This window comes from Sander lucioperca, chromosome 2, assembly GCF_008315115.2.
Source record: "Sander lucioperca isolate FBNREF2018 chromosome 2, SLUC_FBN_1.2, whole genome shotgun sequence".
Classification (NCBI taxonomy): domain Eukaryota; kingdom Metazoa; phylum Chordata; class Actinopteri; order Perciformes; family Percidae; genus Sander; species Sander lucioperca.
Genome location: NC_050174.1, coordinates 6313813 through 6439541, shown reverse-complemented (window position 1 = coordinate 6439541; position 125729 = coordinate 6313813). Strand labels below are relative to the sequence as shown.

At 39.4% G+C, this 125729-nt stretch overlaps 8 protein-coding genes and 1 long non-coding RNA gene across 23 annotated transcripts; 5 read left to right on the top strand and 4 right to left on the bottom strand.

The window, feature by feature from the left end:
• Positions 1-404: 404 nt before the first annotated feature.
• Positions 405-6249, bottom strand: polb (polymerase (DNA directed), beta). Its single transcript, XM_031305666.2, has 14 exons — positions 6025-6249; positions 5657-5714; positions 4667-4733; positions 3681-3755; positions 3503-3561; positions 3223-3272; positions 2979-3030; positions 2786-2840; positions 2638-2710; positions 2475-2545; positions 2256-2342; positions 2047-2114; positions 1731-1870; positions 405-1591 (listed from the first exon to the last, which is right to left on the bottom strand). Exons 1-14 carry the CDS (start codon positions 6083-6085, stop codon positions 1497-1499), a joined length of 1011 nt encoding a protein of 336 aa, XP_031161526.1. The 5' UTR covers positions 6086-6249; the 3' UTR covers positions 405-1496.
• A 156-nt stretch (positions 6250-6405) lies between these two features.
• Positions 6406-10276, bottom strand: enkd1 (enkurin domain containing 1). 2 transcript variants are annotated; one of them, XM_035991119.1, is made up of 8 exons: positions 10001-10276; positions 9323-9413; positions 8757-8981; positions 8396-8568; positions 8166-8264; positions 7809-7951; positions 7010-7146; positions 6406-6894 (listed from the first exon to the last, which is right to left on the bottom strand). In XM_035991119.1, the coding sequence occupies exons 2-8, from the start codon at positions 9405-9407 to the stop codon at positions 6734-6736; spliced, it is 1023 nt and encodes a 340-aa protein (XP_035847012.1). In that variant the 5' UTR covers positions 9408-9413; positions 10001-10276; the 3' UTR covers positions 6406-6733. The 2 variants fall into 2 exon arrangements, with proteins under 2 accessions (XP_035847012.1, XP_031161895.1); XM_031306035.2 differs by having other exon boundaries at positions 8166-8309; positions 10001-10273.
• A 1033-nt stretch (positions 10277-11309) lies between these two features.
• vdac3 (voltage-dependent anion channel 3) lies at positions 11310-21958 on the top strand. Of its 4 annotated transcripts, XM_035991088.1 has the most exons (11): positions 11310-11439; positions 15566-15682; positions 17151-17222; positions 17469-17518; positions 18071-18073; positions 18751-18903; positions 19041-19093; positions 19270-19497; positions 19644-19794; positions 20730-20787; positions 20893-21958. In XM_035991088.1, exons 2-11 carry the CDS (start codon positions 15568-15570, stop codon positions 20982-20984), a joined length of 975 nt encoding a protein of 324 aa, XP_035846981.1. In that variant the 5' UTR covers positions 11310-11439; positions 15566-15567; the 3' UTR covers positions 20985-21958. The 4 variants fall into 4 exon arrangements, with proteins under 4 accessions (XP_035846981.1, XP_031161119.2, XP_031161120.1 ...); XM_031305259.2 differs by lacking the exon at positions 18071-18073; XM_031305258.2 differs by lacking the exon at positions 15566-15682 and having other exon boundaries at positions 11311-11439.
• ikbkb (inhibitor of nuclear factor kappa B kinase subunit beta) lies at positions 21466-39145 on the bottom strand. The gene is made up of 22 exons (XM_031305256.2): positions 38968-39145; positions 38174-38295; positions 36521-36615; positions 33223-33343; positions 32321-32390; positions 30197-30285; positions 29020-29109; positions 28796-28920; positions 27326-27433; positions 27093-27222; positions 26639-26833; positions 26423-26537; positions 25821-25944; positions 25569-25720; positions 25338-25399; positions 25154-25254; positions 25023-25072; positions 24825-24924; positions 24131-24278; positions 23785-23882; positions 23458-23551; positions 21466-23313 (listed from the first exon to the last, which is right to left on the bottom strand). Exons 2-22 carry the CDS (start codon positions 38276-38278, stop codon positions 23254-23256), a joined length of 2232 nt encoding a protein of 743 aa, XP_031161116.1. The 5' UTR covers positions 38279-38295; positions 38968-39145; the 3' UTR covers positions 21466-23253.
• Positions 39146-44350: 5205 nt separating this feature from the next.
• plat (plasminogen activator, tissue) lies at positions 44351-55544 on the top strand. 5 transcript variants are annotated; one of them, XM_031305529.2, is made up of 16 exons: positions 44388-44495; positions 49271-49342; positions 49599-49686; positions 50100-50223; positions 50435-50569; positions 51378-51488; positions 52359-52533; positions 52739-52830; positions 52922-53096; positions 53195-53280; positions 53413-53478; positions 53600-53804; positions 53910-54046; positions 54319-54459; positions 54625-54773; positions 54877-55544. In XM_031305529.2, the coding sequence occupies exons 3-16, from the start codon at positions 49624-49626 to the stop codon at positions 55042-55044; spliced, it is 1827 nt and encodes a 608-aa protein (XP_031161389.1). In that variant the 5' UTR covers positions 44388-44495; positions 49271-49342; positions 49599-49623; the 3' UTR covers positions 55045-55544. The 5 variants fall into 5 exon arrangements, with proteins under 5 accessions (XP_031161391.1, XP_031161390.1, XP_031161386.1 ...); XM_031305528.2 differs by having other exon boundaries at positions 48676-49342; XM_031305530.2 differs by lacking the exon at positions 49271-49342 and having other exon boundaries at positions 44357-44495; positions 50100-50142.
• Positions 55545-57048: 1504 nt separating this feature from the next.
• On the top strand, positions 57049-66597 carry si:dkeyp-117b11.1 (B-cell linker protein). Of its 2 annotated transcripts, none has more exons than XM_031305951.2 (19): positions 57049-57497; positions 60346-60371; positions 60457-60491; positions 60604-60641; positions 61118-61211; positions 61317-61378; positions 61495-61546; positions 61659-61763; positions 62836-62864; positions 63212-63248; positions 63400-63469; positions 63708-63738; positions 63940-63976; positions 64091-64187; positions 64364-64401; positions 64613-64656; positions 64742-64810; positions 65205-65363; positions 65603-66597. In XM_031305951.2, the coding sequence occupies exons 1-19, from the start codon at positions 57351-57353 to the stop codon at positions 65717-65719; spliced, it is 1287 nt and encodes a 428-aa protein (XP_031161811.1). In that variant the 5' UTR covers positions 57049-57350; the 3' UTR covers positions 65720-66597. The 2 variants fall into 2 exon arrangements, with proteins under 2 accessions (XP_031161811.1, XP_031161812.1); XM_031305952.2 differs by having other exon boundaries at positions 57050-57497; positions 60463-60491.
• Positions 66598-71369: 4772 nt separating this feature from the next.
• On the top strand, positions 71370-102021 carry cltcl1 (clathrin, heavy chain-like 1). Of its 5 annotated transcripts, XM_031305696.2 has the most exons (33): positions 71370-71822; positions 79528-79735; positions 80226-80228; positions 82259-82527; positions 83465-83626; positions 83864-83977; positions 84070-84243; positions 84416-84613; positions 84867-85067; positions 85183-85335; positions 85895-86017; positions 86515-86652; positions 86758-86922; positions 87110-87290; positions 87435-87598; positions 87713-87838; positions 87942-88084; positions 89483-89717; positions 89814-89936; positions 90032-90177; positions 90858-91041; positions 91493-91685; positions 91792-91949; positions 92072-92236; positions 92830-93105; positions 93754-93903; positions 93988-94119; positions 94234-94344; positions 95424-95594; positions 95892-96113; positions 96537-96563; positions 99612-99687; positions 100335-102021. In XM_031305696.2, the coding sequence occupies exons 1-33, from the start codon at positions 71781-71783 to the stop codon at positions 100457-100459; spliced, it is 5058 nt and encodes a 1685-aa protein (XP_031161556.1). In that variant the 5' UTR covers positions 71370-71780; the 3' UTR covers positions 100460-102021. The 5 variants fall into 5 exon arrangements, 4 of the variants coding, with proteins under 4 accessions (XP_031161556.1, XP_031161557.1, XP_031161558.1 ...); XR_004106032.2 differs by lacking the exons at positions 96537-96563; positions 100335-102021 and adding an exon at positions 96630-96706; XM_031305697.2 differs by lacking the exon at positions 80226-80228 and having other exon boundaries at positions 71371-71822.
• LOC116054294 lies at positions 75171-86998 on the bottom strand. The gene is made up of 3 exons (XR_004106036.2): positions 86987-86998; positions 78315-78324; positions 75171-75321 (listed from the first exon to the last, which is right to left on the bottom strand). It is a non-coding gene; the product is annotated as an uncharacterized LOC116054294 (long non-coding RNA).
• Positions 102022-102389: 368 nt separating the features above from the next.
• si:dkey-178e17.1 (tricarboxylate transport protein B, mitochondrial) lies at positions 102390-119954 on the top strand. Of its 2 annotated transcripts, XM_035998946.1 has the most exons (10): positions 102391-102847; positions 102884-103024; positions 112355-112462; positions 113501-113600; positions 117331-117469; positions 117777-117861; positions 118033-118137; positions 118544-118659; positions 118779-118852; positions 119326-119954. In XM_035998946.1, exons 2-10 carry the CDS (start codon positions 102913-102915, stop codon positions 119438-119440), a joined length of 954 nt encoding a protein of 317 aa, XP_035854839.1. In that variant the 5' UTR covers positions 102391-102847; positions 102884-102912; the 3' UTR covers positions 119441-119954. The 2 variants fall into 2 exon arrangements, with proteins under 2 accessions (XP_031161607.1, XP_035854839.1); XM_031305747.2 differs by having other exon boundaries at positions 102390-103024.
• The last annotated feature ends 5775 nt before the right edge of the window (positions 119955-125729 follow it).

The following is a 125729-nucleotide window of genomic DNA, read 5'->3' as shown; positions in this document are numbered from 1 at the left end:
GTATATCATACAAAAGTCATAGTAGGCTATATGTCATAAATAAGTCAAAGTATAGTATGTCAAAAAAGTCATAGTAAAGTATGTCATTAAAAATGTGATAAAAAAGTCATAGTATAGTATGTCATAAAAAGTCATTGTATAGTATGTCATAAAAAGTAATAGTATAGTATGTCATAAAAAGTTATTGTATAGTATGTCATAAAAAAGTCATAGTAGGCTATAGCATGTCATTAAAAAGTCAAAGTATAGTATGTCATAAAAATGTGATGAAAAAGTCATAGTATAGTATGTCATACAAAAGCCATAGTATAAAGTATGCCATATAAATGCCATTACATATTTCATAGTATAGTCTGTCTAATGATTAAGTCATAGCAAAATATATGAAATTTGACATTGTATAATTTCTTTATCCATTTATTTTACTCCTTTATACTCAAAGTTAACAGTTGGATATTCAAAAACACACAGTTTTCCATTTTTTTTTTTTTTTATATTTTCAGAAATGTTTGCAATCATCCACATACAAAACTGAATCCAAATCTTAATCTTCAAATTGTGTGTTACAGATTAAAATCTGTCTCCCGGGTACACTGTAGCAATATTTCAGTTACCAATTTCTTTAATATACTGCTTTCAAAATGCCACCCTAAAAAGCACAGAAGATACAATTATGTCCTGACTTAACACGCATTATCATTTTCACACAACCAAATATAAAAGATTATTCAAGTCTACCAGTGTAACAGTCATATATTCACACATCAACTAACAACTGAGAAAATGTTTCTCATTTATCGCAACAAATCAATGATCTTTTTGTGCCAAATTAGCCTCATTGCATTTCTTCTTTCCAAATAATTAGTTTACCCAACTTAGAGAAATACTATAAGTTTAAAAACGCATACTCTTAAATGTCCATGGTGAATGATTTTTTTTAAACTACTAACATAAAGCAATACAGCTGTGCTGTCTGAATGTGTAACAATTTTACATTAAAACACTTTGCACAACTCAGCCAAAGAGTTAAAGGGCACTACTGTCAAGGCAGAATGCATTGATGAAAGTGGTCCTCATTATTCATGATGGACGAACAACTGTAACAGAAGCTAGTTCTTTGAGTTCCTCTTAGATTATGGTATAATGCTTAACATGAAAAAGTGTGGTCAAAAAATAAATTAGTTAAGTTTTTAAACATGATTTAAAAACTTGCTTAAATATGGAGCCCAAAAGCCTTCACAGAGATACACCATGGAGAATTAAACCGAAGATACAAAAAAAATAATTTTGTTGTGCAGAGCATGACATTTTAGGTTAAATGTCATTAAAGGGGATGGTTTCAATTTAAGACAAGTAAAAAAATTAAAATGACTTTCACAGTTCTTTTCAATAACATTGCTGAATAGAATACTAACACACAAATTGGTACACATGCTTCTCGTTTGCAGGAAAGCTGTAGCGTCAAATACACATGTAACTGTACGCTGTTCTTTACTTCACTCGCTGCGGTCCTTTGGCTCTCTGTATTTGTAGTGAATGTATTCAAAGATGTCTCTCTCACTATCCACCAACAGAGGCTCGCCTGCCACACCTACAACAGATCCACAAAGAAAAATAGCTGATATTATTAGTTTAAAGCATGAATCACTGGTTACTGACTGATGCCAAAAGACACACAGGGCTGGAACAGAGTTGAGCAAGGTCATATGTCACATTTGACTGAGACTCACCAGTGACCCCAACTGGCCGAATGGTGTACTCATTGAGAGTGAAGCCCTTCTCCAGAGCATGAGTTCTCATGTTTTTATTGAAGATATCACTTCCAGTGAAATACAGAACTCCACAGTAGTACTGGTCCTTGGGAATTAACCTAGGGTAAATGGAGAAAGGGCAGTTAAGAGAGCAGGAACAGACAGTTGATTAGAAGAATAAACAAATAAAAACAGAAGGTTGCCTCTTTACAGTGTTTGTGGTATATCCAATTGTACTGTGGAGACAACGTTTTAAGTGGAAGATCATAGATTTGAGCAATACAAAGTAGGGCACCTAATATCAATACGCCTGTGAAGGTATTCTTCCTCATCTTCATCACTCGGTTGCAGCTGGCAGACTCCCTAGAAAACAAGATCCAGCACATCACGACCACAGTCATGCGCTTCATGGGTTGGGTGTAGTTACTGTACTAACTGCGTTATCAATCACAACATCAAACACATACAGCTGAGCACAAGAGAGAAAATAAGCACAAGCCTCACCATGAACTTGGTGTCTCCTTTAGACAGGGTGTCGGTCACAAACCCAATAGACTCCAAATGCTCGACGACGGCATGGAGGAGCTTGGGCTGGAAAAAAAGATAAATAGAACAAAATAAATTGTAAAAAGAAAAAAACAAGCCAAACTGCGATTAATTGCATTATTAATGTAGTATCCATTTACAACATGATATGTGAGCCGCAGTAGAGAAGATTCTTACCTGCTTCTGAGTCTGAGAGGTGTAGTCTGGGTGGGTCAGCAAAATATCAATATCACCACTCGATGCTGCACCTGGAAATTATGAACATGTGAATCAATATCACGACTGATAGAGTTTAAACTCCTATCATTAACTGAACATCAACTGTAAGGGAAAGTTTTACCTCTCCTGTAGCTTCCACAGATTGTCCCAATATATTCTGTATCGATCTCCTTCAACTCTCCAAGAATAAGAGTCTAAACAAAACACACCGTGTGAGAACACTCAACAAAACTAATTTGAAGACAACAAAAACGTAAATGCTTCATCACCTCCATCCGTTCCATTTCAGCACGTGGAATCCTTTTCTCAAATTCCTCAAAGTACCTGAAGGTGGCAGAATAATCCATGAAACACAACACGTATCAATAGAGAAAGACTTTAAAATATTTAAACAGAGGTTTATTTTGGTACTACTGAATTACACATTTGTAAAAAAAAAAAAAAAAATTCAGCTAAACTTACTTGAGTCCAATCTGTTGATGATGGTTTAGCTTGTGCTCAATCTTTTTCAAATCTAAAAAATTCAACAAAAAACAGCAAAGAACATTACTCATTTTATATCATACCAAAGCTAAATCTATATTGTGCACATGTATTAATCATACAATACACTGCATGTGAAAATCAAATCAAAAAAAGTCACACAGACCAATAATAAGATTAAACAAACATGTTTGAACAATTCTAATAAACAAACTAAACAAACCTTCTAACGTCTTCACCCCTTCTTCAAAAAACTTCCTGGCGGCAGCAGGGCTGAAGTCAAGACCCAAGAGATGCAGTTTGTTACATGAAGCACATACAGTAAAATTACATGAATAGATAAAGCTTAACCCATTCCTGCATCCCTCTGGAGTGGCCACTAAAAATCAACTGAAATGTTTACCCGGTGCATTTTGATTCGTCATCATGCATGTCACTGTGAATGTCCATATCAAACATGAGCTTTAAAACAGGTTTTTACATTGGTATGTTTAACGACATACCCAATTCCAGTGACTCTGGTAAGGAAATTGATGGATGAGCTGGTGTCATCGTTACGGATCTAGAGGAAAACATAAAAGTAGGACATCAGCCTGTGTAATACATTGAAATTGAGCTATTTTTAAACACATACTGTTACAGTGCGACATAGATCATGTATTACCACGCCACAACACCCACCTTTTCCAGTTTCCGTAGTTTGCCAGTTTGCAGGAACTCATCAATCTTTTCAGCTATTTTAGCTCCAACACCATCCTGTCAAAATGTGAGAACAAACATGAGGGTGCTGAATAGTGCGATCTACAGCAGTTATGTAAGATGGGCAGAGTAGTACTGTTAACAAACAAAGGCTACAGCAGAGGGCATCACATAACACACAACCACAGCAACATGAGCACATTAGCGGTAGGGAAGACAAATAATGATGGAGTCTTTTTCCAGTTTCCAGGCACCATTACACTGAAATAAACTGCCAATAAAGCAAATCAAGTCAGCTGTCCTGGTTCAGTTTAATACAGAGACAGATATGAAGAGATGACTCTAAGATGTAGTGAATCTGATCAATTGAAATTGATAAAAAGAAAAATGACCAAGAAAAAACATCCACAAACAGTGTGGACATGCCAAACTCTGGTATGGCTGTAATTTCAAAGGGGGACTATGGATTAAGATCATTTTGAGAAATCAAGCCAATTCTTCTCCTATGATGATCCTGATCATTGGTTACACCAACCTACTTTCAGACAGTATTAAAAGCATAAAAGAGAATTTCTTAATAAAGCAATGTTTGATGAGTAGTTTAATGGATTTATCCATGCGTACAAGGACATGTGAGCCAAAAGCACAAGGGTGACATGATACATTCAAAATCAAACCTTTATACTGAAAAACACACTGAACAATACTGACCAGTACATCAGCACCATATATCTTCCACTACAACTACTGACTCTTATACCCTTCAAAAAGGTAGGGTTTATTGCAGGACTGGACACTGCATTGCTGTGTCTCAGTTGGTAGTTGCTACACAAAATCCCATTATGCATTTAGATCAGTGTCACCAGGTCAAGTTTTTACATATTTACTGTGTGTCAAATAATTCACTAATGCGTATTCTTTTTAATTTTATTTAACAACTGAATACCTTAAAACCAAAACCCACATACCAGTTTCTTGGCCTCTTCGCCACTTTTGATTTTGTTAGGGTACTTGGAGATGGTAGATGCTGCTTTCCTAGACAGGGGATAAGCACAATGATTTGTAAAAGATATATAAAGCATAAATTAGATCTTAAAGACATATAAAGTAGCAAACATAATGTGGTGATAGAAAGCTCCTGTTAAATGCCTCAACAGAACCGTTTTGTTAAAATTACAGTTTACACTTTAAGTTTTACCACATTTAATATTTAACTCTCCTCCCAATACGGCATCAAATGTATTATACACTCAGTGGCCAGTTTATTTAGTACTCCTAGCTAAAACGTCTAAACAATGCACAAACCCTACCGCCATGAAGGTTATAATTTTCAGTATTTGTTGAAACTATTGTGAAGAGGTTTTATTTCAACAGTACGGTAATTTCGGAGGCTGTGGTATATATTATTTGACAGCCTAACTGTATAGTGATTTACAGCCAAAATCACTGTAAAGTTGAAGAACAGTTTCAATATAAAGTGATTGTTGGTCTTCATAGTTTTAAAATGGAAATTGAGTTTATGCTTTCTAAGCATCAGAGATTGCTGTATTGCTGTATTGCTGTACAGTATTACATTTGTTACATTATTGTATGAACAATAATGCAACCCTCTTCATCTTTAACAAAGCAAGGTTCAAGTATCATGCATGTCATTTGTACAATTACAAAATATTCGTTGCCAATGAAAATCTTAGGCTCAGGCACCTTCCAACAATTTTCAATAAATAACTACAAAAAGAAAATCATGTTAGTAAAAGCAAAATCTTCTATAAATATAATTTGCGTAGACCGTATTGCAAATAAATAAAACTAAATGTAAACAGAATGCAATCGGAATGTAGTAATTACATATGCATAACGATAAGTAATACATAATATACAGAGGTGTAAACGGTTTTGAAACAGTACCTCAGACAATATTAAAAAGCACACCTCACTGCTGAGGCTTGAGAGCTTACCTGTAAGCATTGTACTTGTGTATCGCCCTGTTGACGTTTTTCTCGTAATTGGCCAGCTCTGCAAACAGAAGTAATGGCTTTATATTTACGTCATACTCCTGCAGCTTATAGCCACTATTTTAAGAACTGCCAGCTCGGCTGAAGGCATTTAAATGACAACACAGTGACTATCAGCGCAGAGATAAATCAGATTTTAGCTGCAAGCAAACCAGATAACAAACGCAAGACAGAAATAACACAATTTAGCATATTTGTTTTACAAATAAATACGAATTAACGTTACGCAAAGTTATATGATTGTTTTTACTTAAACACAGAACCCAGGTGTCACGCTAGCTATTGTTAGCTAGCTAAGCTTCTTCGCGTACCGACAAGAAAGTCTGTTATTCCCTCATTTAGGGATTCCTGTGGCGCTTTCCTCTTGCTCATTGTTGCTTTGGCAAGTTCTCAAATGTCCGTTTTAAACTTAAACGGCCTTGTATGTATGCATGAAAAGTTAAAACCTATTTGTAGGTTAGGCTAGCCTCTCATTAGCTAGCTCAAGCTGAACAATGATGAAGGACGTAGAGGGGGTGGGGCGTGCGTCACACGTCATACATACCCAGAGTTGTGACGACAGCTTTCGTCAAGTAGTAGTAGCAACGTTCAAATAAAATGACTTCTTCAGCACACCCAAGAATTTAAACCAATTCTGAAATTTTAGACATACAATGACTTAACAAATGTATTCATTATTACAAAACAGACAATTTTATACAAAGACAAAACACATTGTTTATTTTTTCTTCCAAGAGAAACCTGCATATTATTTAGTAGCATGAATATTGTTCTTTTTTAAACTGATAATAACTAACCTCAATGGTTGATCTTATGTAATAATCACTCAGTTTATGATATATAATTTTAAATTTAGTAAAAGGAAAAATACTTTCCTCACAATAAAATGATCATCTATTGTACAAGGTTCCGTGTTTTGTTACATTATGCAACTACAAAATGAAAATGAATCTCGATAAAGCAGTGAATTTACAGGAACATCTCCTCTTCCTTCCCTCTCCTCCTCATCCTCCTCATGTGTTAGGAATCTATTTTTACATAAACTTTGTCCCTGGAGAATATTTTAATGGCCTCCTCGATTTCGGAAAGCCTACAATCAAGATGAGCCCGACGTGAACGAACACTCAGATTGTCAGCTTTGAGAGGGAGAGACAGCAGCTCAGTCACCAGTGAGCGATGGGCTGAGGAAACAAAAAACTAAATTAGAGAAGCAAATACTCACTATTCATGTAGTACCTTAATGTAATGTTGCCATCATTAATATAAGGGCAGAGATAAAGAGCAACAGAGACATACTCTCTTTGAGGGACTTCAGTGTCTCCTGTCTCTCACTCTCAGGCATCAGGGTGTGACCAGCTGGGGCTGTAGGATCAGGTGCGTTCCTCCTCCTCTCCTCCTCCTCTTTATGCCACTGCTCCTTCCTTTCCTCAAGACTGAGTGTGCGTTTATGTGTCAATGAGAGGGAGAATAGAAATGACAGCAACAGCATTATAATTGTGTCAAGAATCATGTGATTTTAATATAAAATAGAAGAATCACTAAAATCTGATATGAAGAGATGTGTCCTGTGTAGTAATATTATCGATTAGTGATTTTGAGTCACTGGGTCATATTACATGGAAGCTATTGAAAAGAAATCATGAAATTTCCATTAAAAAAAAAAAAAAACAGACATATAATAATATATATATTTTTTATAACATTCTTGTAAATAACTTTTTTTTCCTTCAATTTTTGGTTATTTTTGGTTGTGCTTCTTGACCGTTTACAGTACTTGCTTTTATCTTCTATTTGCTCTATGTTTATTGTTATGCACCAAACACCAAGGCAAATTCCTTGTATGTGTGAAACGTCTTGGCAATAAACCTCTTCTTGATTTTCTGATTTCAGAGAAGCACTAAAATCCCATATGAAGAGGTGTGTCCTTTGTTTCCAGTGTAGTAATAATATCTGTAATTGAGTGGCTGGGTCATATTACATGAAAACTATTGAACAAACTATGAATTTTCCATAAAGAATATTTATATAACTTTTGAGTAGATAATTAAATTTGATTGTAAGGTAAGGATGTAAGATATGGCATAAGAATACTCACTACTGAGGCACCTGTCCCTTGACTGCACTGGGGACAGGCTTATCTCTAAGGTTTGTCAGTGACTGGGACCGACGCATCACAGTTTTTCCTGCAGACCGGGCATTATGTTTTATGAAGTCTATTGTCTGGCCTTGCACCTGTAACTGTATCCACATACAACAATGTATGGAATTAAAACAAAAAGGAAATAATGCAGATACACATCAATGTGAGCAAAATGCACATTCATGTTATATGTTTGATAACTACTTTTGGAGCAAATTACAAGAGTTGCCAATATATATAATCAATATACTATACCTCTTATTGTCTAATCATGTGTGTATAAATAAATACACCTTTATTGGCAATTCTCACTTGCAAGTTCTGGTCCTGTATGGAGTTGCAGGAGGCAGGGCGTTGCAAAGCTACACTAGAGGTTTTGGAGCGTGGTCTTGGTGGGGCAGTAGAGTGGGCCTTCAGAAATGTTTGGCACTGTGGTTTAATAGTTGGACTAGAAACCTGCATTAAAGAGACTGGATTAAAAGTGAACCAGAGGAAATCATTATAACTCAAGGACTTCCATCTTTTGCAGACATGCTCCTTACCTGTAGCTGGACCATCACCCTGGATGGGACGTTCTCATATTTGGAGGAGGTCCAAAGAGCTTTGACTGGAACCGGACGAGACTGTGCTCTCTCAGCCTCATGCTCTTTGCAGCGTCTCTGGATCTCCCTGAGCCGACGCACATTCTCTTTACCAAAGTCATGTACCCGCTGTTCTGAGGGTCAAGAATCGCAAAAGTTGTCTCAATTACATTTTTCATTTTTTTCTCTTAGTTGCTATGACAATTAAAAAATGGAAAACAAGAAATAAGAACATACACTGATACTATCCTTCAAAAGAAAACAGACCCGGTCTTTTATGTATAGCACAAATTTACAAACCTGAAAAATGTATTGCACTTACTCTGTTTGGGAACAGGGGTGATAGAGACACCTTCTAGTTTGAGTAGTTCTCCCACTACCCCTCTCTGTCCTCGTTCCAGAATATGGGTGGCATTAGGACTGATACGGGGACGATGTGGTGCAGTACGAGCACTGTAGCAGCCAGGGTACAACACAGGATCTGGAGCGAGTGGCCCTGAGAGCAGGGCCATAGTCCCATCATGGTTTCCCTCTAAACGGCCACGTGCTGGAGAAAAAAAAGAAAAACTAAACAAGGTCACTTAAGGCTAATGTTTTGTTAATAAACTAATGAGTCCAAACACATGAAGACAAGATGTCTAAAATAGCAGTTTCCCACATGTGATAGATTTGTGTCATGGTCTCATGGATGTCAAGAGATTAACTCCAAAGAATCCACAACAGTTCTAACAAATCTAGTTGTGTTGATGTTGTCAAAAGGAGACATCCATCTTATTATTATTATTATTATTATTATTATTATATTGAGTTTGCCCAAAATTACTGGAAAATAACACAAACTGTTTAAAGTTTTTTTTAATATAGCAGAGCCCCATGGCTGCATCTAACCCGAAGCAGGTCGTGTGTAGTACTGAGGAAACAGAGAAGGATCTGGGGGGATTGGCCCAGATATTGATGAAGGTCCCTCACACATCTGAAGCTGTAAATTGTGCAAAAGAAGAAGAAAACAGTAAAAAGGTACAAGCATCAGCTGAGAAATATAATCAAAGTCAAACATAAACATACATTTTTCACAATAACTTGATAATGATTGGTAAGTGTTAGTACTTAATGACAAGCAAGATAGAAAATAACTGCACTTTTCTAACAAAATATATCCTTGAGGGTTTAAATCACACCGAAATAATGCTTAAGACTATGCAGAAGTGTAGTTTCTGTTTTGATCAGTCAGTAACGTTGTGTGGTGGCTGCAGTGCAGCTACAATGAATGAATGGATAAATCAATCAGTCGTTCTTGAGATGCTATGAAAATTGAGCCCATCGTGTCCATACGTTGTTACCTAACGCCGTCTAGCTATAAATATTGTTAACTTAATTAGCTAGCTAGCTAACGCTAGTATTTTGTAAAGTTAGCTAGTTAGCGTTAATCAACAAGGGCTCTTTCGACCCGAAACTATTTGCAATTGTTTACGTCGACCAGACAACTTTAACCGGTTACGTTGCATTACTACTGAACGTTGCATTACTACTGACCGTTGCACAAAGTAATCAAGAAAATGTGTTTACCTTTATTATATATCGTCTTGTTTATCAGTTGAGGATTTTGTTCACGCAGACTGATGACGCTAAGGTATCAACACTTGTACCAGGATTCTTCACCATGGCAACGGGGCAGCCGCACATAGAACTAGATTTGACAGAAGAGAGAAGTCCCCCCCAAAGTCCAAAACAACAGTCTCCGACTTCTATCAAAACAATTTAATTTTACCAAATCAATTTAACTGATATTATTAATTTATCAAAAATAAGACACGGACACAGCGGCGGATTTATAACAACAGCCTGCAATTAGTGTGTTACTGCCAACTATTTTGTGTCAGTTCAAATTGTGGCACATCATTTTGTAGACTAGCCATAAAGGGACTGCAGGTTTGAGTTCTAAGTTATAGCAGGTGTATTTCTATTCTGATCCTGCTGGTGCCTGTGTGCAGGAACCATTAAATCCCTGAGTACTGCCTTTCAGGTTTACTAAATACCACCTTCTAATTAAATTCGACTGCCATACCCAAACCCAAACTATAGCTCTAATATTAACTATTGTACCCTTAATTAAAATATAACTATCTAAAAATAAATTTGATTGCTGGAACATGCTGGAAAGGTACTCATTCTCAGATTAAGTTCTGCCTGACAGGTTTTCATTAGGGCAATACACCTTCTCATATACAGTCTATGCAATACACCCAGTGTTCACGAGATATTGCCCCCGAGTGGTCTAAGAGTCTTATTACACCAAAACAAATGAAGTGTTTACCAATGACTGTATATTAACCTAACCCCCTAACTCTAATTTTACAGTATATGGTGTTTACACATTTGTTTCTCCCATTGTTGTTGTTTCACACTGGCAGTAGCTATTATAATTTATATAGGCTTATACAATTCAGGCATTGTAAGCATATTCCTCATATTTTTCTGTTACTGCAACGTGAATGATCAAAATTCGAAAGAGTTTTACTTTCTAAACAAGCTTAATTTTTAGTGGAAATCTGTGGAAAAAGTAGATACAGTTGTTGATGTAAAAAATGCATCATCAATGCATAATAAGCCTAATAGGCCTAACCTAATAATTTTATATATAGACCTATATGCATATTCTACCATTAAAAAATTATAATTCCTTTTGCCATTGACATTATAGAAGTATTGAGTGGTATTATCAGACAAATCGGTCAATTAAATACAGATCGGTCAATTAAATACCTCCTGGGCACTGAAGATCGTCAATGTTTACAGTGTGAACCCGATGTAGCTATGTAAACATTTACGAACAGTATACTCTTTGATACGTTTTTTGCTCAATGTCAATTGCACAACGGCCCCGCCCTCGGCCGGAGGTCTGACTCGCGCCTGCCCAGTGTGTTTGTCTCTGCTTTCTCCTTCACTGTGCCCCGCTGCACCGAACAGCGTCGTTAAACTCTGCACGCTCCGCCCCATAAACAAAGGTAAGAAATAACTCACATTAGCGAATTATTATTTTACAAAACTTATTGTCTCATGTCGGTTTATCTGCATGACGAATTAGCTGTTGACAATTTTCGCTTGAATGTCAATCAGATATACACATAAGGGGTGTGTAGCAGCAGCAGCAGCAGCGAGTATGCCAGGGTTTTAATGCCAGTTCAGGCCTGTATTTGCCATTAGTGTAATCTGTAAACCACCTGAAACTAATCCCCACAAAGGAAGTTTTACTTACTAAAATGTATTCTCAAAATATGATGATGACAGGGGACACAAGGTCATATTCTCTGTAAATGTTATGAAGTACAGTAGCATATTTTACCATTGCGGTGCAACATCAAAAATGTGACAGGTGAAAAAAAAAATGTTTTGAAAAGTTAGCTGTTGCAGTGATGATACCCCTCCGGCAGATAACAGACATCTTATGGCCGCACGAACAATGGAAACCAGAAGTGGACGCATCTGGCAAATTAAAATAGCCTACTCGTCCACTTATGCAGGGCGACGTGATGCCATAAATCTTGCTTAAACGTCTTATCTGACTGTTTTTGTCTAGAAGCACAAGGTCCATGATGATCAATAACATGACAAGGGACGTTATCTTTTGGCAATAGCCACGCACGCTCATGTTAATGTAATTACTTATTCGACACAGAGTGGTAGTGAAAATGTTATTTATTAGGCAAAATAAACATCATGGTCGGCTTGGAGGAATCATTGAGAGTCTAATACTACATTGTGGAAATTCATTAGCTTTTTTGGAGCGTCACTCTCCAAAGTTCTGAAATCAGAGCTGTGTCAGACTGTCTTAGAGCTGAACAACACTAATTATTAACAATACAGGGTGCTGCAGTGAGCATTACATACAAGTAGAGCTGGGCGATATGGAGAAAATCTAACATCATCATATTTTTGACCGAATACATCGATATCGGTATTGTGGCAATATTGTAGGGTTGACAGTTGGTGCTTTCACAAAATATTTACACAATTATATTTTTGATAAACAATCATCAGTAATGTGGATAATGACTAAGTGGGTAAAGGCAAATAATAGAACAGCTAGTACAACAACGTAAGTTCAGAAAATTACATCACTTTACTGTAATGCAGCCTTAAAACCACACTTGTATTGTGTCATATTGCAATATTACGATATCCAAAATTAAGACGATATCTAGCCTCATTTATCGCTATTGATATATTGTCCAGCCCTAATTACAAGACCCAATCGGTACTGGTAAACAGGTGCTTACACACATCAGTCTTAACTGTTGTCAAACCCCCTGGATGCTGAACACATCACACTATAACACATTCGTCACTACCTCATGCTCTTTACATTCAAGCTATAAATTGTCTTAGTGTAACATGACTGCACTTGACCTTATCTCACACCCACACATTCCTACCATTAATGCCACACACACTTGCCTTGGTTTAACCTTATCTGAAAAGTCGGCCAGTGTTGGGTAACTGCCTGTTTATAGTTTTTTTTGTTCAGTATCTGCTTATAGCAAGGGGGGGATCACCAGGGTTTTTCATATTAAACTGCTAAATTCTTGCTGTTATTCAACAATTGAATAAATGTCAAAACTATTGCTAAAATGATGTGTCTTTAAATAGTAAGACAGTTGAATAACCAATAACCAATTTACATTAAATAAAAACATCCAACACACTGGCTTCACCTTTACAAATACAAGAAGAATTTCTCCCATCAACACAAATTGAACACTTACGTTTGACCCATTAATTGATACATCAGTTTGCTGTTTGACATTATACTTTTCAATAGATTTCTCAATAATCATATAATCATAGGTAGTCAGAATCAAGAGTAACCATCTGTTTAATATCAATCAGAGTTGATGTAACACACTAGTGCTCTGTGAGAGGACAACCAGTTCTCCAATCAGTCAACTGGTAATAATTCTAACCAACAAATAGGCAATTCACACTAATTTTGCTGTGTATATATAACACATTGACAGCTGTTCCCGATTTTTAAGAGCAGGTGTCTAATATATGAGGTCTAAATATGTCACAAAATGGTATGTGTGTCACAATCAAACTGCTTTTTCTGTACACAAAAATCTCTCAAGACTGAATTACTGCAAGCACATGAAACAGTGTTATCCATGTTAGACCAACATGGAAAAATAGCTAATTGGCAAAATAAAGATATTGTCTGTGTTTGATTGTTGACATTATCACACAACCACCATATTGCTGTACATACAGTACCACTGTTGTTTATGGGTGTCATTTTGACCTTTGAGCTCAGTCAAGGTTGTCATTTTGTTGCAGTATATTAAAGTGTTAAGACGGGTAGCTGGAGTGTGTTTGTATATAAATACAGTGTGGAGTATACAGACAAATTAATCTGTTTCCGTAGAGATTTTAATAGGCTGAACCTGGAAGAGGACACATGCTGAAACCCTAGTCACATGTGTTGTAGTGTTAGGTTCACCTGGGCTAAATTTAGAGCTGCGTGTTGAGACTGATGGATGATGGCCAGAAGGGAAAGGGTAAAAAATGGACTGCGTAGGGGAGGAGGTGAGGGGTTGCAGAGTCTGTTGGGTGAAATGACAAAGACAGTCCAGGACTTACACGTGGTCAGCAGGTCAGCTGGCACACATTTGCTTACCGTTTGAGAAATGAAGAGCAACGCTGAGACAGCAGAGACGGACAGGATTCATTACACATACTGTGATTTATGGTCCATTGTTTGTGTGTTTCAGTTTCTTACTACAAGTGAAGGGGTCCTACAAGACCACAAAGTTTGATCAGATTCAGTTATTTCACGTTGGAGATTTCTGTATTTCTGGTCTTTGTTTGTTGGTCTGGTTTGAAGTGGATGGGGCTTATTTAGTTGGGGACAAAAAGGTGACTAATGGTAACTGCCGAATGTGTAAATGAGCAACGTTTTGCTAACGAGCTTAACTTTATTTCTTTTGTGTTTATTTCTACTGCGCCCAAGGGATAAGGGATTTTTTGAGTTAATTGAAAGAGAGTATCAGTAGAAAACTGGTCTTTAAATTGTAACTTTTTTAATAGTGCCTTTTTTGTTTAGAAAAATAATAATATAATGTTGGAAATCATTTCCTTTCAGTTTTTTTTACTCAATAAGCAATTTGTTGTATTTTAGCAGAATACTGAAAGCAGCAGAAAGGCATGTTATGAGTACACTTGAGTACACTTTAATATGTTTAGTTTATTATTGCGATATTCAACATCGTTATCGCATATTGCCTATTTTAATCATAACGGGGAACCCCTATATGAAGAAATATTTATGATTTGAAACAAGTTTGCCAGGGCTTAGAGGACTACACCACCTCTGAATGTGGAAAAGACACATTTGGAGATTACTGAGATTACTGTACATTTAGGACTCTGCTCATCTTGCCTATAGGTGACATGTGAGAGGTGAAGGACACTGTGAAACCAAGTGGCATCACAGCCACATTTTTTTTTCTTCCTTTCCCCCCCCTTTTTTTTGACATGACAGCTAGGTGAGAAAGGGGAGAGAGAGGGGAAAGACATGCAGAAATTGTCACAGGTCAGATTCGAACCCTGGACCTCTGCGTCAAGGCATAAACCTCTCAGTATATATGTGCCTGCTCTACCACTGATCCAACCCGGCCACACCATCACAGCTGCTTTAACATGCTGGTTATGTAATACTTGTGGACAGACGCTTACTTGTATGATGTGCTGTGTTTTCTGTGCCCTTGTAAGCGGCATATTTCACCAGATCATCGTTTTGTACCCTTCATGCAGCTAATCTGTATTCTTTGTCTGATAAAAATTAGTGCCATACAGGGGCTGTACATAGGCCTTATCATGTTCACATCCTGTGCACAAAGTACATGCGTTCATCATCTGCTAGCCTGTGCACATACAGTAAAATGTTATGCAATAGTTGGCCAGTAAGCTGCATAGAAAGGAGACCTCTGAGCTCTGACTGAATGCTAAAGGAGCATGCTAATATTCTCAGCAGCTGCAGACAAATCCACATATTGTGCACTGTTGCTGTCGAAACCGTGCCAGACTACTTGCCAAAATTTTCTATTGTCCCTCCTTGCACTTCCCTCCTCTGAAGAGACATGGCAGAGAAAGGATTGGGGTGTGAGGTGCAGCAGGACAAAACAGGAAAAGGCGAGCAGGCAGACACCAAAGGCCACTGTGTGACATGTCAGCACCACGCACCTAAGGGACATGGTGAGTTGGGGGTGTGTGTGTAGAAAAAAGATCCCTGGATTGAGCACTGGCTGCAGTGACATTCAGCTTGTGAGGCCAGACTTGCATATCTATTACATTTTCATCTTTTATCCTTTGTCAGTTCTACTGTGTTTGATTGCAGTGACAGCATTTAGATTTTCTGCACAGTCTCAATCATTGATTCATTAGCTTATAGAGGGCGCATTATCCAAAGCAAAGTCTCCATCTTCTACAGAAAAGATGTGGGGAGATAAATAGTGAAGGGAGTAGCAGGACAAAAGCACAGAAAGGAATGTGAATCACTAGTAAAACATTAAACCAGCTGTAGGTAATAAGTGAGTGCAGGATACTCTAAATGCTTCTGCAAAGATGTCTTGTGCGCGCGCGCGCACACACACACACACACACACACACACACACACACACACACACACACACACACGTGCACTGCACACCGAGCCAGGGGACCCTGATGACTGTCTGAAGCCCGGTGCAGTGCAGTGGTGTGCAGGACTCGTAGTTGCTGACTTACCAAACCTGCTACTGCTTAGGTTAGCTCTACTGCATTGGCTTGCATAGTGTTTCTTTACACATCATATATATTAAATATCTTTTCCTTCACAAGCATAGCATATGCCCATAATGGGGGTGTGTTGCATAGACTTACTACTGTCTTTGCATAGTGTTGCAAAGACAGTAGTAAGTCTTGCAGACGCATGTCTGTTGGATGGCTGTGTGATCTTTTAAAATATTTGCTCCTGTACATTTCGGGTCTCTTCCTCCCAGAGAATCAATCACATTAGTTTAACAACATCTGCTGCTTGCTAATGGACTGCTGCCATGCAATCAATAGGGTTTACATGGAAGATGGAGAGGGGGGAGAGAAGCTGGATTTCATCTAGACAGGCCCCCTCCAGATGGTGAGGGTCTCCCTGTATACTGATGATTGTTTGCCAGTAAATGTTTGCTAGAAAACGCTATCTGTGATGCTTTGTGCGTGAGCAAATACAGCACTTTACATGTGTTTATGCCTTCAAAAGTGCTCTCTGAGTTGCATTGCTTATCTTCTTCAAAGCTGCAGAGTTCCATGCGTTTGCAAGAGGTATTCAGCTCGTAGTTGTTTGTAGCATTTGTTCTAGCATTTTGATTTAAAGGGCATTCCACCGATTTGGAGGAGTATGTAAGATGTGGGTGTGTACTAGGTTGAGAATTTGAGAAAGACACTATCGAGTTGCATTATGGGAAATGCAGATTCCAGAATTTTTGGAGCGTGGCCCATGATAATAACAATAATTTATACTTTATTAATCCCGCAAGGGAAATTACAATGCTACATGCTAGGGCCACCAACTTTATGGAAGCGCATTTTTCAATTGCTGGAGTATCCCTTTAATTATGCATTTAGATGGATTTATGCAATAAAGTGTGTATGTGCGTTTTATTATAATGTGCATGTCTGTTTCCTCAGGCACAATGGCCGTCCCTCCTTCATACTCAGACTTGGGGAAATCTGCCAAAGACATCTTCAACAAGGGCTTTGGTAACTCAACAAATTCTCTTAATATATACATATACTGTTGATATGATGTTGTTGATTAGTTAAACACTTTTAGATGAAGCTTTGCTGAAATAGGACAGAAATGAGAGAACTTTTTGTTTGCCCTGTGTCACTTTGAATGCACACTGTTTATTTTGCTGCAGCTGTTTCAGAGCCATGCTGTGCAGTACATGGTTATTTTTCCAACCTTTCGTTTTTTTATTTCCCCAATTTCCTTTTTTTCTCCAGGATATGGTATTCTAAAGCTGGATGTTAAGACCAAGTCCCAGAGTGGTGTTGTAAGTACTACTGCCGTCTTTGTAATTCTGACGTGTTTAGGCCTCTCTCTCAGTGCTCTGCGGCGCAGAACAAATGGCGGACTGATTGCCTTGCAGCACTTCATGTCAGAGTGTGTTTGCTGCCTGTCATGTACTTAGTTTAACCTACACAGTCAGCAGATTAACTCTGTCTGCCTGACAAGTTAACACCTTACTCTTTTCACTCAAACACATTTTATCTAATGGGAAAAAGGTGATCTATTTCAGAGTTTTCAGTTAACTCCAGACATGTTGTGTGTCTGTGTTGCTACACACCTGTTGCCATGGTAAAATATCATAATAAAATATCAAAATCATAATGATCACTTGGATACAGTTTCCCACATGCCACAAAACTCAAACCTCACTAAAATCAACAACATTGTAAATGTATTCCCTCCGTGTCTAAACTCACAGGTTTCTGCTTTCTGTCTCGCTGCGTTTCAATTTCCCAGTGAGCATGTAAACTCTGTGTGGTTCTCTCTAACTTTCTCTTTTCTCCTTTTTCTGCTTCTCCTTGGATGCTCCCGTCAGATGGTAAGAGAGTGCAAAAGTAATGATTAAACAGGTGCACTGCAGGGTAAGCCAGTGATACCAGTTATGTTTGTGTACAGACCAATGCGTGCAGGCTTTCTGCTAAGTGTTTCTTTGCAGCTGTAGCTCGTCTAAGCGACAACCTTACCCCAAATGCCGCAGCCGTAACAGCACTAATCCTCAACTACACTCACAACCAACCTCTTCCTCACAGTCCTGTCTATATTTCCAACTCATTTCTCCATCTTAAAAGGTGTTGTTTTTTCTTTTAAATAACCAGCCATACAGCAGAAAAAAGCAGAAAAACAATACTTGTTTCCCTTCGACTTTGTTTCTTCTTTTTTTTTCTTGTATGCTTTCTCTCCCCTTCTGCCCCTAGTTTCTGTAGTTAAAGCTTTAGTGCGTAACTTTTTGATATTAATGAACGTCTGTTACATTCAAGCCATTGCCAAATGAGTTGCTACAAAGCTAAGTAAGACTACCATCGTGGTCACAGAAGGCTTGTATCGTGGATGCGCCAACTGTTTTGTTGTCATTACTTAGAATTCCTCATGGGGGTGACATAAACTACGCACTATAGCTTTAAGATCTAACATGGCAATGTGCCGTTCTGCTTCCCTTCCCACCTCATTTTTCATCCCCCCCCCCCCTTCATCATTTCATCCCCGTTTGTCCTTCAGGAGTTTGCCACTTCCGGCTCCAACAACACTGACACAGGAAAGTCAGGAGGCCACCTGGAGACCAAGTACAAATTGAATGAGCTGGGCCTCAACTTCAACCAGAAATGGAACACAGACAACACTCTCACCACAGAAATCACTATGGAGGACCAGGTGGAGTCAAGCAAAAGATATTAGTCTTTTTAAGTACTTAAAGAATATATTACTTTACTAGCCTATTAAAAATGTTCCAACATCACTTTCAGATAGAATATTAGCTCATGGTCTGTTGTCTATTTATTTGTCTGTAGCTGGCTAAAGGCCTGAAGCTCGGTTTGGATGCGTCATTTGTGCCCAACACTGGGTAAGAACAATAATGTTCATGCTAAGTAGTTTATATATATATATATAAACTACTTAGCATGAACAGGAATATAAAAAGTGAATACATTAGTCAATCAATACAAATGTATAGTGTAAATATATTACCACTATATTAATGGCTGCCCCCCTTTTCTTTCCTTGTTATTCCTTCTGTAGCAAGAAGAGCGCCAAACTGAAGTCCGGCTACAAATGTGACTTTGTAAATGTTGGCTGTGACCTGGACTTCGATATGTCCGGTCCCACTGTCCATGCAGCTGCTGTGTTGGGCTACGAGGGCTGGCTGGCAGGCTACCAGTTGGCTTTTGACACATCCAAATCTAAACTGACCCAGAACAACTTTGCCCTTGGATACAAGGCCGGTGACTTCCAGCTTCACACCAACGTGTGAGTCACTACATCACAGTAAAGAGAGGCAGGAAGTGGAAGGGATACATTAGATATGGGCAGCAACGAGAGATCCGATCATCAAGTTCAGACTAATATGCACTCCTGCTAATCTCCTCCATTATTATCTGTGTTTTGTATTTCAGTAATGACGGCACAGAGTTCGGTGGCTCCATTTACCAAAAGGTGAACAGCAACTTAGAGACGGCGGTCCACCTGGCCTGGACAGCTGGCAGCAATAACACAAGCTTTGGAATTGGAGCCAAATACCAGCTGGATAAGGATGCCTCCCTGTCTGTAAGAACTGACTTCTAAACATCATGGGCACATTTAAAATGATAAAACTCTCATCACTAGGGTTAGCAGTGACAATGGCTGCAGTGCATAAAGAATTATATATTCCAATTTGGGAGAAAACAGGGAAAAATCCTAGAAATACATTTCACAAGACTAAGAGTCGACAGCCATGCTAGTATCTCTGTGAGACTTATGCTTTGAGCTTAATGCACACAATGACAATGTTAACATGCTGATGTTAAGCAGGTATATTTGTTTACTGTTTACCATCTTAGTTTAGCGTGTTAGCATGTTAACATTTTCTAATTGGCAATAAACACAAAGAACAGCTGAGGTTGGTGAGTATGTTATTAGCTTTGCAGGTATTTGGTGATTAACTAAAGTATTTGAGATAGTGAAATTTTTACCTGATAATTCCCGTGAATGGAAACACAGGGTCTCACCAAAGTCATTACAATTCATCCTGAGGGGGACATGAATGTTTGTACCAAGTATCATGAAAATACATCCAACAGTTGTCAAGATATCTCACTAAAACCCAAACATGCCTGCTGTTGGCTCTAAAGGAAAAGTCAGAGGATCCACAAAGTCAGTAGATTTCATTCTGAGACAGTTAATGTCTGTCCATCCATCCAATAGTTGTTGAGATATTTCAGTCTGCACCAAAGTGGTGAGCTGATGGATCAACAGACCAACATTGCTATCCCTAGAGCCGCTAGCGTGGCCAATAAAAAAACTCCCTAAACTTACTCATCTGCGTAACTGAGATACTTTTTTTAAGCCATCATTTTCTCAGTTGTTGACCTTAGGCTGATGTATCCATATGCATGATATACAGTACATTATGTAACTGCATCCCAGATCCCATTTTTTCACTCTTAATGCTGTGTTCATGATTATCTCACCAGTTCATGATGTTTTATTTCTTCTCACAGACCAAAGTTAACAACGCCTGCCTCGTTGGAGTTGGATACACACAAACCCTCAGGCCAGGTTAGCTGATTGTCTATTATTTTTTCTTTTTGTTTTTACTCTTTTCTATAATAACAATCCAAAGTCCATAGGCATGGCTACATAATCTTACCCTCTTCCCTGCAGGAGTGAAGCTCACCCTCTCAGGGCTGATAGACGGGAAGAACATGAACGGCGGTGGACACAAAGTCGGCTTGGGTTTCGAGCTGGAAGCGTAAAGATTCAGCAGGAGGACAAACCAGAAGAGAGAAGAGCAACACAAGAGAAGAATAAAGAGCCCAAATGTGAGAACACAGTTAAGGTCGACCCAGCGACACGTAAACACATCTTCCCCCTGAGTCCTACACACATATGTACACAGATACACACATTCGTTGGCCTTATCCCTGAAACCCAGAGCAGCCTCCAAGACCTCCGGCACTGTAGTTTTAAAAGAGTCAAGAATTTTCTTGTGTTGGTTACTTTTACATTTTACATTATTTACAACTCCCACAACCAACCTTTTGAGCAGATATCAGAATACAACAGACTTGTCAGCAGGTAATTCATGCAAAATCCCTGTTCTCCAAAAAATGTGCTGCTTACGACCAGTTTGACCAGACAAAGTGCACTTCCAACAGAGCATTTGTGTCTTAAACAATCAGTTTTCTTCCTGAAAAAAGATTTGTGGCTTGTGATTTTGACTGTCTGGTCAGCTTGTTTTTGTTCAGATATACTCTGGGTTTTAGACATACATAAGATTAATAGAGGATGCTTGTTTGGGTATTTTTGTTTTTCAAGTCTAGAAGGAGTTTTTTTTTGACTTTTCATTGTCACATTGACAAGTACAGTGACTGTAAACAGATGCAATAAAAGCTGGAGATAATTAAGCAGAAAAAAGACAAAGACGGCTGATCCTTCTCAGCGTGAGTGGACTTTGATTTCACCATTAGACCTCAGTAACACAGTTATACTGTGAACCTTCAGTTGCCTAAATGTCTATTTTTCAGGTCCTGTTTGGTAAAAGGGCTGACGGTAATTTGAGACTCTGTGTCACCTCTTTGTCTTGTCTCGTTTTGTGTCCTGTACCTGTTCAACCTTTACCACTACATTTCACTTTATCTGTGCTGTGCTTTGTATAGGAGATCTAGTCAACAGTTAGAAACTCAAACTGATTTTATTGAATTAATGGAATAAAGAATGTTAAACACTATGATCTTGATGTTTTATTTTTTTGGTTGGAATTATTGAAATGGAAATCAAGCAAAGTAAACATAACTTACAGTACAGTAAAATACTGTATTCAAGATACAAAATGAACTTGTTTTGAAAGTTTGGATAGAAATATCAAACATTTTGTTCTGACATTGTTAAAGGCGTACACACAGACAAGATATCACAGATACTCGAAAATATGTAACATCTCTCATCACTTTGTATGATCTATACACAGTAAAGACCACGTCCAATTGTTGGGATTATATCCAGAAAACACATTACATTACAAGCTTCACAGCACTTGTAATTATTGCAGGGATACTGGACTGCACCATGTGGTACAAGTGTTCCTTTTTTGTGTCCACCCTCCATATTATTAGCAGTGGATGTCATTCAGCATACACTTATAATAGTCTTTTTACTGTTAACCTCACCCATGTTGTTCAATGGCTGTCTGATTAAAATAAAATTTGCAATGAAAAATATTGGTCCAGTGAGAAACACATTTAAATGGATACACATTTACATTTTAGATACATAACACAAATTTCAAGGAATATCTTTAGAATATAACTTTTTTTTTTTTTTTACGTTTTAATGAATGTGCATAAATCTTAAAATATAATCTGTAGTTTTCTGATAAAAGTCCACCAAACATGGTGAAATAAATGTCACTAAAATGTATAGTTTCAAAACAGAGAATTATTTCTGTCTGTCAATTTTGGTAAAACATTATTTACATTCATGAATTCTCTTTCACTTATAAATTTGAGGATAAAATTTACTACTCATGTCTGCCAGCTGTTTTATGACAGATTCAGTGTGAGCTTTTGTACAGCGTGCACACCTCTTCTCATACTGTAACACTGCAGGAATGTATGTAGGTACGGTCAGACTGGGACTTTCTAAATGGTTCGTATGTTACGATTATCAGATTCAATCAATGGTACCAATGAAATGGTTGATCTTTCCATTATGAAGTGTAATTTTAGCCCAAAAGATATTTAATGTTCTGTTAAAATGACAACTGGGTGAATAAATAAGATCCTGCTTTAATAAATGTTTCTCATTCTAATCCGAGATACATTTGCTTTAGTGCCTCTTTCTTCACAACATCAGACAGGAGTTGTGAGTAGGTTTACCTACTCCTTAATCTCATTAAGCAAATATGTGCCAGCAGCTATTACTCCATTCATATTGTTAAAAAGACCAGCTATCACCACATCCTCATGTAGTTTGACATCCCATCCACACAGAGGCAGTAGAGTACCACATGTAAGCAAATACAATTTAGGAGAGGTCACTGGAGAAATTCTGGCCTCCCTGCAGCCAAGTCCACTCCCTCAACACCTAGAACAAAACAAAGAGTTGTGTTTCTTATTAGTCAACACACATAAAACAATTCAAATCATCATAAACTACACCAGACAGCTGCTTGGTATCACAACAAAATGAGTGTGAGCGCTGACAAAGGGAGTGTGAGCATGTATGTACCTCCATACTGCTCTCTGATTCCTGAATGGTGTCATGCAGCAAACTCTGGAGTCGACTCTCAAATGTCCTACTCTCCTCCACAAGAGACTCATCACTGCAGACACACCCAAAGTGATTCATGCAGATGTTACACAACAAGTTTGTAGGAGATGGTCATTATACAAAGAATACGTGTCTTTGTCTACAACTCTACCAATACTTGTGTGGATGAGTGAAGTTTACTTTCTGTATTCCTTAACAACACCGAAAGTGACCCTGAATGGAAAACGTCCTTTAAACCGCAGTGAGTGGTATGTACATTATGTGTGTGTGTGTAAGTGCACTCACAACTGCTGTAAGCTGTGTCTGGGGGTCAGTAGAGGCGGCACTGAAGAGGGAGTTCGTAATCCATCAGGACTCCCACTCACCGGGCTGCGAACTTTACTCTGCACAAGACAAGATGATGCTTGATGAGTATAGCAGCAGATATAAACAAACTGAAAGTGAAGTGGTGCTTGAGAATTTAGTAAAACTTTTACATACCTGCTGCTATTCTATGATTATTATGTATGGCTACTCATATCATGATATACAATTATATGCAATCAACAGACATCCCCCTAAAGGGAGAGCAGAGCTGGGCGAGTGTGTGTGTGTGTGTGTGTGTGTGTGTAAGCAGTTCATGTATCCTCACACAGGCGACTTTGAGCAAGTTCCACAGCTCCCTCTGTCGTTTCTCCTGCAGACTCATCAGGACCTGTTCGCTCTCAGCCATCTTCTGGACCACACCCTCCACCTTCGGCAGTAGCTCCATCACACGCTGACGACATACTGCTGTTTTACTGCATAACACATACACACAAAAAATAGTGGTCCAATACAGAGGCGCAAAAAGTAAAGAAGTTGTGAACAGGATTGTCCCCTCCCATGGATTATTTGATCCCCTCTACTCAGTACTCAGAGCATCCAGCATCATTTTATTTTATTTCAATTTATTATTGACTTTACACATTAGTAACCGCAGACCGGATGATTTAATTTAAAAATAAATCTTTCATTAATAAAATATTGTAAATTTTTACACTTCCTTATAAATATCTACACACCCTTAATTAAGTGTTGCAATGTGTCACCTTAAACTTAGCCATCACATTACGAAAGTATTTCTGGCAATGCCTGACTTCATTTTTATACAGATACACAAATTCCCAAATTAGAATTACATAGTGCAACGGCAGAGCTGCTCAGGACTCATTTAGTTCCCCAAACCCCCTTTGGGGCCAAAAGACATTACATTGGTTATTCTTCAAAAGGTGTGCTTGGTCTTTTGAAGACTGCAAAACGAGCCCTGTGATATGATCTGGGAATTGTTTTCAGAGTTTGAGTACCTGAGGTGTGTGTAGAAGTCTCTGAGCTTCTTCTCGTAGAACTGCACAGCCTGAACCACCAGGCGCACCACCTCCTGGCTGTCGCCTGGGCACCTCTGGTCTGAGCAAGGGAAGGAAAAGAAAACCCAGGTTTATTTTCACATGGAAACACTGTAACGAGTGTTATGTAAGAAGTGAACACAGGCATGCTATCCAAACCTCTGGGTTTCTCTCTGAGTTTGCGGAACAGCTCCATGGCCTTTCCTTCACTGAGGAACAAAGAGCGGAAGAGAGCAGGGTTAAAGCTCCCAAAGCAGTTGTTTTTACAATGAAGTTTGGTTCAGACTTACAGTGTGTCCAGGGCCTCTCCACTCCTCCACGGCTGTCTCTGCACATCCACTATGTCTGGCTGCAGCTGCATCATCTCCTCCTCCAGTTCACTCACCTTGGCCTAGACACCACATGTGGGTTTTAGTATTTTTAAAAGCACACTGAATACTCTACACACATACACAGAAACACACGCAACTCTACCTGACCACAGCTGACAGCAGTCTGCTCCATCTCCCTCCACACGCCCAGGAGTTTCTCTGACGCTAGACAATGTAAAAAGACTATCATTAGTCGGTGGCAAACTCAAATGTTCTTCACATTCAAGTGCACTTTCCACAAAATCTAGCTATAAACAATTATGATTAAAGGCAGTTTTGGCAGCTGTACTGTGAACTTCATTCTATCTACCAACGTGTTTTTGTAACATCGTACCGATCCCGGTGGCGGTCTGCTCCTGGTATTTGTCCATATCTATGTGGAGGCTTGTGGTAAAGAAGTCCAGCTTGGCCATGAGTCTCTGGTGCATGGACACCATCTCATTCTTCTGTTTGGACAGTGAAGAGTTGTGTCTCAGCAGGCTCATGCTGAAAGAAAGAGGAAAATAAATGTGTTTGTTTTTTCAAACAGTCAATGCACGTGTATGTTGTGCGTGGGAGTTTGTGTGTGTATTTGTGTATGTCCTACATGGCAGCTTTCTGCCCCTGCTGCAGTCTTTGCCAGTCTTCCTTCAGGGAGCGGATGGTGTGCCACGCCTGGCCGCAGGTCCTCCTCAGAGGGCTGTAAGTCAGAAGGCGTTTAGGGTCGGTTTCTATGACAAAGACAAAGAACGAGAGAGAAAGACAGACACACAGTCACACAAAGGCAAAGAGTGCTTATTGTAATTTTATTTATTACAGTTTGTATATTGTTATAAAAAGACAGGGTTTTCAATTCAGGCAGAAAATAAGATTTGTGGTTCATATAAGCGTGTGAAGATTATCTTCGTAAACAAAATGTTATAAATCTTTCGTTTGCTACAGACTTTATTTTCTTTACTTTACAAAACTATGCTGTGAGAACCCTAAGTGAAGCATACATCCTAGTTGAGCCACACAAAGAAATAATTGCTTGAGTATTCAATTAACCAAAATATTTAGCAAAAGTGTTCATGGTGTTTGAGCCACTAAGGCAGATTCAACTGCAATCAACAAAAGAGAAGAAGAAGGCAGCTTAAGCATAGAAAAGCTTTGCAGAAAAGTGAAGACGTTTAAAAAAAATATATTGTTAGCTTATTGTTGTGTACTCACGGACGAAGCGGATGTTTTCTGGAAGGGTGCGAGGAGAAAACTGAGGTTCATAACTGCAAGAGGAACGATCAAACAGGAAGACCAGAGGCAAGTCTGTCCGTCGCCCATCTATCTCCTACAGATGCAGATAATAATAATACTTTGACTCAGTCCGTTTTAACGTTGTGCTATTGACGTTTCTGTGAAGGTGTGTACAGTGTTTATTTGAGATATTACTTTGTAATCTATGGCGCACTGCGTGGCCAGTCCATGGGACTCCAAGGCTAGCCCCGCCTCCAGCAGCAGCTCCTGATTGGCTGCAGGGATGTTGGTGTCTTTCTCTATCCTCATCTGCAGGTCGGCCACAGTCTCTTCGTCGGAGACAGAATACGTCAGGATTTTAGCAGAAATCATGTTCAGGACATGAACCAGCTGAGGGAAAAAATAAGGGCCGAGCACAATGCAGAAAGAAAAAGTAATGTGTTGGTCTAAATCAAAAAATGTGCACAATCCCTTCAAATTCCATCAACACTAAAACAGCTTGACGACAGAAACAAAGCTGTAATCTCTCTCTAAGTTCTGCCAACATCAGACCAGTGATATCTGAGAAGTAATGTTCAACAAAACAACAAAAAGATGTCCACATAAGGCGGAAATGAGACAAAGTGAAATAATACATGAATGAATTAACCTTGAGCTGCAGTATGAGCTCCAGCTGGGAGAAGCAGTCCATGGGTGTAGTGTCGCGGTCTTTGCCTCTCTCCTGAGGAGACCACTTTAACATCAGCTGCAGCCACCTCTCCAGTCTCTCTAATAACAGACTGTTAAACGCCAGCCAACATGTTAGACTGAGATAATAAGAGTCTTAAATTAGCATTTTTATGTGTATGTGTGTGTGTGTGTGTCTATCACAGATAAAATCACCTGTTGAGGTTGTTAGGCTGAGGGAGATGTTTAGAGAAGTGGATTTCCCCCGAGAGGTCCTCATAGACGACAATATCATCATCCTGCTTCATCCTCAGTTTGTTGTGCCTAAAGAGGATACAAATGGAATACATGAGAGAAAAGGCAAAGTTTGGAGTTGCATATCTTGCATACTTTTGTGAACAAATGTTTTTTTTATTTCCCATTTTATGCTTAATTTAATTACGGGAATTCCAAACTGTGAACACATCAAGTTACGTGCTATTGTAAGAAAATCTGGTAAAAAAAACCATTATGGTACTATATTATAATATAAACTGTGTGGTTCTGAAATATAATCTGTGTAACTTCACATAACAAGCTACATAATTCCTAAAGTTTATGAGAAAGCGTTTTTTGTGTGGAAGATGTCTCTCTGTTTGTATCTCCTTCTGAAGAGCTCAGCACTGATATCATCAAGGTCACTCACACAGAGGCGAAAAGCCGAGTAGCAAAGGAGCACTGAAGCCGTGGCCACAGGTGTGTGTGTGTGTATATGTGGAGCACGAGAGGCCAGCTGAAGAGACTGAAGTCGTTTTGCATGTGTGTCTATGTGAATGCGTGAGGAGGCCTGCAGGAGGCCATAAGGATGGAGTTTTACACGTGTGTGATAAATTGGACGCCTTAGCAACAGGTCATAAAAAAAATCAGTAATTGGAAGAATATTAAAAATAAGTGTAGAGTCTCCCCTGAGGAGGGAACATAGGAGATATAAACAGGGAGAGAAGGGGCTCATTTCTTCAGTAGGTCTCCGGAGCTTGCTCGGGTTTAAGCTGTGTGTCAAACCTTTTTGAGCACATTAAACTCTTTTCACATCAGACTCTGCCTGACTCCTGTGGATTTTTCTAACAATTTTTGGGACTTCAAAACTTCAATAAGATACAGAAAAAAGTGTTTGACAGAGGAAAAGTTGTGTGGAAGATCCGAGCCATCAACCTGGCCCTAGGCGTCGGACCTGCGTCCAAACACAACAGTGCCAGGAACTGAACCTGCAATAATAGGAGAGTATTTTTCTTCTGTGTAACCCCAAATCTGATAACTTTGATTCGTCATATTAATGAGGCATAAGGGGCATTGACGTTGGAACCCACATATCCTGTAATTCTTTGCTTTAGCAACTCCCGTTTATTTATACATTCCCTGCGTGTTACAATCCAATCAAGTAACAATAATGTTTCTTTTCATTGCTTAACATTCAAAAACATCATTGTTAAGTGTGTTTTGCAAAAGCTAGACTATTGCCACAGAGGTGCAAAAGCAAAAAAAGCTAAATTTAGATTTGAGAAGGGAGAAATGTTGGAAATTTTGACATGCATCATCGTTTAACTACTTTTGGAAAACATGACCACTTCCTTTACGATGACTTTTGTGACATTTTGAACAAATCTCCAACTTGGATTAGATATAGGAATTTCTGAAAGGTGGTACTACCAAGGAACAGGTTGCCAGGTTGGTAAGAAAGGGCGAAATCCTGTGATACACTCAAACACCAAAGTCCCGAAGCTCCAGTAGTCCACAGTGACCGTGTACTTCTGTCTCTCAATGAGCTCTGGAGCCTGGAGGATGAAGTTCAAGAGAAAGTTCAGCTGTTACTGTCCAAAATACGACGAGGAGATCGTGTGGAAAATGTGTCCACCCGCGTTTTCATCACTTACCAAGTACTGTAGTGTTCCCACAAATGAGGTGCAAAGGCTGCTCTGGTCCAGCTCTTTAGCATAGCCGAGATCTATAATCTTGTGGATCAACTAAGATTAGGGGAGAGAATAAAGAAAAAAAAGGGTTATCAGCAAAAATGTTATCCTACAATTACAAATGGATAATTTAGGATGAGTCTGACATTTTGGGAAATATCATTATTCGCTTTCTGGCAGAGTTCAAAACCACTCTTGTATCTGGTTGCCTGGCAACTGCTCAGAGCCAAGAAATAGTTCAGCATAATCCCCTTAAAACACAAATTGTTGTTTTTATATTGTGTTTTTTGAAGGGATTAAACAAACAAGCTATAACATGTTAATTAGTGAGCTTTATAGGCGCTGGTAGGCAGATCTTGTTACTGTTCGTGTAACGGGTGTTCACTTCCCTTCATTTGTGTACAGTTAATAATGTCCCACAGAGGCAGACTGCGGCTGTTTCCCCTGTTTCTAGTCCTTTCCTGCAAAGCTAATGGCCTGCTGATCCTATACTGTATAAACAGACAGATATGACAGTGGTGTCTTCTCATCAGACTCTTCAGCAAAAAACGAGTAAGCTTGTTTCCCAAAATGTCAAACTATTCTTTCAAATCCTGAGTGATTCAAGAATACATTAACAGAAATCAATGTTGAATTGAATGAATGAATGCTGAATGTTGGACTCACGGTTTCTCTAGAATGCCAGAAAAAAACACGTGTTCATGCAAAACTATAAACTTAGTGCAGATAAAGTCTGTTTGGTTCCATTTCTATAAACACAGCAATGTGCATAAACATGGAAATATAACCTTTTTAATATGTCTGGCCTCATTTATATAACTGCTGTTCATTTTCCTGTGTCCCACTGCAGGCTGGAGGATACAACACACTAAATAAAGGGAGGCCCAGAGACAAAGGTTATAGCAAGTCAATCGCAAAAATTCCTTGTAACTGCAAGGTTCAGCTGAAGGATTGAGTTTTCCACATTAAATATTCAGTGCAGCAAAGTTGTGCTCAGCTTGTGAGGGTAAACATGTGGACGTGAGAGAGACGAGTCTCCTGCACTTATTCCACATAACCCACAGAGAGACAAAATGCCTTTAAATGACCTCTTTGTTGTGGTTTGGGTGAATTTGTCATAACAAGATGGTCTTTAACTCACTCTCTTCTCTCCCTGCTGCAGCACAATGTTTTCTGGTTTCAGATCTCTGTGGATGATCCTCTTCTTATGGAGGTAGGTTAGAGCTGATGCTGAAGGGAGGAAAAAGAAAAAGATGGGATAACAGTCAGAAGAAAAGAAGAATGCAGAGTTAGAATAGCATGCATTGTAAACTATATTGTATATAAATAATATTGCTGATGATTAATGGCTTTCTCTCATATGAAAGATGTTAACGCTGCATGTAAACTAGAGCTTAACTAAAAAATGTATCGGCTAATATTAGCGCTTATGGCAGATATATCTGCATTGGCGGATATGTAGAGCGATAAATAACGAGAAATCAAATACAGTGAGAGCAGCTGGTGAAAACATATGTTTTATTCTGCAAGCTTCTCAAGAGGGACACGATAGTTATACAGGAGTATTTTCCTTAACTGATTTATTCAAAGCAAAGTTAAGACTTAACATTGTCGGACTCATGATGGGCAGTTTAAAAATAAAATAATCAAAATGGATTTCATGCATTCCTCTTCCTTGTCAAAACCTGGCACCTACATTACCCACAATGCAACTTGTTCACTGCCAGTTTGGTAGGAGAATCTGGTGTGTTATACTAGCAGAGGCTAATGTAGCCTTGAGCCGCTAACCTCAAGCAGAGATGAGGAGTGGGCAACAGAGGTTTGGTAAGCTCACTTCTTTCTAACTTCACACCCCAAGATTTTCAAAAATGTTCTTCAGCTCTGACTGTCAAGTGACATCCCTGCCATGATGTCATCATAAGTGTGCTCATGGTGCGTTCATGCCACCTGGGAATATCAGGGACCGCGTGATTACGTTGTTTTTTCGACTGCCAGCGTTCACATGGTCGGGATGCGTGTTCTTCTTCTTCTGTTATACTGGAGTTTGGCATAACAACTTATTGCGTGACTGCCACCAACTGTTGGGCGTAGCCTAGAGCATCAGGTGTGTGAAAACATGGAGGCCACAATAACAAAAAATTTGCTGCTGTTTTCTTATGCGAGCATACAAACAGCACATCAACAGATGTTTGTTTGTTATCTGCAGGACAACGAACGGGAAAGGACACGGATAAGATGTTTTTTTATACATAGGCCTATTTATGAATAATTTGAAACATGTTATGTCTGTGTATGTTTCTCAGCAGAGGCGTTTGTCCACAATAAACAGTTTATTATCATTGAAATATTTTCAGTATTCGCCTACATCAAACGTCAGTTGTCAACAACGCGTCACCAACTGGGAAACTCTGTTAGCAAAATCTAGCCTGAGTTTCCCACCTCTGATTCCCACATGAAGTGACATGAATGATGACGTTTTCACTGGGAAAAATGTTTTTCCGATTCCCATGAACGCAACGTCTGTTTCACCACAACGGTGATGTGTAATAGGTTTTGTCTCAATTTACAGCAGAAACTATAATGTCACTTTACATGCATCAAAGGGTCACTAGTCTGTGTGCTGGAAAAGAGTGTTCAACGAAGCGGTACTCATAACTCGTGTGTGTGTGTGTGTGTGTGTGTGTGTGTGTGTGTGTGTGTGTGTGTGTGTGTGTGTGTGTGTGTGTTTGGGTGTGGATATGCATACCTATGTCTTTACCCTAGCTCATCAAGCATTTAAAAGGGGATCACTCATTATCAGGAAATGTCCACCAATGGGTAACAGGAAAAGGAGTTTCTGTGTGTGTGTGTGTGTGTGTGTGTGTGTGTGTGTGTGTGTGAGTGTGTGTGTTACTCTCCTCTACTCTCCACTCTAGCTACAGTATGTGTGATCCCTACCATATGTGACCTCTCTCAGACTTATTTATACAGCGTGTAATATACAATGTCTTGTTGATGTGAGCATTTGTATGTTATGTTTGTGTCAGAGCGTGAGTGTCCAATTGTTGACCTCTGTGTGAGTGTAAGCTGACGCCATGGTGACTAAGAGGTCGGTGGTTTAGGGTCATTGATGACATCACGATACTGGTGACCAGGATCATTTCCTCTATACTCCAGGAAACTAATCACGCTGCCATTTGACTCAACCACACAATCAATCTATCACTCTCACTTACACATGCTTTAAAGTGGTATAATAGTCACAATGATTGAGCAGGATACTCACAAATGTCACTTAACAGAATCAAAACGGAGCCCTCCCTTATTCCACAGCAGTTATCCAAGAGGTTTAGATACTGTGGAGAGCACAAACACAGACACATGATAAAATTAATAACGTTAATCTGTCTTCATTAATAATGTCTTAGTACTTCCTGCTCTTCTATAAAACAGCTATTTTCCATTCATTAAGTGCAGCGTTTAGAAGCTATGAGACATACATTTGAGGTCATAAACAAAATCAGATTCAAGCAGAAAACAAAGTATCAACTTTCTCTAATACATTAATAGAATGTTTTTTCGCAAGGCCTTTTTGCAGTGTTTATCATATTTTTAAGAGCATTTCTGCCAACTAAAAGAAGTTTGTAAATTGGCAAATCAGCACTTTTGTTGTAAATCCTTTGGTTTGTTTTACTTTAAACAATACATTTTAAGTGTTCTACTGCTGGAAACCCGTGGCAAGCCCGATAAAAGAGTCGACTGCTTAGTTTTTGGCCATCTGGGATGCTTTGAAATTTTTATGATACTGCGGTCTGCGACGGTTGGCATTTTCCTCCTCTTCTGGCTGCCTGGTGCCAACATTGTCTATCGCTTTAGGCTGCACACTCAGTTGGTTTTGGATTAAAACCCACTCCAGATTTCACCCACAGAAGAAGTGCAAACAATCGCCTGATTGTTGATCAAAAACCAAATCAGACAGTCACATTCATGTGAGAGTATATTAAACTCAGTAAAATGTAAAAAATGAAAAAAGGTGCTCAGACAGTCATGAAAGTGGTTAAAAAGTTTAATCACACACGTTTACAGCTCCTTGTTAATGTATTATGATTCAACACTTAAGCCCTAATGGGCTCTAATCCACGGTCCTAAACTACATATATGCAGACACTCTCACAAACAGATTTTTACCTTTCTCAGATCTCCTCCCTGACAGTACTCCATTGCCAGCAGTGGCAGGTCATTGGTGGTCATTGTTTTCTGCATTCCCTCAGGAACCTCTCTGGCTGCGACAACGTTAACATGATCCAACCTATGTGAGTAAATATGAGCAGAACAGGCAGCACAATGTATCATATGATATTTGTTTCATTACATACATTTCCTTTTAATTAATTGTAAAGATGTTTTTTTTTGGCATTTCTGTTTGTTTATTTTGATGTGAGAGACAGACAAGAAAGGCAGGGGAGAGTGAGGGGAAGACAGGCCGCAAGGGGACCTGGGCTGGACTCAAACCAGCCCTACCCGCTGAGCTATATACTGTACATTTCCACAATAATCCACTTCAAAAAGTATTAGCCATTCGAGATTTACAAATTTAGTAGTCACAATGCAGTTTGTCAGAGTTGTAATAGAGACCATGTTGCATATGTCAATACGTTTTTTTTTTCTTTGTCTAATGTAAGTAGGTTTTAGCGGCCTGGAAATATAAAATAATCCAGTAAAAAAGAAAAGTCTGAAAAAATAAGAAGGATTTGTGGCAAAAATTTGTTTTTCTGCCTACCTATTCTGTCTACGTTCTCAGATTTGTCTTGCGATCTCTTGGGGGGTCCCAGCCCCCAGGTTGGGAACAACTGTTCTAGGCCAATTTTTAAGAAGCAACACTAAAAAAGATTTCTCAGTATACACCTGCATCACATTAATCTGAGTTAATCTTTTTTTTCATCGTATCTCCATCGCTGTGTCCACCAGATTTATCTAAAATGGCACACTTTCACAATTACGTGCACACCTTTATCGGTTAAGTTTTCCCCCTACTCCCTCTGCTCTTTGACTTGCTCTGGTACTTTCTCTGTTTCTCATTCACCCTGTTGCATAACTCTGATTGAAACAATGTGTTTCTGATTATCACAGGGTCAGGCCCCACAAAGGAGAAATATAAAGATAACTAACTCAAACTGATACCAGATGCACCTGCAATATGACTGTAACCAAAACATTGTGCAACATCCAATCAGTGTGTTGGACAGCTACGACAGCAGGAGATATATGATAGTCATCACTAGAATAATAAGCTGTTGTTAAGTTATTATCAGTCATTTACATTTTTTTTTCTCTCCCTGCAACACTATAGCGTTCGGTCAAATTAGAAGTATAGTCATATTGTGTTACTATAGGACTCTCTCTCTTTCAGGGGAGACAAGCGCTACAAATATGATCTGATTTGAAAAAAAAATCTCTTTTTCTTTCTGCCTCTCTTCAGCTTACATAAAACACTTTTTTGGGGACAGAAAAGGAGTTAGGATGAAATAGTAAACCTGCAGAAGATTGTGGTATGAATTAATATATTTTCTTGGTTTTGAATATATTCAGCCAATGAAAAGTAACCCAATAAAAGCTCTATTAACACATCTGTGTACATCTGTGTTAAGTAGCTGTAATAATATAATAGTAGGTTGCCATGTATGAGTCCCCTGCCCTGTGGTTTTTCCACAAGTTGAGCGTGGGTGCACGGGAGGGTTGTGGTAGTGACCATGTCTGTCTGAAAACAACACACTTGTTAAACTGGGACTAGAAAAGAAATGGTTTTATACTCATGTTTGCACCAGCGAATGATGAAACACACACACACACACACACAGACACATCTCGCATCTCACAAACAAGCAACCATCCAACTCCAGTGACCCGACACCCAAACTGAAACTGTTGATAGACAACGCAGACGTGTATGGAAATGAAAGACACACACCAAAGCAGAGCAAAATGAGGAGGCGGCACATTATCCTGTCAGAAATAACCACCGACAGACCAAAATAACCCAAACGTCCATGTGCTGTTCTAATTATTTAATGTCTTGTGTGATTTTTACTATTCCAGGGTACAAATTTAGTTTTTGTATTTTGAGAAAACTTATGAAACATATGGGTACATAAAAGTCAAATGACAAACTCATAAGCACCCTGCTTGTCATGGAATGTACCACAGTGAGTCACAAGACTCAAACCAAAACTTGTCTCCCATGCCAAAAAGAACTTTAAGGCAAAGCATTAAAGAGTTTGGACGGGAAAAAGAATCGGGGAAAATCACCAATTTCTCCAGCCGAGTTAAATGTGTCAGACGCTAAGATGCATCACTGCAGCAAAAGACACCCCTAGATCTTTTGTAAACACAGAGACAAGTGTACGCAAGGAGCTGTGGTCAAACTAAAAAGTTAGGAAATCTGGCATTTTTCACACCCTGCATGTTACAGATGCTTACTGATTTGAAAGACAAAACTGTGACTGACAAGATAAACATATTGTAGCTTTTGTACTTTTTACTGAATTACAAATAAATATGTGACTATGATCTTAGCATGACCTTAAGGCAGGTCTTGCTTTATTACTTAATCTTGAGGGACCGGCCTGTGTCATAATCTAGTTTGTAGCTTTATTATTGTAGTGAATGTTGTGCTTATATAGTCCGACATAAATTTCTGTTTATAGCACAGGGACACTGGTTGGAGTGTGTCCTGGTGTCCTAGATTCAAGAAAAAACACTTTACGGTCTATCACATAATGATAGAAAAAAATTCTTAGGTTAGGGGCTCACAAACAACAAATAAAACATACACCCATTAGTGACTCGCTCGATGGTGTTTTAAGCCTCCAACGTAGCCTTCCAGGCAGCTAACCCTAACCCTAAACATAACCACTGCCGTGCTGCCTGGAAGGCGACATTGGGGGCTTAAAACACGAAACAACTAGTGACTCACATAAAATAACATTAAAACAAAATCAATTCCATCAATAAGTAAGAGCAGGTGTGCAAAGCTGCATCACATTCTATTTGGCCTTGTTTAAGATAGATATTGCAGTGGGAATAAAAGGCCAGAGGTGATCTAAGGCGGCTGCCTGATGGGAGTAGCTGAAGTGTGTGAAGTGGGTGCGAAGAGTCCTTACTAATAACGTCTAATGGTTAAGACACAAACCATACAAAACACAATGGGAACCTTTGTTGCAAATCATCCCAGTCTCTCTTCCATGTGTCTTGTCTTCATTTTCACTGTGATGTATATTATAAAGGCAAACTGCCAAGAAACTGGTTGGCAACTGGGAAGAATAATGATAGGAGGAAGGAATAATAATGAAGCTGCCATGTGTCTGTCATGTGTCCCGTACATGACTGGTGTTTGAAGGTGACAGAGGAATGGTGGTGGGACCCAAAAGGCACTCTTTTTTTTTGTGGGCCCTTTAGATATGTAGATGCATGCGAGCGTAAAACTGACCTTTTCATGATCTGGATCTCCAGACACCATCTCTCTTTGTTTCTCTCGCTCAGCTCCTGACGGCACTGCTTTATAGCGATCTGTTCCTCGGTGTCCTGAAACACCCCCACACCCATCCACCCACACCCACACCCACACCCACACCCACACACGTTTGAGATATTAGGCATTTCATAAGAAAGTCAAATTCATAATTGATTAATCTACAGATTATTTTATTGATTTAAATAACTATTAATCGTTTGGTCTATAAAACATCACAAAACAGTGCAAAATGTCCACATAACTTCCTCAAGCTCAAGGAGACAATCTTTTTTTCAAGTACATCTCACTACCCGTTTTCCATGGCATCCTGGAGAGAAAGAGAGACACACCCTGCTTCCCATAACTCAATCTATGAACTAATAATAGCCCACAGTATTGTCAATAATATAGCAAATTTCCTGTAGAGGAAGTTTAGTCATCACAGCGGTGCGCTCTTCAGTCAAGTCATTTCCGCTTGCCATTCTGATTTCCTCTGAAACCCTGGTCTGCCATGACACTGATGATGAGCTTCAATGTGATTTAACTGTTAAACAATACATCTACTCTACATACTCTTGAACATGCCTCCCTTGATTACTGTAAATAGCAGTAGAATTAAATTATATGACACTTCATTTTGTTAATTTTTAGATGCATTCTTGAAGACACTAAATTTCACCCACAATACGTGTGATTTACGACAAATTATACAGTTATAATGAATGTAAACAAACTGTAACAAGTGTGACACACATTGTCTCATTTGACAAAACGATTACAATGGTCGGGAATACAGCCACCAAGCTGTTTATGTAAAAAAACCTTTGTATGTGCAACCGCGAGAGAAAATATTTCAAAGGGATCCTTTTCTCAAGTGCTTTCCTACAGTTTCTGACTCTCCATCACTTGTATATCTACACTCACATGATGATGCTGCCTGGCTCAAAGCCAGCTCTAAGTTTGCCTGGAAAAGGAGGTGTGAGGTATAAAAAATACAACTCAAGTTCAGTTTTTAAGAAAGGAAGAGGAAGGTCCACTAAGCGGGCGTGTTTGTATTCCCATAGTGTCCTGATGAAACTCTACAATGCTCTCATCCTGTGACTAAGAGTGATATCATTACAATAGACACCATTTTTGTTGGACTAAGAACAAAGAGGAGGGCTTCCTGGACTGATGTCATACTATTTACAAAAATGGCGCAGCTGAAAACCCATTTAAACACATTGGTTTTCATTTGTGAACTGTTATGTCATTCTGATTATGTATGAAAAATGGCTATTAGTTAACACAAGGATTTGAACTCAATGAGGGAAACACTGAAGCATTCCTCATGTGGAATGAGAATATTTTTTGCTGCAATTTTAAGGATTAATTTGTAAAAAGGAAGAAGGAAGCAAGAAAATATTTAATTTGTAATATGGATTTATTGTATGTATTAGTATTTGATCAGCACTATGTATATCGTTTATCTTTACAGCTCTAATTTTGATTATATGTTAATTGCACTGATGGTGATGATGTTGATGTCTGCTGGGAAATGCCAGCCACCAACTTTAGCTGTCTTCTATCTGACTACTTAAAATGCTCAAATGTAATAGTGTAATAGTTAAAAGTGTGTGGAGCGTGTACCTTGTTTTGCCATCGTGTGACATTCCCAAAGCCTCCAGTGCCCAGCCGCTCCTTCAACTCCCAGGACCCACAGCTCTGCTGCTGCTGCAGGGGGACACGATTCATGGCCTCCTCAGCTGGTCCTACAGACAATACAACAAATAACAAGAATAAACTTAAGTCTTACTCTCTGCATTTAACCCATCCTAAGCATTAGGAGCATCCAGGGAGCAACTTGGGGTTAAATGTCTTGCTCAAGGTCACTTTAATTGACATGTGGCCGGAGGAGCCTGGGATCGAACCCCCAATCTTGTGGTTGAGGGCCGACCTGCTCTTCCTCTGATCCACAGCCTAAACTAAAAAAAGATTCATTGATTGCAAAACAAATAATCAACAGAATAATTAATAAGGAAAATAATCAGCAGCACCCAAAACACCCATCAGTTAACTCTCCAAACTTAACTCTGATCATGTATGAAACGCTGGCTTAATGACCAGATTTACATCACAGAATCTATCTATACAATTCCTATGTATAGTTATGTAGTTCTCTAGTTATAGTTACAGTAGGTAGTCCAGGCCAGGCCTGTTTAAAGCAGTGACTGAACAGGCATCCATCAGGGTGCTTCCGTTTTTGACATTATGCTCTACCTCTCTGCTCATAACATTGTGCACTCAAAACACAAGAATCAAAATCACGTTCCCTCTGTTTGTGTTTCCTGTCTGAAGTTATGCACAAAGGCGTACATGTTTTCGGTTTTTGTTTTCATGCAGACAAGCGCTTCAACTAAAGTATTGTTTCAACTAAATCCTACCTTAAACTTCGTAGGCAGCTTTCACACCTGGTTTTCTTTCAACACTATGTCCGGTCTGTAACCGAGTTAAACTTTTAACACTATGGTCATTTCAGCGACACAACACATCTCAAAAACGTTCTACTTCCTGATACTCTTATTTCCTGTAAACCTGATGGGACCCGCCCACAGGAAGGCAGAGTCCTCAGATCTCCAGCTCGTGCCTTCTGCCTTCATGTCTGTTTTTATCCAGCAGACATCACACTTTGACTTTGACCATGAATAGTTAATCTGTCACGATTTTATGCGTAAACTTCGACCTGGATATGTCAAATATATATTTTGTGCTTAATGAGAGGGAGTTTTTAAATGTCAAGTTGCAGTTTAATTTACACAACTCAACTTGAATTGTCCCACATGGAACAATTTGAAATATATAATTCTTTATCGTTTATGAAATTCTACTCTTTCTGTCATTTTGATTTACAAAAAACAAAAATACCATGGCTGCTTAAAATTCTCGATTCTGATTGCCTGGGAGGTGTCCATTACTTTCTCGTAACCACACAGTATACAGTAACTAACACGTAATCAATGTGCCAATAATAAACTTAAGGTAAGGGCAACAGCCTCTGCTACTACAGTTAATAAACATATGACTTACAAAAGTGAAGAAGGCATCACTGTTAATTCAATATGTTCATTGCTTCTTATAAAAAAGATAACAGGATTATCTTAAAATTGTATCCATATGTTGCAATATTTGTATATTGTAACCTAGGGGTGACCCGTAAGGGTCCTTCACCATGTGCCAATGGATCCTGTAGGTATTATAATGATAATCTTAAATCTCTTCGTTTATGGGAAAATTAGCAAATTATATTTAAAAAAGTTTTAAATTTCCTTCATCTCCCCACCTAGGTCTCAGGTAACTGAGGCAAATCTGATATTTAAAGTATAATTTTTGGGGAATAGTCTGTAAGTCCAAAAAGTGAATGTATTTGCGGATGTCATTAAGGAGCCTATGGCTGGCAATGCTTTGGGAATGGACATAATACACAACTTCTCGCTAATGGTTGGATCATCTTCCCAAGCCATTCAGGGACAGCAGAGTCACCCGCTATCTGCTTTCATGACCTGACAACTCAAACAACAATGGTAACCACTAGGCCTACTTCACGTCTCCCTCTTGAATTACACATCTCCTCTTAGTTGCGAAAGCTCTTTTTTCCAACTTCCTTTTTTTTCTAGGTGGATCTTGTTTTTGTAGTACTTAATCATAAGCTTATCAAAATATATTACAGGTTCAGCAGATACTGTGTCTCAAATGGTTTGCTAACACTCAACTGCTATCATTTTCTTAGTTAGATGTACCTGACTTCTCAGATACATTTCCATAAAGATTAGATTTTCAGACCATCTATCATCTAAATTTCATTGAGGTTAAAATACCTTAAAACTGTGGCCGGGGTGGCTCAGTTGGTAGAGCAGGCGCACATATAGAGGTTTACTTCCCCCCTCTCTCTCCCCTTTCATGTCTTCATCTGTCCTGTGGAAATAAAGGCCTAAAATGACCCAAAAAAATCTTAAAAAAGAAAAGCAATAACCCATAGCTTTAAAGTCAGTCTTCAAAAAGAGTGTCAAAACACTCAAAATACATTGAACTTCTTGATGTGTCTTAACGTAAAGTGGCAATCCTTAAAGGACAATTCCAGCGTAAAACGAACCTAGGGGTTAATAACAGATGTATACCCACTCGATTGCTCTCTGGGACATGTTTTCATGCTAATCGAATGTGTTTGTAGCTTGAAATAAGCTAGCGCGGACGGCTGATTAGCTTACAACGCTAGTATTCGGGGCACAGGGAAAGTAAAAACAAATTGCTATTTATACCACTAAAAAGGCTCAAAATATCACCACACTTCAACGGTAGCATAATGAGGGTCCCTAAATGTTAACCGAAGCATTGAGAACATTGTAAGTGTAGCTACAGTTTATTAAAAAGATAGATTATAAAGACAGTCGCGTTCTCGTATACAGGCGGCCGCCGTCTTGGGAGCTACTGTCTTTCAGTCATAGAAATGAAAGCAATAAATAAAATCCATTTTATTTTGATGATTTCGGTTGATTTAGAATTTCCATGAGTGAAAACATGGAATTGTGCTGAGAGTTTAGCATTCTGGAGCAGAGAAAAATAATGCATCTCATTCTCTTTCTATGATCTGGGGTCTTGTTGTTGACATGAGCTTCAATTTTTCAGAATTGTGTGAATAGTTCCTTTTTGTGTTTACTCAGAAGATGTCACGCCAGACATCCAGTTAGCTAGTGACACATTTATTTAAATGAAAATCTTCCAGATTACAGCTTTAAATCAAATATTCTTTTTAGTAGCTTTTTTAAACATTTGCAGTGTCATTGTTGATCCAACGAATGTTGAATTTGGAGGGGATGCACTTTAGAATTCCCAGTGATGCTTTTCATTTCATCACCTGTTATTCTTGGATTAAATAGTTCAGGTGGAAACAGATAACTCACTCTGATACAACAACAAACTTCATCTGTATCTATTTGCTAGAATATATGTGACGTTTCTTTGACGTGATCTGTGGGTGTGTACTGTAAGACCCACTTTATCAGATTGTAAATGTTTGTTAGAAAAAAAAGGCTTTCCTGTTTATATTAACAAAATAAGGTCTGGTCTTTTTTTTAGTAAGGACAAGACATCTTTATGAAAGTCAAATTGAACTCATAATGAAACACCTTTGTTATATTAATTAGGTTTGTTTTGTCATGTAAACCTAGCCTGAGGAAAGGCCTTAAATTCTGTCCTTAATTACATAGTATGACACAAGAGTTTATTTTCCATTACATCCATCTGTTTCAATATAACCTTTTCATGTTCCAGTTGAACATTCTGTTGCTATAGCCACTGCACAATTTCACAGCAGTTTTATTGTTGATGTGTGACTTGTTAATGAAGTTGTTCTGCAAAAGTCTTACCAAGCTAGCCATTACACTAGCTGTCTGAGGTCTAGTGTTAGCTAATGCAAAAGTCCCTCCCCTTCCGGTGTCCCCCATTGGACCTTATTATGGAAAAAATATGTATGGTAGTCAACAGTGAGAGACACATGTTTTTTGGTCCTGTTTGAATTGTGCCTTGAATTACACATATGATGTTTATGAATTTAAAAGATCATCTTGCAAGTCAATAAAGTCACAGTTTGTATTGGTTTGTTGTTTTAGCATTTAGTTTTGTGTGAAACCGCTCAGTGAACTATAGGCCTACATCTCTCGTCTCGCACATTATACGTCACAACACACCAACACCAACACCAACACCAACAAGCACCTTTGACTTTATTTTTCAAGAACAAGGAAAAAGTATTAAAAGAAGTGAAAATCACTACAAGTCTGGTCATGGGAAGCGAAACAAGGAGCAAGACCCCTTGCCTGTGTGAGTACATCTCTATACAAAACACACAGGCATCGTCGCTTCAGGGAGAGATAAAGTTATGATGTCACCTATGTGACTTTTGGGTGTGTAGTCTTTCTAATTGCAATTTTCACAGTCTTACACAACAGCTTTACAACAAACTGCGACTTTCTTGACTTGCAAAATTATCTTTTAAATTGACATTTTAACATATGTTTAATTCATGGTACAATTCTAACGGGATCAAAAAGTGATTTGTCTTTCGCCATTGAAGGTCCACCAGAAGGGGAGGGACTTATACTCTTTATAGCTTATTTGCTTTTCTGCCGAGAGCTAAAGATATATTAGAAGATCAATACTACTGTCATATTTGTCTATTAAACATAGGCCTACAGCCAGGAGCTATTTAGCCAAGCATGAAAAATACTGTGATACAGTGAGTGTTTATGTCACTGGTAAGCCTATAGTTTGTATATATCCTACTGTCCTGTCAGATAGAAAACTCTCTGAGTTGTTTTCTGCTCAAACTTCACCAAGACAGATTCTTGTATATTCATTACGTGGCACTTGATACCTTGAGTCCATGGAATTGTGAAAACATTCACCTACACATTAAGACAGTAAACAAATGTGTTTAAAACAGTGGTTTGTCTAGTTTCTGAAATGCCTTAAATTGCCAATCATTGCATAATGTAAGTAATGGGCAGTCAAATCAAGAATAATTAAAGTACTTTTTAAATCATAAATCATTTAACACAGTGCAAGTGTGCAGTAAATGCTTAATTGTGTTTAATTAATTTTATATTATGTGGTAAAGGAATAGAAAATAACTAAAACAGACAAGACTCCTGGCGGACTTTTCATTTTTAAATTTGTGTGTGTTTGTGTGTGTGTATGTGTTTGTGTTTGTGTGTGATTTTCCTCTTCAACAAGTGGGAGTGCGCTCTAATCTAACACAGATGAAACTAACAGGACAGACGCCAAAATAACTAGCCTACCACCACCCATTACATAGAGTAACATGTTCTCAGCTATTTAATGAGGACTTCAAAGACAGTAAAAACTATGAACATGAATTATCCAATGCATATAAAATCCCTGTTGGTACTAAGAAAAGATGGAGCTATTCTTGAGGCTAAAGTGACTGATTTCCTGAGGACGGGATGGGTTGAATAAAGAGGATTGTGTTGTAACAAATGACTCCTGGTGCCAGGTGGTGAACCACACAGATCGAGTGTCACCCATAACCCATCACAGACTGCCAAGTGTGTTAGTTGTAATGTACCTGCATACTTACCAAAGCCAGTTTAAAGCTCCGGTAGTTTGAAAACATGACAACACAATACATGATAAAATACAATATTTTTGCAGATATTTTACTATATGGTGTATAGGCTATACATCTAGTGCATTATAAGCTTCTGTTTATAAAATACCTTTGTTTTTATTTTTTGTGCATATTGTTGTATAGTAGATGATCATCATAATGTAGTATTCTAGTTTTATGAGTTTTTACTGCCCCTATCCATATGCTTCTGTTTTTTGTGTGTTTCATCTGTTTTTCATCACAATATGTAGCCTATCAACATTAAGCTTCTCACAAATGCACAAATATTGATATTTAAATAAATGAATCTAAATATGATAGCACTATTTTTATATTTTGTAGAACAGAATATCTAGAAAAAAAGGTCTGAGTTACATTATATAAACACTGACTGTTGACTGATTTCCAAAATTATGAATTACATAGGTCTATTTTTGTGAAGGTTTTATTTATCTGTATTTTTTATAGACTTCCTGATAAAATACTTCAGAAAAGATCTTTTCAAAGTTAGTGTATGATTTGCCCTGTGAACTTCCTGTGGCACTCATAGGTGGCACTTGGGACTGTCCCGTCCGCATCGGCACCGCCCAGCAGGCTGCATCATCATCCGGGCCGCCAGCCACACTTCCCCGCTAAGCCCCGCCCCTTCACGCACCGGCAGAACCGGAGCGCTCTGATAAAAACTGAGAACAGAGGGGTAACAAGCTCATTTCGAGTGACAAATCCCGAGGACACTCACACTACTGCAGAGACACGGAGAAGTTACCGATTCAGAAGACTTTTAATTTGGTAAGAGCTTGTTTTTCGTATTTATTTTACTCAGATGCTACAGAGTACAGAGTATGCATCAGGGTGTTTTCTGCTAAAAGTTCTTATTGTGTTTCATTCTGAATCGTGCCATCATAACTTCATTGGATGATGATACTGTCTGCAACATTTTATTTCATTTGATGTGTCAAGAATAAATAGATGACATCTTTTGCATTTGATGAAAATCAATTAAGATATTTTAACCAGTACTCTTTAATTGATTAGACCAATTATGGCTAAGTAATATTCAATATTAAGTATATATAAAGTCTTAAAGTACAATCTCATATGATTAGATAATCCTATACTAGACAGTTATCTTGATAAACAGTTATCCCATCTTATTTAATGCGAATTAGCAAAAATCAATTAATTAATTTCAGAAATAAAGTAGGGAATAAATGATGTAGTGATTACTGTGGTTATAGTGACATTCATTTGGTCCATAGTCTGTGTGGGGGAGGTGAAACTGTGTCTTTTGATTACCTTGTGCTTGCTCATTCATTTGGCATCCCAAAACTTTCTCACTCTGACTTCAGCAGCTCTTTTTTTTACCTCTCTCATCCACATCCACCTGTTTGTTCTGGTGAGAATCCCCTATGATTTATCTCACCGTGTCACACACTCACTCTTCACCCCCAAACACTTCTCAGAAAGTAAATTAGTAATTTGTGTCGTCAAGGTTGTTTCAAATTCTTTTCAAAATGTTACAAACAAGAACGCGGTGATTTTGTGCACCGCTGCTGTACTTGGTGTGTGTTTTATTATCGAGGAACATCTCTGCTATCATACTGTGATTCATCTCAGTATGTGTGTGTGTATCTGTACCACTCTGAGACAAAATCTGCACAGGATCCTGGATCACTGACAAGCAGGCTCTTATCAGGCTAATGAGTTGGATTTGCGTCTGGAGCTGGCTCCTTCGGAATTCTCCTCCCTGGCATCTGTTAGCACTGATGAAAGCATCACACTGATACTCTGTACTGTTGCATGTTGAGATAAAGTAGAGTTTGTATCCATTTTCTGCCTTCCCGGCAGTGTGGTCAGCTGTGTTTGTGCCTCACACCGATGTTTGTGACTCACAGCGTCAGCCTGTTCTTAAAGCTGTAAGTTTAGAGTCGGTCAGACAGAGGATAATGCTGGATCAGACTGTGGGAACAATGGGCCAGAAGATGAGGCTAAAACCAATTCTGAGCTGAAACTAAGCCAGAGTTTCACTTTTATCTGGACAAAAACCCTCTTACATATCTCAAATTGTATCTTCATCTAATGGCCTCGATACTGGTTATAAATCCCATCAATGCTTCTGTGTTTCTTTCTCCATGTGTCTTTGTGCAGTCCTAGAAGCTGGGATGACTCAGGAGTAGTCACCGTTTTTCTGCTGCTCTGTTTAATTTGCTTCCTCTTTCCCTTTCTCCATTATTTCATCTCCTTCCATGTAGCTCTATAATCTCCTCAGCGTATACTCATTTCTAATGTCAACACCTGCTCTTTCTACCTGCCTTTTTTGGCTTTATGAGTCTGTGTTTTCTCTCTGATAGGAAGTTCAAGGCTTCATATTGTGCACAGAGGCAAGCTGAAAGGCAACAATACAGCCCTCTGTTCTTGGGCACTTTACAGAGACGGATCACAGCTGGTATATTAAAGCTTGCCCGAAAACCCCAGAATAAAGAATGCAGAACTCCTGCTAAGTAGCTTACCAACATGACATCACATGCCATAACACATTATCAGCAAACATGCTACACAGGTGCAAACCTCTTAAATGAGGGAACAACGCCTAACCTGAAGCTATTGTACGGGTGAATGCAGGTTATAGGGATCCCAGCAGGTCAAACCAGTTCAAAAACATGTTTTGAGGTTCAGATTTGCTGCCACTGCTATGACAAGAGAATGGAATAGTTTTTTACAATCCCACAATGTTGAGCTTTCTAAGAAATATTGTGAAGAAACCAACTTCAGTGCCAAAGAAAATAAGATTGTAAAAGTGCCACAGTGTTCACTGTAAATGTGTTTCAGTCCCCCCACTCTAAAAACTTTATTAAGTATGAGTTCTGACATTTGCATTGAAGAGAGATAGAAAAGTAACCTAAGAAATGCTTAAAAGTGCACAGTGAACCATAATTTGAACTTTCCCGGCAGATGCAACTATGTTCCCTGCACACCGTCTAACCATTCTCACCGGTTTAGACTTTTCAGCCTGGTTCCTGGAAGAATGTCTCACTTCCAACCTTTACAACCTCAGTACACAATCATTGCACATTCTCGCTAATAGTCTGGTGAACTCACCGCTAAGAACTAAAATATTGTGTTTAGCACTAAAGTAATTGCACACCAATAGGGAATGAATAACTTTTGGTAACTTTTTTAAGCTTTGAACATTCGTTCTGTGAGTGTGTTTGTGTGTGTCTGTCTTATCATCTGTTGTGTGTGTTTGCTCTACTGAAGTGGTGCATCCTAAAGCTGCTGCTATAAAGCTGCTGCTGACTCACAGTCTGGCTGCTGCTACTCCAAAGATGTTTCCATTTCTTTCATTTATATTTGACCTACTAGGGGAACCACACTCTCCTCAGGCTGCATACTTGGTTGTACATGTTTCAACTATTAACTGATTGGCAGACAAATAACAGACAAATTCCCTAACCACGTCAGTGTCCTTTTCTAAAAGAGGCTTGCTCACTAACCGATAGCTGTACCTCGCTATCAATCAACATATCAATAGTGCTAGTCCTTATGAGCAAAATGAGCTATCATTATTGGTTGTAGCTCCTCCTGACGTGTTGTTGAAGTCAAAATCAAAGTTTGGTTTTGTCCCATTTTCCTTAATGTGAAAAGAGGCTGTAAAGTGTTTACTGAATAGTTACTGATGCTATTTATTGGCTGTTGATGCAGTATGCAGTCAGAAAGGTAAGTGACATATGTTTGTATTTTGACTTAAGTAAAACCTTTAGTATTGTTTATAACAAAATGCATTTTGTAACTCCACGCAAACTCAAATTCACATCAAATAGTTTTTTTATTTCTCAAATAGCCCTAGTTATCCTGCAAAAGAACATGTGCAATACATCTATTGCTGATTCATGTAACCCCAACTAACAAAATACACAGTTTTTGGCCAGTGATTTTAAGAGTTGATCACCTCTGTTCCACTCACTGTAAATTACATAACATTTGTATCCCGTAAATGAGACTTATTCATGTACATGTTCCATTGTGTGTTTATGTCTGTTCATATGCATTAAATGTTGTAAGACAGACCACAAAAACACTTAAAACACAGGCCAATTGCATTGTGGGATTGTCAAAGGAGCAGTGTTGATGGCACCCAAACAGGGCCTCTGCATGTCAGATACCACAGACTTTTAAAAAGGGTGGGGTACACATATTTTCATATCTGTTTTTGTGCGTGCATGTGTTGATATGTACGCACGTTTCCTAAATTCATGGGGCCCGCGCTGGCAGTTTTTTAGCAGGAAACATATGTTTATAGCTGACATGGCTGAAGAGAGGGGCGAGTGAACATAACTGAACAGCTGCACAAAGGAAACAAAAAGGGAACTAGTGTGTTGTTGTCGCCCTGCCAGTGAGGCTCAGTTGGGGGGTAAAAGTGCAGGGCAACGGGGATTTTATTTGTGTGAGGCAAGGATAGCTTTCAAGGGACCTGTTCTCCTAACGGCGAGTGTGTGAATGCATGTCTGTGTTTTAAAATTCAAATCCTGAGAGGGAGTCTTTGTTCCAAAGAACAATGAGCAGAATAAACAGTAAATCTTTGTGTGTAGCGGTGTTGATTAACTCCACGTTCCTGAGCACTTTGTGTGAGATAGTGTGTGTATGTGTGTGTGGTTGCCAACGTAGCTGTTTTACCTCACTGATATATTTTCTTTGAGCCATGTCAACCACAGAAGGTGAGTCAGTGGAGAACCAGCCAAAGGAGAAGAGAATATAAAACATGCAGGCATGTATGCACATGGTTGCTGCTGTATGTCTGGATCTTTGCATGCAAGTGTCTGTCAAAGAAGTATCTTCCAGTTATTTTTAAAGCAACTTTTTATATGAAGGTCATTTATACTTTTCAGTCCTCATTGTGTGCCACTTTCTTTTTCTTCTCTTCCCCATTTTCCTCTCTATTCTGTCTTCCACCCACCCCCTCCTTCTTTAGTGACTCATGTTTACTCACACTTGACTTAGGAGGAACAGGCACTCTTCTGCATACAGTACCTCTTTTCCGCATAATATGACTCCTTTAAAACCGAAAGGAGGAACTCTTTTAGGAAATCTGCTATCAGGCATCTTTTTTTATCCTCTTTTCTAAAAGTATTAAAGGGAAATATGTTTATAATATTAGTAACTTTTTCTCGCTCAGTTTCCCCCTCTTTCCCTTTAAAGTCTTGAGTCACTTTATCCTCCTACAGCTGCTGCTCTGCTCTGTTAGAGAAGGAATGCTGTCAGTATGGTGCAGAAACTTTCTGCTGTGCGTGCTGTGTCCAGATTGTGTTGTTTGATGTGGGGGTCAGCATCTCATTTTTAGCATAAAGCGAAGATAATCTGCTTCCTGTTTATTTCCAGTGAGGAAGTTATAGATACATTATGATAAAAGGGAAATTAAGCAGGACAACAAAGAAATATAGTATAGTACAAATTTGTTGAACTTTGTTAAAACGTCCTAAGTCAAGAAGTCAACACAATTTGAAGAAACTAGAAATTAACTCCAGTTTCCCACAAGCACCCCACCTTTCCCACCCTTTCCTCTCCAGTGATCTCCCTCAGTAGCAGGCGTAGGGATAGAGGAAGGAAGCTGAACAGAGAACCAGTATAGTTGGGAGAAGGTGACCAATGTCGATTGTTTTCCTGCAATTGTTGGCTCAGTATTAATGACAGATTCATGACAAAAGGATTTAGATGGATAGACATTGTATTCTATAGTATCTATTTTTATTATTTATTTTTTTTATTATTATTATCATAGACAATAATAAAATCCATGCTCTCCACAGGTATACAGTAGCTTACATATGTCCATCTTGACTGTATTAGCTTGTAAAAAAATTATTTTAAAATATGTAATATATTTTCTCCTTCCAGCAAATTGAAGACCACTTGGGAAGCCATGATCAGAACACTTGGACTGTTAATGCTCCTGTCTGCTCTCTGCTGCAGCCTAGCGGACAACGTAAGTCATACATCCTTATCATGAGAGGACCATACAAGTGGTTTTTGCATGTTTCAGGCCATTAACTACAAATCCTGCATACTTTAGAGCTTATCCTAATACATTTAATTTGTTGTCTAAAATCCATCTGAGCAAACATTTAATCTGTTTGATATTTGTTGAGTTTAAAACTCCCTGTTCTACAGCCAACTCTCAAATCTTGGGTATTGGAGCACTACTGTCCTGTATGTACCAACAAGTGTTGTTTGACAACTCATAGGCAGCTTGTGAAGCAAGTTTCAAGTCTCTGCAAGTTAATTTTCAGAGAACACTGAAAAAAATAAAAGCACTTGCTGCCTGGGTAGGAAACCAATGCCATGCAACCAGTTCCCATTTACTGCTGCTCTGTATTTATTGTCTCCTTTCTGTTGCAGGTGGAGCCGCTCCGCACTAAGAGAGGGACTCGTTTTTACAGAGGTGAGCCTGACAGGCAGCCAGCCAGACGGACACTTTTGATTATTCATATCGAGAAGTCTTCACCTTCCTTTGACACCTCCTGTGAGCCCCATCACACTTCTGTTTGTCTTTCCTATTAACACCATCACCACCATCACCATTATCAGATTCTTCTAATTCACTGTTTTGTCATTCACGTGTTTCTGTTCCTTTTTATATTTGTAACCGCTTTTGTATGTGACAATGATTACGTTTTCTGTGTATGTTCTTGTTTGGCTGTATTCATATTGGTTGTGTTTGTGTGTTTTCTTAGTACATTGTGTGGATAGTGAGACGTCAGCAGTGCATAGTTTTGGGGACACTTGGCTTCGATGGAAGGGACAGCGTGTGGAGTATTGCCGTTGTGCATTAGGAGGACAAGAGCATTGTCATATTGTCCCCGTCATCAGTGAGTGTGACATGGATGCAGACACACACAAACGTGGATTGGCTGACTTTCTTGTCTCTTTCTAATCAGACTTTTTTGTTTGCAATGAGTAGAATATAATCTTCTGTTTTGCTCATATGTCTGTCAGTCTGCTTGCCTGCCCTTACTGACCTCTCTGTCTTTCATAATAGCTTTACTTTACCTCTAACTTGCTGTTACAACCTCAGATGATTATTTTTTGTTGGTTTGCCTGGCTTATGTGTCTAAATCCCTGTTATTTCAGTGCATCCAAACGAAGAGCTGTTGGGTTTCTGTGTTTTTGAGTGGGTGTAGTTTAGTCTGAGATTGTTTGAAATACTCTTGCCAGGCAAGCCCTCGTGCTCACTTTCACCCTCATTGAGAAATTCTGTGAAGCATGATTGCCCCTCCTTCAGACAAATTACAACCACATTTTCAGTGAGCTCATACCACTAGGAGCGAGTGGGATGCTGTTATTCTGAACGCTAGCCTTTAGGAAATGTTGCAATAATAAATGAAAAAAACTGGACTGGTGATGGCATAAAACTAGTTCTGCTCTAGAAAGAAACCCTTGGCGTGTCACTATATTTTAAAAGTGAAGCTACGAAGATGTTTGAGAGTCACAGACCTTTGCATACTTCTCAATGTGTCTATGTAAAATGTGACACACAAGGTCATATCCATAAATTTAATTCTCTGTATACGCAAGTGTATGGCCAATTAATCATATGCTGATTTATTAAATCATTTTTGTTCTAAAGAACTGGATGACATATGACTGACTAACCGGTTCTCTGTCTGTCCCTTCCAGACTGCTACGTGTCTCAGTGCTACAACGGAGGAACCTGTAAGGAGGCTGTGTACACTTCAGACTACATTTGCCAGTGTCCTCCAGGCTTCAGTGGGACTCAGTGTGAGATTAGTAAGTACTCAACAAACTGTACTGCACAATTAATCTGCTTTAATTCGGTTAATCAATTAAATTTTTTTCTGTGAAATGTCTAAGGCAGTCTCCAATGTGATGTCTTATTTTGTCAAATCTAAAACCCAAAATATAAAGCAGCAAATCATCACAATGGATGAAAGTACTTTAATATCTCATGTAGTCTTCTGTGCTGAAACAGGGTACACCCCAGATCTTTCACTATGTCTAGTATTTAATTTGCATATTGTTTTTACTTCAAAGCAACAATAAACCCAGCCATAACCATCACAGGATGGCCGGTGACACAACACTGATTAAAACATTCTACGTACTTGTTAATGACTCTAGATAAGGTCACAGTCTGACCATGTGACTCATACAGTAGGTGTAATGGGCCTGTGGTTTGGAGAGAAGAATCATAAACCATGGAAAGACATTCTGGGATATGAATGTTTTTGTTTCTGCGGGTGACTGTTTGAGGCTTTAGGGACACCCCACCCTCCCGTTTGGATAGTTTTTCAAACCCGAGTTGTCACAGCCAAGTGATTTCAGTGAACGAGTAATGAGTTACAATGGCCAGACTACATCAATCTGAATGCTTTTACGATCATCATAGTTTATGTTTGGTTATTGTTTTAAACCACTAATTGGAAAAATGCTATATAAAAGCCATGTTTGTTGTGAGTTAAATGTCTTATATAAGAAATAACAATGTTTTCATAATGTTTCTAAATATTTTGAAAGATGCAATAAACTTGCTTTATTGTGTCAGAATAAATGAATTAAGTCAGTTATTAGAGTGATATCAGTCTCATATATACATTTGTGACATAATATCCATTTTAACTTTGTCTCTTTCTCCAATAGACACCAATGAGAAGTGCACTGTGGGGCAGGGTGAAGGGTACCGCGGCACATGGAGCATTAGCCATTCAGGAGCAGAGTGCATCAACTGGAACTCTACGTCTCTTAGAGGAAGAAAGTTCACAGCTAAAAAAGGGGACGCCGGCAGTCTTGGACTGGGCAATCACAACTTCTGCAGGTATATGTGACAAGTGTAATCTGTTTAGTCCCGGAGAATCTGTAGGAATTAACTGCAAATATTCATTGTGTCCATGCAAAGGGGGGGGGGGGATCTTATCGTCCGAAACTAGTACTAGTCATATTTGAATTAGGACATGTTTTTTCATCCTTTATGTGAGCCAACATGTTTACTCATTGTCCTTGCCTTTAATTTCCCCCCTCAGGAACCCCGACCAGGACAGCACTCCTTGGTGTTACATCTATAAGGGCACTCAGATCGTCTGGGAGTTCTGTTCTATGCCCAAATGTCCAGAAGGTACCGCATACCAAAAGCTAATACGCTGAAATACTAATAATCAAATTATTAATTTCTTTGACACTCCGTTCCTCTGTGTGTTTTGGAGCAGATAAGTACCAAAAGTGTGTGCTTGGCTCCGGTCAGTCATACAGAGGCACAGCATCTGTCACTAAGAGTGGCTCTCGTTGTCTCCCGTGGGACTCTCCTGTTGTCAAGCGCAAGGTCAACAATGCTTGGAGATCTAATGCATTGGAGCAGGGGCTGGGCAGCCACAGCTTCTGCAGGTAGACATGCCAGCACCATTATTCATTGTTAGATGTTCTCCTTGCATGCAAAAAAGATGAGAATAACTCATTGCATTTCTTTTTCCTTTATCTAATAGGAATCCAGACGGTGATGAAGGTCCATGGTGTCACACCTACAAGAACATGCAGCTGACCTGGGAGCTGTGTGACCTACCTAAATGCTGTGAGTTCCAATTTTTCCATTGTTTCATTTTGCAGCAATGTTAAAACACAGAAAGGAAATTATCAACACTGATGCTAGAAGTTCATAAAGTTTCTTGCAATCAGACTTACATAACCATACTTTCTTTTTTAGCGAGACGTCCATCTATCATCAGCACTCTCGGCCCACGTGCCCCCACCACTAACAACAATAATAGAGGTAGGACATCTTCCCATCCAATGAAAATCACCCAGAGTCCATTTCCTCTGATGTGTTCAGTGTGTGGTCCATAGTTTTTACGGTTATTTAACCACCATCCTGCAACCTGTCCTCTGTGTAGCAACATGTGGCCAGCGCTTAGACAACACCCTGAATCGCCCGGCGTTCCGCATGTTTGGGGGCAGAGAGAGCGACATCACGGAGCAGCCGTGGCAGGCAGCCATTAATGTTTACCAGGCCCGCCACAGAAAACACTTTCACCGATGTGGTGGAGTCCTCATTGACTCGTGTTGGGTCCTGTCTGCTGCACACTGCTTCGAGGACAAGTAGGGATGACTCACATCCTTCACACACATATAAAATACATAATTTATATTATTCCATGCAATGCAACATACAAACATATTCCTTGTTCTTTAATCTTTTTTCAGTGATAAAGCAGAAAAATTGGAAGTGATTTTGGGACGAACGTTTCGGAAGCAGAATTCCACCAGCGAGCAGATTTTCAAGGTTGAGAAGTACTGGATCCACGAGAAATTTGACAACGAAACATTTGACAATGACATCGGTGAGTGAACATTTCAAGAGACAGTAATCATACATTTTTTATTCGTTTTTACATTTTTTGCATATCGATATTTTTTTTTACTATATATCGATAGTGAATGAAGACAATTGGCTGAGACACTTTAGTTACCATGTTTTCCCCCAGCAGTGATGATATGGAACCTTAGGTTGGCAGCAAATGCTTGTTACAACTTTAAATCATCCCTCTGTGTTCATCTCACATTTTCCCAGTGCATTACCCTGACTTTTCCTCTGGTCACTTTCCACATGCAGCTCTCTTGAAGCTGAAGACGGACATTGGCATCTGTGCTGTAAACTCTCCGGAGGTTCTTCCTGCGTGTCTGCCTGAACGTGGGCTGGTTCTGCCCGACTGGACCGAGTGTGAGATCTCAGGCTATGGAAAAGACTCGGAATGTAAGCAAACATCCCTCTTTTGCATTGCTACTATTGTGGCAAATGTGTCTCTGTTTTGACTAACCAGCAGAGGGCAGTGTAAGCCTTTTCACAAATCTTTAACTGATTTGTTTTTGGATAGGAGATGCTGAAAGTACTAATGTAATGTAAAACATCACTCCACAGTTTCTGCAGAGTACTCTGAGCGTGTTAAGAGAGGTTACGTTCGCCTGTGGCCCAAAGAGCGCTGCGTCCCAGATGTGCTGTCTGGGCGCACAGTTACCTCCAACATGTTGTGTGCAGGTGACACCCGAGGCCTGGATGATGCCTGCAAGGTGAGAATTTTTACATGTAAACTCCTCATTAAGTCAATGCTTTTTACTCTTTCTAATTTTTCCTTTCTCTTTCTTCATTTTGCTTCTTGACCTTCACCAACAGGGAGACTCTGGTGGCCCGCTCGTCTGTCGGAACAATAACAAGATGACTCTGATGGGTGTGATCAGCTGGGGTGATGGGTGCGGGCAGAAGGATAAGCCTGGGGTCTACACCCGTGTCACCCATTACATCAACTGGATCAACGGCAAAATTAAGGCAAACCCGGTCTAAAGTAAGAGAGACTGCAAAGAAGATGTTGATGGATGACCATACCTATAAACACAGTGGGTAAAACAGCAAACGCAGATATGTTTATCATTGAGAAGATAGACAGAGGGATCCACAGGACTCTTATTCTGTTGTTAATCTGTTGATGTAAATCCAAAATGATGGCGGTTTTAAACCAGCAGGACCACTCCTACAGAGGTGCATAAGAAGGACCTCAATCGTGAGTTTTCATGCTAAATGTAGCTCAGAGCTCTAAAGTTTGCCTTACTGTGTTGAATGTGACAGTATATATGGACAGAAACACAGGACAAACCCTTTTTCCTCCTTCTGGGCCATTTTGATCTGGATAATCCTTTTTTGTCTCTTCACGCATACAACATTTTCTAAATATTGCATCCACCAAACTGGAGGTTCAATCAGTGAACCTACAGTAACAGGAAGAATAGGAAATATCAGTATTTTTCTCTGCTCTTTCTGGTTGGCTTTATGCTGGTTTATACAAAGAAGTCACAGTGGTACACCTAAGGTCAGTAGTGCTTTTAATCCAAAAGAACACTCAACACAAGCATTTACTTTGTATAGCGCAGTATGTCACATAGGAATGTAGGCCTTTTTTTTAACAGTATGTGCAAAGATTGTGTTACACACTTGTCTTTTTAGATGTGAGGTTATGTTGGCTTAATTCATTGTATTGATGTTCTGCATTTGCTTACTTTGGGGCTTTAGGGGTTCCAGACCCCAAACACAAAATGTATCTGCTGGTTCAGATTCTGCTTGTTGTCTGCAGTTTGAACTCCTTTAGCTCCCTGCTGCCTTGTAGATGGGATTAGATTTGGACAAGTGGAAGCTCTGAGATATTCACTCCATTCAACAAACGCTGTTCTGTGTTCTCCCGCTCTGGAAGTCTGTTTTTAAATCAGATATTCCGAGCACTTCTCCACCAGACACCTGGGTTGAGCCCAGTATGTATATAGCATGTATATTGTCTGAATATTGATTTTACTTTAAACTGCTTAATTGCTGCAAAGCCTTAACAAACTCTCAAACATTTTTTTTTTTTTTACTAAGTTAATATTTATGTGTATTTTATATTGTATTGGATAAACTACTTTTGTACTGTAGTTTGATAATTTATTGTCTCTGTCAATATAACCACATCTGGAAACATACTCCTTTGTCAATAAATAATATTTGAAATAAATCTTTTTATGCTTCATGCTTTTTGACCATGGAATTTTTATCATCTTCAATAAATCACCGATAAGTTAGTTACACCATGACAGTTTCACAAAGGTCACTGAGGTAACAATGAAAAGGACTAAGTTTATCAGCCTCTGAATAAAATGGCGTTTCCTCGAGCCACATTTCTGGGTCATGACTAATGAAATTCTGTGAGCATGTTGGAAATTAAATGACAAAGTTTTTTGTATCCGTTGAGTTAATGTTGTTTTAATCATTATAACATGTTTGTTCTATCTTACGTGTTTGAACCATTACTGCAATATCCAAATCAGAGAAGATATTTCTTCGACTTGTGTGCATGTTTTTTTTCTCTTTAATATTCATGTGTTAATGTTTCAGATGAACTGAACAGTTTAATTAGACAGTCAAGTAGTACTGGCCTCCCCAGGTTTCAGCTTTCTCACTGTATGCGTGAGATCTCATTCAGTCCTGTTTACAGATTAGAACTTGTGTGTCTGACGTTGTCTGCCTGTCCAACTATGTTTTGTAGATGACCTCGTGGACATTTGCCTGTACCCATTACTCGTTCAGAAAATCTAAGAAACGGACATTTCACTCATTTGAAAGAACAAGGTTCAATTTATTCATCCATAAAATATGGAAATTACAGTGCCCCTGTCCTATTCAATAATGCTAATTACAAAAACTTAGGAATTAAATGCCCATGAAATAAAACCATAGATAAAAACAACAGAAAAATACCTTACATGATAAAACTGTAAATACAATAAAAAACAAACAAACTTAAATTACAGTTCATGTCTTCCCTAAAATGTTCTGGTTTCAGCCCACTGTACCAGACTGTACTTCTGTCCCTTGTGGAATTCATTGATAGCATTTGTGTGTATCAAAAGTTAATAATTAATTTCCCCGTTTGATAGCAGATATAATACAAAGGAGATATTATTTACCAGTTGCAGCAAATTATATAAAATTCAGTTATATAGCCATAAACAGTTTGCAGTAGGGAAATATGAAGCCATGTTTGAGCTATGCAGTGTTTGCAGCTTATTTAAAGTCAGATAGTCCAGCAGCAGGCGAGGCTGTCTGTCTCACACAGGTAGGAAATGCAAATGAGATCAGTTAGAGCTGCTCTTCACATTCTCTCTCTATCGCTCACTTTCAATCTTGAAAACCATTTGCATCCAAAGACCGAAACAAAGACATTTCCCCATGACTTGAGCTGCGAGACTCGACCCCAAATCATGACAATGGTAAAGTAATGTTTTATTTTTGTCATATTTTGGTTTACATTCTGATAACTCTGGATGGAGTGAGAAGGAAGTGAGCAGGTGTTGTTAATGACAGAGTTGAGTCAACTGTAAACCTCCCATGTAGTTACTTTTATTTCAGCATGTTTTCTTAGGGAGTTCTGAATGGGGGAAAGATATGATGGCAGCTACACTGTTAAAAGTTGCAATTGTGTGGGAGTGTAAAGGCAAACAGTAAAAATAACCCAGACGACTCATGGTGTTTGAAGATCATCTGAAAGTAAAAACACCTACTGGTGTCAGCATTGTGCTTTACTATAGAATAGAGGTCAAAAAGTTTGTTAAACTTTTTTTTATGTTTGTTCTTTGCTGAGCAGTCCTCCATAAAATGAGTTTCTTAGTTGAATTCATTAGATTTCAATCAAGCATTTTTCAGTGTTTTAAGTTTTAGTTTAATTTACTAGGATATCAAAACATTATTGAATCACAGTTGATACAAGATCATTTTTAATCTGAAATGTATCAAATTAAAATATATTGGAAAGCTAGAAAGCACATACATTGCACATACATACATTATTTGTTTCAGGTAGACCAAATAGTGGCACTTGTACATACTTACATAAAACATCTCAAGCTTCATATGTAGTTTGTAGTTGTTAGATTTGAACTATTTGAAATATAGATACTTTTCTTGCCAGTGATATTTCTATCACTTTCCCATGATGTATATCAGACTCTTTTTCAGTGAACATGACCATGCAGTAGTTTGGAAGGCGCTGTTGTTCACTGAGAGATGGTGTTGGCGTTCAGTCTGCAAAGTTTCAGGCAGGGAAAAATGTATTTATCTATCTTTTTGAATAGTTTTATTATTTTGTTTGGTGCAAATGTTCCCGAATTTCTTGATGTCCTTGTAGAGAGTCACAGAAAAACAGACCTATTTTCTTTCGCAGTGAGAACACGTCTGATCGTAACGTGTTTGCTCATATAGTTTTCACTCTCTAGCTAGCTCTCTAATTTGGTAACACGGATATACAGAAGTATTCGTGGAGGGATAAAACAGCTCTACGGTCTCATGTGAGCCTTCTTCCTGGTTTAATATGAGTTATCTGTTGTCAACAATTCATGCAGATAAAATGCTTTGTGGTTGGAGGAGTTCCCTGTGTGTTCACATGTTGAAAACAAACGTGAAAAAAAATGGAGGTCCAGTCTGTGATGTGTGAATACACTTAAACTAGTGTGGAAAAGAGAAGAGCAGACAGTGTCAAATATCTATCAATGGAATTTAGTGTTTAAGAATACACAATTTTTGGTCAGCTTAACTGAAAATGGAAAAAAATACTCCGCACATCTTAATATTTCTCTCTCTTCTCAAGTATAAAAATTCAAAATTATAGTAGCTGGTTATTTTTTTCTAATATAATTGATAGTGATAACACAGCTACACTATTACTATTGTCTGAATAGTGACACATTTGAATGAATGTCAGTGTGTCTCGTCCTTGTTTGCATCAGCTTTCACTTCATGGTTACATGACTTTTTCCTTTTTCCTCCTGTTGGCCTCCTGGGCGGTGATAACACATTTTACTGAGACTTTACAGGTAGCTCATCAGAGGGAAGTTACAACAGGCTGAAAACAAAGCAGAACATTGTCACTGCAACTTGACCCGGCCTTAAAATGCAGATATTTTTGGAATTACTGTGAGAGGTCATACTGTAAATACTGTAGCAGAACAGTAATGTATCCCTTCGTCCTTTTTATCACCTCTCACCTGCTCTTCATTTATCAGCAGTAAAGCAACTGTGACACTCTGATATTTTGTGTGCCAATGTGTGAGAGATAGAAACTCTGCAGTCCCTCCCTCCTTCTCTGTCCGCCTGTGATAATTTACTTTACATCAACACTTCCCCTACGGCTGCCTGGCACTGTGGGAAAACAGATACTGTCCCTCCACTTCCTGTTTTCACTTGACATGCTGTGTGCGTTTATCTCCGCCTCCCTCCGCCAACCTCAGTTAAATCCCTGCAGATGAACTTTTCTGTGTTTGAACCAATAATGGGGATATATCTCGGCTTCAAAACAACACTGATTGAACTGAACCAAAACCAAAAGTCACAGAGATACAACTCATGAGGATAAGAGTCACAAGAACTAAACAAAAAAGTTACAGCGAGAATACTGAAAATCTACATATAAACAAATAGGTAGTACTTAGATCTTCCATTTATGTGTAGAAATATTCTGTTACAAGTAAAAATCATGCATTCATTATCATGTACATGCATTATATCATCATCAAAAATGTATGAATCAAAATATAGGTAAGTACCAAAAATAAAAGTACTCATTGTGCAGAATGGCCCATTTCAGAATAATGTGTTATATTATTGGATAATAATTATTGATGCATTAATGTGTACATTACTTTAATGTTTCAGCTGTTAAAAGTGGAGCTACTTTTAATCACTTTATATACTGCTGGGTAGTTTGTGAATGCCTCCCTCAGGTCAATAAAGTCTCATCTTATATATCTTAACCTCCAATACTACATGATCATTTATTTTTATTATATGTTCAATTGCATGTATTACTCTGAATCTACAAAGTAGTAACTACATTTTTAAAAAATGTAGTGGAGTGAAAAGTATCATATTTTCCTCTGAATTGTGGTGGAGAAGCATAAACTGGCATAAAATTGCAGTAAAGTGAAGTAAAGTACAAGTAATCGATACTTGGTGACCTTCCACAAAAAGCAGCCACTGACTCAGGCCTGACAATGAAGCTGATAAATAACTACTAGTAAATGATTACAGGCATGCTCTGAATACTTTTTAAAAAACTTTTTTCAGAGCTTCTTTGGAAAACTGAAGAATCTGTAAGTATTGTGGCCTTTTGCAAAACCTCATTAGTGTTGCTGTTAATGTATTATGCATGAAATAAAATGGTCCTCTTCCTGTCAGACACAGTGGACCTCCAGCTCCACCCAGAAGGACAGGTGAGATTTAACCTCAACGACAAATGAAAAGGAAAATGTTTTGATTCCTCCTTTCTTTGTTTCCCCACCAGATTACAGACTTTTATTATCTATCAATGTCTTTTCCCAACAGATGACAATGCAGGGTTTGGGTGGCCACAGGATGAGTTTGTAAGTAGAAAGACAACACTTTCCTGAATTTGTACTATTATTAAAGGTGCTACATGTGGGATTTTAATCATCTTTATCTTTATCTTATTCTTATAATATCACCACATTTCCCATAAGCCCTGTTGCTTCTTTTTTGTAGGGGATACCATATTGCTGCTTGTCCATCCCCCTCTCTATGACAAGAAGTGTTTAATGATGACTTCTTTATCTAAATGAATTATAAAATAGTTTTTCTATTGGCCTTTCGCTCAATCAGAGCTATGCTGCTTACAGCATATAGAACTGCAGCAGATTTCCTGCATAGTTTTACACTGTTGCACAAAATGTACTGTAAAATGCAGACATGAAGCTTCAAGTCTTTTTAGCTATGGTTTCATTAACTGGTACTCTTGTACTAATGTCTTAGTATTAATGTGGTGATGACTATTTGTGAAAATACACCTTTAAAATAGTAATATATTTTCTAATTTTCTCAGGATGACGATGAAGGTGACATGTATGAAGCGCCTCCCTGTGAGCGTCCGGCTGTGAAAGTCCCCCCGAGAGAAGAGGAGGAGAACGTTTATCTGGGTAACAGCACTGCACTGAGTCATTACTGCAGATAGGGTTAGGGTATAAACAGTTTCTGTTCAGCATACTTTCGACAATTCTTTTACTTGATGCTACTTTTTGCAGAGACCAATCCTGCTATTCCGCAGAGGCAGGCTGCACCTCCACCCAGATTAGGCAAACCCTCGGTAACAACTGCTCACTGTACTCAAAGTCTGTTTCTGTGTGTCTCTGCATCCGTCAAGACATTTAAAATGTGTTTAAATATGTTGCATTTCTTTTAATTAAACAATCTGTCATCCAGAAACCTCAACAGCGTGCAGAGGATTTCTTCTATGATCCCAAAACCAAGAAACGTGAGTCATTCATCTGTATTCATTTGCATGTACACACAACAGTGCATTTGGGGATTTTGTTCATTCATTGTATAACCTCACCTCTCTTCGTCTCTTTAACCCATTTATTCAGCACCTGAGATAGACAGAAATGAGAAGCCTGGGAGAAAGAAGATGATGCCTCCTCCACCGGTCCGCTGTGCTCCTGCTCCAGGCCCTGCATCCAACACTGAAGAAGGTGCAGTGATCACTTCTACCAACACAAATAAGCCTTTCATAGAATCAATTCATCAGCCTGAAAATGACTTCACTGTTCACTGAGAGGAAGGTTAATATATGAATGAGGTGATATGACAACCCCATATACTTAAATAAATATTTGTTTTATTAGTTGTGTGCTTCTACAGAAATACAGTCCCTTGATAAACATAATCCCACCCAATGAAAGCTTTTGCATTTGCTGTAGCTGCTGCACACCTGTTGTCTCATAGATCATTCCCAAAAACAAGAATTGTGTGTAATGTTTCCAGCAGCAATAGCGGTTTATTTGGAATAAATAAATACAAGCAGAACTGAACTGAACAGAATGAGCAGAGACTGCAGCTGTCACTGAAACATAGAAGAGAGTGCCACCTATTGTTGTGCCACTGAGCTGCATCTTAAGCCTCAGAGACTCAACTTAATCTGCAAGAAGACCAAAGAAATCATCACTTTGCACTGATAATGTTGCCAAAATTGTCACATTGTCTCATGTCAATAGAAGATTATTTCCACACCCTTTGGCATTGACCGATTGTCTGAAACTTCAGGTCAAAGTTTCATGAGAAAACTATGTAAGATTCTCTGCTTGAATATTCCTCTGTGTCCCACTGTTGCACTGCTCGGAAAAATCTCTCTATTACACATTTCTAAAAACCTGAAACTTTTCCTATTAATCTCACTAACCGAAGTCAAGAAGGCAATATTCCAAAACTGAAAATTAAAAAATGATGTATACATGACAGTTAAATCTAATGACAGATCATTCAAATCTGGAGAAACTTACAACATCATTGAAAGACAATTTAAAGTCCTGGTCACACAGCACCTCTGGGTCTGATTCTTCTTCTACTTCTTTACCTTCTGCCCCACCAATATACTACAGCACAGAATGGGTGACACATTCTCTGGTCTCCTGTGTTTGACTGAATGCGTTGTTGACTCTTTTTAATACTGTATTCAATCTTTTTTGGGCCGTTCACCATCACTAAAGGCTTGTTTGATAACACAACAACACAGATCACTGCCAGTATTTTCTTTCTGCATTTCAGATGTGTATCTGGATCCAAATGAAGAACAGGTAAGATAGGATAAGATAAGATAAATCAACAACAACTAAAAGCTTAATACATAAGGAGCAAAGAGCCTTGGTATAAGAGAATAATGGGAATAACAGGTAATAATGGCCGTGCTGTACACATGTATATGATTGGATGTTACCAGCCACATACAGTAGCTGTGAATGAGTCAGTCATTACAAAACATGAATGAAACTAATACAAGCGTCAGTGCTCTGCCTGAACAGTGAAATGTTATGCTTCATTACTGGGCTTCGATGCTCACCCCCAACTGTTGGCACATTTCTCCATGTGTATAGCTAAATATGTAATATCATGATATAACAATATTTGTCATTTTGTGTTTCAGGAAGATAATGATGAGCTGTATTTAGAACCTACAGCTGGTAGGTTTCATCACACTTCACCAAAATTAGCTCTGTACTTTAAGTTTGCATGAACAGTTTGGTCTGTGAGTGATGATCAGAAATCAAATTTCGTTTCCAGATGATGAAAAGTTGAATACAAATTCTAATTTCCTTTCCTTCTGCTCCTCAGCTTGCCCTCCTGCCACTCGTGGGCTAATGAGGATGCCTCAATCAGCAGCATTTGTACCTTCCATACCTTTGTAAGTGCACTTCAACCCAAAGCAAATGTCTACCTACTGCCTAACAAGAGCAAGCTGATACACACTCACCAGTGATATAATCTGTCTGCATATCATCTTACGCAATGCCACATCAGACAGTGATGCTACTGTGTTTTTGCAGCAAAATGCAAATGTGGTAGATATACATTTATGGCATTACACAGTAAATATCTGGTACTAAACATGTAATGAAAATTAACATTCTCTCTATTTGCAGGATGAAGCCTCCGGTTCCCAGAGCTCAGTCTGTGAGTGTGTCCATTCATCTCAGTGTTTAGTCTTATCATTTTCTTATGCTAAGCTCTGTCCTAATTTAAAGCAAGACTGTCAAGATAGAGGCTGATTTAGAAATGGAAGTTTTCATTCTCTCACTCTGTTTCCATTTCCTACGTAGGAAATTAAACTCATCAGTATGACACAGCAGTAACTTTTTATTTGCCTCCTTTCAGAATTCATTTTTGCCTTCCTTGAATGAGTTGACAACGGGTAAAGACCCCAGCTTCTCTACTCTTTAAAAACTGATCATACATCAGCACAAACTACATCCAAAATAAATCATTTTGATCATGATAATGGAGAGTACATATCTTGTCTTTTTAGCGCCTTCAGCGCATGGCACATTTTCTACCAAACTCCCTCCACCAACTCCCAGTGTTAAGCCCCGTCTGCCAGCAAACCTGAAGGAAGCCAAACCCAGGTAAGAGGTGAAGGGTACAGAGAGGTTTGTTAGACAGATGACACATCAGTTAAAAGTGTTAAAACTGATTTATATTGATTTTCGGCATGTTTTTGCAGTTGAGCCCATCTGCAAGTGCAAGCGTACATCAGAATTAAATTCAGTGTATAACATTAGCCTTCTTGTCTTTATTCAAGCCTTCTGAATCCTCCTATGGCAGACACAAAGCCTGTGGGTAAGCTCACATTTTTCAAACAGTCTTTTTTTATCCTAAGCGATGACTGTGATAATTTGGGGTCTGCTTAGAGTCTTCATTTAAAGTAATCCAAACATTGCATGGATCATACTTTACTTCTTTTTAACCATATTTATTAACCCTGTGACTGTTACCAAGTACGTATTTCCCAATCATGGGAACACATGACATGTTTTCTATCTCTTTTAAGCCACCTCTGGTGGTATGAGGGCAACCAAACAATCTGGGAATGAGGTATGTTATTGATCTGCACACAGAACATCTAACACAAGTTTGAGGACAGGTTTACTCTTGTTAATATATTTATGTCACATTACAGGACAAAGAATGGTTTGCTGGAGATTGTAACAGAAAGACAGCTGAGGATCTCTTATTGAGGGTCAACAAGGTAAACTAAACAGTAGTATGTTTCATTACTAATCAGCTAGTAAGTCTAGAGAGTCTTTTTACCACAACCATTTATTTTTATTCTTAACCGAGCAAACTCAAGGGCTTAAGGCAAGGGTGTTGCACAGACGATGGGGAAATTTGCTGAGTGTTTATGTACATATTTTTTCTGACAGCCAAACCTGAGTAGGACACCTTCAGGGCTTCCACGTCTTTTTACATTCACCATCCCCCTAATTCTTAATCCATCCCTCATTTTTATTTTTACTTCCCTGTTCTCTTTTAGCACTCATTGTCCTAACACAGCTTTCCAAACATTTCTTCTCTATCCCTTTTTATTCCCTATTCTTTGTGTCAATCTTGCTCAGTTTTTCCTCTATTTTTCTTCTTTGTAGGACGGTGCCTTTCTCATCCGTCACAGCTCATCCCAGAGTGCCCGGCAGCCCTACACCCTCGCTGTGCTCTACCAGCAGAAGGTGTACAACATTCCCATCCGCTTCCAGGGAGAGACACAAGGTTACGCCCTCGGAAAAGAGGGCAAGAAGAACGAAGAGGTGAGAGCAAATTAAATTTAAGAGAGGGGAGCAAACGAGAGAGAGAGAGAAAAAAAGAGAGCGAGAGAGAGAGAGAGAGAGAGAGAGAGAGAGAGAGATTCTGGAACTTCAGGCTTTTCATTTAATCACGTTTTCCTCCTTTATCTTTCTCTCTCTCTCTCTCTCTCTCTCTCTCTCTCTCTCTCTCTCTCTCTCTCTCTCTCTCTCTCTCTTTCTCTCTCTCTCTTTCTCTCTCTCAGATTTTCGGCTCCCTTGATGAGATGATCTCTCACCACGAGAATAACCAGCTGCTTCTGATAGACAGCAAAAGCCAGGCCAAGCACACAACATATTTAACCCACCCTGTACACCCTTAAAACCACAGAACTGGGAGCTTCTCTCATGGTATATACATATGAGTTACACAAGGATAATTGCAGTTTAAAAGGTTTACTGTAGGTGTACTGTGTGTCCTAGAAATGTAATTAGAACTATCAGTGATACACCCAAAGTACTGTTTTCATGATGTTGTTTATAAATTGAAATAAACAATGCAAACTCTTACTGCACTGAACCATTAGCAGAGATTATGTAAATGTCACAAACAGTTGCTCCAAAAGTTACACTCAGGTAAATGACAGCTTTAACTTACTGTAAAGCTCAGAGATCCTAAAGTTATGTTGTTTGACAAAGTGATTTTTCTGTTTTGTCATCATTTTAGCAACGATTGCTCAAGGTTAAATGTTCTCTTGTGAAAAGGAAAACTTGTCTCTCACTGTATGTTTTCACCTTCGGATGAAGAAGGGATGATGTTACCTTCAGTTCGCTGTATTTCACTCACTTTTAAATATATAAACAGTATGTCTCTGCTGTTACGTGGTATCAAACCACATCACAAGAGCCTCCCAATTTGCAGCTAAAACCTTCACGCTAACTTTGTGCCTCCTGCTCATTTCCATTTTTACTATATGGTCATGTGTGATGAGTCGTTGAGATAAATGTCTCCATGAATCATTTTATTTTAGTCACGAGTACAGATTTGGGTGTTTATCTTTTTCCAAGTTTAGTTAAGTTTGATGACTTTGATTTTGAATATACTGTCAGTTACAGGTTTCTTTTCTGTGTTATATTGTAGATATTGTGCAATACAGTCAAGTCAAAATGCATCTTTGCATGTTTTTATTTTATTTCTTTTACTACAGTTTCCCTATATATTTATTGTTGTTGGCCAGTAACCATCTGGTCTTTATTTGTTTCTGCAGTGTGTGTGGTTCATTTAGAGGATAGGTTGATGCTTGATGAAGTCCTTTGATTAAATTCCAACCTACGCTGATGTCAAACCTTAACTTGTAATGGATCATCGTCCAGTGAAGGTCAGTTTGGTGAGCGGAGGGTTTGTGGCTTTAACTAAGAAGCTGTGTGTGTGTGTGTGTGTGTGTGTGTGTGTGTGTGTGTGCGTGCTCGTGCGTGTGTGTGTGTGTGGCTTCCCAGTGGCCACTGACCAGATGCTGCTGGTTACACCTGCTTCCTGTCAAGTGAAACCACCTTCTCTGCGGCCAAACCGTAATTCCTGGGCCTGCCAGTATACAACATAGCAGAATCCTTCAAGGTTGTAAAAATCAACTTTATACAGAAAACAACAACAACTCTCCAACCTTGGAAAATAATACGTAACCCAAATTATGGCTATAAAGTGCCTGGAAGTCAAAATTACCTACAGAGTGAACATCAAGATATTATGTCTTTTAGTTTTTAGAATTGCCTTTTGTTTTTACAGTATTAACATAGTTTCAGGTTCTCTTATTGCATTACCTGGTAGATTTCAGTACAGACTAAAAGTGCAGAGGCTTCTTCAACTGTAGCTGCTGTATTTGCATAGGCTGCTGGTGTAAATGAGTACTAAATAACTTCCTGGAGCAAGTGTAATTTGGCAGGTGGGTGTAAGGCATCTTGTAGCTCTGTCAAAGGATTACTGCTTGGATGAAAAGCTAATATATTCTCAGCATCCTAAACCACAACAACATTGTGTGATTTGCAACATACAGGGAGTGCAGCAAGTTGACCATTCACATCTTGCAGAATTACTTCATAGTAACTATGAAGTCTTTTTGATTTGTTCCCTGAGACTCAATTCCATTTTAAGTTATATGTTATATTTATTAGTTTTTTAGGCATTTTTGCCTTTATTAGGTAGTGCAAGTAGAGCGATGACAGGAAATGAAGGGAGAAAGAGATGGGGGGATAGCATTAAAGGGCAACTATTATATAGCATTTTCAGGATTATACTTGCATTTTGTGTTTGTACTACAACATGTTTACATGCTTTAATGTTAAAAAACACTTTATTTTTCTCTTACTGCCCATGGCTGCTGCACCTGTATTCACCCTCTGTATGAGACGCCCTGTAGCGCCTGTCTCTTTAATCCCTCCTCCCAATTAAAAGCCCAGTCTGCTCTGATTGGCTAGAGCGCTTCCTGGAAACTCCGGAGCCTCCACTCCCAAGGGGGTAAGCTTCTCCTTGGACCGAACCCCCCATGGTGCCATTTTAATGCTACTAAGCCATCACCTCCCGTTAGCATCCCACTGACTGCCATTCATTTTGTTGCCACTTTGACAGAGAATAACTTTACATCTGAAATGTTTAAAGACTCTATTTGTCCATTGTTTATTTCTAAAGAAACAATGTATAAAAGGCTCCATTACCTTGTACCTCACGTTATGGCTCCGTAGCAGACGTTTTTATAAAAATAGGCTAACGATTGTGTCATAACCACGCGACTTACTGTCGCACTGTAGAGAAATTACCGTACTGTAAAGGAGAAGCGCGCAGGTTTCGTCTCACATTAGCTGTTTAAGTTTAATTACTAATGTTAACTAGCATTTTATTAGCAGAAATTAGCCTGTGACTATGTTATCTCCTTACATATACCTACGCTCTCCGTCCCTGCAAGATTCGGAATGATTGAGATTTCTTTTGGCACAGCTACCAGAAGACTTCCAACTTTCAGACAGGTTGCTCACGTCACATTTACGTCGTCTCTCTCAGTTGGAGGCTGCGCAGTAACGCTAGCCATCACCGGAAAAGTGCTTCTAAGTGGCCTTCACTGGTCTCCGTCCAGAGCAACGGGATCTGTTGGTCCATTTTATATATGTCAATGTCCACTCCGTGTTTCACTTAAGGGGGTAAGTGAGCATCCGCAAAGCGTACCTCCTATGGAGACATTTTGATGCTAACAAGCCATCACCTGCCGTTAGCATTCCATTGACTGCCATTCATTTTGGCGTCACTTTGACAGCGAATAACTTTACATCTGAAGCGTTTAAAGACTGTATTTGTCCATTGTTTATTTCTAAAGAAACACAACAATGTATAAAAGGCTCCATTACCTTGTACCTCACGTTATGGCTCTGTAGCAGCCATTTTTGTAAAAAATAGGCTAACGATTGTGTCATAACCACGCGACTTTCTGTCGCATAGTAGACAAATGGCCGTATAGTCAGAAGAAGCTCGGCAGAGAAGCAGAAGCAGTTTCGACTTAGATTTGCTGTTTAAGTTGAATTACTAATGGTAACTATCATTTCAGTTAGCAATAATTAGTCTGCGCCTATGTTATCTCCTTACATATACATACGCTCTCCGTCTCTGCAAGATTCGGAATGATTGAGATTTCTCTTGGCACAGCTACCAGGAGACTTACAACTTTCAGACAGGTTGCTCACGTTACATCTACGTCATCAAGATCAGTTTGAGGCTGCGCAGCACGCTCAGCCATCACCGGAAAATTGCTTCTAATGGACTTCATTGGTCTCTGTGGAAGTCTATGGCGTCGCTTTGTCCATTAATTGTACTGTCATGGTTTCACTAGTTGAAGCTGGAGCAACTGCAACGAAGTATATAGCAGGACTTTGTTCTCTTAATACAGGGGTCTTCAACATTTTTTAAGCCAAGGACCCCTTAACTGATAGAGCAGGGACCCCCTACTGCATATATTGTATAATATTAAGTTGCATAATAAACTGAGCCTACAGTAACGTGTAGGGCGGCCTAAAGCCTTTATACATACCTTTTTTGCATATAAATACTAAGCTATTAAAATAGCCTAATAAGTGTTGGCGTGATTTTATAAACCATGTTTTAATGTTAAACATACATGTGGCACATTGAATCCTTAGGATGAACTGTATCTGTGGATTGCCTTAGTGACTATACCTAAGCCTATCATCAGTGGGGAGTTATATTTGCTAATAATATGTTAGATTCATGTTAAGACTTTTTAATTTTTGATTAACAACACAACACATCAATTAACAATAACTTGGAAGATCCCCTGCATTGACTCTGAGGACCCCCTGGGGGTCCCGGACCCCCTGTTGAAGAGCCCTGTCTTAAAGGAAAACTCCGGACGATTTTTACCTGAATCTTGATCGCTAGATATCTCAGAGTACTGTCAATAGGAAAAAAAATGACCAAAATCGGTGCTAGCAAACTGGAGTTGTTGCAGCTAATGGCCAGAGCACCCAGTTAACTAAAATGCCAGTTGTGGGGACATGTTTTAGAGTGCCTTTGTGCCTCTTAACAGACACAAAATGCAATTAATATTTCTGTGAAACATGAACAGGGCCCTTATGTGACAACAAGATGCATGTTCAACTCAGACATTGTGAAGAAACCGTTTAAATTCAAAGTTTGTACTGTCGCCTACCTTGCCAGCTAGCTCGGACTGCTAGCTGCACATTGGCGTCCGGGATGAGGGGGTTCAGCCAGGTTTCGGTGATAATCATCACGCAGCAGTTCCGTGTGTAGTTGTTCGTTGCTATGCTGAGTTCCAGCTCATCCATTTTGTGTGCGATGGATCTGGCGTTGGTGAGTAGGAGGCTTGGCAGTCGAGGTCCGTGTGGCAGTATCTTTAGCCGGGCTAGCAGGCCCGACCGGCATCCACGCTTCTGCTTTCTCTCCCGTCGCTGCCTTCGTTGCACATAACACACGCCAGGGTCGAGGCCACTGTGCTGTGTCTCGTCTTCATTTGCTCTCACTTGTTATTATTACTCAATGTACTTTGCTCGAGCCCACTGTGACCCTAACTATCTTATAGTTATGGCTTAAGCTAAATAAGCATACACCAAAACACACTTGGTCTCTTATGGAAACCTTTTACATTCTTATTATATTTATCTGCAAATAGTAAGAACATTATTCTACACTATCTTATTCTTTATTAGCGATTTAAAAAGATTTGAATCTACTGTAAATACAATGAGGTTTTTTTCTTGATACAGTTTTTCTGTGTATTGATAGGATCCACTACTTTACAGGGTGATCATACTGTAAATGTCAAGGCAGCACCTAATTCTGCCCTTTCATACAAAACCTAACCACATTTAGTAATTGAGGAAGTTAGGCTACTGTATTGTGTGAGTCAGATCCTTTTGCAATAGCTTTTTGATTTCAAATGATGTGCTTTACACATCCCGTGTGTAATACTGACTCACATCAGTAGTGTAAAGGCCTTTGTTGATTAAAAGGAAGTATTGACAGACGAACCGCAAACAGCTGACAGGTCTAAATGATCATGTCTTTTAAACACTGCAGTTTTATTTTTATTTTGTTTCCATATGCAAGAATGAGTCCACAGTCTCATCATATGCATTTTACAAGACCAGAAAATTTGTCTTAATAGCAAATATGGGCAATGAATGACAGAAATGTTTGCTAAAAACTTGACTTACTGTAGGCTAAGAGTATTTTTTTAATCAATTGTGTATAAGTAAAAACGATACAGTTTCAGCTCCTTGGAAACACATTGAAACGTCAGCAGTCCTGTCCGGTACAGATATGCGTCTATCCATACAACAACACACTGTTTTTGATGGAAAGATGTGTGTGTGTGTGTGTGTGTGTGTGTGTGTGTGATTTTGAAGAAATCATGCAAAGGTGGGGCGCTTGTCACGAGCCCTGATTTCGAAGTTTGTGGGAAGGAAGGGGGAAGGGGCTGCGGCGGAGGGGTACAAACTGCACATCCGACCGTTTGCACTGACAGCTCGGAGGAAAAAAAAGAATCCACAAAACGGGGAGCTTATGAGAAGCCATTACTTACAATAACTCAGCGAAGGTTTTTAGGACAGCCCCGAATCCTTACAAGGCTCGTGGAGGAACTGGTTTACGCACCAGTAGTAGGCTAGTTGAAGTGGACTAGTTTTCTTGGCGGAGGTGCGGAGTTTATGATTCAGGATTCAGGATTGGTGTAGGAGGGCTACTGAATGGGAGCAGTCACTGGATTCGTGATACCAACGCAAGCAAACCAGACCACCTACTGCCCATCATATCTGACTTTTGGGGACGTTTAGGGCACAAACAGAACAAGATCACCGCTATTCCTCCTTCTGTCCCCTTCCCCTTTCCTTTCTCACGGATTCTTCAGAAAGATAAATCCTCCAGACATGGCTCAGATACTGCCGATACGATTTCAGGAACATCTGCAGGTAAGCGGACGCAGAATAGCCCTAAAATTAATTTCAGCTCATTTCTTTTTGCGCAGCTCCTCGCCCATCTAGGTCCGCGCACACATGGCACATGTCGCATTTAAATGGAATCTGAAATAGGGCTGCAGGGTGGTGCTCAATATAGCTACAGGCCTAGTTTTCTCCTGCTGGGCAGATGATGACTTGTAAAAATTGACCAGTCAGATCGTATACAGCTCCAATGCGGACCGGTGTGTGTGTGTGTGTGTGTGTGTGTGTGTGTGTGTGTGTGTGTGTATACGCCGCAGTTTTCCCCATCAAGTATAAAACGCCGCTGTCATTTTCAATCCGCGTCGATGCAAACTGCGGTGTCTTGACACTTTATGCTGCAGACAACTGAGCTCAGCTGTTGGTAGTAACATTGTAACTGAGACCTGAATGACACTTGCACTCCAGCTTTGTGGCTACCATGTTGTTGTCATGTCCTGCAGCAACATATTCGTACTTTGTAACCTTCAACAAGAACACCGGTCAATGTGTCTCTGCAAATGCTGGGCGTAACTGACAACATCACCATGTTAAGATAGCCTAATGATTATCTGTTTTTAGACAGTGTCCTATCAGAATTGCAATTGCAATTGCATTTATTTTGCACTCACTCAGTTACAACACTTCTCAACACTTAAGTTCAGAAAACTGCATCACTCAGCTGTAATGCAGCCAGTAAAACACATTATTTGAGTAATATCTTCATATTGCAATACCCCATATGAAATCTAGTTTCATATTACAATATCAATAATATTGACACGTGTCAGGAGCATCTGTGCAGCTTCAAAATGATCAGCATCAACATTACAGAGTTCCAAAGGCCCTGTAGTGTTTGGTTGGTCTCTTGGTGGAAACCCCCCCACAAAATACCCCTTTCTACAATCTGTGACAAAAAAGGAAAACAAATAGCCAGTTATTTGGTCATCTGCGGAAAAAACTATTTCCACTATGCCCCCCTTTTTATCTCTGGTTTGGTCTTTGGTAATCGTTGTCCCATAGCAATGCTTGGTGCCTTGCAGCCAAAAGAGAAAGTTTGTGACGCACCCCTCCACCTCCCCTCCTCTGTAGCCTGTTGTTATGGTAACAGCAGGCAGTGAAATGGCCTTTCACTAGAAAAAGCACAGAGCCCCCACCCCCTCTCTCTCTGCTCCCTTCCTCTGCCCAGTAGCCCCACTTTCGTCAGCCAAAGATCCTTTATCCTCCAAAAACTGTGCTGGCCAAGAGAGCTTGCAGGCTACCAGGCTCCTCTCATCGCTGACAGGCTGTTGCCCGCTGATGGAGGGCAGTACAGATCCTGGCAATGTTTGGGTTATTACTTGAAATTGCTCTCAACAGCACATACCTTTCCCTTTTACATCTCCTAAGAAGCCCTCCCCTTGAGTGATAAGCAGCAGACTGCTTTACGTTCCACTTCTACCGTGAAATCCCAGCTCTGCCCCAGTCGTATCCCTATGTGAAGCTCCAGCAGAGTGAAAAATGCTTGGAATTTGCAAACCCAGGACTTTGGGCCTCAAGTTGTTTAGCTATTTTTTTTTTATTTGCCTGGTATTTACAGCTCAGTGTCTGCAGTCTGGGCTGGGGTTCAGGGGTGTAACATGGGCCCAGCTTCATGATGAAGTACCAGCTTGTTGAACTAGAGGTTGCATGAGATAAAGAGCAAACCAAATGCTCCAAATATCTTGGTTATTCCACTCAAAACAATTCTTTACCACTACTCTGGTGTCAAATACAGACACGGAGGATAAAGCCTGGATCTTAGAGCTATTGTTTTAGCTGTGAGAGGTTCAAGAGTATTAATTTTCAGTAGCCATGTCATTAACGCTAAGCTGTGTGGTACAGTCTCTCTCCATCATTACTCTTGTCTTTTCTGCTTGTTTATTTCACTATGATTGATGATCCAAGGTCCAGGCTGTGAATGAACGTGTCATAGTGTGTCATTAATTGACCAAATGGACCAGTGCCCTAGTTGGAGCCGAATGTAGGCTACAACATTGTGGCCTGCAAACTGTGTGTTGTGTGTATTATGTTGGTAGCAAGATGAAAAAGACGAGGACAGAGAATGGTCTGTTGAATTATGAAAGTGCTAAAGTGAGAGTCATTTGCAGCTTATGTGGCTCTGCTGCCGGCTGTCATTGCAGCGGCCTACGTCCTGTAGCAGCTTGTGTAAGTGCAAAAATGTCCTGCAGCTCCGAAGCACCTGAACATTGTCCTGTCTAGTTGAGTTAGGAGAGTCCAACCTGCTGCTCTGCGGCTGTTTACAGCATCCTGGTGTGCTGCTGTATCTGTGCTGATGAAATGATGCCAGCACATCAACGGATGTGATAGACAGATTAGGTAAGCAGGCCCTATTTCAGTCTGGCAAATCACACAAGGATAGGAAGCAGAACGACAGAACAGTCTAACAGAACACATCTGTGACCGCAGCAGTGGCTGGTAGGGATGAGGATAAGCCTCTGTGTTCAGTCACCAAAACTAAATCATGAATGCATTGAAAGAGAAGTCATTCACACATACAATATGCACATTGTGTCTTTCTGTAATGTTAAATGAGTCAGATACTGTTAAACCTGCAATAACTGGACTGTAACTAATGGTTAGTTTTATCGATGATTAGTTTGCAGATTCCTATCTAGATAATCCAATGAATTGTTTTGTCTATAGATTGTCAGAAAATACTGAAAAATGTCCACTATAATTTCAAGGGGTGTAAGAAAATATCGATACACTTGAGTATTGCGATATTATGTTTTGTTATACTGTATCAATTCTCAAAAAGACTGTATTGCTTTTTAATTAACCCTATTGGTATCATATGAAATTAGATAACCTAAGACATTTATTGGTACATGTCAGCTTGTCGGGAAGGGGGCTAAATAAGGCTCCAAAGTTGGGCCATTTTCAAAGAGGTCCCTTGACCTCTCACCTCAAGATATCTGAATGGAAATGGATTCAATGGGTACCCACAAGTCTCCCCTTTACAGGCACGTCCACTTTATGCTAATCCAAAGCAGTTTTGGGCAAAAAAACATGCAGTATAAATGTGTTATTTTCCTATCCAAAATATTTATATATTTTTGCATATTGGGGTTCCTAAATAGTTCAGACCAAAGATTCACGACGAGACGAAACCGTTTTAGAACGTCGCAGGGAAAAGTTGCAGCGGTCTGAACCAGCCCGTCTCAGCTGGACTCAAGCTGATGGTTTCGCTGCGACTCAGCCTGTCGAGTAAGATGATGATATGATAAGTGTATATATATATATATATATAGGATATGAAAAATGATATATCCAGCTACAAAAGCCTAAAAGTTGGAAGTTAGAACAGAAGAATAACGAGGCGTTGTCATAGAGATGATACACCGTATCGCCTCGTCTTATTGGTGTGAACTGGCAGGTTTTAGAACGCTGCAGACCGACTCGTTGCAAGAAGTTTTCAACTCGTCTCGTCGCGAATCTTTGATCTGAACTGCTTCAGACTCTTGTGGATTCAATGAGCCCAATTGTATTCATGTTTGATGATGTTAGTCCCCATAGTAGCCATTTCATTGTAGTGAGACAATAAAAAAAAAAACTTGAACTCAGTGTATACTATGACAGTTTTCTTAAAATTGCAATATAACGCCTTGCTTACAGTATCGCAATATATTGCATTATATTAAGTCGTAACCCCTGTATAAATATATAAGTATTGCCAGATTCTTGCCAATACACAGCTCTAATACTTTTCTAATTATAAGGTGAAATCCGACCAACAGTCCAAAATCCAAAGATGTTCAGTTTACTGATTTTTTGGCCACTTGAGGGCAGCGGAATTAAGCTGTAAAAACAACACTGACATATTATCACCTTTAAAATTAATATGGAAAACATGTTTGTCAACAGTTGTTAATTTACTCATCCATTGTTTACAGAGCAACACTAGCATTCAATTGGAGTCGGATATCTGTCCGCTGATGAATTAGTTAGTCCAATATTCACTTTACTTTTAACTCTGTTTTGGTCTCCACCAACTCCTGAGGGAAATATTTGGCTTTTTAGCAGCTAAATGCTCCTCTACGTTTACCAGCTAGTTACTAGCTTTGTCTATCTGGTGTTTATTCTGGTGGGCTATAACTTTTTTAGGGAGCTGATGAGAGCGGTGAGAGTGAACCAAAACAATAAAGTTGCATGCCAGAAAACCAAACAATGAGCTGAAAGACGCCATAAAACTCTGTAGAGATGAGGGGAACTAGAGAGTTGTGTGGTAATTTCCTGTGGGTTTATCATGACGAGCAACCCCTTTTACATACACATATTAATTTGAACCAGTGTTAGCAGAGAATATTGTAAGCAGAGAATATTGATTGGATCAGCTTTAAGGTTTTCATTATACATGTACCTATCGCTTGTGTAAGAAAGTGTGAAGTGGCAACACTTCCACGTCTTTTTGCTGCATGCGTCAGTTTTTAATGAATGAAAAAAGTGCTTGTATAATCTTCTCATGAACCCAAAAACCTCAGCTGCTTATGCGATGTGTCAGTGCCTCAGCAATGTGTCCACCCAGTGACTCACCAAATACCGTCAATCTGTATCATCAGTGAAGTTCTGCTGCCATTTTTGTGATTGTTAATCTCAGCTGTTGAAGAAAGAAGACACATAGGAGTCTGTGTGTGAACATGTATTACTCGAGGTAGTTTATAGGTCACTAGAGACAGTAGGTTGCAGTTAAGGTGTGATTTCAGTCCGGAATGTTCTACTCAGGAGTTGGGGGGGCGGGGTTCTTCCGGTGAGTCAGTTGCCCCACCCTGAGCCGAAAATCCTGTTACTGGAACTGCATTGGACAGACATAGTTCTCATCCCTCCTTCTTCTTATCTCATAAAAGGTACATGTATCACTCTGGCTTCTCTCCTAACACCCACCCTCCCTTCGCTTTTAGCATAATGCTGGACTATGTCTTGAGTTCCTCTTTTCACTCCCATTCTTATCTTCTCCCCCACTATCTTTATTGTGGTTTCCTTTCCCTCCCCTCTCCTTCCAGAGATAGTTTTGGCAGTCTTGAGGAGATGAAGCATATGGCTCCAATCCTCCCTCAGGTCTTCTCTGTGGCCTTTTCAAGAAGCCTTTATCTTGTACGTCCCTATAACTCCACAGAAACCAACTAAACATTAAGTTGCAGCTTAGTGGTTGAACTCATCATTATTCATATGTATCTCAATATGGCTTATGTATGCAAAATTATATATAAAACAACCAAAATGCTGCAGGGCTGCGAGGGTACTATTAGTCTCATTATTGATTATTCTGCCATTTATTTATATAAAAAGTCGGAAAGAAGTGAAACACGGCTATCACAGTTTCCCAGAGCACAAAGCGAAGTCTTCAAATTGTTTATTTTGTGAGTCCAATAGTCCAAAACCCAAAGATAGAAGCTGAAAGCAGAGTGTTTGGTGTTTTTGTTTTCTTTAGTTTTCGTCAATTGATTTATCGTTTCAGCTGTAAACTGATCTTCAAAGAAATTAATTGTGTTCCACTGTTATGCAGTGCATGAGATGTGTTATTTTTTTTATTTTCAGCTTGCTATTAATGCTGTTAAGTTGGACAGTAGAAGCTTATAGGACAATAAAATGATAAGATCATTTTCTGTTAAAAGTTTGCATTAATTGCTGCTGAACATATGGTTTATGAGAGCAGAGTTTGTAGGTCATAAAACCAAAACAATGAGCTAAAAGCGGTTACAAAGCTGAGTCGGGTGAGAATTCTCTGTGGGTTTGTCACTGAAAACTCCTTTCACATAACAAATAGTGATTTGATAATGTGATATAAACGCATTTGATTCGTGCAGCTTTAGAATATCTACTTAGTGTAATTGGAAATCTGAAAATGCCATTTCTTGGATATAAATAATGAAAAAGCTTTTCCTGCTAGAAAACAGCTTCTTTCATTGTGACCCCTCTGTCCACCCCCGACTGATGATGATGTTACATCCTTCCTGTTATGTAGAGGTGAAATGGCTCAGCAGTCATGATTTGTTGTCCTGCTCCACCAGCCAACTGTGAGATAGTGCAGTCCTTGTGATGAGCATAAGGATTCCTTTCCGCTTGCCTCAGACGGCATAATGCAGTCAGTTCAGTCATCAGAGGGAGAGAGCATGTTTTGGTCTGTCCTCTCAGTTCACAGTTAGTTTGACAATGTACACAATAATTCCTCTGTTCAGCAGCTGTTAACCGAAGTGGAGTGTTTCATGTTTTTAAGTTCTGCTAAGATTTGGCACAGCAGAAACTGACATCAGCTCGGCCTTGTGCGTGTTGCGTCTCGGGACTTCTTCTCATTAGAAAAGTAAATGTGCTGAATAATAAATTGGATTTGCTAATGATGCTTTATTAAAACATTCAAATGTATTCTTGGTTTTAGTGGATCTCTATTCGGGAGTTTCAGACTTGTTTTGGCTGAATAATTAGGTTGGTTTATGTTGGTAATTAAACGTCCTTACTGCTTGCTGTCTATGTGCAGCTGTCAACAGGCCATGCTGAAAAAAACTGTACTTTTTCAGTATAATTAAGATGTGATGATGGTTTCAATAATGGCTGTGCATGTTAAAAAATGGCAACCGTCATCAAACCTAGTTCTTAAAATACTTCAGTAAATTCAGGAGATTATTAGCAGCTATAATAAGAGTGTAAAATAAAGCTCTGTTGAGTTAACATCCTGTCGTCCGCTGTGTCCACCAGACCTCCTGTCTGGAAAACAACCTTTAAGAATATCCCTGGAAAATTGAAACAGACCTTCTGCTATTTTAATTGAAACACTGTTTTGGTCTGCTTCATGCTGCTTTTTCCCCCACCAAGGCAAATGTCAGCTACTGTCATATATGTTTTCCCAATCATTTTTGTTGTTATTGTTGTGATGGAGGCGGGACTCCTTCAGAGTCCTGTAACTCTGTTAAGTTGGAATATTCCACTTCCGGCTGAGTTTTACTTTTAGTCCAAATATAGGCACCATAGAAATATGGTTGGCACACTAAAATGGAGAAGTCTTCTATGTTTTTATTCATTTAACATGTTTTGTTTCCACCACCATTAAAACTATGAATCTAACAACTCATCCTTTCCAATGATTATTAGGTGACACTTAGTCTCGCATTGCCAGACCTTCCTCCACATCGCTGCGGAGGAGGGTCTGGCTAGTCCACACAGCACTCTGGGATGGGAGAGGAACGTGCTCTGGTTTAATGGTATAGCTTTAAACCAATGAAAATCATCATGGGTGGCGGCCGCACAGATCCCCGGTGCCGCTGCAAAATAGCCTCGGGGAGAAACTTGTCTTGGTGGAACATGTGTACGTTCAAAAGTTGTTTTAGTCGTGCAACAGAAAACTCAGATTGGACAGATAGTCTAGCTAGCTGTCTGGATTTACCCTGCAGAGATCTGAGGAGCAGTTAACCATAGTCTCATAAATCGACCAGAGTTACAGTGGATATAGACTAGGTAACACTGTTCCCATTTAGAATTGAAGGTATAATGTATTTGTAAGCGGATATATGAATATTTTTTGTTTATAAATGTATTTGTCAGTTATTAAGGTATAATTGTCCACAAGAACGTGAATAAATAAAAAATGTAAATGCTAAAAAGTATAGTAGTTAAGTTACTCAAATAGGGTAAACGTTCTCATTGTTACTGTTTTGAATATTTCCAGTTGCAGAACATGGGCGTGAACCCAGCCAACATTGGGTTCAGCTATCTGACCCTGGAGTCGGACAAGTTCATCTGCATCAGAGAGAAGGTGGGCGATCAGAACCAGGTGGTGATCGTGGATATGTCCGACCCCACTAACCCAATCAGGAGACCAATCTCTGCCGACAGTGCCATCATGAATCCCGCCAGCAAGGTCATTGCCCTGAAAGGTACAGTAAGAGTATGTATGGTGAGACGATTATTAGTCGCTTTATACCAAGTGTCAAGGTTATTATTGTTGTTTAAATTCCCAGAATGAAGTCTGCATGGCATTTGCACTGTTTATTTGTCTCCAGTTCTAACAGATTTAGCCATCTACTTGTATTGCAGTGGGAATGCCACAGTCATGCAATGACTAATGCTCTGTCAAGGCTGTTAATATGTAGAGTGCACTCAGTTCTATTGCCTGAATGTACTAAATCGGTTGTGCAAATTGATTTTCTGCCACTGAATCTAGCCCTTGAAGCACAAACACAAGCACTGATCAGGATGATTTGCCTATAATGCTTCTCTCTCTCTCTCTCTCTCTCTCTCTCTCCTCCCCTCCCTCTGAGGATTATATGCCCCCATTTGCCCTTTCCCTCTGGTCTATCTTTTTCTTCTCATTCTTACCTGATTGAAACTTTTGCTTTTTCTCCCTTGCTTTCTGTTCTTTCTCAGACGGTGAGTTGCTTTCTGTCTGTCTATCCATCTGGCACTCTGTTGTGATGACACCTTAGCCATGTCTCTCTCATAAAAGCTTCACATGTACCCCATATACCACATATACCCCTCTCAAGTACAAAGAGCTATTTTGACCACAAATCAATCAAAATACATACAACTGTTTAGAAATGACTTTCCGGAGGGTTGCTGGTTCAAGTCCCCATACGGACCAAAGTATAGTGGTGGACTGGTAGCTGGAGAGGTGCCAGTTCACCTCCTGGGCACTGCCAAGGTGCTCTTGGGCAAGGCACCGAACCCCCAACTGCTCGGGCCTGCAGCTGTCCATTGACAGCTGCAGGCCCCTCACTCAGCATGTGTGTGTATTTCAGGCCTGTGTGTATTGTGTATTCTAACAACAGAGTGAACATATTGTAATTTCCCTTGCAGGATTAATAAAGTATAAATTATTATTATTATTATTATTATTATTATTATTATTATTATTATTATATGTGGTATGCATATCAGATACTACTGACTGAAAAGTGTTGGGGCACCATGTGTGTCTTTGCACGCCTGTGTGAGCGTGTGCCAGCAGCCATATCAGATCTTTCCTTGCTGCATATAAGGGATGCCATTCATGGATCATCATAGCTGTGTGTGCTGATGGCAGTTTATACATCAGCTCCAGTATTCACCTGACTCATGCATTACCTCACACTGTAAATGTATTGGTAAATGGAGGTTGTTACCGGTCATATGAAGGGCTTGCAACAATATTCACAGATACACAGAAACATTATTATGGCTCTGCCAAACTCTAAGTTTAGTCAGTTAGTCATTATGACCTTCGTAAAGCTGCCGTCTGCTGAGGTCAGTTGCACCCAGGAAGTGTCAGCCAGGGTACTGTGCTGCTTCCTTAGGCTATAAAACACACTTAACCATAAAGGCAAATAACAGACTTTCTCTGTCCTCTAGTGGTATCTAGCAATGCAGAGTATTTGCTCACGTTTCGACATATCTGTGTATGAGATTCCCCCATTACAGTGGAGGTAAAGGCCTTTTTGTAGTGCTCACAACATTGAACAGTTGTTACATTAAAATAAAAAATCAAGCTGTCACTTCTTCGCAGAAACTGTCTCTGTCACTTTAAATAATCCACAGAATATGCTTCTCCGAATAAATAGTCCCAATAAAAATTACTATTCAGTTTCAGTGTTCCAAAGTATTTACATTCAAACTTGTTCATATGGAGGTCTGTGTATTATTCAGAGTAGCAGCTACATTGTTTCTTTAATTGTTTTAATGACCTTTTTCAATGATGTAAGCGCCACAAAGAAAATTATTTTAACTGTATTATATTGCCCCTCATGTATATATATTGAGGTGGTGACAGAAATTTTAGAGACGGATATATTGAAACCTGCTCAAATAAAACTAAACCTCTGTGTGGTTAGATACCACAAGATATAGGAGAATAAATGATTTTTATGATAAGGGGGTGAACTAAATGGGCTGGCTTTATCAGTGATAATTCCAAGATACCAGACAACATTTCAGAAAATCAGCAAAAGACAAAGTTTTGCTCCACTCTTTATGTTTGGCTAAATATTTATTCTCTTCAAAATATTTCAAATTAAAATGTATGGGTGGCCAGTGGGAGTGTAGTTTGGGATAGGGGGCATCCACTAGGATGATATATATGTAACGATCTTGAAAACAACAAGACAAGACAAAACAAAACAAAACAAAACAGCCTCATATCTCAAACATCCACAAATTTGTGTATGTTGATTAAAAAAGTTGTATTATTTATGCCCAAATTGTTTTTAATACTTGAAGAAAAAATAGGTTAAATGTGGTTTTCCTTTGTTAGGAAAAATAGCCCTATATAAATAGTTAATGAAATACAAAAAAATGTATTTCAGCAGGAAATGTGATACATACTCATCGTCATTGTTTGTTATAGAATGCCATGCAGGTAGTACGTACAGTGGTATTGTCCTGTTTGTCTCACTGCTTCCCTCCATTTCTTTACCTCCCCTCAGCTGCCAAGACGCTGCAGATCTTCAACATTGAGATGAAGAGTAAGGTGAAGGCTCACACTATGACAGAGGAGGTCATGTTCTGGAAGTGGATATCGGTAAACACTGTTGCCTTGGTGACGGATACGGCTGTCTTTCACTGGAGCATGGAGGGGGATTCCCAACCCAACAAAGTGTTTGATCGGCACGCTAGTCTGGCGGGATGTCAGATCATCAACTACAGAACTGACGAACAACAGAAGTGGCTACTGCTGATAGGGATTTCTGCACAGGTATGAAAACACACATGAACATGTTTACTCCTGTCTTACGCAGTAGAAGTGCACATGACAGAAAAATATCTTTTTAAAGAACTAGCATGATTAATCACTCTTTCTCTGATCCCTTATCTATAGCTCATAGGACAAAAAGTTTAGCACGAAGCCTGCATTAAAAAAACAGAGCTGGATAATGAGCGTTCTATGAATTCTGGATGACTGCTAACCGGCGGTGCTTTAGCACTGATGTATCTCCATCTCGCATATGTGCAGGTTGAGTAGTTAGGCCAAAAAGTCACCCATGACCATGCGATGACGTAGGGTGCATGCTTTAGGATAAAACCCTAACATCATCACACAATCTGTTCCTACAGAGTCTTCTCACCCAGATTCTGAGTGACAGATAACTCTGGTGATCATCCAGAATTCATAGAACCGTAGCTACATTAGTAACTCTCATTCTATTTCAATCAAACTCCCAGACGGCAGTGCTTTAGGGAGCATGACTGATACCAGCAAGGTCATGAGAAATGCTTACCATACTAAGGGATGGAAGCCGTTGACAGGATGGCTGTTGTCACAGCGTGGGGAGCCGCCACATTGACACGGTAATGGCAAGTGAAGGTACATGAAGACCCCCAGGTCGCAGCAGCACAGATGTCTTGCAAAGATACCCCTTTCTAGGCTGCCCAGGACGTAGACACCCCTTGAACTTAACACTGTGGGGATCACAACAAAAGTGCAAAAGTGACAAGTTTACGTGCTGGACTATTTTTTCTCGCCACTGTGAGTTTGCCAGCAACCAGCAGAGACTTCAGGGTAGAATATTGATCTTCTTGTCTAACTCACGAAAGTGAATACTAATTTCTCAAAATAGAGAACTATTCCTTTAAGTGTTAATGAATTAAATGCATCAATAATGTTGCCTTTGTTTCGTCTCTCTGTCCTGCAGCAAAACCGTGTGGTTGGGGCGATGCAGCTGTATTCTGTTGACAGGAAAGTGTCCCAGCCCATTGAGGGCCACGCCGCTGCCTTCGGGGAGTTCAAAGTGGAGGGAAATGCCAAACCCTCCACCCTTTTCTGCTTTGCTGTGCGCTCACAGGCTGGGGGAAAGGTGAGGGCCCCTAGACTGTACACAATGATTTCACTCATGATGCTGTCACAGTGGATTTAGTCTTAGAACAAAGAGCTCTGATTTGCAAAAAAGGTAGAGTTTTAGTTAAGATCATGGGAGAAACAATCTTTATGCTTCATGCTTCTTGGTCAACAGCTCCTTTGTGTAGATATTATTGCTTTACTGTGGTTGTCTGCCTACTGTGGTTGTTTCTTTATGTGCACTTTCTTCCTCCAGTTGCACATTATTGAAGTTGGTCAGCCAGCTGCAGGAAACCAGCCATTTGCTAAGAAAGCAGTGGATGTGTTCTTCCCTCCAGAGGCTCAGACAGACTTTCCTGTAGCTATGCAGGTAAGGAAAGACCCCTGCTGCTTATTAGTTTGGGGTAAACTAAGGGTGGCTGTTAAACGCTTCAAATCTCTGTCTCTGATCGTTTTCCTCAGATTGGTAATAAGCACGGTGTAATATATTTGATCACAAAGTACGGGTACATTCACCTGTATGACCTGGAGTCTGGAGTGTGCATCTACATGAACCGAATCAGTGCAGAGACCATCTTTGTAACCGCCCCTCATGAAGCCACCTCTGGAATTATTGGGGTCAACAAGAAGGGACAGGTGAGAAACTAACAGTAAACAGGCAATAAGTCATTATTTTATTTACAACATAAGTAATAGGTCTGTTAAAGAGAAACGTTTCAATGTTATTCAAGACCCACAGAACAAACATTTTATGAAAACTGATCTACTGAGCAGTATTTATTTGTTTAATCTTTTTTTTTTTTTAAAGGTGTTGTCAGTGTGTGTTGAGGAGGAAAACATTGTCAACTATGCCACCAACGTCCTGCAGAACCCTGATCTAGCCTTGAGGATGGCTGTGAGGTCCAACCTTGCTGGGGCTGAGGAGATTTTTGCCAGGAAGTTCAACACTCTGTTTGCCCAGGGAAGTTATTCAGAATCTGCAAAGATTGCTGCATCAGCACCCAAGGTACGCCTGTGTTTACTGCTACATTGTAGTGTTTACACATCCTAATACGTGCCAGATGCATTGGCAAAAAGTCAGAAAGAATTGTAGGAAAAGGTGCTTGCACACATTTTTACATTTGCACTTAATGTAGATCAATTTGAGTATTGCTCTGGTGATTATGTAAACTGAACCAATTACACCCACTGTAAAAAATAAAGCACAAAAAAGCCCAAAAGATGTAGTAAATATTCTTTGCCATCCTTCCTCTGCTCAGGGTATCCTACGGACGGCAGAAACCATCCGTAAGTTTCAGAGTGTCCCGGCCCAGCCAGGTCAGGCCTCGCCACTGTTGCAGTACTTTGGTATTCTGCTGGACCAGGGCCAGCTTAACAAGTTTGAGTCTCTGGAGCTGTGCAGGCCAGTCCTGCAGCAGGGCCGCAAGCAACTACTGGAGAAATGGCTGAAGGAGGACAAGGTAGGACTGGATGATTAGAACAACATAACCATTAAATGCTGCTTGCTTACCATGCAGTATCATCTACACAATGATCACTAACTATTGGTAACTTTGATTGTATGATGTGTTGTAGCTGGAGTGCTCAGAGGAGCTGGGAGACCTGGTGAAGGCCTCTGACCCCACCCTCGCTCTTAGTGTGTACCTCAGAGCTAACGTGCCCAACAAGGTCATCCAGTGCTTCGCTGAGACGGGCCAGTTCCAAAAGATAGTGCTGTATGCTAAAAAGGTAATCAAGGAGCTCGAATGACTCCACTTTTCCATTTCCTTATTTAAAAGGGGCTGTACTCCATATTCAGAAAAAAAGTGGTTGGGGATTGCCTCCACATGGCTCAAAGTATGTTCCCCAACTCGTCCAATACCGATGCTTTGCTTGGCCCTCGCCATCAGATACCAAAGGCACTCACATGCACTAACATGCACGCGTGGCAGGACCGGCTACCAAAACAAAGAACAGAGAATCTCGGATTACAACACACACAGAGGAAGTGCCGTTACTCTACTATATCTTTACATAGAAAATAGTTGTTTTCTGCTATATTAATGTTCTGAATATCGAGTGCAGCCCCTTAAATCTAAACATTTATTTATTGCGTGTATAACTTAGTGTGTGAAAACACCACACAATACTATTTGGTGGAAACATATTGTGTTGGAATGTTTATTGTAAATTTGAGAGACTTTGTATATTGAGTACAGCATATAATACTAGGTGTCTTTTTTATGAATTCATTGTCACTTAATTGAGAAATGCATCTTTATCTGGTTGATCAACTGTACTTTCATAGGTTGGCTACACCCCAGACTGGGTGTTTTTGCTGAGAAATGTAATGCGTGTCAGTCCAGACCAGGGACTGCAGTTTGCCCAGATGCTGGTCCAGGATGAAGAGCCGCTGGCCAACATCAACCAGGTAACGGACACACCAACATGACCGCCTCACTCACTCAAGACATACAATGTTGCTCCCTCTTTTTAATATACATCTGCACCTTTACCCTCACACATGCACGCAAACACACAAAGTGCCCAATGTGGGAGCCTCCGTCTGTGTTATTCCAGATGTGCCAGCAATGCAAGGAATTCCCTGAGTCAGTGACCCCCTCCTCTTTTTCAAAGCCACATCATTGCTCTGCTCAAATCTCGACCAGAGAACTCGATGACCTGATGCTTCCCTAAGTTAACACGCACAGCCATTTTCAGTTGTTGCTTCTACAGATGTTGTTAAATAAGAAAAGCTGAAACATCTGGCTACCGGGCCTGTGGTTCTTAATAGTGTGTGACTATAATCTTACCATGCATGCTAACTCAAATCATGGTTCACAGATGGTAGGAATTCAAAAATCTAACATTTCTCCTTAATTTGTTCTTTCTTTTTATTTCTCTTTCTTTCCCCTTGGTCTTTGGTAGATTGTAGATGTATTCATGGAGGGCAACCTGATCCAGCAGTGCACCTCCTTCCTGTTGGATGCTCTAAAGAACAACCGCCCAGCCGAAGGACACTTACATACACGTCTGCTTGAGATGAACCTCATACATGCCCCCCAGGTGAACACTCAGATTTGTCTTACTCTCCTGATTTACAAAAAGCAACTCCACCTTTGGTAATATTAAACACTGTTTGTGTGTTCATGTCTGTATGAATTGTTTTAGGTAGCAGATGCAATCCTGGGGAACCAGATGTTTACGCACTATGACCGTGCCCACGTTGCTCAGCTGTGTGAGAAGGCAGGTCTGCTGCAGAGGGCTCTTGAACACTACACCGACCTGTATGATATCAAACGAGCCGTGGTGCACACACATCTGCTCAACCCTGAGGTATGCCTGTGGATGTTTGGTCGCGCCTGTGAATATCGTTCTCTTGGGAGAAGCCACTTTTTACTGTTTTTTTTAGATGATGTGTGAAAATGCCTTTTGAACCCCTCCTCTCCTCCTCTTCCGTTCTTACCCCGCTGTCTCACTTTCTCTCTATCTTCCTTTTCCCTTATTCTGATTTTCCTTTTAGTGGCTGGTGAACTTCTTCGGCTCTTTATCAGTAGAAGACTCGTTGGAGTGTTTAAGGGCCATGTTGTCGGCTAACATCAGGCAGAACCTGCAGCTGTGTGTCCAGATAGCATCTAAGTATCATGAGCAGCTGGGGACTGAGGCATTAGTGGAGCTCTTTGAATCCTTCAAGAGTTATGAGGGTAGGTGTCACACATGGGTGGGGGTTAGGTTGCAGTTCTGGGTCATGTTGAATTAAAGCAAGAGAATGTGTTAAATTTAGGTTTTAAGTTATCATAGATTGAGCTGACTTTTGTGCTGTTTCTCCCCTGCCATCTCTATTCAAGGTTTGTTTTACTTCCTTGGGTCGATTGTGAATTTCAGCCAGGAGCCTGACGTTCACTTTAAGTACATCCAGGCTGCCTGCAAAACAGGCCAGATCAAAGAAGTGGAGAGAATCTGTAGAGAGAGCAACTGCTACGACCCAGAGAGGGTTAAAAACTTCCTCAAGGTAAAAAAGATCCCTCATGTCAGAGTGTTCTTGATTTATTTTATAATTCAGCAGCAAATTTGTGATAAATTACCCATTTGATACAGTTTAATCTCATGTTTCTTCTCTTCGTAGGAGGCCAAGCTGACAGACCAGCTTCCTCTCATCATTGTGTGTGATCGCTTTGACTTTGTCCACGACCTGGTGCTCTACCTCTACCGCAACAGTCTACAGAAATACATTGAAATCTACGTACAGAAAGTAAGATCAAGTCTTTATACATCGCTGGTTACCACTTAATCCAAGCCTCATTTGTGCTGAATGTTGACATCATTATTTAGAATTTGTTGCAATTTATTTTCAGGTGAACCCCAGTCGTTTACCGGTGGTGATAGGCGGTCTGTTGGATGTCGACTGTGCTGAGGATGTCATTAAAAACCTGATCATGGTGGTCAGAGGGCAGTTTTCTACTGATGAGCTGGTGGAGGAGGTAGAGAAGAGGAACAGGTAAGACTAAATGATAAATGGTAAAAATGGTAAATGTTTTGCATAGTTACTTCTAGGGCTGGGCGATTTGGAGAAAATCAAATATCACGATATTTTTGACCAAGTACCTCGATGTCGATACCACAACGATATTGTAGTGTTGACTATTGGCGCTTTCACTAAATATTTACACAATGAGATTTTTCATAAATAATCATCAGTAATGTGGATATAATGACTAAGTGAGTAAAGGCAAATAATAGAACAGTTACAACAGTCTGGTAAGTTCAGAAAATGACATCACTTTGCTGTAATGCAACCTTTAAAACCAGGAAAAGACAACACTTATGCCATATTACGATATCCAAAATCTAAGACGATATCTAGTCTCATATCACGATATCGATATAATATTGATATATTGCCCAGCCCTAGTTACTTCTGTATGTCTCATTAGATTCAACATCTGATTAATACTTGTCCATCAAAGTAACTTGGTACCTATGGCAAAAGCATAATTTGCGTCTCTGTAGGTACCTAATAGGTTAAAAATGTAGATGTAGTGGTTTGTTGGCAAGACATGTTTGTGGTCTGTTTGAACCGCTTTATTTTTTTTTTTACGTTTTTCCAGAATGCACCACCTAAAAGAAAAAACAGTGATCTTTAAGTTTTCACATTTTCAAAATAAATAAAAACTGACTTAAAAAATAATCATCTCTTTCTCAATAATGCTTGAGATGATCAACAACAAAACAGTCAGAAGCACCTTGCCTGCAGAAATTGAAATATTTATTATAGTGTCTGATGTCCTTAAATCACCAAACGCACTCACACACAGAGCAAAAGACAAACAGAGGTGACTGAAACATGCAGAAAAGTAAATATGAAGAAATATGAAGGCTCTTGTGTTTGTCTTTTGTACGTTCTGTGTACGCTCAGCAGTTTCTGCTCTACAGAAGCTGGAATAAATATTTAAATTTTAGCACACAAGGTGCCTCCAATGCTGATTCTCCCTGGGCTTTTGGAGGCCCATGTTTTACACAGCTAGCTCAATAACGCTCAACAAATGAGCTTTTCCTTATCCAGTGAAGCTAGTTTTACTGCAAACCCATTGTTACAACTCTGTATTAGAAAGTAATTGTGAGAGAATGTTAACATAAATACTTCCAGTATAGCATGACAGTGTTGAATGCACAACACTGCCATCTAGTTTTGTGTCAGTGCATTACACTACCGTAACAGTAACAGTGAGACATCAACCCAGAGATATAATTTACGCTTCATACCACCAGTATCAAGGGTTAGAGAGCATTCTTCATCAGATGCATGTTAGTTTAAAGCTTCTTCTAAATGCTGCATATTATGTGCTTTAGTGAAGATGATTTTTCAAAACAGTGTGTATTTCCATTATCTTCTCAGGTTAAAACTTCTATTGCCATGGCTGGAGTCCCGTATCCACGATGGATGTGAGGAGCCGGCTACCCACAATGCCCTGGCAAAGATCTACATTGACAGCAACAACACACCCGAACGCTTCCTGAAGGAGAACACGTTCTACGATAGCGCCGTGGTCGGAAAATACTGCGAGAAGAGAGACCCCCACCTGGCCTGTGTGGCTTATGAGAGAGGACAGTGTGACCTGGAGCTCATCAAAGTGTGTACATCACATTATGCAGCATTTAGAGGATCATTTACATCATTCTAACATAGATACATCTTTAATCACTTGTTCACTATGTTTTCTTCTCAGGTGTGCAATGAGAACTCTTTATTCAAGAGTGAGGCTCGATATCTTGTGCGACGGAAAGATCCAGAGCTTTGGGCGAATGTGTTAGAAGAAAACAACCCCTTCAGAAGACAACTCATCGACCAGGTTAGGTGTCCTCCAGCTCCACTCCTGAAGTAATGCAGGATGTGAATGAGTGGTGTTTTTCCAATGTTTATTTGATGTATTCTATCTTATCTCAGGTGGTGCAGACAGCACTGTCAGAGACCCAGGACCCAGAGGAGGTGTCAGTCACAGTCAAGGCCTTCATGACTGCGGACCTGCCCAACGAGCTGATCGAACTGCTGGAGAAGATTGTACTTGATAACTCTGTCTTCAGTGAACACAGGTACAGCAGGCGGACAGCTTGTTAGGCATCATGATCAAATCCAATCAATATTTCTGTATATCTGTATCAGTGTCTCTGTGTCCTAACTGGCAGCGGTAGATGGCCGCCCACCTAGAGCCTGGGTCTGTCCAAGGTTACGTACTTACTTAAGCCCGTTACTCCGAGAAGGAGCTTAGGCCACTGACAATATTTCTCCACCATGTCCTGTTCTGTGCCAGCTTCTCCAGATCTTGCCATCTGTAGTCAGCTCTTTCCATCTCGGCTGTGACACTCCTCCTCCAGGTGTTTCTTGGTCTCCCTCTACCACGTTTGCCCTGTGGGTTCCACTGCAGGGCTTGGCGTGTGATGGAATTCTTTGGTTTCCGCAATGTGTGCCCAATCCATCCCCATTTTCGTTTCTTTATTTCCACTTCTATTGCTGTCCAAGGTTACTGCCTGTAAAAAGGAAATTTTTCCTCGCCACTGTCGCACCAAATGCTTGCTTGTGGGAAATTAAAATTGTTTGGTCTTTGTAAATTATAGTGTGGCCTAAACCTACTCTATCTGTAAAATGTCCTGAGATAACTCCTGTTGTGATTTGACACTATAAATACAATTGAATTGAATTGAAAATTGAATAATAATTTAACCACATTACTTGTCATCTTTTTAATAATCCCCCTGTTCTGGGTATTTCCCAGAAACCTCCAGAACCTGCTGATTTTGACGGCCATCAAGGCCGACCGTACTCGTGTGATGGAGTACATTAACAAGCTAGACAACTACGACGCTCCAGACATTGCTAATATTGCCATCAGCAATGAGCTCTTTGAAGAAGCGTTTGCCATTTTCAAGAAGTTTGATGTCAACACCTCAGCCATACAGGTAAAATAAAAGCTATACTGCTCCAGCTGCACTGATAATATTATTTTAAATTCCAAGTTCTTCAGTAAGTGTATTGGCTAAAGTTGAATACTGATCAGAGTACTTCTTTTATTTGATATTCCGCAGTATAACATGAATGTAAAAAGTTACATTAATATATGCATCAGTTATCTTGATTACCCCAAGTTGTAACATTTTTATCATCTTTTTCTTATTGTAAGGAATCTTGTCACTTACACATTTTTAGCAGAGGATTTGTATAACTCTCCCCAAGGCTCAGACCATTGAAAGTATTGATTAATTTGCCAATGCTGAGTATGAGTATTTAAAATCTGTATTGGCAATTGATGCTGCAGGTTGTATTATTGCATCTTTCTTAAAACTTTCTTTTAATCTCATACCTGTATGTCAGATTGTATAATGCAACTCTCTCCTTTCCTCATGTCTCTAGGTATTGATAGAGCACATAGGGAACTTAGATCGTGCCTATGAGTTTGCTGAGCGCTGTAATGAGCCTGCGGTGTGGAGCCAGTTAGCCAGAGCTCAGCTACAAAGAGACCTGGTCAAGGAGGCCATTGACTCGTATATCAAAGCCGTTGACCCTTCAGCGTACATGGAGGTGGTCAACGCAGCCAGCAAGAACAGTAAGCCTTTGCTTTGTAGTATAACTGTTACACGCCAGCAGCTCACAATAATTGTCTTTCTTGTGTGATTGATCTGAGTTGACCTTTAAGGTGGTGTGTTTTGCAGATAACTGGGAAGACTTGGTTAAATTCCTTCAGATGGCTCGAAAGAAAGCGAGAGAGTCTTACGTGGAGACAGAGCTGATCTTTGCTTTAGCTAAAACGAACCGTCTGGCGGAGCTGGAAGAGTTTGTCAGTGGGCCCAACAATGCTCACATACAGCAGGTAAGAAAAACATCACAGCTGTAGCGGTAAGAGGATTATGTAGCAGAATGTGCATGCTGTTCTTTGCCTTACACCTGGTAGTAACTGCACATCTATCTGCTAATTTCTCTCTCTTTCTCCAGGTGGGCGATAGATGTTATGATGAGGGAATGTATGAAGCAGCCAAGCTCTTGTACAACAATGTGTCCAACTTTGCTCGCCTCGCATCCACACTAGTCCACCTCGGAGAGTACCAGGCAGCTGTGGACAGTGCGAGGAAAGCCAACAGCACACGTACATGGAAGGAGGTAACTGGCCCACAAAAAAGTTTAGCCTCTTTTCAACTGGCCTTTGCCTGACAATGGATTATTGGGAATCTTTCTTTTTCGTTATAGAAGGTTTTATCATCTTTTATCTCTGTCTAAAACGCTGAAACGTGATACTGCATATTCTAAGATAAAATAGTATCTGATACTGTATTGGCTTGTCAAATTTGAGCACCTACCCATACCCAACTGATATATCCGACTTGGTCTTCAGTATTACAACATTGCCTGGAAAAGTAAACAAACATTGATGACCTCATGCCAGGTCTGCCATTTAAGGTAACTGAATGCTAATTTAATTGGTATAATACCATATTGGGAGTTTTCCGATGGCGGGAACGCTCTCAGATAAACATCAGTCTTTTATTATCCCATATCATGTGAACAAGCCAGAGAAGCACTGTTAGAGCCTCATGGGAGATGTAGTTTTTGAATGCTAGCAACCTGATTAGATTTATTTTTATTTTTGTCAACATGAAGATATATTCATTTTTCGCTATTTAGTATAGTTGTAGATTCTCATTTATTAGAATATGGACAGAAGATTTCAGGAATATCCTCTCTCCGATCATCAGGTGTGTTTTGCATGTGTGGATGGCGAGGAGTTTCGGCTGGCACAAATCTGCGGCCTTCACATAGTGATCCACGCTGACGAGCTGGAGGACCTGATCAGCTACTATCAGGACCGCGGGTACTATGAGGAACTCATTGCTCTGCTGGAGGCTGCGCTGGGTCTGGAGAGGGCCCACATGGGCATGTTCACCGAGCTCGCCATCCTCTACTCAAAGTTCAAGCCTCAGAAGATGAGGGAGCACCTGGAGCTCTTCTGGTCCAGAGTCAACATCCCAAAGGTAGAGCATGCCTCTGTGTCTGTTCGGTTTCTAAACAATTCTGTCTTTTTTAAAAAAGTCAAAGAGTTCTTCACACACAAGGAGGCTGCTCGTGTGCCATGAACTCCTTTGATTTATTACTCTGCAAAGATTTCTGCTTCTTCTCAGCACCCTGAAAGGAAAGTAATAGTGAGCACAGAAGATCCTTTCAAAATGGTTGCCTTGAAAGTACTAGATTTAAAAAAAAAGAAAAAAAAAGAAGTACGTGTTTAAAATGTAGTACCTGCATTGGTCAACATTCCTCAGTTTGTTGGACTTCATCCTGTTGATTTATCAACACTCACGATTAAAAACCCAAACATACATGTCAGCTACCAAGGTAGGGGAATTAAAAAATCATACTTACCCGATTTTTGGCTCTAACAACGTCTTGTGTTAAAAACAGGTTTAGAGTTATGTCTTTTCATTTGTTTGATCTTGTGAGGAGTTTTTCTGCTTCTCTAAAGCACTTTAGATTTTGAGAAAAGGGTCTATATAATGTCATGTTTTAGCCAAATATACCAAATTTGAGTCCATGAATTTAATCAAACAAAACTTTGACAGAAAGACTGCTCCAGTTTGAAACCTGACTGACTTTGACATTGTTCTGCGTTTTTCTGTGTCTACCAGGTTCTTCGTGCAGCAGAGCAGTCTCATCTGTGGGCAGAGCTGGTTTTCCTCTATGATAAATATGAGGAGTTTGACAACGCTGCCATCACAATGATGTCTCATCCGACAGATGCTTGGAAAGAAGGGCTGTTCAAGGACATTATTGCCAAGGTAAAAGTGTGACTGAACTGTTCATTTCCTTCTCAAACATCTTTACATTTTGTGATCTTTATATGTATCATTATTTCTCCTCAGGTTGCCAATGTGGAGTTGTACTATAAATGTCTTTCCTTCTACCTGGAATACAAACCCCTCTTTCTGAATGACCTGTTGACCATTCTGTCTCCGCGGTTGGACCACAGCCGAGCTGTCACATTTTTCAGCAAGGTAACCAGCGGCGAGGTCAACCACTGTGAACCAAACCTTCTGTATTTTTCTTTACATTCAGTATGCAGTGAAAAACATGATTGACATGATTACGGGTTGTTTTTGCTTGACCAGGTGAACCAGCTGAAGTTGATCAAGCCTTACCTGAGGTCTGTCCAGAATCACAACAACAAGTCCGTCAATGAAGCCCTCAACAACCTGCTGACAGAGGAGGAAGACTACCAGGTCTCTCAGCCATTTTGTTACTGATGTTTATTTTTATTTTATTTATTTCAGGTTAATTTATCAGGGACAATGCACACTAATAATACATAAAAGTAAAATGAGCCAGAATTAGCCAGGAGGCTATTTTACATCTGCTGTCCCTGGACTGGTGGTAAGAGTTCACCCTAAAAAGAGATAAAAGTATTAAGCTATCTATAATACATACAGATTTGGCCCTATACAATAAAAGTTGATTATACTAATGCTAAAAGACAACCACATAAAAACAAGAACAGCTGGTTAAGATCAACACCAGGACACACACACACACACACACACACACACACACACACACACACACACACACACACACACACACACACACACACACACACACACACACTGAGCTGAACTGTCAAACCAGATAACAAACAAAGCACAATAGCACTGACATACATTTTGGTGGACATGCACAAAAACAACATTGCTGGGACAGTAACAAGCAATAGAAGATTTGTGAATAGTGACAATCTCACAGGCAGAGCAGGAGAGATGGCAGCAAGTTTAAGTGCCTAAATTAATATTGACAATGCTGACTACTTGTTAGCCACTTCTTTAAGTTATGTTTAAAAGAGGCATATGTTTTAAAATTTCTAATGTGGCTTGGGATGGAGTACCACCAACGAGTAGCCTTATCTGATAAAGCTGTTTGACCAAATGCACTTTTCCTTAACGGGACAACGCAGTTGCCTCTTGCTGCACTCCATGTGGACCTGTAACCAGTTGGTGCTGTGTTCACAAACCGTCTCAATACAATACAACGTTGAAAATAGAAGGTAGACATAATAATGGCAACACATGATGAAAAGAGACTTAAACTTTCCCAGTAGCTATTCAGTTATTTTGCCTATCCCCTGCATGTTGTAGATGACTTGAGTATTGAAATAGTACATTTAAATAGTGGTAAATTTACCCAGCTTCTGTGGTCACTAGTTCGCATTGCTGATCTCCGGTTACAAGAAACTAACTGGTTCAGGTATCCCTTGTCTCACTTTTTGGTCTGTGATGTAATATTCTTTCATTATGTGTGTTATCCACAGGGCCTGAGAGCATCCATCGATGCCTATGACAACTTTGATACCATTGGCCTGGCGCAGAGGTTAGAGAAACATGAACTGATTGAGTTCAGGCGTATTGCTGCCTACCTGTACAAGGGCAACAACCGCTGGAGACAGAGTGTAGAGCTCTGCAAGAAGGACAAACTCTACAAGGTAAGGAAAAAAAATGAATGACAATATTTGAGAAAAGCTCTTGCACGTACCTCCATGTTCCTATAGATGGCACTGTTTGTTTGTTTATTCGTTAGATAGATAGAAGATATACAGTATCTGGAGATACAGTAGATACATGGACCAACTAACATCAAGTAAAGACAGGAAAAGCAAATCATGTCAGTGCTTTTCTCTCCAGAAGCCAGGTCTTCACAGAAACGATTGTTTAGACAACTTCTAAAACTTGCATGAATGCTTTAATGACAATTAAACACACTGTATTCCCATCTTTCCCAGGATGCAATGCTGTATGTCGCAGAATCTAAGGATGCAGAGCTGGCAGAGACTCTGCTCCAGTGGTTCCTGGAGGAGGGCAGGAAGGAGTGCTTCGCTGCCTGCCTGTTCGCCTCCTATGACCTGCTGCACCCTGACGTGGTGCTGGAGCTGGCCTGGAGGCACAACATCATGGACTTTGCCATGCCATACTTCATCCAGGTCATGAGAGAGTACCTGACAAAGGTTAGTTCTCCACTGAAGAACAATACAAAGAGTTATTGTTCTTTATTGTTAATTTTAAGTTTCGGTTTTAACATAAAAGTATTATTTAATTATAGTATTTCTTTTAGAGGAAACAAGTTTGAAATTCTGCATTTTTACTGTGTACCAAAATTGGTTTATTTTTCTTAAATTGTTTAATTTCCTGAAGAAACCTGTACTGACAGGTGAGAGGTGGACAATAGTCTGTAATATCTCCTGGAGGTATTGACAAACAGGTCATACTGGGAATTGTAGTTTACAGAGATAAGGCTTTCTTATGTACTGTAATGGTAGTTAAGTGTATATTTGCCAGTGAACTCCCTCTGGTGTCCATGATGATTCCTAAAATGTTGACCTGTAGACATGTGAGGTCACTTGAGGTCATCTCTTTGGGTTCTTTTCCAGGTTGATGAGTTTGCAGCGAAGGTGACGGTCTCTGGCCCTCTTTTTATTTCTCTTATGTGTTCTGTCTCTTTTTTGTTGTAACTTATCTCTTAGGTTTCTGATGTAGGAACCTAGCATGGACTGTAGACTGAGTACGGCCTAACTAGCTCTGGTCTTGGAGAACTGTAGTGGTTTGTGCAGGCTTTTGTTCCACTTCAGCACCAACACAACATGTTTTTAATACATTGGCATTGCATTCTTATTTTCAAATAAAGGCTTTCAGCAGAGAAGCAGAGACAGATTTATGAAAATATTAAATAGGCGAAAGCGAGATGAGCACTGCTGTCTATTGATTCTCAGTGCAAAAATAAAAAAGCAACAGGCTAAATGTGAAAATAGGTCATTGCAATCTGAAGTAGCATCTCTTCTTTTGCAGTTTCTACCATGGAGCTGATTAGAGAGAAAGTGCATGACTAGAACAGTTTAAGAACCATTATATGAAGGAATATATGTTAACAATGCAAATATAATTAGCTGCTACAGTTAAGGAAGATGGGTGCTGCTTATGTGGGATTAAAAAAATTCATAATGTGCAATAGTTTGGTAGGTTATAATGTATTTTCTATAGACCCCTAACTTGCCGGCATTTTATGATTGAAGGTTGAACTGACTTCAAGATTTACACTGTTTCCAGGAGGTGTAATATGGTCTAAAGAGTCTCGGACCAGTTGAGAGCCCACTAACTTTAAACGCTGTGTTGATGGAGTCAAAGCCTGTGCACCATCTTGTTCTTCAGGACCAGGACTAGCCTGTCCTGGCCTGACAGATACCTCTCACCCTCTAACTCCTCTCTTTTGGGGCTGCATCTACATATGTAGTGTTAAGTGGCATTAAAAAAAAACCTAACAATTTCAGTTGTGCTGATGAAAAATCATGAGAGTTTTTTCCACCTGGCTAATGCTCTCCAAAGACCAGACATGAATGCAGATAAAGAGAGCGAGCCACTCTAGACTTGTTAGATGCATCCCCATGTTTCTAACTCCAGGTTAACAAGTTTTAGTTTCAAATATTTAACTGTTAGACCAGTGCAGGGCTACAAATACTAACTAAAAGTTCCTCTGTCTATGGGGAAATCCTCTCAGTCTATTTCAGCTAATCAGAATTTTCAAAAGACCAAATGCTTTGTTGCATAAATGACTGGTCAAACTGGTTGTGATGGAATCAGTGCAGCCATTCAGGAAGTGAAATAGCAACTTATTTTTTTAGGAGTAGTTGAACACCAAATACCAAGAGACAGCAGTAAAGTTGTACCAACATTTTGTGTTGGCAATCGATAGGCAGCATAGCCAAATTATGTCTTGTTTTATATACAAAAAATACATCCATTTCTATTTTTCAAATCTGCATTTCAGAAATTATTTTTCATTCACACACTATATAATGTTTTCTCATATACAGAAAAGTGCATTACAGGTGCTCTTTAACCATTTCACCCTTTTGTCCAATTTATTTTTCTTGAGTTAAGTCATGATTTCTTAAAAATGATGACTCAACAGAAATTCAACCTTTTTTATTCTAAATTATTTAACAGAACCATTGTTTACATTAATCTCAACTTACATCAGAAACCTTTTGTATTCAGCTGTCTCCGAAGTTGAAGCACAATGCCGGATTATTGCTTTGCGCTTAATGACAAGGAAAATTGGCACTACAACCAACTCACTGCACAAACACTGTATGCCTGGCAAAGGATGAGCTTAACCTGTGAGCTAATATATAGCTTGGTTTTAGAACAGCAGAATGAAAAACACTGTTCAGGAGGGCCTGCTCACAGGATGCATGTGGAAGCTTTGTCATTTATTGATTTGGTAACTGTGAATGGCTGGAAATGTAGCATCAGCAGATAGGCATGTATAGCTTCTCCTTTACTTAATACACAATGTAATATTTCTTTAACCTTGAATCCTACTATAATTTTACTTTTAAAGGGTCAGTTCACCCAAATACCAAAACAAAATAAAACATTTCCCTCAGTGGTTTCTAGCCATGGTGTAGTTTTGGTATTCTTTGCTGAGTTTTTGCAGTACCTGACATTGCCCTGTCCCATTGCTGTGAATCTGCTTTTATTTCTGGTGCCATTTTAGACATTTTAGAAAATCAAAAAGCAGTGCCTTTCCAAATACGATGTCCTTGTTATCTTATTATTCATAATAACCCACATACCTTGTTGTCAACAGAGTTCATTGGAAACTATTTTCTGCAGAATGTGAAAAATGGTGACAACTGTCAACAGTGAGGTCTGAGAATTATTTGATGAGGAACAAGGACATCGAATCTGGAGAGAGACATTGCTTTGGAGGGTTTTTTAAATGTAATTGTAGTGCTTTAAGCAGGATAAATTAAATGTTATTCCACAAATTGGGGTGATAGGAGTAAAAGTCATTCTCAGCAGTCACTACCTGCATGGTTAGATAACACTAGGGGTTATTTTGTTTTTTGTGTGATTTGGAAAAATGGGCCCTTTTTTCTTGACTTAACATTTGTACTGGGAGCTGCATTAGAAATTCTCACCAAACCTGCATGGCATCTTCTCTCAGGTAACCTTAGCTGCACTGTGAAGTATTGTGTGTAGTTTTGTCTTTCAGAAGTGGGTATGATATATGTACCATGTTAACCAGTCATATTTATCAGCATTTATTTGTGTAATATGAAATGTAAACTTTAGTGTAGTCTTACAACTGAAGCATTTTGAGTTTCTGGTCTATTGTATAACATCAAATAAATTGCAATTTAAATAAAACTGGCACACTGTGATCACTACATTGTAGGTGTCTAGCAAAAATCTTTTATTTAGAATATTTTCTTTTTTATTGACAGCTGTTTTATGATGTTACTAATGGGCCATGGGACACATTTTGAAATTTGCATTTGAAATCTTTGCTTGGATTTAAGTTTAAACAGCCTGCAAAGCTGAGTACATGGAGTTACAAGGTTTCCTCAGGATACCTACAATGTATGAAATCACGCTTTTTTTTGTAATCTGCGGCGTGTGAGTGAGCCTTGTCTGATCTATTCTCTTGTCTTTGTTGCCCTCAGGTGGACAAACTGGAGGAGGCAGACAGCCAAAGGAAAACTGAAGAGGATGTGACAGAGCCTCAGCCGATAGTGTTTGGTATGTTAGGTTTACAGGCAGACAATTGTGGTTCCTAAATAGGAGAACACTGCCTCCCACTGTGATAACAGCAGGATGTGAGCTGCTGTATTTATCTGTCTGTAACAAACTGTCTGTAAAACCTGGGTGGAAAATGGCTGCTATTGTCTTTTCCAGATGAAAATGAGGCAGAGAAGATTTTTTTGTTTGTTTGTGAAGAAACAACATAATTGAATTGTTTTTGCAATTGCACATTTTGTATGTCTATCTGTTTTTACATTTTACAATATTAAAAATAATGAATGTTGCCTCCAGCCAAGTTTACCCATATTGAACAAAGACACCTGTTTGTGATCAAGCCAGCAGCAATTGTTGTCATTCAGTAAGAGCTTTTATCCTATGATAATCAGGACACACCACTGGTGCCCGGAAAAAAAATGTTTTACATCACCATTAACAACATTAACTGCTCTTTGAGCACTGCATGATGAAACTTTCATTAACTGAAAATCTAATTACTAAGACATCCGTTTTTGTAAAAAAAAAAAAAAGATCTTTGTGAAAGGCAGTAAACAAAAACTGTGTAGGAATGCGCACTTATTTAAAAAAAATTTTTTTTAACTTTTGTCTATTAGCATGTAACCCTGTGTGTGTGTTTGTGTGAGCAGGCCAGCAGCTGATGTTGCCTGCCTCTCCTGCTCCAGTGGCTCCCCAGCCAGCTTACCCAGGCTATGGCTACCCCGCCGCCCCTGTGGGCTTCCCCGCTCAGCCCGCTTATGGCTTCAACATGTAGAGGCCTGACCCTGCCTCTACCACCCCTCTCCCCCTGCACACACTCACACACCTTGGACCTGAACCAGACTGAACCGTGCTGCTCTTGGTCACAACTGGCGGCACAGAGACCCATGAAACTTAACCGGGCCTTCATTCCCAATGAGACTCCACTGAAACTGCAATAGAAACCCTTCACCTCTACTTCCTCCACACACACTTCAGAAGGACTGGCTGTTGCAAGGCTGTTGGACCATCCCTCCCTCACTACTCTCTCTTTTCCACTTGGACATTATATCTGCATCACTGATCTACACAGCATGCAGTCACCTCTCAGCTCTTAGAGGAATTAACATACCGAAGATAACATTAGTGACACCAAACCACTCTGTCCTGTTGCTGTTCCATGTAGACTTTATTAACCATAGAGCAGCTTTTTTTTATTTTTTCCTAGAGATTCAGCACTGATGAGGAAGAGACTTTGTTATTGAGGAGTGGAGGGGGCATGCGTGTGTCTCCCCCCTCCCTCCTAAAGCACTGCTACAGCCTTATGTAGTTTGATGAGGTGGCAAAACATGGGCTAATTTGTTCATGTTTAATTTCACAACTGTCTCATGCTCTGATTAGAAAGATGGCTACTGTGCAATAGTTTTGTTTGTCCTCTCTCAACAGGTACAAAATGTTTGCTGTATACGGACTAAGAACACTTGTCTATGAGGTTATGGTACTGTCTGTGTATGTATGTGTGTGTGTGAGTGTGTGTGTTTAGCCTCTAAAGCCTTTGAGGGATATGTCACCAAAACAAGAGACACTCAATAAAATGTCCACCCCCTTGCAGCTGCAAACCTTTCGCTGGGTCAGAGCGGTCGATCTCGGACTCCGGATATCTGGAGTTTCAGGATGCTTGTGACAAAAAGACAAAAGAAAGAAAGGAGGTGAAATAAAAAATAATGCTATATGCTGTAGTCTGTGCATGTGCTGCCAAATTATAATGCTGCAACCAGGAGCACAATTTTCATGTTACTCTCAAGTATATTAAGTATTACTAATGTGTCAAAAACAAAGTGATGTTCGATGAAACTTTGTCACCCGACTAACAGAAAGCAGTAATGAAGCTCTGACAGACTTGAGGAGATGACATTAGCTCACATCCTGGTGCCAGTTGATTTAAAAAAAAAAAAAAAAATGATTCTTCTGAAAACGGTGTATAATTTAAGATGTACTGAAATACCTAACTAATCCAATAAGTCAAATATTATGGAAATCTATATGTACTGTCTATAGTGTGTTGTTGTAGCCTTAAAAAGCATAATGATTTTTGTAAGAAAATGACAAAATGCAAAAACAGCAGGTTAATAAATGGCAAAGTCTTGAGGCAAGGCTGCTCAAAGTGGTGACAGTTCAGTTGATTGTTTACTTCCTGTGTTGTCCGACAGTATACGATACACTGAGTTCTGTCCTGCAGTGGTGTCAATTTTGGATTTGTCAAAACAGAAAGCAAAAGCCTGAGCTGCACACAAAGCACTACCTTTATCTGCACAAAAGTCATGCATACAGAAAGAGGAATAAAGTTTACACACAATGCTGTTGGTGCATTTTTGTAGTTCATTCACATCAAGAGACATATTTACAAGCCTCTATTGTCTGTGTTTCTGGAGGTCGGTGTGGAGTTTTACAGTTGTGAACATTGTTTATGCCAGGGGTTTTCTGCTGCACCCTTATTTCCAGCTCTTTCTGGGCCCAGACTACATTTTAGTAACCAAGCTGCCAAAACCTGATTGATGGTTTCTGTCTCTGTGAGACCTGCAGCCTTTTTGTTATGAGAGGGTGTGGCTGGGCTGTTTGGACCTATTACTGCTTGCTGTTGGGGAAATGCGATAGGTTTTGTTAGTAAAAGATTTAATAACAGAGGTGGAATCAGATTGTATGTTGCCTCGCTGATACAGACACAGACAGGCTGCGCCCCGCCCTTCATTCTGATGTGGAACAAAAGTGGCCGGTCTTCTCTCACACTGCGCTCATATAAGCACCCAGGGTGTCACCCACTGACCCCCGTCACAAAACTGGCTCGGTGGTTATTGAAATTTACTCGCTTCACGGAGAAATAAATAGCCAAACTCCACGCAGCAGCAGAAAACGGAGACAACTCTTCGATCCGCACATTATTTCCGGTTTGCTTTGCTTTGCTTTCTACGCACTCATGTCGTGATACAGCGTTACCATGGTTACAAATAACAGTTATTGGAGCTACAACATCCCAACTTCCTTGGACAGTCCCAGCATACGCCCACTGTCAACAGACACCCGCTGGAGTCTCCGGACGCATCTGAGCTCACCTGCATCCAAGCGCACCACACAGCAGACGTCCATGTGTTGCGCGCTCAAGTCGACTTAAAAAGAAGTTGCAAGCTCTACTTGGAGATAAACCTCATTATAGTGAAAGCTGTTTGTAGATTTTACTGTGTTCCCGTAGTTATGCAGGATAGAGGAACATTTATCAGTCCTTTCCTCAGACAGCGGTGTCTGGCGGCCGCGGCGCCGGCCGGGAAAGCGAAATTGACTCACCCGGGAAAGGCGATTCTGGCAGGTAAGCTTATCATAATTTGTCACGCGGAAAAGTCAGAGTTTGACAAAATGTCACTAGTTACAATGAAGTTAGTTAGTTGATCAAAGCAGTATTATTGTTTTCCAGATACTTGTGTAAGCTTTCTGGCGAACAGCAGAGCGAACGTGCAACATTTAAGACAAACAATTAAAACAGCGTAGAGGAAATGAAAACCTAATGAAGTCACACCCAGGAGGGAGGAAATTAAGTCAATAGGCCTAAAGTCAACAACGTACCAAGTATTCTGCACAGACACGTTAGAATTTGTAAAATATTGTCACAGATGGTTTCTCACGACTGTTGTTGTTTGCAGACACAGTGAAAGCGACAATTCTTTTTTATTTATTTTTTGCATTTGGTTTTGTCTTTGTTTTGTTGCATGTATCACAAACAAGGCGTTTCCTTTTAGTTAGTGGGTCTGCACAGAGAAATATGTGAGAGCTGCAATACATGTTTCTAAAGATAAATGATGAGCTGGTAAAACAAGATACTTTACCAGAGTTGCTATATTTTCCACCAACTTCTAACCCTTGCACTCATACCATGCTGACCCCGTGACCCTGTTGTAAAATGGCCTTGAGCCTCATTGCCTTAAAGAGAAGAAGAAAGCCGTTCTCTTCCTCTGTCCTGACAAACAGTCCTGTCATGCCATGGTCAGATCTTACCTGCTGCACTGATGTGATTCTGTCCCTCTAATCTAAGATCACCTCTGGTGCACTTTACATAATGCTGTTAGAGTGGACTGATGCATGCAGCAATCCAGGGGACCCTCTCCTGGGACAATACAGTAGAGCCATTCACACAAAGTCTCAGGTATGGAGGTGAGTGAGAGGATTGCGAGAATGCCACACCAGAAACACCCTTAACGTTCTGTCATCTCAGTGCTTTATGGCTGTAACTAACGATAATTTGAACTGTTGACCAACCTGTTGATTAGATTTGGAATAATGGGTTAACCATGTAGCCAACAGCACAACATTATGTATTATGTATTGATATGAAATGGAGGAATAAGAAAAAAAAAACGTTGAACTGAAGGTGCAACCACCAAATAAAAAAATAAAATATTTTAACAAATCAATTGATCGACTTATTGGTTATAGCACTACTGCTTGTTTTAGCCATTCCTGTGATTCATCAGTTTATCCTCCTAAGGTTCACAAGCTCTCCTGCTCTGCCCCCTCCCATAAACCCCTCGACCCCCTCCTGTGTTGATGATCAGTGTGCAGCAGCTCCAGTTGATGAAGAGCCTCTGAGAGATGCTCCTGTATTAAGGCTACATGCTGCTATTTGGCAAAACCAGTTACATCCATTTTTTTAAAATCATTTTGAATGAATTCCTTTTCATTTTAAGGTTAAAAACAAACAGTTTTAGGTCAGAAGCTTACGATTATTTTAGTTATTGCACTGATTATTTTCTCGATGAATCATTTTGGCTATAAAATGTGTGAAAATAAGAGTTCCAGAGCTTAGGGTGATGTCTTAAATTTTTTTGTATTACCTGCCCAACAGTTCAAAACCCCCACATATTTAGTTTACTATCATATACAAGACAAAAACAAAATAACTTTTGGATTAATGATTTTGCGGTGCATGGAGTGAGAAGAGAGAAAAAAAATCTCCCCTCTAGACTCGTGTCGTCCTGTCAGCCACTGAGAAAAGGAAATGTGACCGCGGTGAGACCTCCCCCCTCCCCCTTCAGTCCCGTGCAGCCTGATTGACTGGATATGGCCCAGTGTAGCTGGCCAGTTTCGCAACAGCAGCATGATTGCATTTTCTCTCTGTCTCAACTCTGTGCACCCTCTGACTCCTCCTGGCCTCACTGTCAAGAAACCGTTGATTTATCACTGCCTTTCAAGGGTTTTGGAAATGGAAGTGTGTCTACGTGTAGTTTAATAAAAGTACATGCGCAAAGCATCACTTGGATGACTCAGCGGAAGATAACTGTCTTTTTGAGTCTGACCTGAGATGTCGTCCATCAAAAACCACAGCTGATAGTTTACATCGTCAGGATGCACATTTTTTTCACTCAGCTGTGGCAGTTTATAAATCCAATTGACACCTCTCACAGTGTTCTGACATGCTAATGCTACTTTAGATGTATCTGCTATGGCAGTATGTCTATGTGGAGAGAACGAGCCAGATGCCCGAAGGCTCTAAGTAGACAAAGCAAGAAGTATAAGGTCAAAGCTTAATGGATTACATAGCCCACATAGACCGTGGTTAGGGAGGAGGGGTGCACATTGCACATCTCCAAAGCTTTTAGAGATCTGTGAGCTCTTTCTGCTCCCATTGGCTAGTTCAAGTCTTCGCTCAACAGCCACTGGTGATGACTGAAGAGACACGGAAGAGTTTTATCTGCGTGAGGCCTGAGGGGGAGAGAGCAGTCTAAATGGGTCTCTGGTCCTGATTTGCTGGCTGCTGTGCATTCATACTCTGTTGTGGCTTTCATTTATAACCCTTATGAGCAGAGCCTGGGAAGCAGATGATTAGACAGAGAGAGAAAGTTCCTTTTTTATCTTGATTTCATGATAGATTGGACTTTCCACTGAGACAGGCTTGGTTTTATGTCATTTTTTTTTGCTCCCTTTTCTTTTCTTTTCCTCTCCTCCATCTCTGTCTCTGGCCTCAGGGCAGCCACTTAGGTTTTCTGAGTGGCTGTCTTCTCTTAGGCTCAGAGGGCTCATCAAACTGTGCACTTAGTTCCTGTTTCCTCGCGTCACAGGTGACGCACACAGTCACCTCCCCTCCGCTGTGCTGCTGCTGGCAGACCCAGGGTACCGGGAGGCAAGATGATAAATTACAGTGCACCCCTTCTGTTAATCTCCCAACCTCCCCTGCTGTAACAGCCTGTCAGCTACATGTTGGTATAATGCAGCCACACAAACAAATAGCAGTGTAGGAATTAGAGCATTTAAAATACATTGGGTCAGCTTAATATTACATGTTTTAGTCTCTCTTCATTGCATTTGTGAATTTCTTGGAGCTTACAGCACCACACAGGATCTTTTTGCTTGAATCTCACTAATTACAAATCACAATTTTATAAACATATCGGACGTTTTTAGATTTTCTCTCTTTCAGTCAGCCACTGGTTTTAATTAATTTCGTTATTGTGTAACTTGCAGAGACTTGAAACTTGTTGAGAGAATCAATCAAAGTGAACGTTATACATTTTTGTCAAAGTTATATAATCACAGCAGGGTAATTCATTTTCAAGTAATTACCTTGTTGGGCTCCAAAACACACTGACGTCTTAGACTTGAAAGATGGTTGCTGACAACAATCTTTAAATGCCTTGGAAACCTTCTGCTTCTTACTATGAGTGATAGGGTTGTGTAGTCCTCAGGGAAATATCTTTACCACTATGTTTTACCAGCTCGTGGCTAACTTTTGTCTGCCTGCCGTTTGGTACTGGGAAGATAGTGTATAGAGGGTTCGTAGGGGAGATTTTTCACTAAAAATAGCTTGCCTTCTGTATCTGGAAAACATGCTGAAGAGAGGAGAGACTGAATCAAAACAGTAAGTTGAAAGATGCTAAAACCCTCCAAAGAGCTAAGGGGAATGTGATGTTAATCTAAAAATATTGGTTATAGCATTCAGTGTTTGTTTAGTCTTTGTTTGAAACCGGACAGCATAGTTTGTGAATACAGATTGAAACTTAATAACAAACAGTTCTTGGATTTAATTTAATTTATTATTATTTTTTTATTATTATTATTATTGATATTTTGACAGAACAACAGATGTTCCAGAACTTTACGACATTCTATTCACAATTATGTTCCTTGTACCCAATTTTCTTTTTATACAACACAAAACAGAAGCATCCCTTAGACTACAACAGATAATAGATCAATAATATAAATCAGACTACTACCCAAAGACTTCCCCTCTTTGATTAAATGAACTCAGGCTGCACCTGTCAGCCATTGAATACAATTTCAAACACAGCTGTAGGCAGTGCTTGGATTTCAGAAGTCAGAGTTTCCTTGAATGTGCCAAACTAAGAAGGGTTTTCAAATGCTCATAATTGCATGAAGATATAATAACTTGACTTAGTTAAAATTTGGTAAAATTAGTAAGCATACTTTCTTTCTTTCTTTCTTTCTTTTATTTCGAATACAAATTAAATAGAAAACACAACAAGTGTGTTGCAACACCAAAATATAAAAAAACAATATCTATAAAGTGTTCAAAACAACATGTTCAATATGAAAAGGAGCGGGAGGAAGCCAAAGCTTGTTATTTTGCCCACCCCTCTGACTGAATAAACCCTTAAAAAAAACAACAACAACTCAAATGTCTATGTAAGTAATATAAATGTAAAACATATAAACCCACTGGTTTTATCCTTTAACTCTAGAGTGCCTGACAGCCTTGTCTACAACTGTACACACTGTCAAAACAACCTGTGGCAGTTGTCCTGTTCATGGAAATCCGTGTACAATCTGCTTACTGCAGTTAAAAAGTTCCATGTAAAATTAATCATCCTGTAATTAGGCATCAGTGTAGCATTAGGGAGTGTTGTTCAGGACAGAGGAAGCCTTAAAGGCCAGACGTCAGATGAATAATTCTTTTCATGTTTTGCGATGTTATTACGGCTCTGTTAATAGGACACCTCATGTTTGAAGTACATCAGTCCTCTGGCTATGTTCTCCATTTGGACTGGAGATATTGACATAATAACATCTTTTCCCCAGACTCCAGAGAATTAAAAGTGAGAGATAATCCAAATAAGGAACATCTGGATGAATAATAGATTGATTCTGCTGGAAAAATGCTTATTAATTTACACACACACACACACACACACACACACACACACACACACACGTAGATACACATTGTTGACTGTTCTGGGTGAGTTAGTCACATATATGGAGTCACTGAAAAAAGATGATTAGAACCTGCCACATTTAGACAACTTGCTAGGTTGTCAGCTCCTCCAAAGAAAAGGGAAGTTCCTCGGTGGACCAGATGTGTTGGATGCTCATTAGAGTCACAGAAGCAGGCAGGCAGGACAGGATTTCAGAGACTGTTCCTCCCTGTCAGCTGGCTGCCTCTGTGCCTCTCTGTACTGCAAAAAAGTGGCTATGAATTTGTGTTGAGTATCTTGCATTCATGAATGTGTGTGAATCTGCACACATACACACTGTGTTCAAACGTATGTGGAGCTAAAATGTTTAGTTGATTAATCAATAAATCGATCAACTTCCTTTTTCCAGCATCTCATTTATAATGATTTGCTGCTTTTCTTTATCTTATGTGATAGTAAACTGAATATCTGTGAGTTGAAAAAAAAAAGGTCTTATATATTGGGATGGCCATTTTTAGCCACGCTAGAGGTCTTGCAATGCCCGATTGTTGTTAACCACTTTGGTCTAGACTAAAATATCCACTGCTAGATGGATTGCTGTGAAATTTTGTACAGACATTAGTGGTCCCCAGAGGATTGTCCTCCAACTTCTCCTCGAGTGCAACTAGCAGGTTGGCATTTGTTTTGTGAATTGTCTAGACAATTATTGTAAGGATTGCCATGAAAGTTGGAAAAAATATCCATGTTGACCAGAGGATAAACCTTAATGATATGGTGATCCTCGACTTTTCATCTAGCGCCCCCAGCAGGTGCTGTCTGAACATGAATATGTTCTCGTGCCCAAACCTGGTCAATAAAGCAATAGTTTTCTAAGTTTGGTATGGAATAACTTAGATTAGACCTCAACACCACCAAATAGCTTTGGGATAAATTTGAACGGTGACTGTGAGCCAGGCCTCATCACCTAACATCAGTGGCTCACTAACGCTCCTGTGGCCGAACAAAACCCTGCAGCCAGATTCAACATTCTGGTGGAAAGCCTTATTCAGAAGAGGGAGGCTGCTATAATGCTATGCTCAACAATCACATATAGGTGTAATTGTAAGTGTTGATTAAATCATAAAATAACCATATCCGAGCACAGTGTTACCTTTAAACCGTACATCAACGTATGCACTCTGTCTGATTTATTAAACTGCTGCTTAGCTTGTGGAAGTTTCAAGTCTCTAAGACTCCAATGCCGTTTCCATTTCTTCTCGTGTAATATTAACTGTCAAAGATCTATGTGGATTCATTGATTTTATGACACAGTGTGAAGAAGTGTTGCTGCGGGATGAGGAGAGAGGAAGGAAGGTGCCTCTGAGAGAAAGATTAAGAATGGGAGAGGAGAGCGAGCCTGTGAAGATAAAAATGAATGGCCATTTTGCTGATGTAACCCACGTCACGTGGCAGCTACATGGGAGTCATTTAGGGTGTCATCTGTAAAATTTGAGTCTGTGTTTTGGATGTAGGCTGCAGCATGGACTAGAAGACAAGCAAAGTGCTTCTTTTCCACAGGCGCTGTGTGTCCAATGAGGATTGATTTTGTGTGTGTGTGTGTGTGTGTGTGTCTGTGTGTGTGTCTGTGTCTGTGTGTCTGTGTGTCTGTCCGTTCACAGACTGGATGGTTTTGGCGATAACAGATGAATGAGCTTTATTGGTTCTTTTTCTCAAAGATACAGTTAGCCTGGATCAGCATGGCTAGAATGGAGTGTCGTAAAGCTCATGTGATTTCTGTTACATCTCCGCCAGCTAGCATTTACTAACTAGTACTCCACCAGGATTAGAAGAATGACAGCTTACTGGACTGGTGATTAAAATGTGTGAGATAACATGAATGTCATGATTCAGCTTTGTGGTGCTCACAGTTTTTACGAATTTGCCCAATTAGGTGAATCCAGCTCTAACCAATGATGGATGATAAGCAGTTTATTATTGTCAGTTATCATCCCAACGTTATCTCAAAACTAATGCACTGATGTTAACTGAAATACTCCCAATCACATGTTACAAAATCATCTTCATCACATTGAATAAAATGAATGGTTGTATAATGTTTAGGTAGACCAAAATAAAATACTACAATTTTGACAAGATGTGTATTACACAATTTAAAAATTTGAATTTACAATCCTATGGAGATTAATGACGATAAATGAGTGTATTAGATAATTGTGCAGCCTTAAGTAAAAGCCATGTACTCTTATTGATTCCCCTTAATAAATCAGTCCCACTCACAAAAAAGGAGATAAAGAGAAGCAGATGAGTGAGAGGCTTTTTAGGCTTTGAGACAAATGAGATTTATGTAGTACAGCTAGAACCTAATATCAGGAAGATATTCCTTTGAACTTTTGGTATTGCATTGCAGTGCCATCTACTTGTAGTCTTAACATTTATGTCCTGGATTAAATATATATATATATATATATATATATATATATATATATATATATATATATATTTTTTATCTTAAGTGGATGCTCTGCTTCTTGGTGCCACAGTGATAAAGGTCCTGTTGGCAGCTGTGACATGTGAGGAGTGCAAAACTGCAGAGCTAAATGACACATGCATGTTTATAAGTGAAACGTTGCTTCACTGCGGCAGTATGTGGAAACGCCAGAATACATTGAGAATAATTGAGAATAAAATACACAGAATACACCAGTCCTAACAGATAGCCAGTGTCATATTAAACCGTCTTAAATCATGAAGGAAAATTCTGCTAGAAGTCTCATTTCTAGAAAATTCTTAAAACCTGTACTGAGTCTTTTCATTATCTTGAAATAAGAAACAAGATACACTAGAAAATGAACATTTTTAAAAGATCTTGAAACTAGGTGTTTTGAAATACAAACGTGAAATAGTCTCTCTTGTTTTAAGAAAAAAGGGAAAGGAAAAAAGCTTTTAGGACTGAATTATTGACTAAATCTCTGGTTAAAGCTGTAGGTAAGTGTAGGATTTGAAAAATGTCTGACTTTAGCAAGGAGACAGATTTAACACTGAGAAAGAATGGGAACAAAGCAGAACATAGACTGCACCAATTTTCAACTGGATTGTCTATTTTTTCTACAAACAAAAAAATATGCCATGTGAATAATTTGAAGGATGCTATAATCACATAAATATTCAGGTTTTAAGATGGATGTTTTTTTATATCTTGGTAGTGCATGGGAAGTCATGTTTTATAAAAGCTTCTAAACATCTGAGGTACAACTTTTTCTTCAGTAAACATCTGATCACAACTGATCATTCACAGAAACAGAGAGAATCACAACCACCAAATGTCTGTATGTTTCTGTTTGTGTCACTTGCACAGTGTGCTTGTTTGCATGTGTGTCTGTGTCATTGCCTAATAGAGGGTCTTGGCCAGGGTAATGGAGCCCCTCCCTGCAGGCTGAGTAGATCATTTAATTAATGTCAGCCCTTTTTCTATCCTCCCCCCTTCCCTCGTGACTCATCTGTGTTGTGCATAGGCCTCGCTTTTGGACACTTGTTCTCATCTACTCAACTCAACCGCAGCCGGTTTCAGGCTGAACTCTCTTGCAGTCACTCACATGTTCACATTCAGTTTATTATTTCTTTCTTTCTGTATGTATTTATCTCTGCAATCACACAGTGATTAATATTATATATATATATATATATATATATATATATATATATATATATATATGTGTGTGTGTGTGTATATATATATATATATATATATATATATGTGTGTGTGTGTATATATATATATATATATATATATATATATATATATATATATATATATATATATATATATATATAATATTTAAGATACAGTAACATTTTCACACAACCTTCTCTTCTTCTTTCAAACAGCACAGTCGCTGTGTAGTTCAGCCGCAGCAGAAACCGTTGATTCATCCTCGCCTAGCTCATTACTTTTCCTCTCTCGGCTGCAGCGCTTTTAATGTTTATGGAGGGAAAGCCATTTGTAGAGTCACTGTAATGATCCATGATGTGATGGCACCTCCATGCAATTCATAAGGGTGACTGGGCACTGAATCAGGCTTGGTTTGGCTGCAGCCAGGCAAACATGGTATGCTAAGTTCAGGCAATATGTCAAGAAAGCTTCCTTTTCCTTCCTCGGCTCTCATTGTTTGACCAGTGTCACGTTCATCTACACCTATTCTTTATGTTCTCTATATATATATATATATATATATATATATATATATATATATATATATATATATATATTAATATATATTAATATATATTATATATATATATATATATATATATATATATATATATATATATATATATATGTATATATATATATATATATATTAATATATATATATATATATATATATATATATATATATATATATATATATATATATATATATATATATATATATATATATATATATATATATATATATTAATAAACATCTACTATGATTGTCTGTGTTTTTCAGGTGGACTTGCAGGTGGCATAGAGATCTGCATCACCTTCCCAACAGAGTATGTCAAGACCCAGTTACAACTGGATGAGAAGGCCAATCCACCCAAATACAGAGGAATAGGTGAGTGTGATGTGTTTGTTTTAAGAAAGTGTTTTGTTCTATCATTTTGCCAATATATTGAGCTGAATGTGGGATTCAATTTAGTATCAAATATGTCCCAGTTCAGACACCTACCACTGATATAAAACCACAGCATTTTTGGTTTATTTGATACCACTCTCATGTACGGACATGAGAGTGGTATCAAAAAAGAGACTAAAGTGAGAGTAAAGTGTAAATACGAAGCTACTACCAGCAGCCAGTTAGCTTAGCTTAGTACAAAGACTGGGAAACAGCTAGCCTGGCTCTGTTAAAAGGTAACAAAATCCGCCTACAGGCACCTCTAAATTTCACTTGAAAAGTGTTCAAAATGTTATGGGGGTTACGTGCTAGACTAATTTTTTTGCCTTGGGCAGTGACTATCTATTTTCTGTCTATCTATCGTATATATATTCTGTTCTTGATTCTGTCTCTGTGCCTCTCTCAGGAGCTCATTATCCTATTACCCATCATCCCCAGGTACATTAGGGATTCTGGCAGGCTGTCGCTGTGCTTGTTTATATGACTTAGAACAGACCAATGCACACTCACCATCCATGCATACCAGGGTACACACTCACACTCTCTCTCTCACACACACACACACACACGCACACGCAGGATGTGTTAATATTGGCTGGAGCTCTGAGGATCTGAGACCATGCTAATGAGCGCTCAAGACAGCTGTTGCATTTTCTGCTCCGTTGTGCATTTGGCTCGATAGCAGAACATGGATTACTGGACTGATATCTCCAAGAGTAAGAAGTAAGTTCAAAGAAAAACACCAAGTTTTTTGGGGAAAATAGCCTGTTGATGACAGATGGACAAGGACAGATGTTTTTGGTGTGCTCTTATGTGTATTCTTTATAAGGGTCATTCCATACTCAGGGTAAATAAATGAATAAACACTGTTGCAGTACATTGTTTATGCTATTTGCTATTTAAAACATCATATTTCTACTGAAGGAAATTGTCCACAGTAGAATCTGATGTTTTGAAATTGTGTGTGTGTCCTTACAGGTGACTGTGTGAAACAGACGGTACAGGGTCATGGTGTTAAAGGACTGTACAGAGGACTCAGCTCACTGGTGTATGGATCCATACCCAAATCTGCAGTCAGGTAACTAAAATAACGATAAGGGTTCTGAAATAAGACTCAAGTACAGGTAAAAAATTGGGAGGTAAAATTCTAAAAAAATAGCTAATCTCAAAGTACTTAGATTGAATACATGATTGAATAATCATAATTTTAACTGTTACATATGATTTCCAAGCAGTTCTTAAAGGATGAGATCAGTTCACAGTTGATTCCTCCTATCAGTAAAATCAGAAATGACCAAATAGTGCACACACAGTGAAACCACATAACTCCTCTTTACAGCGGTCCAGTTTTTTATGCTTCTGGTTAGCTTTTCAGTATTTCGCTGTAACGGATGATTTTAGGCGTTATGAACTGAAGTCTCTCTATCAATGATGTTGGACTTTTAAAGTAAATGGCAGCAGCAGAGCTGACGCACAATTATGATCATCATCATCATTATCATCATCATATAAAACCATTTCTTTTACTGCTTTGAATCTTTTGTCACTTTACATTTTATATCTTATATTTATATTTTAATAAATATAAAATGTAGAGTGTATGGGTATATATGTGCAGTAAATAAATTGAGCACTTTTAGCTAAGCCATTGTGATCTTCTTCCTGGAACCACTAACACACATTTCAATTATTCTAGTCCATTACCCACAATGCAAGGCATAAATGTCACACTAGCCTTCATTATTCTTTCACTGCAATGACATTTATGAAAGTGTGCACATTGCAGTGCATGTGTACACACACATGAACAAACCTAAGTCAGACACTTTCATAGAACAATATTTTGTTCCCCGTTTCATTCTTTAACTCCTTCCCCCTCTCTTTATTTCTTTCTCTCTTTCTTTCTGTGTGTGTGTGTGTGTGTGTGTGTGTGTGTGTGTGTGTATTTGTGTATTTGTGTAATGCGGGAGGGTAGCCTGTCTGTTCGATGGAGAGACAGGCCCAGCCAGGCGGAGCAAAGATGCCACTCAAACTCAGGCAGGGTCTCAATAGGAGCACAGACACGGAGACGTGTGTTGGTACTCTCTCTGTGTGTGTGTGTGTGTGTGTGTGTGTGTGTGTGTGTGTACAAGTATCATTGTGTCAGTCAGCCTTTAGCACCCTTTCCTGAGAGACTCTGACTGATTTTGTTTCTGCTCTAAGAAGAGTTTTCTCTGAGGAAATGTGGCATGAAGGAGTAAAGGGGTTTAGTCCATGTCCTCTTTCTGCTCTTGTTATTTGACTACATTGTATATAAAAATGCATATTGGTGGCTAAATACATACCAGCTGTGTGCAAGTTTTATACATTTTTATATACATTATGTAAAATATACATTATTCAATTATTTCTACTTGCGACCCATCAGTACAACCTTCAGATGTCTATGGGTTATGAGCTGTTGCTCCTTGTCTTATTTGAATGCTTTCTAGAGGCATGAAGATGTGATGTTATTAATTCAGTAATTCACAAGACAAATCCATGTTCAGAGGCAAGTTTGAAAAAAATATACACATCATTTTGTGTTTTTTTTTTTTTCTGTTTTCCTAACTTGGTAATCATCTCATTAATCCTCAGATTTATCTTGCGATCATTTGGGGGTGTGCAGAGCTTCTGATTTAGGTAACATGTAAAGGTGAATACAAAAAAGAAACATGACGGAGAGATGGAAACAGATTTGATTAATGGAGAGTACCTTGGCAAGTTTCCATTGACCACCACTTCCCCTGAGTCGTTTGTTCGATCTGCTCTCTTCTTACTTCCTCTATCTTCTCTACCTTCCCTTCTTCCTATCACTCATTTGCCTCCCCAACCCTCTTTCTCCCCCATCCCATTAACTGATTGCCAATGCACCATAAAGCGCCATACAGCCTGCTGGAGGGTTGTCGGGGAGGTATCAGAGGGACAGACAAGAGTGCCTTTGACCTTTTCCTCCCCTTAACTCTTCATCCATATCTACATCCCTCTCTCTTGTCTGCCCATCCTCCCTTCTTTCTTTCCTTTTTAGTCTCCAGCCAACTCTTTTCCCTCTCCTTCACCTCCTCTTCTCATCTGCACAACTGACCTTGTAGAAAGACCTGCTAATGAAGATTGGGCAGCACTCTGCTACTGTCCAGAATGACTCATCTCCAACTGTGGATGTCGGCCAAAACATGATGTGTCATATTCTAATGGTGAAGTTTTGTCCACTTGTTAAATGGGTGGGGAGATTTGGAGAGTTAATTGGCACAGGATCAGGCCTGACAGTGGCATATTTCTCTCAAGCAGCTTTTAACGAAAAGCATTTGCTCCACAAAGTTAGTTATTACGTAAGTGCATCTCAGTGCAGTCTAAGAAAGCTGCAGGGAAGTACACTTTTTCATTTTATACTCTCTCCAAAGCTAAAACCCTGTTTGTAGTAAGCAAGTGGTGTGTATAAAGAGAGAGAGGAGTGGATTTATTTGTGTGTGCTGTTTGTTCCTGTTTGACAGTCTGAGTCAGTTAATTGTGTGGAGCCTGTCTTTCAAAACTAAATCTATGCGAGGAGTGAGACAAGAGAAACAGATGTGGAAGGTTAATGAGCAGAGGAAAATATTGCGATAGAAAAGCAGATGGGGAAGAAAACTAAAAACACTTGAGCCAAGTATAAGAGATGGATGCTGTTAGACCTGTGACGACGGCAGGTAGATGGTTCAAGCAGACTAAGCAAAGACAGAGAGGAAAACAAAGCATTCATCAAGACCTGGTGTCTGTCCTCCTCCCCCCTTTTGCTAAATGTACCGTGCAGCATCCTCCCTTCACCACAATTCAATTCTATCTATAAATAGCCTTTCTTGTAAAGGACTCACTGGCACAACAATTTCTGATTGCAGATAAACCACACCTCTTTCTCTTTCTCTCTCTCTCTCTCTCTCTCTCTCTCTCTCTCTCTCTCTCTCTCTCTCTCTCTCTCTCTCTCTCTCTCTCTCTCTCTCTCTCTCTCTGGGCTGGCTTCCATGGCAGCTGTTGCTGGTCACTCGGTTTCTGAGCCACTACAGTTTATTGTTGCATCCTTAATGAGGATGCAGGAAGGACAGTAAAATAAAAGCCGTAAGCACATTCTGCATCTTAAGCAGTTTGTTTCCACAAAAAAATTGAGGTGGAGGGAAGTTGCATCTGTGGTTCTGATTTTATTTGTACTCATGAGTCATTGAGTGGACACGTCCTCCTGTACTACTACTACTGATTTCTGCTGATGAGGGACAGCATAATTATCTTTCTGTAGTCTTTTTCATATGCTATAGGTGTAGTGGTAATGACTTAATGCAAGGAATATCATTATGTTTGACTGCAATCATATCATCTATTTGTTTTTTTATTTTATTCATTTACTTAATAATTTTACATTAACTGGTAGATGATCTTAGGTGATTAAGTTGCATTAATCAGATTGCAGAATGGTTTAATACGTTGGCCTCAAAGACGTAAAAAATGGAGATCCAACAAACAAGAGCAAAGACTCAACCACAAAAGAAACTTATAACTTTCAGCCTGCCATGTTAAACTTGTATATTCTAAGTTGTGTGTAGGAGGTGTTTTTATAACTTGCAGGGTTTTAAACAAAAGTAGGCAGTTGAATAAAAAGTACTTAACATGTCAGATGTACTGTGAAGGTCATCCACTTTTAGCAATACAAGACCCTACATAATGTTTTTTTTTCTCTCACAAAAATAATGATTATTTACTTGTCTTGCAGCAGTTTTGTGTTAACTTCTTCAATTATTCCCTGCTGGCTCTGTTCTGTTTCTCAGGTTTGGGGTGTTTGAGTTCCTCAGCAACCGTGCAAGGGATGAGTCCGGTCGACTGGACAGCACCAAAGGCCTGCTGTGTGGGCTTGGAGCCGGGGTCATGGAGGCTGTTTTGGTGGTCTGTCCCATGGAAACTGTCAAGGTATGTTAGCAACTGATCTGTGGTCAGATTTTTAGTGTCATGCACAGTCAATGCCCAGCGAATCGAATACACCTAAAACGATTCTGTCCCATGTACTTTGTGAATTTGTAATTTTTGTATAATAAGCATATTCGTGTAAAGCACTCTTCTCGGCTAATTATATTTTCAGTTTGTTTAATATTGTGTCTCTGCGCATTCACTGAAGAGGGTCAGACTAAACATTTGTGCAGTTTTCACTACCTTGTGTGTCTCCCTTCTCTGTAATAGCAAAGCAACATTTCCTGTTTTCCTTTTTTTATCTACCAAGGTTAAATTCATTCATGACCAGACTTCAGCCAACCCCAAATACAAGGGCTTCTTCCACGGAGTTAGAGAAATCATCAGGGCACAAGGTAAAGACCAGCTTCAATGCATGTAATTCACCTGACATCTACTGTTCGGACAGGGTAATGCAACTGAAAACATAGCATAATTAAAAAGTGTAGCATCCAGACATGATGTTGTTTACGAAATGTATGAAGAGCATAACAAATGTATCTACTGTCCTTATCATGCCTTACCAGGAATAAAAGGGACATACCAGGGTCTCACCGCCACGGTCCTTAAACAAGGCTCCAACCAAGCCATTCGATTCTATGTGATGACCTCTCTCAAGAACTGGTACAAAGGTCAGTGTACATAAGACTGTATGTGTTTGTCTGTCTATCCGTATAAGAGATATTTGAACAAGAGACCAACAATGCTTATGGCCTAGAAAAATCAGTTGAGATGATTGTTAGAAGTGGCTCATGTCTAATGGCCTTCTTTTCTTCTGGAAGCAGAAGTCTTGCGGCAAAAACGAAAGCGTGCAGACTAATATGGGTATATACTGTAGTGTGGAAGTGGGACACAGTATACTATGAATATTAATACTGTATAGTGTTCATATGGACTGATTTTCTGAGGTCCAAAGAGTTGGCAAACTGCTTGCAGGCATTCATCAGCTACACACCCTGATCAGTTGTTTAGTACCAGGACTGAATTTGCATTCAAGCATTCACTGTTACCGACTCCTCTGTTATATCCTTTTACCAGGTGATGACAACAATAAAGCTATTAATCCCTTGATGACTGGAGTATTTGGAGCCATAGCAGGAGCAGCCAGTGTCTTTGGAAACACACCACTAGATGTCATCAAGACAAGGATGCAGGTACTGTATATTGTAATATGGAGACGTTATAAAGCACGGGTTTTTGTATTCCTTGCTTGTGTTTTAATATAAACTTGTCAATGCTTATAAATAACAGTGCCTTTCTTTTCTTTACAAAGGGTCTGGAAGCACATAAATATAAAAGCACACTGGACTGTGCTTTAAAGATCATGAAATATGAGGGCTTGGCAGCGTGAGTATGCCTCTACATTGTTTAGTTTGTTTGAATTTAGCTTAGTTTTACAGCAGGCTTTCATCCCTTTTTATCATACCCAGCCTCTTCTGCTTTTTCATCTTACAAGTTATGTTGTTAACAGTACATGGGAAACACCTATTGGCTTTACTTAAACACTAATATTAATCATATATAATACAATAAGTCTACAGAAACTAAATCTGCAAATATTTACCCTCAGAAACCTAGTGAAATAGGATTTTTAAAATGTTATTTATTTATTGCTATACAAAGCACACCAATCCAAGTGAAAACATGTTAGACATGAAACATTTAACATAAAATTAAACAATAAAATCCTATGAGCCAAAATTTGTTTAGAATTTCATGGCTATATATTGATGTATCAGCCATCAATAAATGTGCCTTTTCCTAAACACTGGTGTTTTATATTCACCCCCCCCCCCCTCTCTTTTTGTGTCCATCTGTAGTTTCTATAAAGGAACAGTTCCTCGGCTGGGCCGTGTGTGTCTGGATGTGGCCATAGTTTTCATCATCTATGAGGAGGTGGTGAAGGTGCTGAATACAGTCTGGAAGACGGACTGAGCTACTGTAAGTATAGGGCGGTGGCTTCCTGCTTTCCAGGCATTAGACACAGATCTGAGTATCGCAGATCTCTTACGCATCATAAAAGCAGCTGCCAAGGAGTGAAACAGAAAGCTGAACTTAGATCGGTGTCATATGCTAACCAGGAAGTTAAAGAGCCCATAGATAGGGGCTGCAGACAAGAATAAAGCCTGAAAAAAAGCTCAGTGTCGCCCATATCTGGACAGCTGCAGTGTATGCAGTGACCAGACCAAGGGTCAATTTCAGAAGTGGGATTATACAGTAAGGTTAGCCAAATAACTAGGTAAAAAAAGATGCTTAAGCTTGATTTATGCTTCTGCGTAAAATCTACGCCGTGGCTATGTGGAGACACAAACCTACGCAGGACCCTACGCCGTAGCCTGACGGGCACCTCTCGAAAAATGTAACTACACATTGCGGCGACGCATGCCGCTCTGCCGTGGCTTGGTAGTGTTGCATTTCCCCCGACTAATTTCCTGGTTCTCCTTCTCTATAAACAACATGAAATCAAGGAGAGGGTTAACTTCTCCTGCTACAGATTTCCCAACCGTGGTCAGAAGGCACAGGGGAGACACTTTCTTTCTCTCACTATGACTCTAGAGTCGCTACTCGCTCCGAAGCTAATCACCGTCCCTCTCTCACTTGCTCTACCACACACACACACACACACACACACACACACACACACATATGCCGGCCCTGCTCTCTTAAAGAGATCGACGCTCACACCAACGCACAAGTAAAAACTTCAGGCCACTACGTAGGCTACGGCGAAAGCTCTGCGTGGAGGCTCCGTAGAACCATAAATCAGCCTTTACTCGTAGAGATACATCATTTCTAAATGTGAAACAAAACCTGAGTATTAGAGTCAACAACACGATTCTTGAAAACAACATTTTTGCAGAAATGCCAGCCTTTTTTCAAGTTATCTGGTTCACATTATTGTAAACCTGCTTTGTAAAATACCCTCCTTTAGTGAAAAACATTACTTCTACTCATTCACAGCTGTTTTACAGATGTTTACTGCGAGTATGAACGTACTGGATTTTCTTGAGTTTGTGTTCTCTGACTCTTCTTTTACACTCACATAAACTGCAGTAACTTCCATAACTAAGCCTTTAATAAAAATTCATTTGCAGTTATTTTTATACAAGGTAGATTATAATTTTGTTTATTACCAGCATTATAGTTTTATTGTAAAGTATGATATATTTTTTTTCCTGTGCCAAATGCCAAACCTGTTATACCATGAAAGTGTTTTCAAAGTAAGAAGATGCAAAAGTAGCATAATGATCTTAACAAGAGAAGAGCAAATATTATGACTTATTGTGACATACTTTATAAATGTATTTATTGAAAGTTGAATGTTGAATATCTAGATGGTTGGGAAAATATTCACTGTTAACTTGTGCCACTTGTTTTTTCTGTGATCAGGTCAGGGTGTTGGGTGTTTTTATGATGTTAGAAAAAATCATGTATTGCTGTATTTCACTGTGAGTCTGACCCAATGAGTCATACAGACCAAGTAACCTCAGACCTCTTTCCCTTCAATGGAAGCACTGCTGTTCATCAGGTCATATCACTGGATGCTTATTTGTCTTCGGTCAATGGGGTAATTAATTGGAAAGGAAAGAAAATAAATATTTTTCTGCTAGACACATTATTTTTTTCAGAAAATCACTCTGGTGTGAAAACTTCTCACAATTTGTAGACATGATATGTAACCTGTGATGTGCAAGTGCTTGATGGTGTTTTAAGCCTCCAACGTAGCCTTCCAGGCAGCTAACCCTAACCTTAACCCTAAACATAACCATTGCCGTGCTGCCTGGAAGGCGACGTTGGGGGCTTAAAATACCAAACACCTGTGCAAGTAGGCACTGCTTTATTTACTGTAAGGGGGTCTCCTGCTAAAAAGATTGGGAATCACAGTCTGTTCAAATCCATTTCCAGTGTGGTTATGTTTCGGTGTTTCATTCAGGGTTGGTTTTTACTTCTCACTCCTGTGCCTTTTGGTGTTTGTTGGTGAATGCTACTTATGAAATATCCTCATCCATTATCGATCGATTAAACTCTAATCATCTTACTGGCAATTTGAAATTTTCATAACAAATATTACAAGAACTGTATGATTATGAAAACAGTCATAATCTATTACTGTAATAATTGTATTAAAATACTGATGGATTATATTTCCCTATTTCTGAAATAATGTTCATCTTTTTTTGTTGAATTTTTCTGTTTGACCAGACAAATGCTTGTGTTCCTTACTGTCAAATAGCCAAAATATTTTTTTATTGTCATAGCAAATCAATATATTCCAAGGATGTGTGTGTAAGCTATGTGGTTCTTTATAATGAAGCTTGTGCAATAAATACCATTCCCTCCATTTGTCTGTGCTTAATGTCTTTTGTAGGGGGATTTCAGATCTCATTAAAACAAGCATCTGAAAACTTGAAAGCACGTAGACTGGTTGTTTTTTTTAATCCTTCCTCTCTCGTTCATCTGTTTTGCCTTTTTGGTTAAAACAGATCAGGTTGGGACAAACCATGGGGGGCAGGTAGGGGAGGAATCGAACAGGGAACTCATTGTTCCAGTTTTGGCTGATGCTCATGTAGAGTGGTTCAACTATTCATCTTTCCCTCTTTAGTGTCTTACACACACACACACATGCACACACGCACACACGCACACACACGCACACACGCACAATCTCTGGTGCCGCAGTGCTGTGAGAAGGAATGCACAGCTCTCTGCAGAAGATGGGAGTGAGGACAGCATGTAGTGGACATTTTGGCCTGAATAAGGAAGCGGGGAAAGTATACTGAAAAGTAATCATGTAAAACTTACTGTACTTAAGTAAAAGTAGTTATGCCACAGCGTAGAAATACTCTCTTAAGCAAAAGTTAAGTATTCAAAATGTTCTTGAGTAAAAAGTTTTAGCATCAAAATCTACAGTACCGAAAGTGAAAATACTCATAATGCAGACTGGCCCATTTCAGGGGATCTCATATATATATATATATATATATATATATATATATATATATATATATATTATATATTATATATTATATATTATATAATATATATATATATATTATATAATATAATTATTGATGTGAGGTGTCACTTTAATGTGTAATGTTGCAGCTGGTAACTGTGCTAATTATACACTGTGTTCCAAATTATTATGCAAATTATATTTTACACAGATTTTCCTAAATAGTCGACGCAAATGATATAATTTATATATAATATAATTTTCAAGTTACCAACCGTTAGGGTGTAAGTCGAATTTCATTGAACAAACCACCCAATGAAAACAGTATTTTTTTCAAAAATAAAAAACTCAAAATGCACTGTTCCAAGTGATTATGCACAACAGAGTTTCAAAGCATTTTATAGGTTGTAAAGAACTGAAAGTGGTCATTTGCTGAATTTGCAGCATTAGGAGGTCATATTTATTGAAATCAAAAGCTATTTCAATCAAACACTTCTTAACAGGGCAAGTTACATGAAGAGCTTTGTGGCTGATTCAGAGCACACACAGGTTTGTGCAGATAAAGGCATAATGAGGAAGGTTTCTGCCAGACAAATTCATCGGATTAAGAGAACAGCTGCTAAAATGCCATTACAAAGCAGCCAACAGGTATTTGAAGCTGCTGGTGCCTCTGGAGTGCCGCGAACCTCATATTTTCATATCTGGATCCTCCAGAGGCTTGCAGTTGTGCATTAACCTACTATTCTGCCACCCCTAACCAATGCTCACAAGCAGAAATGGTTGCATTGGGCCCAGAAATACATGAAGACTAATTTTCAAACAGTCTTGTTTTCTGATGAGTGCCGTGCAACCCTGGATGGTCCAGATGGATGGAGTAGTGGATGGTTGGTGGATGGCCACCATGTCCCAATAAGGCTGCGACGTCAGCAAGGAGGTGGCGGGGTCATGTTTTGGTCCGGAATCATGGGGAGAAGGCTGGTAGGCCCTTTTAGGGTCCCCGAAGGTGTGAAAATGATCTCGGCAAAGTATGTAGAGTGTCTGACTGACCAATTTCTTCCATGGTACAAAAAGAAGAACCTGCCTTCTGTAGCAAAATCATCTTCATGCATGACAATGCACCATCTCATGCTGCAAAGAATATTTCTGTGTCATTGGCTGCTATGGGCATAAAAGGAGAGAAACTCATGGTGTGGCCCCCAGCCACCCCTGACCTCAACCCTATTGAGAACCTTTGGAGCATCCTCAAGCAAAAGATCTATGAGGGTGGGGGGCAGTTTGTATCAAAACAGCAGCTCTGGGAGGCTATTCTGACATCCTGCAAAGAAATCCAAACAGAAACTCTCCCTAAACTCACAAGTTCAATGGATACAAGAATTGTGAAGGTGATATCAAAGAAGGGGTCCTATGTTAACATGTAACTTGCTCTGTTAAGATGTGTTTGATTGAAATAGCTTTTGATTTCAGTAAATATGACCTCCTAATGCTGCAAATTCAGCAAATGACCATTTTCATTTCTTTACAACCTATAAAATGCTTTGAAACTCTGTTGTGCATAATAATTTGGAACAGTGCATTTTGAGTTTTTTTATTTTTGAAAAAAATACTGTTTTCATTGGGTGGTTTGTTGGTAACTTGAAAATTATATTATATATAAATTTTATCATTTGCATCGACTATTTTGGAAAATCAGTGTAAAATATAATTTGCATAATAATTTGGAACACAGTGTTGATTATTTTTTGTATAAATGATCTGAATCTGCAGAATAACTGGTGACTAAAGACTTAAAGTAATGTAGTGTAAAAAGTTCAATGTAATGGAGTAGAAATATAAAATAACAGAAGTTTAATAAAAAGTAAAGTACTGAATTACTTTCCACCACTGGTGTGTGTGAAGGTTTAGGACAGTGGACAGTCAGTCGCAGTGTACCATGCAGCACAGAATATAGGGGTCTGTAACAAGTTAATACGTATCAGTTAAACAGGAGAGAGGACCTGGGACGGCAGCATGAAGTGTGAACACAGTGACAATATTGAGGCAAGAACAAAGTATGCCAAAAGGTTCTTCTTAAACAGTAGGTGGAGCTGTTGCCAGGGCCTCAAACCCATCTGTAAAGCTCTCCCTCCCTATAATGCTATGACACACACACACACACACACACACACACACACACACACACACACACACACACACACACACACACACACACACACACACACACACACACACACACACACACACACACACCAGTGATGAGAGAGGCCTGCTCTCTTGTCATATCTGTACAATAGGGCTTTATGAGAAGGGTCAAAGAATCTACCAACCTCCCTTCATCTTAACATCATCACTCCCTCCTCCTTCTCCTGTTCCTTCTCCTCTCTGCTGCTGGAGAGAGGATTGGGCCAAAATCGCCTAAACATCTCTCATCATCTTCACAGACATTAGTAGATCACAGATCAGGCCTTGAGATCATCTTTGAACTCCAGAGCTGAAAAGTTAAGTTTCCCTCCTTTTCTGAGAGAAGTGGCTTTATAGCTCCACTTTTTTATTTTGCCCAACACTACAAATACTCAGAGGTTGAAATTAACAAGGTACATTTAAGGGAAAAAAACAGTTCATAATTTTTCTCCATTGCATTTCATAGATGGAAACACTTCATTAACACTAATCTATATCAGTAGTTCCTAGCAGTTTTGGCTTGTGCCCCCTTGAACTCACATCACACATTATGGCCTCAATGAGGACATGAGTTAAAAGAAGTTAAAAAGAGGTTGAAATGTCCAGAATTTCACAAGTAAAAAGCAAAACAGTAGAGAAAAGTCATAAAAAAACACAAAATTGTTTTTCTTTTTTCATACCTGTATTTTTTTTTATGACCCCTTAGATTTAGTTTGGGACCCCATGTGGGGTCCGGACCCCCACTTTGGGAACCACAGATTTATATTTTATCCCATTATCTCGTGGCTGTTGTATAAGGTTCAACCTCCTACAATCTCATATGTTAAACTTGAAATAACCTACAAGTCTCAGAACAGCAATTAGGAGAGAATTGAATGCATCAAACACAACATGGAAGTGTAATACTAATAATTGCTTATTCAATACAATGTGAATCAGAACATTTACAGAACTTGTATTCTATTTTCCCACTGACATGTGGTATTGCTTCTTAAACTAAAGTAGGGGATTTGAATAATTTCCTATCTCTGACAATAATGACGAATGTCTTGTGTCTTCCTCGTCCTGATGCGCTTTTACAGTTTCCCC

Bases quoted from the DNA above. Each gene is read 5' to 3' on its own strand.
- enkd1 (XM_031306035.2), bottom strand. From the start codon at position 9,407: ATGTGTGAGGGACCTTCATCAATATCTGGGCCAATCCCCCCAGATCCT. The intron at 8,310-8,395 runs GTAAGGAGCATG...TCTTTAATGCAG, and splicing joins GGGTGATGGTCCAGCTACAG to GTTTCTAGTCCAACTATTAA. The intron at 6,895-7,009 runs GTATGTCTCTGT...TTGTTTCCTCAG, and splicing joins ACTGAAGTCCCTCAAAGAGA to CCCATCGCTCACTGGTGACT.
- vdac3 (XM_035991088.1), top strand. From the start codon at position 15,568: ATGGCAGAGAAAGGATTGGGGTGTGAGGTGCAGCAGGACAAAACAGGA. The intron at 15,683-17,150 runs GTGAGTTGGGGG...CTGTTTCCTCAG, and splicing joins CCACGCACCTAAGGGACATG to GCACAATGGCCGTCCCTCCT. The intron at 18,904-19,040 runs GTGGAGTCAAGC...ATTTGTCTGTAG, and splicing joins AAATCACTATGGAGGACCAG to CTGGCTAAAGGCCTGAAGCT.
- cltcl1 (XM_031305696.2), top strand. From the start codon at position 71,781: ATGGCTCAGATACTGCCGATACGATTTCAGGAACATCTGCAG. The intron at 87,599-87,712 runs GTAAAAAAGATC...TTCTCTTCGTAG, and splicing joins GGGTTAAAAACTTCCTCAAG to GAGGCCAAGCTGACAGACCA. The intron at 95,595-95,891 runs GTAAGGAAAAAA...CATCTTTCCCAG, and splicing joins AGAAGGACAAACTCTACAAG to GATGCAATGCTGTATGTCGC.
- si:dkeyp-117b11.1 (XM_031305951.2), top strand. From the start codon at position 57,351: ATGCAAATGAGATCAGTTAGAGCTGCTCTTCACATTCTCTCTCTATCG. The intron at 60,372-60,456 runs GTAAGTATTGTG...TCTTCCTGTCAG, and splicing joins TTTGGAAAACTGAAGAATCT to ACACAGTGGACCTCCAGCTC. The intron at 64,188-64,363 runs GTAAGAGGTGAA...TCTTTATTCAAG, and splicing joins CTGAAGGAAGCCAAACCCAG to CCTTCTGAATCCTCCTATGG.
- polb (XM_031305666.2), bottom strand. From the start codon at position 6,085: ATGAGCAAGAGGAAAGCGCCACAGGAATCCCTAAATGAGGGAATAACA. The intron at 3,273-3,502 runs GTATGTCGTTAA...TCTTGACTTCAG, and splicing joins ACCAGAGTCACTGGAATTGG to CCCTGCTGCCGCCAGGAAGT. The intron at 2,546-2,637 runs GTAAAACTTTCC...CATAATTTCCAG, and splicing joins CTGTGGAAGCTACAGGAGAG to GTGCAGCATCGAGTGGTGAT.
- si:dkey-178e17.1 (XM_031305747.2), top strand. From the start codon at position 102,913: ATGCAGGATAGAGGAACATTTATCAGTCCTTTCCTCAGACAGCGGTGT. The intron at 112,463-113,500 runs GTGAGTGTGATG...GTGTCCTTACAG, and splicing joins ACCCAAATACAGAGGAATAG to GTGACTGTGTGAAACAGACG. The intron at 118,660-118,778 runs GTACTGTATATT...TTCTTTACAAAG, and splicing joins TCATCAAGACAAGGATGCAG to GGTCTGGAAGCACATAAATA.
- ikbkb (XM_031305256.2), bottom strand. From the start codon at position 38,278: ATGAATCGTGTCCCCCTGCAGCAGCAGCAGAGCTGTGGGTCCTGGGAG. The intron at 29,110-30,196 runs GTGAGTTAAAGA...CCCTAATCTTAG, and splicing joins TGCAGCAGGGAGAGAAGAGA to TTGATCCACAAGATTATAGA. The intron at 26,538-26,638 runs GTAATATCTCAA...CTGCATCTGTAG, and splicing joins AGTGCGCCATAGATTACAAA to GAGATAGATGGGCGACGGAC.
- plat (XM_031305526.2), top strand. From the start codon at position 49,624: ATGATCAGAACACTTGGACTGTTAATGCTCCTGTCTGCTCTCTGCTGC. The intron at 49,687-50,099 runs GTAAGTCATACA...TTTCTGTTGCAG, and splicing joins GCTGCAGCCTAGCGGACAAC to GTGGAGCCGCTCCGCACTAA. The intron at 53,281-53,412 runs GTGAGTTCCAAT...TTTCTTTTTTAG, and splicing joins GTGTGACCTACCTAAATGCT to CGAGACGTCCATCTATCATC.